The sequence below is a fragment of the Macaca mulatta genome, chromosome 6 (genome assembly GCF_049350105.2).
Source record: "Macaca mulatta isolate MMU2019108-1 chromosome 6, T2T-MMU8v2.0, whole genome shotgun sequence".
NCBI classification, from domain to species: Eukaryota; Metazoa; Chordata; class Mammalia; order Primates; family Cercopithecidae; genus Macaca; species Macaca mulatta.
Window position 1 is genome coordinate 119835465 of NC_133411.1, and position 144179 is coordinate 119979643.

At 37.4% G+C, this 144179-nt stretch overlaps 2 protein-coding genes and 1 pseudogene across 4 annotated transcripts; 2 read left to right on the forward strand and 1 right to left on the reverse strand.

Moving 5' to 3' along the window:
* Positions 1-47465: 47465 nt before the first annotated feature.
* TSLP (thymic stromal lymphopoietin) lies at positions 47466-56451 on the forward strand. 2 transcript variants are annotated; one of them, XM_078004476.1, is made up of 4 exons: positions 47466-47596; positions 48412-48456; positions 49046-49180; positions 56278-56451. In XM_078004476.1, the coding sequence occupies exons 1-4, from the start codon at positions 47588-47590 to the stop codon at positions 56449-56451; spliced, it is 363 nt and encodes a 120-aa protein (XP_077860602.1). In that variant the 5' UTR covers positions 47466-47587. The 2 variants fall into 2 exon arrangements, with proteins under 2 accessions (XP_077860602.1, XP_001100503.2); XM_001100503.5 differs by lacking the exon at positions 56278-56451 and adding an exon at positions 51485-51747.
* A 46-nt stretch (positions 56452-56497) lies between these two features.
* WDR36 (WD repeat domain 36) lies at positions 56498-94434 on the forward strand. Of its 2 annotated transcripts, none has more exons than XR_013418193.1 (23): positions 56498-56800; positions 59091-59118; positions 61405-61505; positions 63049-63166; positions 64966-65098; positions 66710-66764; positions 68054-68186; positions 68437-68612; positions 68955-69075; positions 69553-69618; positions 70305-70391; positions 71548-71693; positions 74429-74543; positions 75025-75190; positions 75407-75515; positions 77294-77373; positions 83251-83358; positions 84757-84854; positions 85254-85548; positions 88224-88343; positions 88527-88608; positions 90010-90197; positions 91139-94434. XR_013418193.1 is itself a non-coding variant. In XM_078004475.1 (23 exons), the coding sequence occupies exons 1-23, from the start codon at positions 56552-56554 to the stop codon at positions 91286-91288; spliced, it is 2775 nt and encodes a 924-aa protein (XP_077860601.1). In that variant the 5' UTR covers positions 56498-56551; the 3' UTR covers positions 91289-94434. The 2 variants fall into 2 exon arrangements, 1 of the variants encoding a protein (XP_077860601.1); XM_078004475.1 differs by having other exon boundaries at positions 85254-85399.
* A 32391-nt stretch (positions 94435-126825) lies between these two features.
* Positions 126826-129259, reverse strand: LOC106998879 (proline-rich nuclear receptor coactivator 2-like; annotated as a pseudogene).
* Positions 129260-144179: the final 14920 nt, after the last annotated feature.

The following is a 144179-nucleotide window of genomic DNA, read 5'->3' on the forward strand; positions in this document are numbered from 1 at the left end:
TCAGGAATCACAGCAGTCAGTATGTTTAGAATCCCTGAAAGGCCCTCTAAAGAAGGACAGGCACAAACAAAGCCAAATTGCGAAGACTGAAGCCAAACTGTGAATCCCTCAATGTGCAGACATGATTGTATGTCTGGAAGTATCAAGAAAATTCAGGGAAATATAACCTCACCAAACAAACAAATTAAGGTGCTAGAGACTTACCCTAAAGTGATGGAGAGGTATAATCACTCAGACAAAGAATTCAAAATAGCTGTTTTAAGGAAGTTCAGTGAACTTCAAGAAAACAGAGAATAAATTTATAAATTTATCAGAGAAATTTAACAGAGATTGAAATAATTTTTTAGAAAAATCAAACACATATAATAAAGCTGAAAAACAAAGTGAGGAACACCTACGGCAGAAATATTTCTCAGGTATGACAATGTTCAAAAGCCTAATTAAGGATCAAGTAAAAATTGGCATTCTTCTTAGTACATGGTTTGTATTTAGCCCATCAACATGGCAAGTTTTGCTACTGGGCTTGTTTCTCTCTTTGTTTTGTTAAAGGGAAGAGCAGAACCACTATTATGTCTCACTTCTTATCAAATATGTAGCATCTTTGTTATATGAACTTTTTATATGAACTGTATCCCTGGTATATCTTAATTTTCTATCTTGATTTTACTTTCACTCATATTTGTTCACCTGTTTATTTTTTATCCTACTGTAGTTTATGTGTATTTATAAGCCAATTTTCTTCTTTTAGGGGAAAAGGATAGTATAAAACAAAACAAAGATCTCCACATAGAAAGAAATGCAAGCAAACAGCTAAACTGCATCACTAGCTCTACTGCCCTCTCTAACCTGGTATCTGAACTAGAGTGACTACTATAAAAACAGAGGTCTCAAAAAGCTTTCATTCTACATTTGTTCTACCACTTATTCAGAAACTTTTATGATATACCTACTGTGTGCCAGGCACCCTGATCACTGTTAAGTTTACAAAAATATGTAAGTTTATGGTCCTGGACCATCCACCCCCAAACCTCAAATTCAAACAAGAAAAGCAGATAAATATACAGATAAGTGCAATAGAGTGTGTGAGTAGAATACTATAGTAATAATATGATGAAAAGCCTCAGGTGTTCAGGGAAGTACAGAGAACTATAGGTACAACCTAGCTGACTACCCCTGCAAGGTGCATTATTCAGTAAATAGTCTACCTCTAGAGTTATAATGTAAGGTAATTGGCATGTACATCATATCATATCTATGTTGAAGTAATTTAAAGTAAATCAGACATTGTAACATATATTGTCTCTTTTGCCCTACCTTGATTTCAGCTACAGATACATATTTCTCCATCAAGAAATTTACTCACACAATGCATTCCTTGGGATTTGGCCAATTTTAGACTCGGCCTTTTTTCCCACTCTTTCTATCAGGAAAGAAACAACTCCTGTCCTTGCTCTCTGCTTCTGTTTTTAAGCATGCTCTTGGGGGGGTCTCATTCTTTACTCTCAAAGTATGTCCCTTCAAAACAAACCTATTGCTCCTCCTAAGGAGAATCCTCATAATTCATATAAGCATTTTAACCCAGGTCTGTATGATGTTAGAGCCTGAGATTTTAATCTTTCCTTTATACTAGATCATCTGTATTACATTAGTTAATATCAAGATAATATATGGCTGATAAGACTTGAGATGTTTAGTAAAAACTTGGTTAACAATTATTAATTCAAGAACAACTATACCACTGAGTTTTTAGAAGGGAGATGAAATATAGATAAAATAATTCTAGAAGAGTCTTCACTGTCTTATTTGAATAGATTTGTCATTTGCCATAAATATGTATATTTGAAATAACTTTAGAATAGTTTCAAGCAGCATGTCAACAAATGGAATTTAAGGAAATTCTAACTACAGTCCTTTCACTTAGCAGATGAATAATTTTGAGTAAGGGTTTTTTTTTTTAATTAAACTTTAAGTCCTGGGATACGTGTGCAGAATGTGCAGTTTTGTTACATAGGTATACACGTGCCATGGTGGTTTGCTACACCCATCAATCCGTCATCTACATTTGGTATTTCTCCTAATGCTATCCCTCCTCTAGCCCCCCATCCCCTGACAGGCCCCAGTGTATGATGCTCCCCTCCCTATGTCCATGTGTTCTCATTGTTCAACTCTCACTTATGAGTGAGAACATGCAGTGTTTGGTTTTCTGTTCTTGTGTTAGTTTGCTGAGAAGGTTTTATGCTTCATTTGCTTCCTCTGATATTGGTAAGTGTTCTCACCTCCTTAACTAGTGTGAATATGGAGATTCTATAACTATATCCAGCAAAGAATAATTAACCATGGGTCACCTTAAAACTATATAAAACATGAATGAGGGTTTCTCTTTGGAAAAGTGGAATTTTTAACTGGTGGTACTTTACATTTCATATCTTTCAATCCCTTCTTTCACCTATAAAAGAATCAGAGAAGGGGAAAGGAATGCCTAACAGTAAAGATCTGGGTTAGAAGAACTCTTTTCAATTTACTATACTGACCTTGAAACCAGTATCTATATCATTCAGCCTCTTCCTACATCTTAGGTACAGGTAGAAGTGTAGTTTAGATGACATATGACCAAATGCTCTGACTTACCTTTTAGCAAACATTTTAGAATCCAAGCATCCAAATGAGGGCCTGCTGTCACTGGAGATTCTAAATTCATCTTTACAATGCCCTTGACTTGCATGGTTCTCTCTCCCTAAATTTTTTCAGTCCCCAGTTATCATATGCATGTTGGCTCAGCTCTATACAGAAAAAATAACACAAGTACATCAGGCTAATCATGCAAAACTAAACCTAAGTGTGGTGATTAATGTCACAAGTTTACTAAGTCATTCAATAAAGGTTTATTCAGCACCTATTGCAAACTTATTTGTTGTTTGTTTCCCAATATCCTTCTTCCTTTCTAACACCTTTTCTAACAGCAAAGGAATTTCTTCTGGAGGAATGGCCTCTTTTCTATCTAACAAAACCTGGTTAGATTCTAATTAGTAAACTTTTCTCCTTAGGTGGCAGGCCATCAGATGCTCTTTCTTATCTCAGGCAGGCCATCAGATGCTCTTTCCTATAATTTGAATCTTTGGCAAAGAGTCTAAGATATTGAAAGTAGTTGGAGTTCCATCTTGACCAGCGGCAGCATTCTTGTCAGTGGCTAACGGATCATTAGTCCTCTATCTCCTATCAACAACATGAGCTCCAAAAATCCCTACTGCAATTTAGCTTTTGCTCATATTACCCATAGTTGTTTTCTCTTGTTTGTAACCAAAGAATTTAGCTGATAAATTACCTTTCGTGTATTCACTACTATGTTAGATGCTAAATACTAATGACAGAAAAAGAATCTAAAATAATTAAAACACAGATCCCTATCCTTGCAAGATTTTTCTGTACAGTTTCAAAGTACAATACACGCATATAAGAAGCAAATACAAAATGCAAGAGGTCATTAATTACCAAATAGATTGTTTCAGACTGTAAGAGTTGTCGGGGTCCAAACAAGACAGGAAAGATCAGTAAAGGGTCTTAAATAGATGTAATAGCAGAAGAAAAGGGAAATGACCTTTTAGATGTGAGCGGGCAAATAAACCAGAACTTTGAATTCAAAATGAACAAAATGTGTTACAAGATAGTAAGAATTGATCTTCAATAAGATGATAATCTTCTCAACAATATAGGATCACTTTATTTAAAGTAAATGAGTAAAGAGAGGAAATGAGGACCAACAGCGGTCTTGAGGAATGAAATGTTCACAGAGAGTGCTGGAAGGAGGAAGCCAGAAGCAAGCCAGCAAAGGAGTCTAACACATGAGAGAGCAAAGAATCAAGGACATTTGAACTGGTCTTTCAACAGGCGTTTAACTTCTCTGGTCCTCCATTTTCTCATGTGTAAAATGGGGACTATCATGGTACCACCTCAAAGGTGTTGTGAGGACAAGGTTAGTTATTAAAGTACTTAAAAATATTTGGACTAGATTAATGAGTAACACAGATCTGCATTTTCAATGGGAGTATGACCTCTGGTGCTCAAGCCTCCAAGAAGTTCAAGTGCAAGTCAAGAAGTGTTCCTTGTTCATTTAGTTACTTGTTCATTATTGACTATCAGGAAAGTAATTTTGAGACAGAAGTGTGACAATTGTTTACAGAGAGAGTAAGTGCTGAAAAAATGGAAGGCGTTGGATTTTTATTCAAAAGTTTGATAGTGAAATGAAAGTGAGAGAAATCATTTTATAAAGAGCAAGCAGGTACGACAACATTCCATAGGCAAGGAGGAAGGGAACAAGGATGAGAACAGAATGAGTTTCAACCTAAGATTTTCATGGAAGTCAAAGAAAAATCCAGGACACAGAGTAGTTTATCTTAGGGAATTGATTACTTCTTCTGCGTATGAAGTAAAAGCATGTTAAGAGGGAAAAGGATGTATTGAAGTGGAGAATAAAAGATATAATGAAATTCAGGACCAATGGACACAATCTTATCTGGAAAATAGAAGAGGCCAAATTTTGTGAAGAGGCCAAATTTTGTTTGTGAAAACAAAGTTACAGAAAGCTGTAAAATACTGGAAAATGGCAAATCTTTGTATATCTTATTGAGACATTCTACTATCTCAAGAAATTTCGAGTTCAAGTGCTCCCTAAACACTATCCTAGGGTTGAGTCAAGAAACCATTTCTATCCAGTTAGGACTTCACAGAACTGGATATCCACCCAAAAACATATATTGTAAAATTGCTTATCTCAGAAAAGATTTTAACTGTTATTCATAAGGTAGAGTTCCAGCATATACAAAATTAAGTTACATAGATTTGGCCATTAAATCCTTCATAAAAATAACAATTATAAATCCTGTCATTCCATTCTATGAGCTTAAGCTAAACAGTGAACAAAAAAAGAGGGCTATGTCCCTGTTTTTCTTACTGTCCCTGTTTTTTTCTGTAAGAGTGTTTCTTACAGAAATGAGCTGTCATTTTGCTAAGTAACATTCTAGTTTACACAACGTGACCTGTACACTAGCCAACTTCTCTTCTGGCACTTACACACACACATACACACACACACACACACACACACACACACACCCCTTTTTTTTTCTGTTTTCCTTCTAGACTGCAATATTTGTTGCTTTTGGCTTCCTGGTATCCAAATGCTCTCCCCCTCCTTGTTAGAATCCTGATCTCCCTTTGGGTGGAATTTCCCCATGATTAAGTTTTTCATGGGAGGGCAATTCCTATCTCTTGTTGCTCATGGTTTATCCCACCAAAAAGAAAAAAAAAAAAAACTTTCTTTGTCTGCTTCCTGGTACAATTAAGCAGTGGACAACATCACCTGAGCTCAATCCACTAGAACTTATAATCAAAAGAAAAGGATGCAGAGACAGAATAGCTATTTGAAGTCCCAGTCTATTACAGCAGAAGCACTGAAGCACAGACCAGACTCTATCCATGCAGCCTGGCCTTTGAATGCCTCTTGGTTTTTGCCCATTTATCAAATCCTATTGCCTGTTGGTTCCCAGTAAAGGATAATCTCTTGATAATCTTCTAATAAACAACTCTTTTGCTTAAAAAATGTCAGTGTCATTTTTTATAACCTGTAAACAAAAAATAATAAAAATAATACTCACTGACACTCTGAAAGAATTGACCATGCTGACTCTATTGAGAGGCAGAACATGAATATCACAGGTGGCAACTGCTTAAGAGAATTTCAGATACAGTTTTGACAATGAGATTTTGCTTTGCATGCTGACATTGGAACCTAACTTCCACTTACTAAGTACCTCTAAAATGCAGTATCACATATCACAGTGAAATGTTGGAAGGAACCTAAATGTTCTACATAGGAAATTCTCTAAAAAATAAAAATCCATAGGCTATATATGGATTATCATGCAACTATTAAAATCATATTATTAAACAACATAAAATAACATTTTAAATGTTACTGTTATATTATTACCAAACCATTTGGCTAGTATGACCCCATATTTACTCATTATTATCTTTAGAAAAATGACTGAGTGTTGTATGTATTGTGGGTTCACGAGTGATTTTGTTCTTTATATTTTTATTTATGTTTAAGTTTCTTACAATTAACATATATTGCTTTTGTAATTAGATCTTCAGCACTCTAGCAATGTTATTGCAAATAAGTAAGAAAAGCACCTTGTGGTATCTTAGTGCCTAACTTTTTTCTCTTTTATATTTTTCCCAAATAAATATTTACTTTTAATACATCTAAAAAGAGTGAAATTTTCTTTTTTCAATTATAACTCAAGCTATGGAAGATTACATTTATGAAATATGTTTTACAACTTAGTTTGGTATAAACATATTTCATCAAGCTATTGGTTAAAAAACTTATTTTTTGCTTTTAGTTTTATTTCAGGAATTAAGACTCAGAAAAAGATAGATTTAGATAGAAATTCCCCCACTTGATCATTCCTTGTTTCCTACATAGCAATCCAAATGACACACATCTTAGTAATCATCTGCCCACATACAGAACTCAGAAAACCAATTTTTTATAACAACAATATTTTACCATAGCTGAAAATAATTTTCAATGGGCCATATCCTTAGTAGGTTTCTTAGAATATTACTAATTTGTTTTCATTGTTGTTATTGATATTTTGGTATGGGCACCCAACCCACAGAAATATTCACCTGTAGTTCCACATGTTCCATTTTATCACTGATTTTCAGTAGAAAAAAATTGCTGCACACAATAATTATTTTCTATTAATTATTATTTTTATTATACTTTAAGTTCTAGGGTACATGTGCACAACGTGCAGGTTTGTTAGATATGTATACATGTGCCATGTTGGTATGCTGCACCCATTAACTTGTCATTTACATTAGGTATATCTCCTAATGCTATCGCTCCCCGCTTCCCCCTCCCCACAATAGGACCCTGTGTGTGATGCTCCCCTTCCTGTGTCCAAGTTATCTCATTGTTCAATTCCCACCTGTGAGTGAGAACATAAGGTATTTGGTTTTCCGTTCTTGCGATAGTTTGCTGAGAATGATGGTTTCCAGCTGCATCCATGTCCCTACAAAGGACACAAACTCATCCTTTTTTATGGCTGCATAGTATTCCATGGTGTATATGTGCCACATTTTCTTAATCCAGTCTGTCACTGATGGACATTTGGGTTGATTCCAAGTCTTTGCTATTGTGAATAGTGCTGCAATAAACATATGTGTGCATGTGTCTTTATAGCAGCATGACTTACAATCCTTTGGGTGTATCCCCAGTAATGGGATGGCTGGGTCAAATGGTATTTCTAGTTCTAGATCCTTGAGGAATCGCCACACTGTTTTCCACAACGGTTGAACTAGTTTACAGTCCCAACAGTGTAAAAGTGTTCTTATTTCTCCACAGCCTCTCCAGTACCTGTTGTTTCCTGATTTTTTAATGACTGCCATTCTAACTGGTGTGAGATGGTATCTCATTGTGGTTTTGATTTGCATTTCTCTGATGGCCAGTGATGATGAGCATTTTTTCATGTGTCTGTTGGCTGTATGAATGTCCTCTTTTGAGAAATGTCTGTTCATATCCTTTGCCCACTTTTTGATGGGGTTGTTTTTTTCTTGTAAATTTGTTTGAGTTCTTTGTTGGTTCTGGATATTAGCCCTTTGTCAGATGAGTAGATTGCAAAAATTTTCTCCCATTCTGTAGGTTGCCTGTTCACTCTGATGGTAGTTTCTTTTGCTCTGCAGAAGTTCTTTAGTTTAATTAGATCCCATTTGTCAATTTTGGCTTTTGCTGCCGTTGCTTTTGGTGTTTTAGACATGAAGTCTTTGCCCATGCCTATGTCCTGAATGGTATTACCTAGGTTTTCTTCTAGGGTTTTTATGGTTTTACGTCTAACATTTAAGTCTCTAATCCATCTTGAATTAATTTTCGTATAAGGAGTAAGGAAAGGATCCAGTTTCAGCTTTCTACTTATGGCTAGCCAATTTTCCCAGCACCATTTATTAAATAGGGAATCCTTTCCCCATTTCTTGTTTTTGTCAGGTTGGTCAAAGATCAGATGGCTGTGATGTGTGGTATTATTTCTGAGGGCTCTATTCTGTTCCATTGGTCTATATCTGTTCTGTTCCATTGGTCTATGCTGTTTTGGTTACTGTAGCCTTGTAGTATAGTTTGAAGTCAGGTAGCGTGATGCCTCCAGCTTTGTTCTTTTGGCTTAGGATTGTCTTAGCAATGCAGGGTCTTTTTGGTTCCATATGAACTTTAAAGCAGTTTTTTCCAATTCTCTGAAGAAATTCATTGGTAGCTTGATGGGGATGGCATTGAATCTATAAATTACCTTGGGCAGTATGGCCATTTTCACAATATTGATTCTTCCTATCCATGAGCACGGTATGTTGTTCTATTTGTTCATGTCCTCTTTTATTTCACTGAGCAGTGGTTTGTAGTTCTCCTTGAAGAGGTCCTTTACATCTCTTGTAAGTTGGATTCCTAGGTATTTTATTCTCTTTGAAGCAATTGTGAATGGGAGTTCATTCATGATTTGGCTCTCTGTTTGTCTGTTACTAGTGTATAAGAATGCTTGTGATTTTTGCAAATTGATTTTGTATCCTGAGACTTTGCTGAAGTTTCTTATCAGCTTGAGGAGATTTTGGGCTGAGACAATGGGGTTTTCTAAATATACAATCATGTCATCTGCAAAGAGGGACAATTTGACTTCTTCTTTTCCTAACTGAATACCCTTGATTTCTTTCTCTTGCCTGATTGCCCTAGCCAGAACTTCCAACACTATGTTGAATAGGAGTGGTGAGAGAGGGCATCCCTGTCTTGTGCCAGTTTTCAAAGGGAATTTTTCCAGTTTTTGCCCATTCAGTATGATATTGGCTGTGGGTTTGTCATAAATAGCGCTTATTATTTTGAGATACGTTCCATCGATACCGAATTTATTGAGAGTTTTTAGCATGAAGGGCTGTTGAATTTTGTCAAAGGCCTTTCCTGCATCTAATGAGATAATCATGTGGTTTCTGTCTTTGGTTCTGTTTATATGCTGGATTACATTTATTGATTTGTGTATGTTGAACCAGCCTTGCATCCCAGGGATGAAGCCCACTTGATCATAGTGGATAAGCTTTTTGATGTGCTGCTGGATTCGGTTTGCCAGTATTTTACTGAGGATTTTTGCATCGATGTTCATCAGGGATATTGGCCTAAAATTCTCTTTTTTTGTTGTGTCCCTGCCAGGCTTTGGTATCAGGATGATGTTGGCCTCATAAAATGAGTTAGGGAGGATTCCCTCTTTTTCTATTGATTGGAATAGTTTCAGAAGGAATGGTACCATCTCCTCCTTGTACCTCTGGTAGAATTCAGCTGTGAATCCATCCTTGCAGTTAGATCTCAGACTGCTGTGCTAGCAATGAGGGAGGCTCCGTGGGCGTGGGACCCCCCTGGCCAGGTGTGGGATATAATCTCCTAGTGTGCCGTTTGCTAAGACCCTTGGTAAAGCGCAGTATTAGGGTGGGAGTTACCCGATTTTCCAGGTGTTGTGTGTCTCAGTTTCCCTTGGCTAGGAAAAGGGATTCCCTTCCCCCTTGCACTTCACAGGTGAGGCGATGCCTCACCCTGCTTCAGCTGTAACTGGTAGGACTGCACCAGCTGAGCAGCACTGATTGCCTGGCACTCCCCAGTGAGATGAACCCGGTACCTCAGTTGAAAATGCAGAAATCACCCGTCTTCTGTGTCACTCACGCTGGGAGCTGGAGGCTGGAGCTGTTCCTATTCGGTCATCTTGGGTGCGCCCCTCTATTAATTATTTACTTCATAGGGTGATAAATGTTCTTGTTGCCTCCATTTATTAAGTAGAATTTTCACAAAATCCTTGTTCAGTGAGTATATAATGCTATTTTACAGATGAGGAAAGACAGGACCAAGAAGGTCACAGAACAAGTAAGTGGTGGAATATGGTCTACCTATCAGTCTTTCTGCTATAACTTACTGATTGATTTGCAAACTATCTATTCTCATAATTCATTCCAGAGCATGATATGGAAATTGTTGAACCATACATGTAGTAGAAGGTGGGCATAGTTGGCTATTCGACTTGGGTTTCAGAGGCAATACTTCAGGAAACTCCACCAGGGTCCACAGTTTGGTCTTTCTTATCCATGTGTCTGCAACTTAGTGAAGCAACACCTCTATATTAAAATTCATTACAAAGTAATGAGTGGTACTGAAATCAAGAGTTAATTAGAATATAATATAAAGAATCATCTAGTAGAGCAGGCTGCAGTGGCATTTGCCTGTAGTTCCAGCTACTCAGAAGACTAAGGCAGGAGGATCACTCGAGCCCAGGAGTTAGAGGATGCACTGCACTCTTATGGCACCTGTGAATTGCAACACCAACCTGGGCAACATAGTGAAATCCTGTCTCTAAGAAAAGAAAAAAGAGTTATCTGGCATAAATTAGAATATTAGAATGTATTATATTACGAGATATTTCAAGTCAGTGAACATATGATGGATTATTTAACATATTTAAAGATATATTAGCATGTATATTTAACAATTTATTAATGATTTAGGAAAAGTAGTATATTACTATTCCAAATCAAAATACATTTTAGAAAAATTGAACATATAGGCATTTTAAAAATATTAAGAATCATAAAAGCACTAGAATAAAATATAGATTGATATTTCTCAAGTGGAATAGTAAACACAGAAATTATAAAGTTTAAAAGACTTGCAATCAAAAATACAATTTAAAAAGGGACAAACTGAGTAAAATATTTGTAGAAAAATGACAATAAAAGAGTTGCTATCCTTATATGCGAAAAAAGTTTATGAAATTAAGAAACAACACTCAGGTAAGATGAAGTTGTGAGATACTTTTCACATACTCACATCCTCTAACACACACACACAAAACTTTCTGCTCCAAACATGTCAATAATTGATCAAATATTTTTAAATACAATAAAAAATACATAGCTTTAATTTTTTTTTAAAAAAAAAAAAGGTTAAACATCATTGTAGTTCAAAGACATAACCAAATACCAAAGGAGCAAGTGGGGCTAAAGTCTTCTGGACTCTGGATCTGGACACAGGAGAGGAGATAGCTGAAATGACATTCCTGTGAGAAAATGAAAACTCCAAGTGACCCACAGAGACCAGGGACCAACATTAAGTTCATTGCTTGGCAACAGGACAGAGATTAGGTTTTCTTTGTGTAAAAAGATAGACTTTTTAAAAAGATGTTGCCTTTATGCAAGGATATTGCTTTCATAGAGGTTTTTAATGAGGAAAATAAGAGAAAGCAGAGATGACCACCTTCCAGCTATAAATTGAACAAACCTAGTCATAATCTAAAATGGGACAGGAGCTTTAAACCTTGGATGTGACCGGTTTAGGAGTGAAAGCTTCATGGAACTGAAAGGAGTCAACTCACAAATAACCTCAATATTATATTGAGAGAGGTAAATATTCAAGTATGAGTGAAAAATGAAACAAAAATGTTCTAATCAAGGTAATTCTGCACATTGCACTTTTGTTACACATGAAGAAAATCCATAAATACAGCCAAGAAAATAAACTAGATTAATTTATCTTGATAAAGAGAAAGTAAAGCAATCCAAAAATGATTTTAAAATAAGTGTTATGTGGCATTTAGGTATAAAATAAAATTAAAGGGAAAAGGAAGAGAATATGAAAAATAAACTAATATGAAATATAAATGGATATAAATATAGTTATTAATTGAAATAGAGTATACTGAAATAAACTCTAAATAGAAGTCAAAGAGAAATTAATCAAAATGGAACACAGTAATAATGAATTTACCAAGAAAAGATCACAGTGAGACAAATAAATCAAAAGTTATGAAAAAGCACTTACAATATTTTAATGAAAAACATTTTAATAAAAATTCCAACAGAAGAGAACAGAGGGAATGACAGGTTTATAACATTTAAAAATATAATGCTAACACTATTTTATAAGAATGTGAATATTCACACTGAAAATGCATACTAAAAAACATAAAGACTACCAAATTACAAAAAGAGCTTTCTTACAAAGGGATGACTTCGACTCAAAGCAGACATGTCACTAGCAACAAAATATAGAAGGAAATTAGTCATAGATTCAAAGTAGTAAGTTAATAACTGTCAACCTAAAGTTCTTTATCTGAATAAGTTATTATTTTCAGTCAATGAAAACTAAATATACTTTTAGGCTTCCCATCTAAGAAACTTTACCACCCACAAAACTTTGCTGAAAGAATGATTAATAAGAGTACCCACTAGAATGTTCATTATAACATTGTGTGTAGACGCAAATATTATAATGAACTGAAGTATCTACGGGCAGAAAAATAGATCTTACGAATACGGTATTGAACATTACATAGCAGTGAAAATGAATGAACTAAAACTTCACATAATCATGGTTTTCTTATTGAGATCTTAGAACAATTTCTTAGAACAATTGCTCTAAACAATTGCTTAGAACAATTGCTCTAAAGTACTGCGCATTAACTGATAGTGCGACTGGAGCTGCAAAAACATCAATAACAATAGTGAAAACAAATTAGTAAGATTCTAAGAGATTTATTGAGGATATGGCACATTGAAAATTATGTTTAGCCATGGTTAAATTTATTTTTATAAAAAATTGGTGTTCTATTTTCGATATGTGGGCATATGAATACTAAGACATGTCATGTGGGTTGCTATCTGGGAAATATGAGTAATCATAATTCTTAAGCTTATAAGTTATTTGATTATAAGTTAAAAGCAAGCTTTTTTATTTCATTTTTGCATTTAATCATGTAAAAATGATACATGAAATGAAAGTTTATTACATATTCAGAACTATGAAAGAAGCATATGAACATTCTGAAAGGCCAGTAAAGCTGCCTTTAGTATTTGGCTTTGAGCTTTTTTTCTTTTTAACCTAGGTTAAAAGAAAAGAAGTCAATCATGTAATTCTCGCTATCAAAAAGGTAGAAGAATACCAGTGCCTCACCAGAGCAAAATTTTTCTGGTACTGAATTCTAAAGAAAGTTTTCTACGTGATGCTCCATATAGATAAAATTAAAAATGAGAATAATGTTAACAATGAAATGTGTGTAGAAAATGTAATAGTTTTTGTTGGAACTGAACTGTCCATTCCCTCCTGGGCAGGGGTCGCCGCGAAGGATCACCGACACGAGATTCACAGCAGAGAGTTATTTATTACTAGCGCGCTAGGGTCCCAAGCTCTAAGTTGGCCCTGGGACCCCGACTGCTTGTTACAGGCTGTTTATATAGGCAAACACAAGTTCAAACACAGCTTATGGCGCGAAATTCAAACAAAGCTTAAGGCGCAAAATGATTGGGTCTAGCTATGGCCTGAGCAAGGTGTCTTATGCTAATTGGTTAGAGCAGGACCTTATGAGGTTTTTTTCCTGGAGTTGTTGATTCCGGGAACTTCGAGGCAGGGTGGGACCCCCGGAATTGGCGGGGTGGGACCCCATGAGGTTGTTTCCCGGAATTGGCAGGGTGGGACCCTATCAGGGTGGGTCCCTATCGAGGCAGGGTGGGACCCTATCCAGAGCCACCTGGTGTTAATTTTTTCTATATGAGGCCTAGTTTCTAAGTTTTATGATGCCTAGTTTCATTTTCAATATTGTATCCTGTATGCATCTTAAAAAATGAAAGAGAGAAAGGAAAAAAAGGAGATAGGAAGGTGAAGAGAGAGGGAGGAAGGGACGGAATGAAAGGAGAGGAACAAAGGAAAAAAAGGAATATAACTGTGCATTTTAAAATAATTACAAGAGGAGAAAGTCATACTCTTAAGGGATAGATCAGTGAAAGCAATTTTACAAAACACTAGACTCCCACTGCCAAATATTTCCTGGTAGTCAGATTTAATTGAAGTATATTATTTAAAAACCATAGAGAAATAGAATGAGTAATCTTAATTCATATACCATAAATATCACTTGTGTTTTATATAAGCTGAAGAGTAGACAGTACAAAGCTATGACTGTTATTCAGGGTCAGGTATGTGAATATTTTTGTTGCTACTTAAAGTCAATTTTGTATGCTGCAGAAAGTACAAGAACGTGTAATAAAATAAAAGGAATTACAAAAACTGAGGAGACTATGGAGACTTTCTGCTGATGCAGATATCAAGCTTCTTCCAATACTGCTTATATATTTGGGAAAATATTCCAATGGAATATAACAATAAGACAAAAAACACATTTTCTTCTTATTCTTTTGACAGAAGCAATAATGAAGCTCAGGGGGTTATGTAAAAATGCACAAAGTGTGTCACATCTTTATCACTGTCTTGATTGCCAGGATACTCGATAATTAAAACTAAACTGATGGTCAGAACTGCCGTAAGAGTATCTCCAATTTCCCCTCATGAGTTTTGTCCGCAGTTGAGTTTTCTGCTTTAACTACAATATTCTGTCAGGGCTGCTTGTTTTGCATGACTGAATCTGACTGTAATAATCAGGTATAGCACCCCAATCCCACTGCTGATACATCATAATATAAGAAGGTGATCTTCAACCTTTTGAATGAAAGCCAAGAACATTTTATTACACATGCTTAAATACAATGAACTATGCAGACTCTGAGATGAGTTCTGATAATCCATTCCCAGTTTACTCTCATGAGAAAATGCCTGGAACACTTTACAGTGTGGTTAAGGAAATACTCTCCATTCTACAGCTCCTATTTCAAATTAAATGACATCTTATCCCATGTCCTTCCCAGCTGACAGTCTTTTTCCAGCTGTGCGAGCCCCTTTTCGCTCAACATTAAGTTCTTACTGAGTCAAGTTTGAGAACTGCTGTCATAGATTGTGTAGGAAATCCTTCCTAGTGTATTCCTAGCGTAGAAAGGATTTCCTACATAATCTATGACAGCAGTTCTCAAACTTGAGCAGACATCAGAATCAAAGATTCATTGAAACACACACTGCAGGGCGTCACTCCTTTAGTTTTTTATTCTGTAGATCTGAGGTGGAGCCTAAGAACTTACATTGTTTACAAATCTTTAGATGATACTGATACCACTGCTCCAGGGACTACACTTCGAGTTCACAGAATGTGGACTGCCTACTCTATCAATTAACACAAATGGTTGCATTTTGATAGAGCTCTTGCCTCCCACTAATCTCAGAACTTTGTGTGCATGTTCTCACTATAGCTACGTATTTCCTGTGAGATCAATGTTTCCTGTCTTTGGGGGACAGAGAATTTAAAATTTTAAATGCCTAATTGCCAAGACAGAAACCTGCTGCTTGAAATTCAAGACGCAAACTCCTCCTCAGCTATTCAGTACCATGGAACTTAAAATATTCAGCAATATCACCAAAAAGCTGTCCAAAAGCTGTCTGTCTCCTTTGAAAGCTCAAGGTTGGGATTAAGCTCTTCATATCCAACACAAAGTGGTTTGCACTGAATTTAAGAACAGAGGAAGAGAAATCTTCATTCACCCACTAATTTATTCATTCAAGAAATGATTTCTATTATGTGAAAGCACCGAGCTTTGGCAAAAATGAAGAGATGAACAGGACATAAATGTCACCTGCCTGTGTGGAGCAGACAGTGTAAGTGTAATAAATGTACTGTCAGAAGAAATAAAAAGAGCCATGGGAACGTACAGCAGTTAATTCTGACTTGCTTAGGAAAGCCCTTCCTCTGGAATGATGTTTCAGTTGAGACCTCAAAGAAGAGTAGAAGAAAGCTGCTCAAAAGTGGGCAGAGGAAACAGCATGCAGGTGGACCCAGAGTCAAAAGTGCTCAGTTGTGCTTTCCAAAAATGAAGGGTGTCACTGTAGTGGAGGATGGCAAGAAAAAAATAAACAGATAGATAAGAAGTAGAAATAAAAGAAGCTCAGAGCAGCTAAAGAGTGAACGAGGAAGAATAGCATAAATTCAAGTTGAAGAAATCATCAAGAAACAAGTGGGGGCCTTGCCGTCCCTGTCACTTTATCCTTGGGAATACCCTTGGGAATCTGGACTTTATCAGGAAGATGAGGAGACACAGAAATATGCAGAGTACACAGAATAGGATATTTGTTTTCATAAAAGCTTTCTGGCAGCTGTGTAGAGAATATGAAAGCACCACAGAGTTAAGGGAAGAGAGGCATCATATGAGTGGCCCTGCCTGCAGCTGAAGCAGCCATGAATACATCATTATCCTGGACAAAGTTGTTTTGAGCCTACTTAGTACGTGTCTGCTATGGACCTGAGGCACGAAGTCCTCATCTTTATTGTAATTAGACTTAAGCCAGTTTACTATTTCAGCCCTGAGTTTCTCATCATTGAAGTGGACATAATGATATCTGCCATATTAGATGACAAACAAAATTCCCTGAGATAGGTAATCTGAAAGAGCTAAATATCTCATCAAAACCTATTCAATTAGTTCAAGTGTTTAGTGTGATTTGGCTATTTTACTACTGATAAAGATCATTTGGAAAATTCTGTCTCAGGAACAGCTGAACTTTGCTCATGATAGCAATCTTATTATCGGTTATAATAACAAATTCAGATTAAAACAACATTTCATAACACACATTAAAGTAATATTTCCAAAATCACACAGCCCATGCCATAGATTTTCAACTCCAGTGAACAAAAATATCCCCTTCCTTACTCTTCTGCCCCATCTCTCTCCTACCTCCTTTTTCCCCAGTTCTAAATTAGTAATTCAAAAATATGATTATCTAAAATATTCTCCACAAAGAGTGGTTTAAAAAAAAAACAGCAGTAACTTCACTATAGTCTCTTTTTCTTTCCTTCACAGTTTTGAACAGTATACAAAAATAAACTCCAAAATATTTAAAGATCAAAAAGCCAGATTCATTAGGGTAGAGTTTTAGCATAACTTTCACACTGAGGAGGTCCTTGTTTCTCTTTAAATTAAATAATTGTTAAATTAAGCAAAGTATCCATCATACTAGGAATACTGGCTAATAGAAGCTCCCTCATCCCGACAACAAAAAAGAATAAAGAAATTTTTGTCATACATAATATTGAAGATTTTTTAAAATTTGCATTCTAGAGAGTTTGTGGTTCATATTGCTCTTTATAACAATTGTATGAGGCAAGTTGCTCTAGAAAAGTATTATTATCTCAGTAAGCCAAGAGGTGGAGAACTATATTACAAGTAATATAATAACAATAAACACAGCCATTATTGAGTATATACCATGTGCCATACACTGTACCTGATATTTTCTCATTTATCTCTTATAGCAATATATGGTGAAGGTATTATTATTTCCATTTGTGTGCAAGGAAACAAACTTTAGAGATAAATCAACATTCTCAACATTGCACAGTTATTGAGCAGTACAGCCAGAAGTTGAACCTAAAGATGACTTCAGAGCCCACATTCTTAACCCAGAGTGATGGCCTATTATACCATGCTGCCTCCTCTGATATCTAAATCATCTCATTAAAGCCAGTAAACCTTAGAGCCAAATTTGAAATCACTGATGACCACTCAACAAATAGTTTTATCTAATAAGCATATAACCTCTATCTAGACTCAAAAGTGCCTGGCATGAGAACAGAGAACATGAAACCTTACAGTCTCAGGACAGATGATCCTCACTTTTGAGGCCACTAAGTAACATTTGAAGCATAGTAAGTGTCCATCTCTGTTGTTATGATCTAAATGTTTGTGTCTTTCCAAAATTTATATGGTGGAATCCTAACACCCAAGCCAGTGGTATTAGAAGGTGGGACCATTTGAGAGGTGATTAGGTCATGATGGCAGATCCCCTATGAATGGGATTAGTGCTGTTATAAAATAAGGCCAAGGGAGCTTGCTCACCCCTTCTACCATGTGAGGACACAGTGAGAAGGTGCCATTTATGAGGAAGTGGATCATCACCAGATATATAATTTGCCTAAGCCTTGATCTTGGACTTGCCAGTCTCCAGAACCATTGAAAATAAATTTTGGTTGTTGGTAAGCTGCCCAGCTAAGGTATCTGTTATAGAAACTTAAATGGACTCAGACAGCTGCCACAGCACCTATTTTTTCCTCTTTTTATTTTCTATTTTCTGGCCATAGTGCCATCTCTTCTTTTCTTCTTCTTGCTTTTCACACCCTCCCAACATACCCTGTAATTCTACCATTGCCAACCACTGTGTTAGATACTCCAGAGAAAAACAAAATCAGAATACAGAGTTTGTTAATCCTATTCCAGAGCTTGCATACTCAAGCAATTTGACACTGATTTAGACTTGTGTAATTTAAATTTGTGCTCATTCAGAAAGGGTTTCACCTGATGACTACTCTGGCTATCATAGGATCTGCTAAACATATGAAGAGTAAAAATATGATAATTGATAGTGTCCAGCCTGCAGAAGAGGATTGTTTTCAAGCTTCAAAACACCCATTATTAGCAAGTTTTTAATTTGCTGAATTATTTATCATCTCGTGTTAACATTATATCAAATGTTTAAAATTAGTCTTCTAAGACTCTAACTTTACAAATTCAGATTGGCATTTATTATCCACAGATCCAACATTTGTCCCCTTTTGGTTATTACAATTTATGCTGCTTCTGTCTTACACTGCCACAGTAGGTCATGACTAATTTTGGAGAGATGCGTGGGTAAAAATGATTCTGGGGTCAAATAAGTTTAGAAACTCTAATTCAAACATGAATTAAAGAGGCCTTTTTATTGTAAAATTTATCAGGTGCTTAAAATATCAGTGTGTACCATCATTCTCCAAATAGGATATATTTTACTAGTTTTGCAAACGTCATTGGCCGCAAGGGGAAAAAATTAAATAGTACTTTGAGAGATTGATATTTCACAGAATACACTTAAGAAATTCTGCCTAGGCCGGGCACAGTGGCTCACGCTTATAATCCCAGCACTTTGGGAGGCATAGGCTGGTGGATCATGAGGTCAGGAGTTCGAGACCAGGCTGGCCAACACATTGAAACCCCATCTCTACTAAAAAACACAAAAATTAGCCAGGCGTGGTGGCAGGCGCCTGTAATCCCAGCTACTTGGGAGATTGAGGCAGGAGAATTGCTGGAACCCAGGAGGCAGAAGTGACAGTGAGCCGAAATCACGCTACTGCACTCCAGCCTGGGTGACAGAGCTAGACTCCATCTCAAAAAAAGAAGAAAAGAAATGCTGCCTAGAGAACTATCATTGGTGATGACAAACACAATAATCATTATGAGTCCCCAAAGTTCTCTCAGGATCTCCCACCAGAGATTCTTGAGAACATGTGTAAACCGCCAATGATATTCATTGTTCTATGTTCTCTGCAGATTCATTTACCTCTGTCTTTGTCCATTTTCTTTTGCTTATAACAGAATACCTGAAACTGAGTAGTTTATAAAGAAAATGATGTATTTCTTACAGTTATGAAGGCCGGTAATACAAGGTAGAGAGTCCACATCTGGTGAAGGCCTTCTTGTTAGTGGGGACTCTGCTAAGTCCCAAGGCAGTGAAGGTCGTGACATGATAAAGGGGCTGAGCCTGCCAGCTCAGATCTCTCTTTATCTTCTTTTAAAACTGCCAGTTCCATTCCCATGATAACCTACTAATCCATTAACCCATTAATGAAGTAATCCATTCATGAGGGCAGAGCTCTCATAATCCAACTACCCCTTAAAGGCCCCACCTTTCAATACTGCCACATTGGGGATCATGTTTTCAACACACGAAATTAGGACCACATTCAAACCATAGCAACCTCTTAGGGCAAGCTCAGGAGTTTTTTTTAACGTCAAGAGGCAGGAGGGTGTTAGAGACCTTAAGTAGTCCTGTAGTTTTTATCTTAGGACTGAATATTGCCTTAGACTCTAAGGATCAGACAAGGCAGAAGATTCTGAGGGAATAATAGAGATTAAAAAGTAAAAGAGGCCGGGCGCAGTGGCTCAAGCCTGTAATCCCAGCACTTTGGGAGGCCGAGACGGGCGGATCACGAGGTCAGGAGACCAAGACCATCCTGGCTAACACGGTGAAACCCCGTCTCTACTAAAAAATACAAAAAACTAGCCGGGCGAGGTGGCGGGCGCCTGTAGTCCCAGCTACTCGGGAGGCTAAGGCAGGAGAATTTTAGATGCTTCACTTAAGTTCAAATCATTACGTTTATCAAATTTTGTTGGTTTTGTAACCCTAATGACAGAAATGTAAAGATGCTTAAATCTTATAAATTTTAAATCCTACTGAACCTTGCTGACTCTTAAGGATCATGACTCTCTTTTGTAAGTTTTACAAACAAACTTTTTACAAAATAAATTCAACAAAATCAAATGAAACCAAAGAGTCAATTAAGATAAGAGCAGAAAAGAGTTCACTGGATTCCATGGTTAGGGATCAATATTTTCCTAGACCAAGAAATTTCACTAGGGGAGTATGGTGGTAGCCCTAAAACTTGCTTACTCAATGCTCAAGAGATACCAAGGAAAGATTCTTCCCTTGCAAAACCGACTTTGAAGGGAAGGAATCATAGTTTGATGGTTAGAGAAAATGTTTGTCTGTTGATTTGATGGGAAATATCAAATAATTATATATTGTAGATTATAGGAGAGAAGCCAATAAGGGAAAAAGAGAACAGCAAGCAGAGAAAACAACTAAAGAAGGGCTTGTCTGGTACTACAAGTCAAGAAAACAGCCTTGAACAGAAGAAACCATTTTATTTCCAGGAGCCAGGATGGAGAATGGGAGTGAGAATGATGAGGTAGATGATTTGTTTCTAGAAATAACTAATTTAATGCAAGTCTAAATTTACTTTGGGCTTTAGGCCTCCTGTTGATAATTCTATAGGTTCCTTTATATATATCCTTATATGGTCTTGTTTCCCTATTCCACATATATTCTTATCAAGAAGAGTAAATTTTTTCTTCAGAATGAAGCACGAAGATAAGAATTTTAACACTGACCACTCCAAAGGCAATGAAGGCAAATGAAGTTAAATATTAGAATATGGAATCATATAGACAAGTGGAATCTAATATAATTGAAGCTTAATCTTAGAAAAACCTATTTCCTTAATATATACCATGTAGATGTTCCTAAACTGGATTATACTGGGAAAGAAATCAGTTATACTCGCTCCATCTCATCCAAAACAATGCAAACAATATAGCAAGATCCACATTCTCAACTCACTGTCGCTTGCTATCAAAATAAGAGGCAGATGAGTCTGCAGAGTCTTGTCTCTCTATATGCAGTACCTGAGCTGACCCATCTCACTGACTGTGGAGGCAACTCAGGAATGCTGCTCACAAGTGTCACTGATCTAGGGATAAAGCAAAGCAACAGATTCCATTGAGTAGAAACTAGCAAAGGAATTAGCTGAGATGCTTCTTGAAAATCTTTACTAATGGAGTAAGATCCTGGTCAGTGGTCTAGGATCTAGTAAGCAGCACCACCACATATGGCTTGCTGAGCACCACCCAGCAGACCCTAAATAGGGGAATCCCTGGAAGTAGGCAAGTTTCTAGCCCCTTTAAGTAGAATATCAGAGATAGGTAGAATATCAGAACTCCTGGGTTGTTGGAAGACATTCAACCAGCTATGAAATTATGTCATGTAATAATCATCAATTTGTTCGAGGATACAAACTTCAGTCCTCAAATGAAAGGGTAAAATAAGTAGATCCAAGATGTTCATAGTGTGAGGCTTAGGGTTAAGAACTATGGGAAGTAGGAGAAGACAAAAATTCAGTCCTAGGACTAGAGAGAAGTAGGTCCATGACCTGAACGAAGATGTGTAGTCCCATAACTTGGATTATTGTTCTCCATGTCTGACATGGTTTGACTTAATTCTAAGACACTCCAAATGACAAGGAGCAGCTAAGGGTGCTGATGAGTGTCAAACTCCAGGCAGGAGAGCTCTGGAACATTTGTTCTTAACCAAATCTCAACAGATCTGCATTAAGGAGACTCTGCTTTTGACAGAACTCCAATTAGTTAACTATGTGTTAACCTAGGCCATAGAATACCTCACTGTGGTCTATATGGGAGGTACACAGGAAAACATACGCACCTCATGAATGAGTCCCTTTTAAGTTCCACAGGACTAAATTCTGGGGCTCTAATTAGCTCTCATTATTAACAACAACTACATGTTACAGAGTGAGCAGAAAGTGATCTTTACATTGGAGATAAGCCAAATTAGGAGAGAGTGGGAAACAGTGTGAATAGTGAATACTTCTTGGCTTCACCAATACTCCTTGTTTTCAACTTTTCACTCCATAAGCTTTCAACTCAGCAGTGAAGGAGGAATGCAACTGTGTATTACATGTTGCCAAAACATCAGTTAACAACAAGCCTGGTTTAACTTTTGGAAATCACACAGAATTACAAAACTGAACACCCAGGGAGCTCATCAGGAACACTAATCCAGACAGTGTAACTGGAATTCCTGTTTTTCTCTTTTAGCCAACACCTAAACCTGATGACTCCTTGCCAAGATTATCAAGCTGAACCCACCCCATCTTTCTGGTGCTCATCCCTGCATCTTCAAAGTTGTTCAGTACTTTCTGTTGTTATGCTGGTGTGCATTACACAGAATGTTTAGTCCACTGAGAAAGAGTTATCTGTGAAGTAGAAATTCACATTTCCATTAAACTGCAGGATGGGCAGGGAATTGGTTATATCAGCACATTACTAGGGTCTCATCTATTGCTTCAACATACTTCTCATTACCCTGATTATTCTTCCAATCTGGTGCTTGCTATCTGAGACTGAATCCTCTCTGGGTCTTCTCAGAACTTTTGGTTCTAGTTTCTAGGATTTCCCTGGTCCTGAATCATGTTCTACCTAATTAAAAAAAATTCTTCCTATGAGTTCTTTATCACCATGGGAGAAGGCTTTTCCCTAGAGTTAACAGAATGTGAATCAGAACTGGGTAAATCCCCCTGGATTAGATTGTATTTTTATCTACACATTTTTTGAGTATGTTATTTTTTAAACCCCACAAACACGGAAAAATGAAACTTTTGCCAACATTGTCAGGAATGGAGCTGAGTTTGGGTGGTGGCAGAGCAAACAGGTCAATGTGAGGGAGAGAATTAAGAAGTTTCATAAGTTTCATAGGATTGCCCAACTAGACAAGACTTCATGACTTCACTTAACTCATTCATCAAAAATCCCAACATCTGAACCTCCTGAACATGTTGCAAAATTCCTTTTGTTGCCCCCACCTTTCTGAATGTATAAGAATCATTTATATTTGATAGAGTGCATTTCTTCCTCATTTCTCCATTTAAGGAACGATATACTGACTTTCCTCAACGAATAAGAGCTTTCAGGGCTTTCTGCTCTTAGACAGACGTTTTGAATGACCTACTAATGCTTATCAAGCTTTTACAGGCTTGTATGGGCATTTTGTTAAAATGTAGGTTCTGATTCAGTGGTCCTGTGTGGGGCCTGAAATTCTTCATTTCTAACAAATAGTTTTATTGCTGCTGATCCACATACCACATTTTGATTATTAGGAAGGCCTTAAACTAGTCTTAATGTTAAAAGAAGCCAAAACAAGCAAAGTCATTAAGACTATGTGGAAACATGTGTGTGAATATAGAGAATAAAGGGTAGGATACATAGCCATATAATGAAAAGCTCTGTGGAATACACAGAAGCAGAATAGCATTTTGGTTCAAAGAATTAAGTCTGGAATCTGACAAACTTTATTTCAAGCTACCAGCTTCATCACTCACAATCTATATAACCTTAGAAAAGTAACTTAATATCGCTAAGCTTCTGTTCTTTCAACAATTAAGGGTAGCAATAATAGGCTGGACCTATGATATTGACATTTTTATAAGTGGGAAATGTTCAACTGCGGGCTGTTTCATGCATTTTCATCTAATAGTACCACTTACTGGAGCAATTGTAAACATTAAAATGGATAGCACATGAGAGGATCATAGCACATTGCCAGGCACAGAATTAAAACACAATACATTCTAGTATGTATACCTTTATTCTGAGTCATGTTTGTATATGTGTACTTCTAAATATGAAAATGGGAAGCAAGTGGATATTTTTGTCCTTTACTATCTGAAGATTTCTTGGATTTTTTTCCTTTTCTTCTCCTCCCCATATTAATATTACCTTGTAGCAAAATCACTAGCCCTGGAGGGAGACTGCTTGAATTCCAATCCACCAGGTATCAGCTGTATAACTTTTAGAAAGTTACTTAATTTTCCTATACCTCAATTTTCTCATCTGTAAAATGGGAGATTTAATAGTATTTACCTCATAGGATTGTTGCGACATTGAGAGGTGACAAAGTGCTAGCAGCCCTCGCTCGTTCTCGGCGCTTCCTTGGCCTCGGCGTGTACTCTGGCCGCGCTTGAGAAGCCCTTCAGCCCTCCGCTGCACTGTGAGAGCCCCTCTCTGGGCTGGCCGAGGCCGGAGTCCACTCCCTCTGCTTGCGGGGAGGTGTGGAGTGAGAGACCCTGGCGGGAATCCTGGCTGCGCCCAGCGCTGGTGGGCCAGCGCGAGTTCCGCGTGGGCGCGGGCTCCTCGGCCCCCGTACTCGGAGCTGCCGGCCGGCGCCGCCGCCAGGGCAATGAGGGGGTTAGCACCCGAGCCAGCAGCCGCGGAGGGTGCGTCGGATCCCCCAGCACTGCGGCCCGCAGGCGGTGCCATCGAATTCTCGCTGGGCCTCCGCCGCCTCCCACGCCGGGCAGGGCTCGGGACGTGCAGCCCGCCATGCCAGAGCCGCCTTTAAAAACTGTAACACTCATCGCGAAGGTCTTCAGCTTCACTCCTGAAGCCAGTGAGACCACGAAACCACCAGAAGGAAGAAACTCCGGACACATCTGAACATCTGAAGGAACGATCTCGGGACACAGCATCTTTAAGAACTGTTAACACTCACTGCGAGGGTCTGTGGCTACATTCTTGAAGTCAGCGAGACCAAGAACTCACCAATTCCGGACACAATATTAAATGAGTCAATATGCATAAACTAATTACAGCAGAGCTTGGCACATAATAAATGTTATGTAAGTGTTTGGTGATGAATGGATGGATAAGATAGATAGATGACCTCTGATTAGCTGACTATTCTTTCTAAAATAACTTGTTGATAATCGATCAATTCTAATGAAATAATAGTTACTAAACAATAAAACAACTGGTTAATAATAAATAAAACCAGTAAGAGTTTAATGTTTTTCCCTTTTCTCTGGCTCCTTTTTTTTTTTTTTTTTTTTTTTTTTTTTTTTTTTTTTTTGAGACGAAGTTTTGCTCTTGTTGCCCAGGCTGGAGTGTAGTGGCGCCATCTCGGCTCACTCCAACCTCTGCCTCCCAGGTTCAAGCGTAGCGGGGTCCTTGAACCATCTTGGAGCTTCTCATCTCTCCTTAGCTATCACTCACCAACTTCCTTTCCCAGCAAATTTCCAACCAGGTGCTATCAAGAGACAGAATTTACTGGTCTCAATTTTACTTTTTTCTCACTTCTAATCACCTTCCATGGGAAGATTAACCAGTTATAGCCTTTCAATATATATCTACTATAATTGTATTTCAGTTGCCCATACAATTTATACTCATTGACCCAAAGATGGTTCAGAGGGTCCTACGGGACCACCTCAGGACCTTAGTACTGATGCAGGCAAATTTGAAGAACTTACTTATTTGCTGTAGCCTGCAGCTGCACCAAAGAGACCATCTGGACAAGAGCCAGTGTTGAAATTGCCAGAGATAGTCTCAGTTGTTCAGTACAAGCACAGTTTAAAACATGGGTCAGAACTATTATCTCTTTTTAAATATTTTGTAAAATACATTGTAGCTCAAAGAAAAATAATAGAAAGCACCGTTGATAGAAAGTAAGAGATAAAGCTCAGGAGGAAAGTTTTACTTGGCTCCCTTTGATATCTGAATTGACTGAGTTCTAAAAAATAGCATCCATGATTCAAGTCCGTAAGACTGGAACAAAATGGGTAACACCGGAATGAACAATTCTCCAAATAAAACACACCTCACAAAATTATATCAAAATATATCACCGTCCTACTTGTTTTAGAGTTAAAGGGTTTATCTTACACTTAAACCCGTTTTAGTAGAATATCATTATGTCCAATAGAGCAGGGACAGAGGCTGGAATGGAAAAAAAAGTAGCTTAAAGAGCAAAGATTTTCTTTCTTTCTCATATAACAGAGCATAGCATACCTGTCTATAAAGAGCGCTAGGAAATGCAGTCTCTAGCTGGAGAATCACTTTCCAGTTACAATTCTATTAGTGTCAAGGAAAAAAAAAACAAAACAAAACGAGGATTTGGCGCACAGCCAGCAGTCTCTACTACATTCACAAATAGAGTTTAATGAAATGATACCTCAGTGATTTATAGTGAGGATTCGAAAATCATTTGAAAGGTAAATACCTTTTAAGATTCACATCTTCTAAGTTAGTAAACTGGTTTATGTCAGAGTTCAGTATATGATCTTGCATCCAGTAAAAATAATTCCTTCAATCCTAACATTCCACCGCTATCAAAAGTTGTTTTTTAAATTTTAATTTAATTTAATTTTTATTTTACTTTAAGTTCCAGGATACATATGCAGAATGTGCAGGTTTGTTACATAGGTATACGTGTGCCATGGTGGTTTGCTGCACCTATTACCCAGTCATCTAGGTGCCCTCCCTTGCCCCCCACCTCCCAACAGGCCTTGTTGTGTGTTGCTTCCCTCCCTATGCTAATGTGTTCTCATTTTTGAACTCTCACTTATGAGTGAGAACATTAGGTGTTTGGTTTTCTGTTCCTGTGTTAGTTTGCTGAGGATGATGGCTTCCAGCTTCATCCATGTCCCTGCAAAGGACATGATCTAATTCCTTTTTATAGCTGCATAGTATTCCTTGGTATGTATGTACCACATTTTCTTTATCCAGTCTATCGTTGATGGGCATTTGGGTTGGTTCCATATCTTTGCTATTGTAAATAGTGCTGCAATAAACATACGTGTGCATGTGTCTTTATAGTAGAATGATTTATATTCCTTTGGGTATGTACCGAGTAATAGGACTCCTGGAGTCAAATAGTATTTCTGGTTCTAGATCCCTGAGGAATAGCCACAGTGTCTTCCACAATGGTTGAACTAATTTACATTCCCACCAACAGTGTAAAAGCATTCCTATTTCTCCACAGCCTCACCAGCATCTATTGTTTCTTGAATTTTTTATAATCGCCATTCTGACTGGCGTGAGATGGTTTCTCACTGTGGTTTTGATTTGCATTTCTCTAATGATCCGTGATGTTGAGGTTTTTTTTCAGATGTTTGTTGGCTGCATAAATATCTTCTTTTGAGAAGTGTCTGTTCATATCCTTTGCCCACTTTTTGATAGGGTTGTTTTTTTTTTTTTTTTTTTTTTTCTTATAAATTTGTTTAAGTTCCTTGTAGATTCTGGATATAAGACCTTTGTCAGATGGGTAGACTGCAAAAATTTTCTCCCATTCTGTAGGTTGCTTGTTCACTCTGATGATAGTTTCTTTTGCTGTGCAGAAGCTTTTTAGTTTGATTAGATCCCATTTGTCAATTTTTGCTTTTGTTCCGATTGCTTTTGACATTTTTGTCATGAAATCTTTGCCCATGCCTATGTCCTGAATGGAACTGCCTAGGTTATTTCCTAGGGTTTTTATGGTTTACATTTAGGTATTTAATCCATCTTGAGATAATTTTTATATAAGGTGTAATAAAGGGGTCTAGTTTCAGTTTTCTGCAGATGGCTAGCCGGTTTTCCCAGCATCATTTATTAAATAGGGAATCCTTTCCCCATTGTTTGTGTTTGTCAGGTTTGTCAAAGATCAGATGGCTGTAGATGTGTGGTCTTACTTCTGAGGTTGCTGTTCTATGTCATTGGTCTATATGTCTGTTTTGGTACCAGTACCATGCTGTTTGGGTTACTGTAGCCTTGGAGTAGTGTTTGAAGTCAGGTAGGGTCATGCCTCCAGCTTTATTCCTTTTGCTTAGGGTTGTCTTGGCCATATGGGTTCTTTTTTTTAACCAAATGAAATTTAAAGTAGTTTTTTCTAATCCTGTGCGGAATGTCAATGGTAGTTTGATGGGAATAGTATTGAATCTCTAGATCAGTTTGTGTAGTATGGCCATTTTCAAAACATTGATTCTTCCTATCCATGAGGATAGAATGCTTTTCCATTTGTTTGTGTCCTCTCTTATTTTCTTGAGCAGTGGTTATTAGTTCTCTTTGAAGAGGTCCTTCACATCCCTCGTTAGCTGTGTTCCTAGGTATTTTGCTCTCTTTGTCACAGTTGTGAATGAGAGTTCATTCATGATTGGGCTCTCTGCTTGTGTGTTGTTGGCGTATAGCAAAGCTTGTGATTTTTGCAAATTGATTGTGTATCCTGAGACTTTGCTGAAATTGCTTATCAGCTTAAGGAGTTTTAGGACTGAGACAATGGGGTTTTCTAAATATATAATCATGTCCATCTGCTAACAGAGACAATTTGACTTCCTCTCTTCCAATTTTAATACCCTTTTTTCTTTCCCTTGCCTGATTGCCCTGGCCAAAACTTCCAGTACTATGTTGAATAGGAGTGGTGAGAGAGGACATCTTTGTCTTATGCTGGCTTTCAAAGGGAATGCTTCCAGCTTTTGCCCCTTTCAGTATGATACTGGCTATGCAATTGTCATGAATAACTCTTATTATGTTCTATGAATACCTAGTTTACTGAGAGTTTTTAACATGGGGATGTTGAATATTATCAAAGGCATTTTCTGCACCTATTGAGATAATCATGTGGTTTTTGTCATTGGTTCTATTTGTGTTATGAATTATGTTTATTGATTTGCATATGTTGAACCAGCCTTTCATCCCAGTGATGAAGCCAACTTGATCATGGTGGATAAGCTTTATGATGTGCTGCTGGATTCAGTTTGCCAGTATTTTATTGAGGATTTTCACATGATGTTCATCAGGGATATTAGCCTGAAGTTTTCTTTTTTTGTTGTGTCTCTGCCAGGTTTTGGTATCAGAATGGTGCTGGTCTCATAAAATGAATCAGGGAGGAGTCCCTCCCTTTCAATTATTTGAAATCGTTTCAGAAGGAATGGTACCAGTTACTCTTTTACCTCTGGTAGAATCTGACTGTGACTCCGCCTGGTCCTGGGCTTTTTTTGGTTGTAAGGCTGTTAATTACTGCTTCAATTTCAGAACTTGTTATTGGTCTATTCAGGGATTCAACTTCTTCCTGGTTTAGTCTTGGGAGGGTGTATGTGTCCAGGAATTTATCCATTTCTTCTAGAATTTCTAGTTTATTTGCATAGAGGTGTTTATAGTATTCTCTGATGGTAGTTTGTATTTTTGTGGGGTCAGTGGTGATATCCCCTTTATCATTTTTTATTGTGTCTATTTGATTCTTCTCTGTTTTCTTCTTTATTAGTCTAGATAGTGGTCTATTTTGTAAATGTTTTCAAAAAACCAGCTTCTGGATTCATTTATTTTTTTGGAAGGGTTTTTCATGTCTCTATCTCTTTCAGTTCTGCTCTGATCTTAGTTATTTCTTGTCTTCTGCTAGCTTTTGGATTTGTTTGCTCTTGCTTTTCTAGTTCTTTTAATTGTTGATGTTAGGGTGTTGATTTGCAACCTTTCTAGCTTTCTGATGTGGGCATTTAGTGCTATAAATTTCCTTCTTAACACTGCCTTAGCTGTGTCCAAGAGATTCTGGTACATTGTCTCTTTGTTCTCATTGGTTTCAAAGAACTTCTTCATGTCTGCCTTAATTTCATTATTTACATGGCAGTCATTCGGGAGCAAGTTGTTCAATTTGCATGTAGTTGTGTGGTTTTGAGTGAGTTTCTTAATCCTGAATTCTAATTTGATTGCACTGTGGTCTGAGAGACTGTTTGTTACGATTTCAGTTATTTTGTATTTGCTGAGGAGTATCTTACTTCCAATTGTATGGTCAATTTTAGAATAAGTGCCCTGTAGCACTGAGAAGAATGTATATTCTGTTGATTTGGGGTGGAGAGTTCTGTAGATGTCTACTAGGTCCACTTGATCCAGAGCTGAGTTCAGGTCCTGAATATCCTTGAAAATTTTCTGTCTTGTTGATCTGTCTAATATTGACAGTGGGAGTGTTAAAGTCTCCCACTATTATTGTGTGGGAGTCTAAGTCTCTTTGTAGGTCTCCAAGAACTTGTTTTGTGAATCTGTGTGCTCCTGTATTGGATGCATATATATTTAGGATAGTTAGCTCTTCTTGTTGAATTGATCCCTTTACCATTATGTAACGCCCTTCTTTGTCTTTTTTGATCTCTGTTGGTTAAAGTTGATTTTGTCAGATACTAGGATTGCAACACTTGCTTTTTTGGCTTTCCATTTGCTTGGTAAATTGTTCTCTATACCTTTATTTTGAGCCTAAATGTGTCTTTGCACGTCAGATGGCTCTCCTGAATACAGCACACCGATGGGTCTTGCCTCTTTATCCAATTTGCCAATCTGTGTCTTTTGAGACATTAGCCCATTTGCACTTAAGTTTAATATTGTTATGTGTGAATTTTATCCTGTCTTCATGATGCTTATGTGGTTATTCTGCACACTAGTTGATGAAATTTCTTTTTTTTTCTTTCTTTCTTTTTTTTTCTTTTTTGAGACAGAGTCTCACTCTGTCACCCAGGCTGGAGTGCAGTGGCATGATCTCAGCTCACTGCAGCCTCTGTCTCCCAGGTTCAAGCAATTATCCTGCCTCAGCCTCCTGAGTAGCTGGGACTACAGGCGCCTGCCACCACGCCTGGCTAATTTTTTTTATTTTTAGTAGAGACAGGGTTTCACCATGTTGGCCAGGATGGTCTCAATCTCCTGACCTCATGATCCACCTTGCCTTGGCCTCCCAAAGTGCTGGGATTACAGGCATGAACCACCGTGCCCAGCCCAATGCAATTTCCTTATATGTCATTGGTCTTTATATTTTGGTGTGTTTTTGCAGTAGCTGGTACCACTTTTTCCTTTCCATATTTAGTGCATCCTTCAGGAGCTCTTACAAGGCAGGACTGATGGTGATGAAATACCTCAGCATTTTCTTGTCTGAAAGGATGCTATTTCTCCATTGCTTAGAAGCTTAGTTTGGCTAGATATGAAATTCTGGGTTTAAAATTATTTTCGTTAAGAGTGTTGAATATTGGCCCCCACTCTCTTCTGGCTTGCACGGTTTCTGCTGAGAGATCTGCTGTTAGTCTGATGGTTTTCCCTTTATAGGTGACCTGGCCTTTCTCTCTGGCTGCCCTTGACATTTTTTCCTTCATTTCAGCCTTGGAGAACCTGATGATTATGTGTCTTGTGGTTGATCTTCACGTGGAGTATCTTAGTGGTGTTTTCTATATTTCCTGAATTTGAATGTTGGCCTGTCTTGCTAGGTTGGGGAAGTTCTCCTGAATAATATCCTGAATGTGTTTTCCAACTTGGTTCTATTCTCCCTGTCTCTTTCAGGTACTTCAATCAATCGTAGGTTTGGTCTTTTTACATAGTCCTAATTTCTTGGAGGTTTTGTTTGTTCCTTTTTATTCTTTTTCTCTAATCTTATCTGCATGCCTTATTTCAGCAAGATGGTCTTCAAACTCTGGTATCCTTTCTTCTGCTTGATCAATTCAGCTATTCATACTTGTGTATGCCTCACAAAGTTCTTGTGCTGTGTTTTTCAGCTCCATCAGGTCATGTATGTTCCTTTCTAAACTGGTTATTCTAGTTAGCAGCTCCTATAACCTTTTATCAGGGTTCTTAGCTTGTTTACATTGGGTTAGAACATGCTTCTTTAGCTCAGCACAGTTTGTTATTACCTACCTTCTGAGGTCTACTTCTCATCCTCCATTCAGTTCTGTACCTTTGCTGGAGAGGTATTACAAACATTTGGAGGAGAAGAGGCACTTTAGTTTTTTGGGTTTTCAGGGATTTATTTTGTTGATTCTTTCTCATCTTCATGAGTTTGTCTAGTCTCGATCTTCAAGGCTGCTGACCCTTGGGTGAGGTTTTTGTGGAGATTCTTTCGGTTGATACTGGGGTTTTTTTGTTGTTTTTCTTTCAATGGTCAGGTCCCTCTTCTGTAGGGCTGCTGCAGTTTGCTGGGAATTCACTTCAGGCCCTATTCATCTGGTTCACTCCCACACCTGGAGATGTCACTCAAGGAGACTGGACAACAGCAAAGATGGGTGCTTGCTTCTTCATCTGCAATCTTTGACCTTGAGGGACACCTACCTGATGCCAATAGGAACACACCCATGTAGGGTGTCTGACAATCCCTGTTGTCAGGTCTCACCCAGGTGGGTGGCATGGGGAGCAGGACTCATTTAATGAAGCACTTTTGCTGTCCCTTGATAAAGAGCATGTGCTTTGCTGGGGGGAACCCAGTCATCAAGGCTGCCCAGATTCCTCAGAACTAGCAGAAGGAAAGACTAAGTCTGCTGGTCTATGGAGACTGCAGCCATCCCTCCCACTGGGGACTCAGGGTCAGGAAGATCAGAGTTCTGCCCCTGAGCCCCTGGCTAGAGTTGTTGGAGCTCCTGCAGGGAGGCCCCACCCAGTGAAGAGGGATGGGTCAGGGTCAGGCCTGAAGAGGCACTCTGGCCACAGTCTTCCACAGGTGGTGTGTTGGGCTATGGGGAATATCTCTTGGGAACAAGCTGTCCAGCCTCCCTGGCTCTAGCAGGGGAAAAACATGGCCTGGAGCTATAGGAATGGCTGCAGCCCTTCCCCTGCCCTGGGAGCTTAATGTATTGGGCAGCTAGCAGTCCCAGTGTTGGTGGCTGCCCCTCCCCCAAGGAGCTCAAGCAGCTTAGACAGCAGGCAGCCAGCTGTGGTGCCTGCTGCTTCTCCCCCTGGGAACTAGGCAGGCTTAAGCAGATTCTAGCTGAGTGGCTGTTGAGAATCTGCACGATTTCATGGTTGGGACCCTAGGCCCTGGTGGCATGGGCTCACAGGTGGGATCTTCCAATCCATAGGTTGCATAGTTCCATGGAGAAAGCACAGCTTCCCAGGCTGGGTAACATGCTCACTCACCACCTCCCTTGGCTGCGGATGGGGGCTCCCCTGCCCTGTGTGTCTCTTAAGTGGGCCACCGTACCACATTGCTCCTCATTCCTCTCTGTGGGTCACGTCAGTCACCTTGTCACTTCTGATGACAGAACCTGGATACCTCAGTTGCTGGTGCAGAATTCGCATGCTGTTATGGTTCTCATGGATAGGAGCTTCCCATTGCCACTGCTTTTAGTTGACCATCTTGGCCCCGCCCCCCCAAAAGTTGTTTTTTTAATTAATAAGTTCAATACATATTGCTCTTTATTTTTCTCATGGCCTGTGATATTTATTCATACCAAAATCTCTAGTATTTCATCACATGTTGATATCTTGGGCACACTTCTAAAAGACTGTAAACTTCTTAAAGACATTTGAGTATCAGTAGTACTCAACACAATGCAAATCTTAGGAGGTAGAGTAATAACCCCTTTTTCTCAGGAGATACATTCCAAGACTCCCAAGTGAATGCCTGAAACCATGGATAGTACTGAACCCCATATATAGTATGTTTTTCCTATGCATACATACATATGATAAAGTGTATTCATAAATTAGGCACAGGCCTCTTGAGCTTTGGAGCAATTACTAAGTAAAATAAGGGATACCTGAACACAAGCACTATGACACTGTGACAGTTGATCTGATAAACAAGACAGCTACTAAGTGACAAATGGGTAGGTAGTATGTATAGTGTGGGTACAGCAGACAAAGGGATAATTCACTTCTCAGGCAGGATGAGACAGGACCGTGGAGATTTTGTCATGTTACTCAAATTGGCATGCAATTTAAAACTTATCAATTGTTTATTTCTGAAATTTTCTATTTAATATGTTTGGACTGTGGGCAACTGAAACCACAGATAGAAAAATGGGGGATAAGAGGGGACTATTATAAATTGATCAAAATCACACAGCTAGTAACTGGCAGAGTTGAAATTAGAATGCAAGTTGTATAACTCTAAAGCCTGCTCTCTCTATGTGATACTATGCTAGTCTCCCTGAAGCCTTCACTTGAGTACTAATCAGTGCATGCATGTATGGATACTACCAGATGCCAGGAAAAGAACCACCCAAAAGGAGCAGTGGGGACAATCAGGGTGTTAACATAGGACCGGGACTAAAATGTGACCAAAGTGGAAGTGATTCATGAATCAGCAGATAAGGTACTCATAAAATTGTTGCCTTTGTCCTGGGAAAAATTTAGTTTTAGACTGCTCAGCTTCTGCCTAATAAAGCTTAAATTCAAGCCTCAAAAGAAGAAATGGTCCTATCAACTTAATTACATACCAAAACAAATATTGATACAAAATAAAATATTTTGGGCCCAAGCTGTCCAGCCTCCCTGGCTCCAGCAGGGGAAAAATAATTTTTTTTTTTACCAATCATAAGACTATCAACACAAAAAATAAAATATTTTGTATTAATCACAAGAATATCAATACAAAACTATCCAACTCCTAACAAGGTAAAATTCACAATATCTTACATCCAATACAAAAGTATCAGGAATGCAAGGAAGAAGAAAAATACCACCCATAATGGGGAGGAAAATCAATAAATAGAACCAAATTCAGAAATGAGAGCAATGATGAAATTAGTAGAAAGGACATTATAATAAATAGTCAATTTAACTGTATTCCATATGCTTACTAAGATAGAGAAAAGATTGAGTTTGTTAAATAGAAACACAGAAGATATAAAAACTATCCCAAATCATACTTCTAGAAATAAAAAATGTAACATCTGAAATTTAAAATATATTTGATGACATTAATAGTGTATAGAATCTGCAGGAGAAAAACTGGTCAACTTGAGGATATAGCATAGAAGAAAACCAAATTGAAATACAGAGAGAAATACTGAAAAAAAATGCATAGGGAATTAGTGAGCTGTGGGACAACTTCAAGTGGTCAAATTCATTTGTAACTGGTGTTCCCAACGAAGGGAGGACAGAAAAAATGTTTGAAGAAATAATGGGCAAAAATTTTCCAAATCTCATGAAAGCTATAAACTCACAGATTCAAGTTCAATAAACCCCAAGCACAGAAAACATGACAAAAACGACACAAAAGCACACAAAATCACATTGTTTAGAAAGTTTAAAATAAATGTAGGAAGTGATGAAGAAAATAATCTTAAAAGCAGCCAGAGAAGGAAATGTACCATATGTTAACCCTGGGTCATAAGATGTCAGTAGATTCCTTTTTGGAAATAATACAAACGATTAAACAGTAGAACAAGATCTTTGAAGTATCGAAAGGAACAACCTTCTATACCCAGCAAAATATATTTGAAAATTGAAGGCAAAGAAAAAGACGTTTTCAGACATACAATGACTAAAAGAATTCATTACCAACATACCTGCACTACAAACAAATGTTAAAGAAAGTCCCTCCAGCAAAAGAAAAATTATTACCAGATAAAAATATAGATTTACACAAAGGAATTCAGGGCATAAAATTAGTAACTACAGGGGTAAATATACAAGGTAAACTTTTCTAATTCAAAAAATCTCTTTAGAAGATAATTGACTGTTCAAACAAAATAATAATGTATGGTGGGGTTTATAAAAGATGTAGAAATAGAATATATGACAGCAATTACACAGAGGCCAAGAAAGAAGAAAGAGATGTACTTGTTTGTAATGTATTTAAGCTACAAATAAAGTGGTATATTACCTGAAGGTGGACTGTGACAATATAAAGATATGTGCTTACTATTAACTCTAAAGCAGCCACACAAAAACAGACCTATAACTAATAAGCAAATAAAGGAATTAAGTGGAATTTTTAAAAATACTGAATTAATTTTTTAAAAGGAAGAGAAAAAAATGAAAGAAAATATGGGGGAAAAGCCTAATAGCAAGATGATAGACTTAAACCCAATTTATCAACAATCATATTAAATATAAATGGTCTGAATACTTCAATTAAAAGTAAAAGGCTTTCAGATTGTATTTTTAAAAAGCTCCACAGAAACGCATGGTAGCTCACACCTGTAATCCCAGCACTTTGGGAGGCCAAGGTGGGCGGATACCCTGAGGTCAGGAGTTCAAGACCAGCCTGGCCAACATGGCGAAATCCTGCCTCTACTAAAAAATACAAAAATTAGCTGGGCATGGTGGCAGGTGCCTGTAATCCCAGCTACTCAGGATGCTGAGGCAGGGAGAATTGCTTGAACCTGGGAAGTGGAGGCTGCAGTGAGCCAAGACTGATTGCACCACTGCACTCCAGCCTGGGCAGCAGAGTAAGACTGTCTCACAAAATGATAATGTTAATAATAAAATAAAATTTTTAGAAAGCCCTACAAAAACACTAACTTTCAATATAAGACATAAATAGGTTAAAGATAATGTGTGGATAAAGATATACCATGCTATCATTAATCAAAAGTAGATATGTGTTTATTAGTATTAGACAAACTAGATTTCAGAATAAATAAAATTATCAGGAAGAAATGTTAATACAGATTATGAAGATTATAAGGCACCTATTGAAATCAATGGGGGAAAATAAATTATTCAAGAAAAATATTCAAATAAAAATTTGTTTTAAAAAAGATAAATGTCTTATATTTTATCCCATTGTTAATGGGAGATCAAAGATTTAAATGTAAAAATTAAAATAATGTTCACTACTATGAACAAAAATTTTTTCCTTGTTGTAAATACAAAATAGGTAAGGCCTTTCCAACTATGACACAAAAGAATCCATGAGAAAAATACTTAAGAATTTAATTAGATTTAAAAAATATCTTCATAGCAGAAACCACTATAAGCAAAGTCAAAAACAAATCACAAACATATAGGTAATATTTGCACTCACAAAGGGATAATTTTCCTAATTTAAAAAGATCTCCTTCAAATTAATAAGGAAATTACCAACAACCCTTTAGAACAGGGGTATCCAATCTTTTGGCTTCCCTGGGCCACACTGGAAGAAGAAAAATTGTCTTGGGCCACATATAAAATACACTAACACTAATGATAACTGATGAGATAAAACAAAAATTGCAAAAAAAACCACAATATTTTGAGAAATTTTATGATTTTGTGTTGGGCCGCATTCGAGCCATCCTGGGCTGCATGCAGCCTGGAGGCTGCAGGTTGAACAAACTTGCTTTAGAACATCCAGCAAAGCATTTAAGTAGACAGTTCACATAAAAAGAAATACAAGTTGTCCTTATGCATATATAAACTAAAGATATTTACTATAAACTCCAAAGTAACTGCCAAAAAAAGTCAACTTGACTCATAATAAAATAAAGGCAAATTACAACAACACTGACACATAAGTTTTACTCATCAGTTTGGCAAAACCAGTAAGTTTGATAACAACTTATGTTGACAGGGAACTGACATTTTCATGATACGAGACCATTTTACTGGTACTTCTATAAATAGATATTATATAGTCAGATGTTAAGTAGATAGATAATATCTATCCAAGTTAAAAATGAACATACCTTTTAACCTAGAAATTTTACTTGTAAGAATTTATCTTACAGATAATTCACACTTGGGTAAAATGTACTAAATGATGACTGAACAAGGTTATTCACTGAAGCATCATTTAGAATAGCAAAGATTGAAAATAATTTTATAAAAACAAGAAAGTTAAATTTTGATATATTTTAAACAAATGAAACTATAAATCAATAAAAATTCTTAAGAAGCTCTTTATAAAATAATATGGAGCAGTAGCTAAGATACTATTTGAAGAAGAAAAGAACTCAGAATAGTGTATAACAATGTTATCATTTTTGTGAAAATAGTATTTAAATAGATATGTGTAAAATTTGCTGGATATGTAAATGTATGTATGTATATGCATGTATACATAAACCTATGTATGTATATGCATGTATACATATGTATACGTATGTATATGTATATATCTCTGGAAGAGTAAAGGATAGCATTTATATAAACTTTTTTAACCATATTGTTTTCAAGCACATATTTGTAAAAATAAAATTACAGAGACATACGTGGTAGTGATAAACACCAAATTCAGAGTAGTAATTAACTTTGGAAAGGAATAGTAATAATAGAATTATGCAATGATACACAGAGCCTTCAACTGTTCTGTAATTCTTTTGTAGGGTTGTCATTTTCATATAATTTCAAACTTGAAAAAATAGTTAAAAGACAAGAACAAAGAACTTTCATACATCCTTTACCTATGTTTTAATATATTTTTCATCTCTCTCTCTTCCTTTTCTTTCTTTCCTCCCTCTCTCCTCTCTCTGTCTCTATCCACACAAACAAAAAAACATACTTTATCTCTAAATCATAACCGTGATTCAATGACCAAAATTAGAAAATTAAGCATTGACTTAATATGATTAGCTAATCCATAGTCCACTGCATCTATAATATTATATTTATTTAAAAAATGCGAAGCAGCCTGGCCATAATTGTTCACACCTGTAATCCCAACACTTTGGAGGGTCAAAGTGGGAGGATCACTTGAAGCCAGGAGCTCTAGAGCAGCCTGGGCAATATAATGAGACTCTGTCTCTACGAAATATTCTTTAAAAAATTAGCTTGCCATGGTAGTGTGCCTGTAATCCTAGCTACTCAGAGGGTTAGGGCAAGAAGATCCCTTGAACCCAGGAGTTTGAGGTTGCAGTGAGCTGTGATTGCACCACTGCACTCCAGCCTGGGTAAGAAAGTGACACTCTGTCTCAAAAAAAAAAAAAAAAAAAGTGAAGCAAATATGGGAGAATGTTAAAACTGTTGGAGTTTATTAAAGGGGATGTGGATGTTTAAAATAGTTTCCATTGCCTAAAAAATAAGGATAATTTAACCATACATAATGATGTTATCTAGCTCATGTTTTAATCAGCCATCAATAAATATGTAGTATTTTCTATCTATGATGGAGACCAATTTCCTGGCCTCCAGGGTCTGGACCCTAGAGTTCAGTTAAGGCAATTATTTCTCTCATCATGTCAGATAGATACGAATGTTATGGACTGAATGTCTGTGTTCCACCAAAATTCAAATGTTGAAGCCCTAATCTCTCATGTGATGGTATTTGGAGGTGGGGCCTTTGGGAAATAATTAGGTCCTAAGAGTGAAGCCTTCATTATGAGATTAAGAAGAGACACGAGAGAGATGATCTCTCTCTCCATTATGTTAGGATAAAGCAAAACTAAGGCCATCTGCAAGCCAGGAAGAGAACCTTTACCAGGACTAAGTGGAGTCTGCCTTGATCTTGGACTTCCAGCATTCAGAACTGTAAGAAATAAATATCTGTTGTTTAAGACACGCCATTTATAGTATTTTGCTATAGCAGCCTGAGCAGCATAAGTCACCTAGCCTCACTCTGCAATGGAAAAATAATGGCTCATGAAGATTGTCACTCCAAACCCTTTGCAAAGGAAGGTACAAATGCCCAAGGCTGCTCATTACATAATTGCTCAGGAACACTGTTTCTCAGGTGTACACGATCCTGCACACTTCCACTGAGACACCTAGTGGTAGGCAGTTCTGTCTATCTGAAGATAAAAAGCAAAACACTATGCTCGGTCTTTTGCATTTTAACTCATAAAATGTCCAATTGGTTCTTTCCCCAAATGCTCAAAGGCTTTTGTTTATTCTAACTCCTCTTTAAATCATTCCAATGAGGAATAAAAAGAAATCAGACTGCGTAAGCACATTGCCCTGGGTCAAAGTCAGGATGAAATGCCCTCATCTCCTGATCTTTGTACTAACTGACTACTCACTGACCTACTATATTTGAATTATTAATTCTCATGGCTCTTTCAAAATCATTTATTTATAAAACAAAATACTATAGGACATTATCTGAATCTTCAGATTTATTTCACTGCAACTAATTTATTTCAATATATATTAAATATAATTGACTTACATTAAGATATAATGAGTGTAGGCAACGTGCTAGGTCCTAAACGCAGATACAAATGCAGATATAAACATCATAATAAGAATTCAAATGCATAGATTGGAAATTATCAAGATCATTACAAAATGACTGTTCTCTATAAGAAATCCTTTCAAGAAGAGTAACCAACAAAAAAGCTCTAACTACAAAAATACAAGTATACATGGAAAAAATAATGCAATTCATTGTATCAGAGAAGTTTGGGGGTTTGGGGGAAAGCAGGCATTCTTCATTGAATTAAACGACAATGGAGCTATAAATTAGCACATCCTTTTAATAGGAATAACACCCACACTACAGTTTTATAAATCTCTTCTTTCCAACCAGTGAGAGTAGCCTATACTCTCTGAGGTAAGAAGTCATTGAGTTTCTTTCCTGGTTTTATAAAATAGCAAAGTATGAAATATTTATTAAATATGTTATTAAATGCTTATCTTCTTTTCAAATGCATTTTTGGAATGACTGTTCTTTAAAAGGGATTTGAACCTTTAGAACTGTTAGGAGCACATGAGGAAAGACTTGGGAACTTAGGAGTATAATTAATATTGTTAGGAGGTACTAGATATGAGTTATGAGTTCATACTACAAATGTTGAGGAATAAGAGCTATAAGTCAGAACGAAAGGGGAGACGGAATTATATTTGACTGAATGACTATACTGGAGAAATTGCAGGTTTGGGGCCATACCATGGGACCCTTACATACTGTTGATAAACTTTCTTGGTAAAAGGATTGTAAACACTACAGAGAGTCAAAACCAAACCTGTCATAAGGCTGAGTGGTATGATTTCCTAGAGCAGAGATCTGTAAACTTTTTCTGTGAAAGATGAAATAATAAATATTTTAGACTTTGCATGCCAGATTGTTTCTGTCACAACTGCTTAACTCTGTCCTTGCAGCACAAAAGCAGCCAAAGACAATACTGTAAAAAAAGGGACGGTGGGTTTGGATGTATTTCAATAAAACATTATTTACAAAATCAGATAGATAAGTAGAATTTAGCCTACATAGGCTGGGCACGGTGGCTAACGCCTGTAATCCCAGCACTTTGGGAGGCTGAGGCGGGCTGATCACTTGAGGCCAGGAGTTCGAGACCAGCTGCCAACATGGTGAAACCCCGTCTCTACTAAAATTACAAAAATTAGCCAGGTGTGGTGGCGTGCGCCTGTAATCCCAGCTTCTCGGGAGGTTAAGGCACAAGAAATGCTTGAACCTGGGAGGCAGAGGCTGCAGTGAGCTGAGATTGTGCCACTGCACTCCAGCCTGGGCAACAGAGTGAGATCTGTCTCAGAAAAACAAACAAACAAACAAAATAAATAGCATTTAGCCTACAGGCTGCAGTTTGTTAACCCCCTGCTGTAATCTCTCAAAATCTTTTCTAGGTGATATACCCACATTAAGACAGTCCTCAGGCCAAACTCATAGATCCCAATTCTTTGCTATCCATTTATCCTCTTCCGAACTTTCTAGAGTCTCCTTTTCTGTTTCTTCCTCCCTCCACCCCCACATGTGTCTGGAATTGTCAGGTAGCCTTTTCTCAGAAGCCCCGAATGGCTGTATGGGAAGAAATTAGACCTCGATGAGACACACAAAATGATTATTAGGGACTTACTCTGTTTAAGAGAGGAAATATAGTTAGGGGTGATTGCTTAATGCAGAGATTATTACTGGGAATAGTGGGACTCAATAGAGGAGACACTTGGAGGGCCTCAAACACACCAGATGAGAAATAAGCTGAGGGCTACCCCCTGACTCACATAATGATCACTTTTTAAAAGACCCTTTTATACATAAACAATGTGGCTAAACTATGAAACAAATTACACAATAGAGCCCAGTAAGTGCATAGATTTCTTGCAAATCCTGGTTGGCAATATTACTAGGAAAAGAGGAAACAGAGGAAAATTGCAGAATTTCTTATAACTCATCTTTCACAGCTAGAAACTTTTTTTCTAACAGAATTTAATGAAACATTAAGAGCCACTGTTTCCTGTGCAAGAGTTATAGAACTGGTATGATGCCACAAGGCGGACATAGAAGATTAGGAAAGGAATGTTACCTGATAGCTGCATGTGATGACATCCTGCTGACTCCTGTGAATGACTGCATCAGTCAGGGTCCCACAGGAAACAAGCAGCATGCTCAAACTGGGTAATTGTGGGAAAGTTTACTAAGGGGACTCTTTACAAAGCACATAAGCTGGAAAATCAAGACTAATCATATAATTTATTGTTGAAACTCTGCCACTCTTTTTCGCAGTACTTTGAGTTGCTGTTTTAGGAATGGTGCCACTTTTGAGGGTGAAAGGAAGCTTTATTAATAAATTATTCCAGGACAATGGGTATAAACTGGGTCTAGCACAGCCAAACCATAACTTTTGCAAAGTGGTGTATCCCAGGCTAGCAAAAACAAGGAGCTGTTATCACCCCTACCCCTACAAGGACAAAGGGAGGAAACAGTTACGAGAACCTGGCAGGCAGCAAGATGAAAAGATTAACAAACAGGAGCTATGGCCCTTTATAAAGGAAAGCATCCAATCTACAGTGAACCAACAGCTAGAGAGTGGGTGAATTAAAATCCAAACTTCACTGTCTTACTACTTTCTGATCTCTTGCCAATATCTCACATTAGGTGAACCCAATCAGAAGCTGGAGGTCAGGGGAGCCTGTGGATGCAGTCTTTATGGGTTTGCTTCCAAGGTACAAAGCCACATAGGGAAGGACAGAGAGTATACCTAAACAGGAAAATAGAAGATATCCAGCATAGTAAATATCCTTGCAAAGTATCCAAAACTGAAACTATCCTTTGGCTCTGACTTCTTCCAAAACTTTTTTTGAAGCATTCTAAGAAAGCTTGACTACTACATTCTTCTTGAACAACTTTCTCCCTATTTATGTCCTATCATGTTGTAGAAAAACAGTAAAGTAAGCAAGAACTTTTATCCCCAACTGGCTGGAGTAAGACTGTTTCTTCACAGAGCAATGAATGTAAACACGAGGTTTACATGAATATATTTAGTGTCCTCACTATCCATTTCAAAAAGATCCGGGAACATTTCACAGCCATGGGCTGATTATGAAGGTATCATCAACCTGGGAATAAAATGAAATAAAAAACTTGTTTTTCACATTTATCATAGGAAACTCCTTCACTCCACTTTCTCGTTCACAAATGTTCCCAAGAGATCTTAGAAGAAGTGTGGAGTCTGGTGAACCAAATCAGTGGTTCAGACCAACAGCCAATCTGCATGAGCATAAATATAAAATGCAAAGGAAATAGGCAAAATAAATATGACTTTCAGGGGTGAACACTAGCCACTTCTCCTTACATAAATACCATCCTTGGCTATAAACAATTAAGGTAGAATATGAAAAAGGAAACAATGTCCACCTCTGAAAGTGTGACACTCTCTTTTATATGAGCATATGAAAACCAAGAGGTAGAATGATTTTATGACTTGTGTCCTGGAGGATCCAGAGCAACACACTTTACTTTCAAGACCAAAGAACACCCTTCTGCTAGGGAAAGTCCATTATTACCCTTTGTAAATTATTATCAAGCTAAAGTTGGTGTCATTGACTTTTCTTACTCCAAAGAGAGAGATCTCCCCTATCTCATCAATAACCTCTCTGATATCCCTTCCATTTTTTTAAATCCCATAATTATATTATTGAATAAGGTAAAAAAAAAATAGCAGTCTTCTTTTGCCAGCTATTTTTCAAACCCAAACTGAGTTTTGCATGAGTTCTAGGCTGCTTTAAATATTCAGGACAGTTCAAGGAAAAGGAGGAAAGACATAAATTTAAAAAGAAAGAGGGAAAGACTAAGGGAATAAAAGAAAGAGTGGGAAGCATTACTAAAACAAGAAATAAAAGTATTAAGAAAATTAATGAATGATTTATCTTTTGAGTGAGGGTAGGAGAAAAAAGAGCTATGTCATGGATCATTTTCTGATCCATCACATGGGTGAGAGTATTGCCTAAGCTTCCTGAGTAATCGCAGAGTGTTACAAATGATCTCACTTCTATTTCCATATGGAAGACACACCATTCTTCACCTAACCTAGGATTTCTCAAACTAGGTATGCAGATACTGTTCACTCCTTCAGCATTTGGACAAATGAAAAGAGAAGGAAAACAGGAAGATTTTCAGCTCACCCTGAATTTTCACAGAGGGCCATGGTCTGAATTGTTGCCCCAGGTGAGACAGAAGTAGATTCCAGGAAGACAGCAGCAAAGAACTAGAAAAAGAAGTCTTTATAGAGAGGTTCTTTCAATGGAAAAGAATTTGCTTCCTGACAATGATTTTCATAGAAGGTTAATATGCTTAAGCATATTGAGAATTCATTGAATGTCTATTACATGTAGTACAGAAGACAGCCCTATTGTGGTTATGATGATGACCATTAGCTTAAGAAAAATTGCCTTTCATGATGAATTTGTATGTGGGAGAGCTTGTCATAGTCTACCCCTTGTAGTGGCTGTTTGGAAGCTCAGAATTCACTTTTGAGATCAATTGTTGTAATTCTCCAGTTTTTAGTAATGTTTTTCTATAGTCTTCCCTGTACCTGATTCTAAGCACCTTATTCCTTTGTTCCATTCTCTTGTCTCGCTTTGACTGTTTTTTTACCTTTTGGCACCAATGTATTTATTGCAAATCACTTCAAATGCTACTGGAAAGGTAGATAGTGAACAAATGAACTGCTATAAAACATTACCTACTTTTAAAGAACTCACAATCTAATAGAGAGATAAGGTTGAAAAGCATTATTGAAATGTTAAGTAATCTATAGAAGTCATAGAAAGAAGTCAAAAATAGATATGGCTTACAGGATAATGAGGTCGCATCTGGGTAGGAGACCACTTTTGGAGACATCCAATAAGATGAACATGGAAAGACACGAAAATCTAACATCTCAGATTGGGAAGAAGAAAGCCCAGAGCATGTTTAGAGCATATTACCTTCAGATACCATTTGCTGGAAGCCTAGGAGAATCAAGGAAATAAGGCTGGAAAGACAGCCTGGAGCCAATGCAGGAAGGATAATTGTAAATCTCAAAACAACCTTAAGTAGGTTGTTTTGCCATAACTTTTTGAGCAGAAAAGTAATATAATCCAGATGATCCAAGAGGTCACATAATTACAGATCAGGAAATTGCAGGCAACAGGAACAAGTGTTTAGCAATGTTTTAACAGATAAAGAGACACCTAGGATGCCTTAGGAGTAGACACTCTGCCTACCTCATCTCAACAAAGACTCTACATAGATCATAGACACAAGGGGTTTTTAAAGGAGAAAACAAAAGAAGGGAGGCAGCCTGGTTATACCTCCAGAAGAATGCAAGTCAAACCTCAGTGCAGGCTGCTTTCTGCTGTTCTTGCCCCCATCAGCAATCAAGAAATGAAGCTGAAGGTTCTAGTGGGCACTCACACTCTCTGGCCCTAGCAAGCCACTAGAGGGGAAGGCATGTGAGGTGAGGGTGACAGAAGCAGCCACCATGCCCTTTCCTTTGTCTCTTGGAGACATCCAGCCCAGTGAAGAAATCTGGCTTTAGCTCCTGTCTGCCTATGCAATGTCCAGCTGCCGACCAGAATCATCTCTGATGTCACAACAGATGAATCAGATTTTGACATCATCCCACAATACCCTGAGGAGTTGATGGGGGAAGAATAGACTTCTTTTTCAATGAATGCTGTGGTGACTTGAGTACAACACATGAAGAATTCCAGAAAAGAGCCACTTTTGAAGTCAGCGGTGAATCAGAGGTTTTCTGACCCTCTCCAGTGCCTTCTATGAAAAAGAGTTCAACTCTGGCTTCAGTTTGTCCCTTACGCTTTTCCGGAATCCCTCGACATTTCCTGCTCTTTTTCCCGGGCACTGTATGGCCTGTGACATTTGCTGGGACTCACACACGGCGTCCAACCTCCTTGCTCCGAGCGATGACTCCTAGGAACTTCCCTAGTACCAGAGCGATGCAGGCTCTGACACGCGAGGGCGGGGGGCGGGGTGGGGGAGGGGGTGGGGGATGAACGGGGAAGCGGAAGGGAAGGAGAGAGAAAGGGGACCTGGGTGTAGAGAGGGCCCAGGGCAGCATGAGCCAAGCTAGGGCGGAGCAGGGGGTTCGTCTCAGCAACGTGATCAGTGTCAGCCTTTCCCTCCCTTCAACGCTCCATTGGTGCTGCTGGAACTCGGAAGACTGCTAGACAGACATCCTCCAGGGCGCTCTCCCTGACTGCCCTTTTAAGCACTCTTTTCTGGATCAACAATAGTTTGCTAGCACAAATCTGAGCCCGCCATCTCGTTGCTTCTCCTGTCTCTAAAACCCGTGCCCGCGCTCAGGCCCCAGGTGACAGACGTTTTCCAGTCTACGCTGCGCGGGGCTAAGCCTCTGGGAGGCAGAGCTCACGAAAGCGTGAGCCGCCTCTGGGAAAGCTGAGCTCAGGACAGCATCCTCTCCTTGCGCTCACCGCTAGGCATCCAGCAGAGCGGTCTCCTCAAGTTTAACACTGGCTTTAAGAGTGGGACTGTGAAGGTGGCTGGGCACTGGAATTTGTGGTTTTAAAAGTTCTTGACACCTACTAGAAAGTGCTAGAGGACCCTTCAGCCCCTAAGGTGCCCCTAGTCACCAAGAGTAGGCGCTTTTCCTGAAACTGATATGATAATTTGAAAAGTAGGATTTTTGAGAACAAGGCACATCAGATCTTTCCCCATTTATTTCAACCTCTTATCGTTCCTGCCCCTAAGGTTCTGGTCACGGTTGCACATTTAATGCTTTCACATGGAAGTGCTGTTGAAGACTGAGACTGCACCCACCCTCCAAAGCATCCCATAAGTAAGCACAGTTTCTTACTAGCCAAGGAGAAGGGAAAGCATTAGTTGAAGGCGGCCACACGAAATTCTCAAAGATGTTCAGGATGCATGGCACAGTATGCAAGGACTCCAAATCCTTACAGTGGCTGCTGGTTTCAGAAGGTGTTTCTCCCAAATAATAGAAAAGATTGGTCACTGAAATGCCCTGTGGGAGAAAGACACTGGTATCCATTTCTTAAAGGACATTAACACATATGAAGAGTTTAGGGCAAAGTAAAAAGGAGGAAGGTGAGGGAAATTCCTGATGACTTTACTAATGTTAAAATTCCATAGATTTAGCTACTCCTTTTTTTTTTTTTTTTCCTTTCACATCATCAATTCAGAATTCTATAAAGGAAGAGAATGACATGGTAGAAAATCATTGGCCTAGGAGGAAAGAGCCCGTAGGCGTTTAGGTGTTATATATCTGCAGCCAGAATGCTCTGGAGCATCAGGGAGACTCCAACTTAAGACAACAGCATGGGTGAATAAGGGCTTCCTGGGGACTGGAAATGAGAGGAAAACCTGGTGCTTGAGCACTGGCCCCTAAGGCAGGCCTTACAGATCTAGAGGCAATTCAGCCTTGGTGGGAAGAGTTTAGTGTGAAACTGGGGTGAAATTGGGTTTCCACGTACATTCCCTTTTGCCTTACTATGTGTTCTGTCAGTTTCTTTCAGGAAATTCTTCATCTTTCAACTTGTAGGGCTGGTGCTAACTTACGACTTCACTAACTGTGACTTTCAGAAGATTGAAGCAGACTATCTCCGTACTATTTCTAAAGACCTGATTACATATATGAGTGGGGTAAGTGAAGAAACTTTTTTAAAACGAATGTATTTTCATCAGAAGAGTAGGCATACACACACTCTACAATTTAACTTTGTAGGAAAGAAAAATAATTTAGAAAAAATCATGGTCCCACATTTTGTCAAGAATTCTTACAAGTGGCATCTAAAATGATTATCTAGAAATTGGCACATTCTAAGTGTGCAGATGCTGATGAGGAGCAGGTATTGATAGGCAGAGCATTATGCATCAAGGATGTCTATCCTCTGCTAAAGTGCTGCTCTGACTATGCTGTAAAAAGACAGCAGGGGAAAAGAGCTTAAGAAAGAAGAGTAAAAGAGAGAGAATTCTCATGAGCTAAACTTTAAGGGTTGATGCTGTGCTCCAGTTCTCTCCAGTGTTTTAGATGTTTCAGGATGCTACTTATTACAGAATATGGTGTACTTGGAATTTTTTAACATACAGTAGTAATCATTTTCCTGGTTAACCTAATTTCTAGATAGAGTTTGCATTCATGAATGGCCACAGTACAGATGTGGACATCCAAAGAATGGCATTATTACTCACCAGCATAGTGCTATGTGCAGTCGTGGCTTGAGGGAAAGGAGCAGGAGGTCTCCCTCTGAGACCTGAACTTTTTGGTGTGGTTTCAAGCACTAGCCAGCACTATCTAAAGACTATTTCACTGCCTTGTCAATGACATAGGAAACAGGTACCTGAGTGGAAACTGTTTTCAGAGCACCTTTAAAGCCTGGGAGCAAAGGGTGGAGGGATGATTTTCCTTGTGGACTTAGAAGTCTTTACCCTCCTTGTCGTATTTTTCTTTCTTCCAGACTAAAAGTACCGACTTCAACAACACCGTCTCCTGTAGCAATCGGGTGAGTAGAGAGGTCAGTGCTGCTGGCTTTCTCCAGGGAGACGCCAGGCATTTTGGAGAGGGAGTATCCTGCGATGTGCAGAACCCCGAGAGGTGCCTGGGCTCCGGGACGCCGCGGCCGGGGATAGGGGACATCTGGGTTGCCAGCTCGGGGCTGCTCCCAGCTTGGGACAACACTTCTGTTCCAATTTAGGGAGAGGAAGCCCCTATCGGGAGGAAAGGCAAATTGGGAACTGGGATGAGGGAACTTTGTCGGGGCACCACCTGCTGGGGTCCGGCGGCGCTCCGCGCTTGGGCTCGGGCTTTTGGCAGCCTCCGCCCCCTGGAGACTTGGGCGGAGCGAGCGTGGGTGAAAGTCTTTTCGTGACCAGTGCCCTCCGCCACCCTCGCCACGCCCCTGCATCCCCGCGGTTGGTTCCTTGCTCTACTCAACCGTGACCTCTTCGCTCTTACTCTCGACTTGTGTACCCGCTCCTCCCCGACCTTCCTCCGCTCGCCTTTCAGTCAATTCTCACCAACTCTCTCTCTCTCTTCTTTTTTTCTTTCTGGTGTTTTCTCCTTTTCTTGTAAACTTTGCTGCCTATGAGCAGCCACACTGCCTTACTGAAATCCAGAGCCTAACCTTCAATCCCACCCCCCGCTGCGCGTCGCTCGCCAAGGAAATGTTCGCCAGGAAAACTAAGGCTACCCTTGCTCTCTGGTGCCCAGGCTATTCGGAAACTCAGGTAAGCCCGAAGCCTCAGACGCTTGCTTTGTACCTTGGCACTAACCTCAAATTAAACTGGGGCTTTGGTGCATAAGTCATTCTCTGATTTTTATTTAGGTTTTATCTTTCGAAGAGCAAACGAGCCGGGTAAAAGTAGTAGGATGTCAATTAGACCCACGTTGATACCCGGACTCAAACTCACCTATTTCTAGGGTTCTGATACTGTTTTGGCTGAATTATGGTTCTAAACCTTACGGCAATGTTTCAAGGTATGTTGAGTGAGCCTCCTATATCAGAATGTTTTGCTTGCTGGAGCCTAAGAGTATGGCTGTTAAAAATGCCAATTCCCGGGGACTCAACCTAGACCTTCAACATCAAAATCTCAGGTTATAGGGCTACTTAAGAGATTCTTGTCCAGTCCAAAGTTTGAGCAACACCGCTTGTTCTAATCACTTAATTATTGTGTGCTTATTTACTAAAACGTTACATTATACAAAAAATCTCTATCCTATGTTTGCTTAATTGCTTGTATGGATGCTGTTGCTGTCTCTTTACATATTTTTGCGCAGGTAGTTATCTGCATTTGAATGCTTGTGTAGCAATAAATATGGACATAGTGTAGTGGAAAGTTAGGCATAGGAACTCTGGAGACAACCTGCCTGACTTTGAATCCTGGCCGTATAACTTCTGTGAAGACTTAGTTAAATTACTTAGCCGCTGTGTACTATAGCTTCATGGGTAAAGTAAGTATCATATCAGTTAGTCTTACATAGATTGTTTATGATGATTAAATTAGTCAATACGTGTAAATGCAGTTGGAACAGTGCCTGGTACACAACAGGCACTCAATATTTATTTCAGTCAGCAAGTAGAGAATTTATCTTCAGGATGACAAATTTAAGAAACAGAGAGAGACAAGTGCAGATATGTATGATTGCTCCTTATTAATCTAGTGGACTTTATATGTCTGCAATCTAGGTAGATGGACAAGACTGCCTTTTTTTTTTTTTTTTTTTTTTTGACAGAGTCTCGCTCTGTCACCCAGGCTGGAATGCAGTGGCACAATCTCAGCTCACTGCAACCTCCGCCTCCTGGGTTCAAGTGATTCTCCTGCCTCAGCCTCCCGAGTAGCTGGAGCTACAGGCGCCCCCCACCACGCCTGGCTAATTTAAGTATTTTTAGTAGAGACAGGGTTTCACCATATTGGCCAGGCTGGTCTTGAATTCCTGACCTTGTGATCTGCCCACTTTTGCGTCCCAAAGTGCTGGCATTACAGGCGTGAGCCACCATGCCCAGCCAAGACTGTCACTTTTTAGAGATTGAGGATTGAAGCCATAGGGCTGATCTGGGTTGAGCTTGAATTAGAAACTCAATACCAGACAGCCATATGACAAATCTATGTGGCTTCATGGCTTCTTATGAAGGAGTGACTGGCAAATCTACAGATGGCCACAATAAAATTCATTCAAATAAGAGCACAAACAAAAAACTAGATCAAGTTCTTGGACAGCATGTGAGAAAGGGAGAGTCTGGAGAAATTTATTTCAGTCACCTCTCAAGCCCAAATGGAGAGTCTAAGACTAATAATAGTTATGATTTTATAGATTTTTGTAAGATTTGTGCTTGATAACCCTGTGACTTTATTAATCTGCATACCATGTGTCTAGGAGGCCCAGTGTACTATTCAAAGGTAATTCAGATAAAGTTATATGCTGGAATCCTCTTTAAAATAAACCTTCAGATGTCTGTGGCATATCTAGTCAGTGGGGCAGGGGAGGGGGAAGGATGGGGAGCAGGAGCATGCATTTTGGGTTCAAAAAAGAGATTAGGTTTACTGAATTACGTCTATAAGGAGGTATAAGATAGCTCTTACCCATGAGGAACTTGTGATCTTGTCAGGGAGATCTTGAAATCAGCAATTTATTCATTTATTTAATCACTCAACAAATATTCAGTGTTTCCTATGATTAAGACTCAGTGCTATGGGGAATACCTATGATGCAATATAAAGAAAAGCATGTTAAGTGAGAGCCAAGTTAAATGACACATACTCTTAAGCACTGGAAGACTTTCCAAAACCAAGGTCTGAGCAATTATTGGAGGCTTTTTGAAGGAGGTGGTGGTTGGCCTTGAAGTGAAAGTAGGTGGGTAGAGAAACAGGAATTCATTCCCCTGGAGAAGGCACATACTAGCACATAGCAAGCAGGTGCTTTGGAAATACACTGAAAGATGGATTTGCATAGAGAAGGCAATGAAACCTGCACTCAACAGTTACTAAAGATAGTGAAAAGTAATTTTGACTATTGATTCTCATATTCTACAGATAAATGCTACTCAGGCAATGAAGAAGAGGAGAAAAAGGAAAGTCACAACCAATAAATGTCTGGAACAAGTGTCACAATTACTAGGATTGTGGCGTCGCTTCATTCGAACTTTACTGAAAAAACAGTAAATCATCTTTATTATGGTCATATTTCACAGCACCAAATAAATCATCTTTATTAAGTAGATGAAACATTAACTCTAACTGTGACACAGAAGATCACAAATAGTTATCTTTTAATTACAGAAGAGTTTCTTAACTTATTTTTCTAAGTTTTTATTGTTTAATATAAATTTATAATGCAGGGGAAGTACTACTCTTCAAATGTTGAGGGAAGCTTCCGTAACATTGATGACTGGCTTAATTGGCAGTAATTCTCAGCCGTAATTGCATAAGCATTACTCAAGAGGAAAATCCAAAAGTGTAGCAGGAGAACTCTTTTCCTTGAAAAAGGAAAAATATTGAACTAAATGATAGCACCTAAACTTACATTTAAAAGGCAGACATTCCTTCTACATGTAATGACACTTCTTGTGTTAAACTAAAAATTTACAAGAGAAGAAAGTGAAAGCAAATGGGGTTTCACAAATAGCTGTAAATATAGTGAAGCAATTTGAAATAATTTTCAAGCAAAATATTGTGAAAGTATTCTAAGCTAAGTTTTAAATATTACCTAACAGACAAGAGTGGTATATAATAAGTAGATCCTGAGAAGTACCTTTGTTACAGCTACCATAAATATATATAGAGAGAATGTACTTTAATTTATTTTGTGAATGCTTTTGAAAATGTATATGTTCCTTTGTAATTGACACTATATATTTCTTAATAAAATAATTCTCAAATTTGTTTCTTACGAATCATCTTTCAAATCTAGTTAGTAGACAATTTGCACACATACTTTTCTAAAGGACATTATTTTTCTTCAGGTTTTTACCTCTACTTATCCTTAGAGTCCATTGACTGCTCCCCTTTATACCTGTTGGCCCTGCCTATAGGAGAGAATATTTGGAGATAGGCAGCTTCAGGATGCATTGCAGTCATCCTTTTCTTAAATTATATCACTAGTCTTTTCTTGTTTCCCTTCTTGAACTTTCCTCACACCTGGAAGAAACAAAGTAGGCAAAAGTGAACAGGGGATGTCAAATCTGTTCTTGAATTCCTGCTGCCAGTTAGAGCCACAGGCACCCTCTCACTCACCTTCCACTCAGAATCCTCCAAACACCAGTGGGAAGGGCAACCCTGGCCATAGAACCTAGACCAAAATAGAGCATGTGGGAATGCACTGATTTTTCCTAGGAGTAGACATGCTCCTCTAATACTCCCCTGAGGGTTAGTTGGGGCTAAACCATGACAGAAGGGGGGAAGTTCAATGTCCTTAAATCCATCTTACCTACCAACAGGTAAGAGGAAGCTTACATTATATGTCCAGTAAGCATTTAAAGGGCACTTACTGTGGAACAAGCCTTCAGTCAAACACTGGGGATAGAAAAGAAAGACTCAGCCTTTTTCCAGAGAAGCTCAGGGTGTAGCTGAATAGGCAGTTTCTTTTGTCCTGAGGAAAATCAAGACATGCCTTTCTAAAAATCTTCCTCTGAAGACCTGACCCAAACCCTTAAATGCTATTACAAGAGAAATTTCTTTAAGTATATTAACTCCATTTTAGTAGGGATTCACTGACTAGATTTTACTGAACTATGAAAATAAATACACACAATTTTTCATAAAATTTTGGGCCCAATTCCCCTAAATGAATTGAGGATTAGGGAGAAAGGAGACAACTCAAAGTCATCCCACTAAGTGCAGTTTCTTTGAATCTTCTGCTTTATCTTTAAAAAATTGTATAATTTATATATTTTATTCTATGTATTCCATAGATGTCTTAATATAAAATTAGTCATTTAAATTAAGTCAATTAAAAGTAATGGGCAAGAGGATGCATTATATTAATTTAGTAAGAACTTTCCCAAATGTTGTAACAATGTGGATCATATATCTCTGTTTTTTTAAATATACTCAGGCTTTCTTGGTGGACTAGTATAGTATACAGTCAGTTGTGTCAATGTTTCATGGTCAATAAAAGGAAGTTGCAAATTGTGATTTAAGCATATAAAGTTGGATATTTTCATATTGAGACTACATGGTTAGTTATGCTATTTATATAATCTATATTCTCACTTTCGTCTCCTTCATTCAGAGGCTAAGACTGCTGTATGAAAGTCTACTGCTGGCCAGGCGTGGTGGCTTACGCCTGTAATCCCAGCACTTTGGGAGGCCAAGGCGGGCAGATTGCAAGGTCAGGAGATTGAGACCATCCTGGCTAACACGGTGAAACCCCGTCTCTACTAAAAATACAAAAACTTAGCTAGGCATGGTGGTGGGCACCTGTAGTCTCAGCTACTTGGGAGGCTAAGGCAGGAGAATGGTGTGAATCCGGGAGCCAGAGCTTGCAGTGAGCTGAGATTGGGCCACTGCATTCCAGCCTGGGCAACAGAGCAAGACTCCGTCTCAAAAAAAAAAAAAAAAAAAAAAAAAAAAAAAAAAAAAACAAAATACAAGAAAGTCTACTGCTGATATAATTCTTTATTTCTTTATATCCATAAAGTTTTGCTTTCTTGTTGCTGATATGGTTTCCCCTCACCTTTATTTTGATAAGGATAGAATGAAAAATTGATATTTGATTCTTAAAAGTTAAAGGAGCTTTTTTTTTTCTTTTTTAACAAAGAACATTGACAAATAACTTTACCAGCATATAGAGTTGCCTCCTTTGATGATAAAAGGAGGGGCTTAGTCCTGTCTTGGTCAACATTTTTTCAAAAACTGAATTAAGCAAATGCAGCTTTAATACTTCTATAAAGAAAAACAAACTATATATTTTTATTTTTAGATGCTAATTTTCCAACATTTCTCCAAAATTCACATAGACTTTTGCTAGGTTGTAATTAGAAGGCAAACAAACACCAAATCTCACTGGCTAGCAACAACAGTTAATTCTCACTCACATTACAAACTGGCAACCTCAAGTCAGCTGCAGGCTTTATCTACAGACCTTCTCATTTCAGGACCCAGGCTGAAAAAGCAGCTCCTATTTGAGACATACCTTTCTCTTTTGGCAACAGAAAAGAGCAAGAGAGTTGGTAGAAACAGATAATGGCTCTTAAGCATCTGCTGGGACTTGCTGAACATCATGTTTGCTTATATGCACTGGCCAAAGTAAGTCAAACGCTTCCTATTCGTGCTCCACTATGAAGGATTTACTGCAAGTCTTGGCCAAAGGACAGAGAGACACATCTTCTTACAGGAGGAAGTTTAAATATTGGAGATGCTAAAGTACACAACTCATTACTTTGGGAGGGAACATGACTAACATAAAAAAAAGAGAACATTCCACATTTTTAGCATTTTATTACTTAAATGTAACTTTTTTTTTAAACAAATGTTTATTAAGCACCCCTTTTGTTCCAGATACTGTTCTGGGTGCTTGTTATGTATTAATGAACAAAACAGAAAAAAAAAATTCTCTGCCTTTATGGAGCTTACCCACTAAACTATTAAAATAAGCCTAATAAATAAGTTAATAGTACAGTGAGATGCTCTTTTCCCCTCTTTTTTAATTTAAATAACGTTTACAAATAATTAGCAACTTGTTCACTTTTAAGTCATACCACAAATATGGCTGAAAATGTGCACTGCTATTGAGAAATCCGGGGTACAAATGAAATCACAAGTAAGTACAACATGTCAAGGACTAAATAACAAGCTCTCATTCTGTTATCATATGCTTCTTAATGATCTTAACATCCAAAGTGTTTGAGGCTCTGTGCCAGAACTATAAAATAAATCAAGATTTTTTTTTTTGTTCAAGAGTGTATGAGTCAGATATTCAAATTAGCTAACAAGTTACTTTTGTTTCATAATAAAATAATTACATTTTAGAACTGGAAGGAACCCAAGAGAGTACACTGATCTGTGTAGAGACAGACCCTCCTTATCCCTTTCAAGCACAAGTATATTTACATTAGTAAATATACTCTCTTTATCCCTCTCAAGTACAAGTATATTTACATTAGTCACTCAACCCAAATCTGAATAGGCTGCCAAAACATTTTCATAAACGAAGTGAAATGGAAATAAAACAGTAAGATAAGAGGTTATTCCATATGTCAAACTTTGGTCCTGGGCTCTAACGTCACCACTGTTTTAGTTAACGTTCACATGATCAGAGATCGTTCCCCAAAGCTACATCTTGGTAAGGCAGTTGGCTCTCGAGGAGTGAGGTGTCTTGACACCCACTTCACTGGAATCAGTCTTCTTCAGCATCCTAAGGCACTTAGCTCTAATGAACTGCCCAGACTCCCCTTTGCATTATGATGAGCTCCTCTTTAGAACCCCTACTGTCTGCTTTTGACAGCCGACCTCAAGGAATACTGACTTAATCCAGAGGTCCCAATAACATTTAATATTTATCTTCCTTTTCTCGGAGGAATCTACAGTTATCCAAGTTGCCCAAGTGAGCAGTTCCCTTTCCCCAAATAATTAGTTCTACAACCCAGAGAGTCTATGAGTGAATCCCTCTGTCATCTTTGAAATGTCCCATTATAGTTTTCATCTGTAAATATGTCAGTATATATCCAAAAGATGAGGATCTTTACGTAATCATAATGCTACTATCACATGCAAAAATTAAACATAATTCCTTAATATAATCAGATATCCAATGTTTAAATTTTTCCAGTCTCATGTTTTTGTACATTTTAAAATAATCACATGTTTAAATCGTTTCCATGTCCAAGGCGTCGATCTCTCCTCCACTCTCCTGGGCGTCGCGCTTCCCTCTTTGCTTCCCGCCCTTGCGGTTCCGTCGGAACCTCAGGAGCTTCCTTCCGCCGCAAAAGAGCTGGAGAACAATGCTAGGCAACATGCTGGAGACCTTGGCCAACGGAACCAAAGTCACGCCTCTCATGTGAGCTCTGGAGGGAGAACTTTATGTGTTGCACTGAGGGCAGTCTCCGGAAACGCGATTCGCAGCGGGCGCCGGAAGCGGTCTTCTGTCTTCAGCTCTAGTAGATGACTGTTCCACTAGACACGCTGAAGGGACTGGATACGTGTTTTCCTTCAGGACCAGAGCTGAGCGGAGCCGGGATCGCGGCGGCAATGGAACGGGCCTCAGAAAGGCGCACGGCCAGCGCGCTGTTTGCGGGGTTCCGGGCCTTGGGACTTTTCAGCAACGACATTCCACACGTGGTGCGGTTCAGCGCGCTCAAGCGCCGGTTCTATGTAACAACCTGCGTGGGCAAGAGTTTCCACACCTATGACGTGAGTGACTTCTTTCGTTGACTTCCCAGGAACCACCCTCCTTGGCCCCTAACTCTGTCCTGGAGCAATCCGGTTCACCCTTACCATCTACCACGGGCTTCCCTTCTTTAACCCCTCCCTGTCCTATTAATATTTCGCCATCGGTCACATCCACGTGCTGATTTAGCACTTGCAGTCCTCCTGGGGCGAGTTTCAGAGGCAGCCTGGCCAAGGGGAAACTGCTAGATAACCCCTCAGTTGTATGGCAATAATACTTGTTCAGTGAATATTGACCTTCCCTTGAAGGTGGAAACATAATTAAGACAAACCTCTACCTCTTGCATTCTTAATGAGAGAGAAAAACATGCACGCTATTACGTTATTGGTGACACGAGCTGGGTTAGAAATTCACTCTAGGTAACATTGGGAGAACCGCAGATGGTGAGATTAATTACCGTTAGGGAAAGTATTTGATGGCAATCAGTTATTTTCAGCTAATGCAAAGTGTCTGGCACTGTCACTCTAAGCCTTGCAGCTGTTTCTTTGCAAGATAGGTATCGTTATACCGTAGCACCTTTATATAAACTACAAAAGTAAATTTCAGATAAATTACTTGTTAGTGTTGATTTTTTTTCTCCTTTAATGGCTCATAAATCATTGTAATAGTGTCTCTTGTTTACTTGTTTCTTTTGTCTTCTCCAAAAGAATGTAAGCTCTCTGAGAGCGGGAACCTTGATGAGGATGATAATAGTGTTAAATAAGTACTTTATTTTCTGGAAAACATGTTGTAGAGTTGTCTCTCTTGGAGGATTGTGAATGGCTTATTAGCAAGAAGAGCTGGGAGTTAGGAACCAGTTGAGTTAGTGGAAGAGGAAAGTGAGGGCAGAGCTGAGGTTAAGAGCAATTGGGTTTCTCAGAGTCTGAGTTGGTAATGGAGACAGGGTGGGTTAGACATATCATTAAGATATCATGTGAGAGTATTTAGTGTTACCATTCTCTACACTTGTTCCTTGCTTGCCAAGTTTACTTTTGCTGGTTAATGTTTTCTTCCTTGAAATGTAATTTTTCTAAGTTTATTACTTAAATAACTCTTGAAATCTTGTCTTTGGTACAGTGTCTTTCCTGACACTGCGTTACACACAGACACAGGTGTTTTTCCTTATATTCAACTTCCAAAGAAACCCTGTGGTGAGGAGAGTAACTTATTTGCACATTTTATAAAGTTAACAATTTACTTACTGTGCATTGACATTTAGTCATAATAAAGATGGCTTTTAACGTCTCGTCTAGTGCTAACACTGATGATACATTCGTAACATCATGGCATGTAAATGTTCTTTACCCAGACTGTACACTGCTCAGATTAACCAATGCATTGGGCTATGACCTCTGAAACAGAAAATACTTGGGAGTAAAAAGAAAAAAAAAAAAAATGGAGCTAATGAACTTAAGTCACTAATTGGGTCTACAAGTGCTCTATCCCATGACTATGGCTGTATATGCTGTCCCCAGTCAGACTTCCTACAGTCCTACAGATCAGTTTCTTCTGCAGGGGAAACTAGACAAGTTGTGAATAGGTGGTGATAGTGATGGTAGCAGCTATCATGTATTGAGCAATTACTATATGACTGACCCCATTCTGTTTTACACAAATTTATTCGTTGAATCCTCATAACAATCCCATAAAGTAAATAAATACCTGTTTTACAGATGAAGAATTTGAGGCACAGGGAACTTATTTTTCCAGGGTCATACAGCTGGATCAGTAGCCATGAGTGGGGTGAGCAAATTACAGTCTGCAAGCCAGTCTAGCCCACTGCTTGGCTTTGTATGACCCAGGAGTTATGAATGATTTTGACATGTTTAAATGTTTGTGGGGGTAGGCTGGGGGTGGGGAGAAGGATATTTCATGACATGAAAACTATGTGAAAATCAAATTTCAGTACCTATAGGTAAAAGTTTGATATACCCATGCACATTATTTATGTATTAAGTATGACTGTTTTCATGCTATGGTGGCAGAAGCTAGTAGTTGCAACAGAGACCACATGCATTGCCTGCAAAGCCTAAAATAGTTAATATTTGGCCCATTATAGAAAACATTTACCTACCCCTTCCATTACTACTCCTGGTGAAATATAGTTGAAAATATAAACTTCCCTAGTAATGAAAATTAGAGTCAGTAAGTGTCTTTCTTACGAAGGACAGCATAGCAAATATACGTGTGAGGTTATAGCTTACTCTTCAGGTGTTAGGTTATTATGATTGTGTTTGTTAATGAAAATTTAACCCTTTTTCTTTTTTTAAACAGGTTCAGAAACTTAGTCTGGTTGCAGTAAGTAAGTATGGACTTTATTCTGAATTTATGCACATCTAAAAAAATTTTTTTTATTTTGACATAAATTTGAGACTTACAGAACATATAAAGAAGCCAGGGTAACATGTATGTCTTATAAACTTACATTATCAGCAACAAAAAAGGGTGCCAGGATAGAATCATGTTTTGCTTTCAGTTGTTACGTATCTTTATTTTCTTTAATCTGGAACGGTTCTTTAGACTTTCTTTGTGCTTGATGACATTGACACATTGACATTTTTGGAGTACAGGCTCATTTAGAATGTCCTTCAGTTTGAGATTTTTTGACATTTCTTCAGGATTAGATTCAGGTTGTACCCGTTGGGAGGAATCACGGTGAATTGTATCAGAAGGCACATGCTGTTGGTTGGTTCTGTTCCTGATAGTGATTGGTTAGCAGGCTCTATTTTAAAGTTAGGCCGGGTGCGGTGGCTCACACCTGTAATCCCAGCACTTTGGGAGGCCGAGGCAGGTGGATCACGAGGTCAGGAGATCAAGACCATCCTGGCTAACACAGTGAAACCCCATCTCTACTAAAAATACAAAAAATTAGCCAGGTGTGGTGGCAGGTGCCTGTAGTCCCAGCTACTCAGGCGGCTGAGGCAGGAGAATTGCTTGGATCCGGGAGGTGAAGGTTTCAGTGAGCCATATCGTGCCACTGCACTCCAGCCTAGGCAGTAGAGTGAGACTCCGTCTTGGGAAAAAAAAGAAAATTTAAAAAAAAATTAAGTTAGTGTTTTGTCCTTTGTAACGGATAAGTATCTTTTGGTAATATGCACTGGGACTATGTAAATATCCTAGTACTCTTCAAAGTTATTACCTGCTGCTTTTAGTATTTTATGATGATACTTGCCTGAATCAGTTATTAATATGATGGTTGCCAAATGCATGTTGATTATCCTTAATCCAAAAATTTGAAACCCAAAATGCTCCAAAGTCTGAAACTCTTTGAGAGCCAACATGATGTTCAGAGGGAAATATGCATTGGAACATTTCTGATTTCAGACTTTCAGATTAGGAATATTCACCTGGTTATGCAGGTAGTCCAAAATCCAAAAAAATCTGAAATCTGAAACACTTCTTGTCTCAGGCATTTCAGATAAAGCATAGCTTTTAGTGATTTTCTTTTTCCATCATTCCTTCTACTGTAAGGAAAAGTTTCCCCTTTTCTCACATTTTGGTATTTCTTTCCAATGGAAGGAATTTTAATAATAGATTAGAAGGCAGAAGAAAGGCATTGGAACTTAAGTTGAATACAAAATTAAATGATAAATCTATAAAACAGGATTATGCAAACAAATCCTAATATGGAATTTGCAGCATGAAAGTACAACAATCCTCTGTCTACTAACTCTCCTGCCCCAAAAGAGGAAATGGAAATGTCAGTGTGACCAGGATACTGAGAAAAGAATCATATGTCACGTGAGAAATGCTAAAGATTGATAGGCATATTTCTCTTGGAGAAGACTGTAGAAACAATATTGTCTTTAAATGTTTTAGGAGTAGGCATATAGAATACCATATGGAATATTTTTGGGTTGGTCCAAAGTTAGAGATTTAGATTTTGAGTTACTTTTAAAATTTTTGTGAAGTTATTAGTGAACTTGATGTTCCAGAAGATATTCATATGGGTCAGGCGTGGTGGCTTATACCTATAATCCCAGCATTTTGGAAGGTTGAGGTGGGCAGATCACCTGAGGTCAGGAGTTCAAGACCAGCCTGTCTAACATGGCGAAACCCCGTCTCTACTAAAAATACAAAAATTAGCTGGGCGTGGTGGTGCACACCTATAATCCTAGCTACTCGGGAGGCTGAGGCAGGAGAATCAGTTGAACCTGGGAGGTGGATGTTGCAGTGTGACAAGATTGCATCACTGTACTCCAATCTGGGCAACACAGTGAGACTCCGTCTCTCAAAAAAAAAAAAAAATGTTCACATGAAGACTGGGTGACTGTCAGAGCTTTGTGTATCAGATGACAGTTTTTTCCAAATAACCTCAAAAAGCTTCTTTTCATTTCTCTAGGATTATGTTTTTATTTCTGCAAATCCTAGACATTCTCTTAGGGAAGGCCAAGGGGATTTCCTATCCTTTGTTTGATAGTTACTATTAGATATTTAAAATATTTTAGTCAAAATTTTATACTCTGATTCTCAACTTTGATCTTTATATATATTTTTAAATTATAACCATGAAAAATGTTGTACGTATACTTGGGGTTTCTGGTTAACATCTTAAAAATCCCTGTTTCTTTCATTTGGTATTTGCTAGGTAATTCTGTTCCACAGGATATCTGCTGTATGGCAGCTGATGGCAGATTAGTCTTTGCTGCTTATGGAAATGTTTTCTCTGCATTTGCCCGTAATAAAGAGGTTGGTATCACTAAACTGCTTGTTTGCAGTCAGTAGTTGTTTGTTGTGATAGTGGAGGGAACTTTAATTCTGTCATTCTTTACCTGGCACACTCTAGAACTCTATAGTATTCTTTTTTTTCTAATGTATATTCAGTTTTCTGGAGGAAGATAAATTTTCAGAAAAGGCTTACTTAAAACTGGTGCTTTCCTTCAGTTTCTTTGCCCAGAGATGAATATTAGAATAACTTGGAGAGTTTCTTCAAAATTTTTTATGCCCAGTCAGTTCCCATCTCAGGAGTTTTCTGTTTCGTATATTTGTAGAGATGGGACGTAATGTGTATTATTAAGTGTATTTTAAAAATACTTTCCTGGAAAAGTTCATATTTGCACTACCACTTTATGTGGGTTGATTATTCATTATGCATAACTTAGCTTATAACTCTTTTTCTGAAAACCAGATGCCTGTTCCCTATTTAGAGAAAGCTAGATTCTGTTTTCTCCACTGCTAAGGAAAGATCTTTTCTGGTCTAAATTTAGCAGTTGGTTTCTGAATTTGTCCTGGAATAACTAGGTTGAGAGGTGACCTGGCCTTAATGGTCTAGAATGAAAGGAAATGTAGGAATGGGAATACAAGGATAGCCAAATGATAGTATCACTGTACTTGTCAGGGACTTGGAGTGAGGTGGTTCCCACAGTCTTTCATCATCACTACCTGTGGCAGAGGAAGGTAACTTATCTGTAGAGTTCTTTAATGGAAGGTGTTCAGATTTTTAGAATTGGAAAAAATGTTCATTTTTGTATTGTTGTTTATAGTTTTTCCAGGGAGATATATATGATTTACATGAGGAGACTTTATCCCATATGTATATCCTATATGTGGTTCAGATGCAGAGACTTTAATAAAGGACCTTTATGCACAAGTGTGGTCAGGGTTAGGGGAACAAAGTAGGGGTGGGGAGGCATCGGACACTGTCAACTGTAGGAAGTTGTTACCACCCCTAAGGCCAAAGGGCCAAGGAGAAGAAACAGTGTTACTGGAATCTGGTGAGAACTGAAACCATGGAGAAGGGGCTATACTTATGGAGGGATCAGCTACTGTAAGGATCTCTGTCAAAGCAGAAAGGTATGGGGAAAAAGACCCTATATCCCCCTTTCCCGTCTCATTTGAAAGCCAGTTGGTGATGGAGTCTGTAGAGATCAGCCTTCTGGAATATACCATCTCGCTAGGATATATGTAGTTGCACTGATTGAATTGGGTGAGGGAACTAGTTGTGTGTGCACGCCTCCTCTCTAACCTAAGTTGGAAGACTGAGCTTCAAAGGTCTCATTTCTTTGTACTAAATGGACAGTTTACTTACTTATTGTTGAACTGGCTGAGGGAGCAGATGAACATGCCTAGTTCCTTCATATCTATGCATTCATCCTAACCTTGAATAATCAAAAGTTGGGGTACATTTCTTAACAGAAGCATCTCCGGATTAGCTTGTTTTTGGGATAATATGAATAATATGACATGATGACTGAGTAATAATATGAAATTCTTTTAAACTTCGATATTGTAGATAGTACATACCTTTAAGGGTCATAAGGCAGAAATCCATCTCTTGCAACCCTTTGGAGACCACATTATCTCTGTTGATACTGACAGCATTCTTATTATTTGGCACATATATTCAGAAGGTAAGAGTTAACTCACTTATTTGCTTTATCTTAGGGTAGTATGTGTTTAATTAAAATTTAAAATCTATGTAAATATCTATGCCAGAGATTTTGCCTGTAAATAGTAAGAAATTTAAAAAATTAAAAATCTTTAACATGTATAAGAAAAAAGTTCTAAGTAAGAAAGAGATAAACAACTGTAGCAAGGTAACTACTTATAAACTGTTTAATGTGCTTACCTCAACTAATGTATTTTCCATTGCAGTTCTCCAACTTTAATGATTTGTTATATTCTCTGTGGAGTGAATATTGATGTATTTTCATGCCTGAGTAATTCTTGTTTTGTATTTTCAACTTTTAGTAAAGGAGACTAATAGTAAACTTGATCTTGTAATCTGAAGGAAAAGTACATCCATTTCCTAGGGATATCAGTCAGTTTCTTTCAACTGTGATAGTCTTAGACAGTGGCTATGTTTATGGGATTATGTATCTTTAAACATGAAGAATTTATCCCTAGGATATCTACACCTTTCCTCAATAAAATACTGGGTTCATTATGAATTGAATCTTTTAAGTTCTTTAATCTGGTTACATTTTTAGCTTATATTGCCTCTTGGTTATTTCATTGTTCAATACACTGTGGTTTTTTTTTCTTTCTTTCTTTTTTTTCTTTTTTTTAGTAAATATCGTGAAGGTTACATTTCTGGGAATTATTCCAAGTTCTTATTTCAGATTAGTAACCCTTTTCTTGTTTTGTGTTTGCTCAAGTAGAGGGAGGGAACAGCATTCCAAAAGTATTCCTTGTGTAGATAGAAGTTAAAAGGGCTTTTATTAGGTTACAGGATCTGGTTCTTACATTCCAGCAGACTCTCTTGATGCTGATGGACCAGCTTTTTTGTTGCTGTTATAGCAGCATATTGAACCAGTATCTTCAGGGAGCCATTTGTAGTGACGAATAAAGTCAAGGATCTCTTAAAATAACATTCAAAGTAAAGTTTATATAATTTTCACCTATACTGTACTTCCTAAACTGGGGTACCCATACCCCTGGGATTGTACAGCAGTGTACCAGAGAGTATGTGAACCTAAAGCTTAAATGAAATGTACCTTCTTTGATACTCAAATTTATTGGAAAATATAGTGAAACATTGTTTTAATCATGGAGGAACTGTAAAGTAAAAACCAGAATTCAAACATAGAAATTTTGAATGTAACCAAAGATTTCAGAGAGTTTTTTGATCTTGGAGCAAGTGACCACTGGTTATGGCACCCCCAACTCCACAGGGTTGTAAGTTTTTTTCTTCTCCTTTATTAGAGGTTCTTTTGTGGAAATGTGTGAGAAGTACTCTTAATAGTTTCACTGAGGTGTGCCTTTTATTTTTGGCATTTTTTGAGTGACCCATCAAACTTTCTAGATAGTTGGCTTTTCATTCCTTGAAAGAGCTAAGTATAAGTACTTCACTTGGAATATTCACTCCTGTCTGTTGATCAAATTACAGAAACATTAATGCTAATCCTTAGGATCTTTTTTTTTAACTTTATTATCCTTTTCTGTAAAGTAATTCAAAAGTGAATGAAACTTTTAATAGTATTTTTATTAGAAGTTGTAGAAAGTTTTTGACAGTCTAAATTACATTTACAAGTTGTCCCTCATTTATTTTATTTCTCAAGGAATGTTTATAGATTAGTATCTAAGTCTGTGGTTTATTTTAGCATATAAATCTTTGATATGATAGACTTACTTTAAGTGATAAATATATGGTTATATAAAACATTTTAAACTGTTTTATAACAAATAATTTTAACTTTCACTTTTGTAGAAGAATACCTGCAGTTGACTTTTGATAAATCAGTATTTAAAATTTCTGCAATTCTGCATCCAAGTACCTACTTGAATAAAATACTGCTGGGCAGTGAACAAGGAAGCCTGCAGTTGTGGAATGTAAAATCTAAGTAAGTGTTTTAGTTAGAAAATAATATAGTTGTCACCTTATCCTCATCAACTACTTCCTAATGCATACTTAAGTCTCATTTATCCCTGTCCTTATATATTTATTTGGAGGGTTGTCTATAAATACAGTTGGTCCCCTATATCAGAGGAGTCAACCTCGGATCAAAAATATTCAAGGAAAAATAGATAAATAATAATACAACAATAAAACATCACATTTTAAAATAGTACAGTGTAACAGCTATTTACATAGTATTTACATTATATTAGCTTTTATAAGTAAGCTAGAGATTATTTAAAGTATATGCATAAATGTGTGAAAGTTGTATGCAAATACCACACCATTTTATGTAAGGGACTTGAGCATCTGTGAATTTTGGTATCAGCAGAGAGGTTGGGGAAGTCCTGGAACCAATCCCCCACAGATACTGAGATACAACTGTATGTTTGCTTTTGGAGTTGTTGTTGCTGGCATCACATATGTGAAAGCCGGCATGTGATCCTGACACTTGTTAGCTTCATAAATGCTCACTGAAAAGTATGTACTAATGACCTAATAACTAAAGAACTGCTATAGAGAAGGCTCTAATAAAGTAATAGGAGATCCATCAGAAAATAATAATTATGAGATTATGACTAGGGAGGCTCTAATTTTCCATACATGAAGATTTTCTATACATGAAGATGGTAAAGGATGGAAAGGCAAATCAATGACAATGTAGTGCTAAGCATTTAGAAATGACTTTTCGGGTTTAAAGTACTTCCATCGCCTCCCATAGATATGGCACATATCTGTAATATTGGTGTAGCTGGAGGGCTGGATACTCAATTTTGAATACTTCTACCCATTATTTAAACATTTATCAGTAGAAAAAGGTGGCAGCTCACACTTCTTTGTGTAGCATTTTGAAAAGCAAACAAAAATATTTGACTGTCCAAATTGTTTTTTCCAAAGTCCTTATCAATTCAAAAGGGAAAATAAGATTATTAAAGATTTAATGATTTGAATCAGTGTTTCATTTCAGTTTAACAAATACCATTGACTGCCTACTTTGTGCTAGGTTCAGGGATAGTGACTGAAATACTGTCTTTGCCCATTTACATAATTTAGTACATGATTTAATACTTTAATGATAATTATAATGATTTCAGATACCTCTGTTTGCTCCATGGATGTGTTATTTGTCATTCATGGCTTGCTTCTGAAATTGAGAGCAGCAGTACTGTTGTCATATGACAGTCATATAACATGCAAATAATATTGTTATTAAAATATAAGTTATTCCCTTTCATGATGATGTTTCTATAAAGATATTGCAGTCCTAAATTTTTTTTACTGCAGTCTGTAATATAACATGGTTTTTACTCATGTATTTTTTTTTTTCCACTTAGGACATTTTATTTCTTAAAGAGGTGGCATAGCATAGTAGTTAGTTTGAGATCTAGAATTTGGACAATATTACTAACCTTGTGACGTTAGTTTAATTATCAGAATAGTGTGTGGAAGAGTAAGAACTTAATAAATATCACCTATTATTATTTCACTTTTTAATGTGTAGCCGATATTGTTTTCCTCATATATATATATCTTTCAACTATTTTTCTTCTTATAGTAAACTTCTATATACATTTCCAGGATGGAAACTTGGAGTGACAGCTCTTCAGCAGGTTAGTATTTTTCTGTTAAGTAAAAGAGGAAACAAAGTTAATAGGAAAATCCTTTAGTTTCAGGAATCAATCATAATTTTAGACGTAAAGATAAAACAACATATAGCTTAGCTTACCTTAAAATTGTTAGCCTGAGGAAATAGTGTTTTGGAAATGTAAGTTAAAACAAGTAATAATGCTTTTGCCAATAACGCTTATGGAGTCCTTTGTGCTTATAGTTTGACTTTAAACCTGTGATTGCTATAGATCCTTGTTACTAATCATTTTGCAAGTATATGTATTCCATTGTCTTGTGTAGCTTGGAAATGAGTGTTCAGCAATGCAAGGGGTATTGTAAGTCATGCAGAGAAATTTGTCAAGATGTTGAGATTTATGGTTTGAAATTATTGGAGCCAAAATCCTAATGTTTGATTCGATGATGGACTATTTAAGAAATAACTGCTTTTTTTAATGTGCAAAATATGTATAAATAAATGAATGCATGTCTACAGCAAATCCTGTGTTTCTATTGGCCACATATGTAGCCAGTATACCCTTATCTTTCTCAGTACCCATTGTCTATACTTGCCCAATTTATATGTATTCCTTATCTTCTCTTACCACCATCAACCTAGCTCCACTTTTGCCTATCCAGAAGACTCCGTAAGTATCAGAGGATTAGGTCCCTTGAGGACAAGGGATTATATATTTTTTAGTATCTCCAGTTTCTACACAGGGTCTCATGCATAGTAGACAGTTGATGACAAATTAATAAAACGTGTAACCTGATTCCATTCTGTAATGATATTGGACATTGATCTTTGCTAAAATAGAGAAATTCATAATAGATCCTGTATGTAAGACTTGTATTATAGACCGTTATAACCATAGAATATTAGAACTGGAACAGACTAACTGTATAACTTTTTTTACCTTTCTCCTTTCTAGGAATTGTCTCCTTTTACTGTTTCCATCCAGTCCAGTGATCTGTAATGATTTTATACATAGGTTTCTTTTTCTGTTGTGGCTGTTTTCTTTCTAAAATCTTACCAGCTAGGTTTTGGGAATGAGGATGGGGTGTTGACTGACAGAATTGAAGCTGGGAAGTAATTTGGAAAAGTTGTTTCTGAATACTTCTATGCTGAATAAAAAAGTGTGCTGGAATGGTAATACTTGTTGAGTTTTTCTGCCATCTTTAAGAAGATACTTCATTATTTCTTTTGACAGCACCTAATAAATGATGCATATCATCAGGATTATTAAAGCTATTTTGCTTTAGAAAATAAAAGTTTGAATAATCTAATTTTTAGGCACCAGCTGTGGATGTTGTTGCTATTGGTCTTATGTCAGGTCAAGTTATCATACACAACATTAAATTTAATGAAACATTAATGAAGTTTCGTCAAGACTGGGGACCCATTACTTCAATATCATTTCGCACAGGTAACTTTTAACATACTTATTGATAGAAGATAAGAACACTTAAAATTCATTATTTAAAAGTCAAATGTTTTTTGTCTTCTGATAGCTTAATCTAATAGAAGTGAATGAATACTGGAGTAAAAGGCAAAGAAATATGAATAGATTATTGGTATATAGTTCTTTCTAACTTTATGGATTAAAAGGGAAGAGAGAATTCTTATTTTGGGGGATCTAAAAGTATTTTTCTTGATGTATTTTATTTTAATAACAGATGGTCATCCAGTAATGGCAGCTGGAAGCCCATGTGGCCATATCGGACTCTGGGATCTGGAAGACAAAAAATTAATCAACCAAATGAGAAATGCACACTCTACAGCAATTGCCGGACTGACATTTCTCCATAGAGAGCCACTTCTTGTCACAAATGGCGCTGACAATGCTCTCAGGGTATTAGGATTGTTGTTATCTTCCTGACTCATCTAACTTACCCTTTGGGTTATTACAAGCTTGCTTTAATGTGTCAGCTTTCAACCTAGAAGATGAAAGGAATATGGAATGAGATACTGGTATAGATGAGACAAAAAGCACAGCAGGTGACATGATTGCAGCGTAGCGGGAAAGAATTACAGTTTATTTCTCTCCCAGTACCCACTCCCTCCCTTGTAGCTCCAGGGTCACTGGCTTAGCAAGCACTACTCAATGCCAGTTGATTTATGTAGGGGGTGATTTGACTACTTGCAGATCAGATGGAACATTGTAGAAGAACTTTACGTTTTTATTTCTTGGCAGATATGGATATTTGATGGTCCTACAGGTGAAGGCCGACTTTTGAGATTCAGAATGGGTCATAGTGCTCCTCTTACCAGTATCAGATATTATGGACAGAATGGACAGCAGATTCTAAGTGCAAGTGAGCTTCTGTTTCATACTATTAGTTTATTTCAGCAAGTATTGAGATGTGGGTGCCCAGTATTAGGTTTGATATTTATACATATTTAGATTCACATATCTCTTTGAGTGACTTAGAAGTCTGGGTAAAACTAAGAGTCCTTTTTGTCTACTTGAGAAGCACTATAGATATTATTATCTGTGCTTAATGTGTCCTTCTGTTTACTAATCCTCAGAGACAGAATGGTCAGATTCTAAAAATTCTGTTAGTCTGCTGAAAATTATTAGTACCTCATTTTCATTTTATCCTTTGTTCTTACTAAATGCCATTCTATAAAATGTTCAATATTTTAATGAAGTAGTTGCAATCTGGTTTTCCCTTTAAACTGTCCCAAACTGTAACTTCAAGATTTTCAAATTGAATTTTATAAAATTTGTGATTCACATAGTCCCTTGTTTTGATGAAGCTTGATTAGAGATTTTCTGTGTATATCAACAGGTCAAGATGGAACTCTTCAGTCATTTTCCACAGTACACGAAAAATTCAATAAGAGCTTGGGACATGGTAGGTCCTTTGCAAGACAGAAAATAAGCTGGTCACGAAAGAAACATTTTGACATTCTGTGAAAAAACTGGAAGAGGTTTCATTAATGCATTTTATTTTTTCTCGGATGAACTAGACAAACATGTATGGAAGAGGTAGTAAGATTCCTAGGATCAAAGTTGCTATAGAAGTGGTTGAGGTTCTGCTATGAGGTTATTGAAAAAGGTTAGACATCTTGGGTGGTAAAAACATACGGCTGCCACCCAAAAGATGTTGATGGCCTTACTTGAGGTACTGTACAGTGCACAGTTTTTAAAATGGAAGGTAGCTTAGAGAAAGCATCAAAGTAAGCAGCATCCAATTATTTTGCCTTAAAGCAATCATTTTGTTCTCTTTCCCTTTTCATAGTTTCCAGCCTTTGAAAGATTGTATTAAACAACAAAATCTTACTCAGTTTTATTATTACTAATTTTAAGTGACTGTCTTATACAATTCATGCATGTATATAAATTTAAACATTTTTTAACAATATCTAAAATAACTTTTCTTAGAATTAAAAAATAACAGTGGTAATAACATCTTTTGTTTTTGACTTAAATGGGAATGTCTTGAACTTTATAGTTATAAGACAATGATAACTTTTCTTTTATATACACTTTTTATTAAGGATTCATAGCTATCTATGTTCCCCTCTCCCCCAACCTCAGGGTTAATAAATAAAAAGAGAGTCAAACGTAAAGGACTTCAGAATACCATGTCAGTGAGACTTCCACCCATCACAAAGTTTGCAGCAGGTAAGTAACTTCATACTGTGTTTTGAGAAGTTCTCCTTTGTCATTTATTTCCTACTGTATGCTATTTTATTTTCTCTGTTTTAATAAATGCTTTTACAAATATTAATAAGCATTCAGAAGGTAACCCCAGGTGCATGCTGGTCTTGTGTGAAGACTAAAAATGAGTTATTTTAAATGTAACTTCTCATCTATTAACCTTAGGCTTTGCTCTTCTCTATAACAGGTATTTATAATATTTGATTTTATAGCCTTTCTTTTTGTTTTGTCATATGCCTAGTATAATGAAAGTTACTAATGTAAAAAGAACTGGAACAGCAAAGTATGAGAACACAGAGGTCTGACTAATTAAGATCTAAGACTACTGAGGTCTTAGTATACTATGTCATTTGATCAATGCTTCTTTCAAAGAAGTGATTTTAAGAAAAATATAGATAATGGGTTTGTTGCGTGAAATCTATCATGGGAAATTACTGTGTAGGCACCATTTCTATTTGAAAGTTATTATTGACACCTTTCTGTTTTCTTAGAGCTTGAATGATGTTTCTAAATACATTTGAATCACATCACTCATCTGCTTAAAATTTTTTAGTGGCTTCTTACACCTTTAGAGTGGAATCTCATCTCCTTAACATGACTTCCAAGACCTTTTGTAGTGTGGTCCTGATTGCCTTGCCCTACTCCTGTCCCTCCCAAGAAGATACTACACTTACTTGCTGTCCTGCGTTTTGTTCGTTTTTTCTTGTGCATGTTATCCCCCCTGCTAATTTCTACTTGTTCTACCACTCTATCCAGAGAGCCATTTACTTTCCCCAAATCTCCTGAGTGGTCTTATAAGAAAACACTGTCATACTTTATGATATGATAATTTCTTCTAATTAGAATCTCTTGTTAGGTATGTTAATTAGCTTGATTTAGCCATTCCACAATGTATACATATCACAACATTATGTTCTATGCCATAAACATAACTACACACACTTTTTATTCGTCAATTAAAATATAGTAACCTCTTGTTAGATTGGAAACATTGCTATCAGGTATTACCTGTTTGTTTTACTGTTGTATCCGTAGTGTCTGAAATATTAGCTGCCTAATAAGTAATAGATGAATAACAGAATGAAAAGTAATTTGATTTATGATTTTCATTACGTTTTAGAGGAAGCTCGTGAAAGTGACTGGGATGGTATCATTGCTTGCCATCAAGGTAAGCTATCTTGCTCAACCTGGAATTATCAAAAATCTACAATAGGTGCTTACTTTCTCAAGCCAAAAGAGATGAAGAAAGATGACATAACTGCAACAGTAAGTGAGCTTGTTTATAAGAGTATCTTCTCTTTAAAACTTTCCTATGGAAATCTTGTTATACTCAAGGTTTCTGATCATAATATTGATTGAAAGAACGTAGTTTAACATTTTAAAGCATTGCGTAACCCAAGGCCACAAAGATTTGCTCCTGTGGCTTCTAAGAGTTTTCTAGTTTTAGCTCTTATATTTAGGTTTATTCTCTCTGAATTGATTTTTGTGTATGGTATGATAAAGGGGTCCAAATTCGTTTTTTCGCATGTGGATATCCAGTTGTCCCAGCACTATTTGTTCAAAAGACTATTCTTTCTCCGTTAATGATCTTGTTACCTCTACTGAAAGTCATTTGACCTTGTATGTAAGAATTCATTTCTGGACTCGGAATTCTCTTCCATTGGTCTGTATGTCTGTTCTTATACCAGTACCACACTGTCTTGATTTTGGTAGCTTGTGGTAAGTTGTGAAATCAGGAAGTGTGACTTCTCCAGGTTTTTTGTTCTTTTTTCAAGATTGTTTTGGCTTTTCTGGTCCCTTGTATTTCCATATGGATTTTAGAATGAGCTTATCAATTTCTGCAAAAAAAAGCAGCTACAATTTTGACAGGGATCTCATTTTGATTTTGCAGATCAGTTTGAGTGTTGTCTCTGATCTATGAACATGGGGTGTTTTTCCATTTATTGAGATTTTTCTTAATTTTTCAACAATATTCTGTAGTTGTTTGTATATAAGTCTTACACTTCTTTGGGTACATTTTTCCTAGTATTCTTTTTAATGTTATTGAAGTAGAGTTTTTTTTTTTTTTTTTTTTTGGATTGTTCATTGAGAGTGTGTCAAAATGCAATTGATTTTTACATTATTGATCTCATATCTTGTAACCTTGCTGAACTTGTTTATTAGTTCTAATAGTTTTTAATAGATGCCTCTGCTTTTGAAAATGCTTATTAAAAGTGTAACTCAACATTCGACCCTGTTTTATACAAATGGCATCGTAAGTATGTATATTCTATTCTCTGTAGTATGAAAATCCAGTCTTAAGTTTTTATATAATTTTCTAAACCATAAAGATTCTATCTTATGCTCCCTTAGGGACGTTTACCTACATAGTTTTGAGTAATGGTTATAATAGTAGTGGTAATCACAGGTAACATTTTCTGTGTGATTACTTTGTTCCAGGCTCTCTCTCTAGCATGGATTATTTCATATTTTCCTCACAACAGTCCTACAGCACGGTGCATTGGTTAGATGCTTTTTATGGACAGTAAAACAGGTTTTATGAGTAATATGCCTAAGATCAATGTAGCGAGTAAGAGGCAGAGCTGGGATTTTAACCTGAGACAATTCGTTCTAGAATCTATTCTTATAGCCCATAGGGATCACTCATAGAACATTTAGCATGTGTGTATACTATGATATGTGGCTGGAGTTGAGTCATTTGTCTGACAGTCTCAGCTATCTGGAACAAAGCCAGTAACTGATAAGTAATAAGCAAAAGTAAGTATAGAGAGCCTGTGCACTAAAGTACAATTTGTTTCTCAAAAATAACACTCACGGGTTTATTTTTGCTTTGTTTGACTTAGATAATACATTAGAATGAATAAATTAGAAGAGATTGCCAGGAGCAGGCCAACTAAAAACAGTAACTTCCTTAAAAGAATATAATGCAGGACGGTGTAGGGCCTGTATTACTTGTAGGTTACAGCGTACGAGCTCCTTTAGTTTCCTAATTGTATAACTATACAACATAGCGTGAACATTTATGAATTTTTCAAAATAGGTCAGCTTAATGTTTGTGTTTCATTTAGGAAGATAAAATGTTTTTTAACCATAGTAATTTCCTATCTGAAATACGTATTTTTTTTAAAGAAATCTTTATTTAGAAAAATGTATGTATGTAAAACGTATTTATGTGATGCAATGTAAATATGTCTTGACTCAGTGGTATGTCAGACTTTATGTTGCTTTCCTTAGTTAAATAAACCTTCATTAAATCCTTTCTATTTAGTTTGTATAAGTCATCTGTTTAGATGTAAATTCAATATAGATGTAAATTGAATTATCTCTTGGGTGGATGACATCTGACTGACACACATTGGCAATCAGTTACTTCTCCAGCAGTGACCAAATATGTAGCCAGTCTCATGTTTTCAATATAGAGAAAATATATTGACATAATATTGATATTTTAAGTATTAAAATGAGTTTATGTTATGGAGGCTGCTTATAAACCAAATATTTTCTCTGTAGTGTCTTATATATTTCCTTCCTAATATGTCATAATTAAAACATTTTGGGCTTTTGCTTGGCCATTCTAACTAATGATATGTTTTTTGTTTGATGTCAGCCGTGGAAGCGGTTACAAAAGGCAAGACAAAAAGAAATTAGGCTAAAGGAATGTTTTGACTTTAGCCTTGTTAATAAATTAAAAATTGAAGGCTAGTCCTATATATAGTTCTCTTGACTTTGTACATTTAAATTGAGTTAACCTTAGTTATGTTTTGTTTTCTTAGATAATGATTCTTCATACTTTTTAAAGAATGGAGATAGAATCTAGCTTGCATGCTTGTACACCCAAATAAAATTACTTTATGTTTAAAAAAACTAACGAAGCAATTCATTTATCATACTTTTTTTAAATAAAAAGGAACAAGTAGATAAAAAATACTTTGGAAAGCATAAAGTGCAATAAAAATGTTAGTTATTTTCTTTGTCATTTGTGGGTTGTTTTTTTCTTAAAGGCAGTGGATATAACTTCTTGTGGAAACTTTGCTGTAATTGGCCTCTCATCAGGAACTGTAGATGTATATAACATGCAGTCTGGTATACATCGAGGAAGTTTTGGCAAGGATCAAGGTATAGATTTTTTTTCTTTGTTTTTAATTAATATAGGTAGATATAAGACTAGTAGTGAAAGCTGGCATGTATAATCTTTAAGTGCTGGGCATTTTGCTAAAGTTGAAGATGGGTTATAATCAACTCTATATGGCAGAGACTGCCATTGTATCATAAGGACCATGTTGAAAGAGAAAAGTCACGGATACCTAAGAGTTTTGTGGATATTATTCAGATTAATTTTTTTTCTTCTCTCCTTTAAGCAGAAAATCTTAACAAACTTTTCAAACCTATGTTGTATCAATCTGATTTCTGTTTTTTTACTCGAACAATATTAATAATTAAGAATCTTCTTACACCCCTAAAATCCAGATTTATTTCAAGATTTTAAAGGATATTTAAATGGCAGCTTATATATTTGAATGAAGGAATCACTGTGTGTATTGTTCAGAAAGAAACATTGTCAATTCTGATTTTTTTTCTTTTGACATCTACCTTACAGCTCACAAGGGATCTGTTAGAGGCGTCGCAGTGGATGGATTAAACCAGTTGACAGTTACAACTGGTAGTGAAGGATTACTCAAATTCTGGAACTTTAAAAACAAAATTTTAATTCATTCTGTGAGCCTCAGTTCATCTCCAAATATCATGTTGCTACATAGAGACAGGTAAACTTTGAATGATAATGGATTTTCTCTTTGATTCTTTTGGTAAAAGTTATAAAGTCACAAGTTACCAAGTGGGAAAAATCAGACGATTTAGTAAAGAACAACATTTGGCTTAATTTCTCCCAAAGTGTATTTGATTTAACCAAATTCAAGTGGATGTGAGACTTTAGTTCAAGGGTTTTTTGTTTATTAAAACTGGTGCATTTATCTTGCTAGTGGCATTCTGGGACTCGCCTTGGATGACTTCTCCATTAGTGTTCTGGACATAGAAACTAGGAAGATTGTCAGAGAGTTTTCTGGACACCAAGGCCAAATAAATGACATGGTAAAACAAACTCTAACTGATAAAACTTTACTCATTTCTACTTTTATTTGGGTGTGTTATCCTTTAATAGCCTTAAAATCATTATATGAGGTGGTCATCTATTTTAATTTGCAGGCTGTTTTTCAAAGATTTTAAAGGAAAATTTTGAATTGAAAGTTAATATTTTTCAGGGAGTTGATGCCATCAAATTGAAATGTAAGTTTTAGAGCTCATCTTTTTTTTCATTAACTCTAAACAAGGCCAAATTATACTTTAGAGAATGAATGATCCATTGGCCTATATGTCATTCTTAATATTAAAATAGGCTGGGAGAACTCATTTCTGTTTTACTGTGTATGGAATGAATTAATAGTAGGAAGCCATTTGCCTGGAATACCTGGTATCTGGTTTATTTTACTTTAGTGCTATTTTTAGAGTTTATATATCTTAACTCTGAAAGGGTTTAATTAATAAAAATATGCTTAAGTTTACTATTATATTCTTATAATGGGATGTATGATGGAAAGAAGTCAACTAGTTTAAAAAGCGTGTTTAATTAAAAAGTACTTTTAAAATAAATTTGTCACTTGAGGACCATATTAAGTATATGGTATCATTTTTCATCTATTGCAGATACCTTGATTTGCTTGAAAACAGAAAATATAAAATAAAAATAAAATCTTAATACTTAGTGACAAACCCAACAGCTACATTTACTAGTTCTCACACCAAAAATCAGAATTTACTCCTTTCCTTAAAAATTGAAGGAAAAAAACCTGGTCAGGACATTGTGTTCTGCAGATAGGAGGTTGGCAGAATTACACATCAACGGAATTTGTTTTGACAGCATCTGTAGAAACGAGGATGGGATTGGGTTAATTGTGCTGAAATGGCACTTTTGCAAACATCTGTCAGTGTCAACTTGCTCTTCCTATTTCTTTTTCAAACCTTGCTTTCAACTTGTATATCTCGAGTTTCCTTGCTCAGTAATAAGGTACTCCCGTTAGTTAAATCCGTGAGCATTTATAACATGACTTTACCTGTCAGAATCACTCTTTCCCATCCTTTACTATCTGTACCACCCTTCTGTAAATTGATCTATCTGTAACTTGAGATTTGAGTTCCCATTATATTACGGCAGCCTGATGAACAAATTAACATTTATGTATCCCGGTATCATCTACTAATTTAAACTGCTGGATGAACAATCTACTACAACTGTAGACTGTAAAGTTTTTCCTTTTGGGTCACCTTTCACTTGTGATCTGATTTGTGCCTCACAACCCTTAGGTACTACAGGCAAGGAGATCTATTATTTATCCATTTTCATAGCTAGAAAAAATAATAGGTGGCATAAGTAGTTTATTTAAATTTATTTTGAAAATCTGATTATAATTTGTTTAGAAATAAAGCATTATTAAAAGAGAAAAGATTTTTAACTTAAGCTTCAAGAAAAGCAAGCCCTTATCACACACATAAACATAGTCTATAAATAAAGATTATGATTTGAAAATTAATGCAGTACACTTAACTTTTTTAACTTTTAATAATTCATTTAAAAGTCTCATCTTTATCCAGATTCCAAATCAGTGGTATTTAGGAAGTGGTATTTTCTTTTATATAAAATAAGACAGTTTGAATGTTAGTCAAATTAATTTTTTTATGAAGCCTGCATTATCTTTTCATTTATTACATTCTTTAAGGTGTTAACTATATATACATACACATACATACAAATATATTCATATATATTTACATATTTTTTTTGTGTATATATATATATTTTTTTTGATTTAAAGGCTTTTAGTCCTGATGGTCGTTGGTTAATAAGTGCTGCAATGGATTGCTCTATTAGGACTTGGGACCTTCCTTCTGGGTGGTAAGTTTATATTTCTAAATCCCTAACCTCTATAAGATTTCTAAGTTATTTTCTTCACATGTGACTTTTACCTATAGTTAATGGGTTATATGCTTTGTCAATGTGACTATATTTGGAGATTTTTCTGACATGACTATATTGTATCCTTGGAGTGTTTTTGATAACTAAACAGCAGGTAGTAGTGTCATGAAATGTAGTAGAAAAATGAAATCTTACTTAGATTTTCTCATCCTGCAAAATTGAGATACAGAAGCAAGTTGCCTAAACCTTAAGAAAGCTCATTTGGCCTTTTTGATTCTCCAAAATAAAGCTCAGACTTTAAGATGGCAAACTTTTATTTTGAGTTTGTTTAGTTCATGCTGAATTTAGTTAAAAGGTCAAACCCCTTAACTTTTCCTTTTTGTGTGTCTCTTCTGTTTCTCTGATGTAATTCTTAAAAGAAGGCATTTTAGATAGTCTTAGTCCTTTTTGTGTTGCTTATAACAGAATATTGAAACTCGGTTATTTCTAAAGAAAAGAAGTTTATTTCTTACACTTTGGGGGATTGAGAAGACCCGGGTCAAGGGGCCGTATCTGGTGAGAGCCTTCTTGCTAGTGGAGACTCTCCGAAGAGTCGCAAGGTGGTATGGGGTATCACAGAGTAAGGGGGCTGAGCGTGATAATGTAACAGCTTGAGTCTGTCTTCCTCTTCTTATAAAGCCACCAGTTTCCCTTTCATGATAATCCCTTAATCCATGAATGGGTTTATCCGTTAATGAGGACAGAGTCCTCATGATCCAATCACCTCTTAAAGGCACTCCCTCTCAATACCGTGACATTGGGGATTAAGTGTAAACATGAGTTTTGGAGGGGACATTCAAACAATATCTTAAAGTGGTAAAAATGTGAGTCTTCGGATTTGGTTAAAACCTGACAAATGTTCAGAAATCTATTTCATGGGTTGAAATTTGCTACTAATCCCGGACTTTAAAGAGAAAACAACCAATTCTGTAAATCATATGAACAGAGGAGACATACAGAATGTGTGTGGGCTTTATTGTTAAAAATTAAGTAGGTATAGATACCATTTAAAATCATATCATTTAACATAGGATTGCTTAGATGACTATGAAGAAAGGAAGAATTATGGGAATAGCAAAACATCTAATTTAACAGTAACATGCCATTAGAGAAAGATAGGTGAGAAAAATGAGAAGGAAGGTGGTACTTTTTAATCTAAAATATTCCTAAATTAAGCTCTGTTCACTTCCTCTTCCTACTCAGGAATTGAATAAGCTCATATATGAAAACAGTTTGACCTTTAGGAGGGAAAAACTCTGACGTCCTCAGTTCCCTTCAACTTTGAAACAGGCCTGAGGCATACCTACCCATCTTGTGTATACACTGGATTTATAAGCACAGCTAACGATTGTCACTAGTGGATCCAGCTTTAATAACCAGGAACCTTTGTCCACAGGTGTGTCTCTTTCACTTAAAATAGAGTGAAGCAAAATCTAATTTATTGACCATATCCTCCTTTGGCTTCAGAAAGTTCACTAAAAGTTGGCATTTCTTTAATTAAAAAAAATTTTGTTGAAGACACTATTAGAAATATTAGTGGTCTGTCACTTCTTAGGCTGTTGCTATTTTCTAAAAGTTAATGTTATATAATTTGAATTGCTTTAAAATAAGAAAGTTGTATAAATAGTAGAGTTGGCATAATGCCTTTTTCATTTTCCTTTTTAATAGTTTATATTAGTGGGAGAGATTATTCAGTAGTAGTAAAGTGGCAATGTATTTTAAGTGGTAAATTTGTCTTTGGAATGGAAAAATTAGGATCCGAAAGTAGCATTCAAAGCCACTAACCTTTGACTCAGCATTAGCCTTTTGCTGAATTTATTATATCAGTAAAAAGTTGAACAGATTCAAATCTGATAGCTTTTCAGTTCTAGTATCTTTATTTTTAGGTGAACATAGGCAATTTTAAGTGAATAGAGAGGCATGAAGCTGGGTGTAGCACAAGAGCAAGAAGTGACCACATCGAATTGTTAAAAGGAAATGTAATAAAATCTAAATTGATTGGAGAAAAGTATATTTTTATTAAAGAAAAAAGTTTTTGGTTAACATTTGAAGTGGACCAAATGAGAGAGCTGGAATAACTATCCAACAACTGCTGCTGCTTAGTAGCAACTAAGCTAAGATTTACAATGTGCTGCTAGGCACTGTATATGCTTTTATTTTTCATATCCTAACAAGTTGTAGGTACTATTACTGTTATTAGTCCCATTTCAAAAATGAGGAAGTGGAGGCTATTTGAGAAATTAAGTGATTTGCCCAAGGCGACATAGTTTATAAATGACAGAGCACAAAATAAGCACAGGAGAAACAAATAGGTTTCTTAACAGTTATGTTATCATCTTTGCTCAGACTGTATTTGTCTCGTTTTAAGTATGAACTGATTTTGTTGGAAAAAAACATAATTAGTGTGACAGCCTTTGGAAATTACTAGTTCTTCTTTTAATTAAATAATTTGAATAATGAAAACACATTACATAACCTGGAAAGTGAAGCTATCTATGAGTAAACCTTTGAGTGTATTAACATACAGGTATATCCATCTGGAATTGTGCCTATCTGAAACAAATTGCATGGGTGTTAAACTTTCTTGTAAAGTTTTTTTAAAGTGCTGAAATATTTGTTATGTTTGTAAAATTTTCAGAGGAACTGAGTTGAAATTTTTTGTCTCTGAAGTTATCATTCCTCTACCACTACCACCACCTTTTATGTCTGGTTGTTTTTGATCTAATAGAAATTCGGATTGAATTCTTTTTTTTTTTTTTCCCGAGACGAAGTCTTGCTCTGTTGCCCAGGCTAGACAGTGCAACCTCCATCTCCCAGGTTCAAGCAATTCTCCTGCCTCAGCTTCCTGAGCAGCTGGGACCACAGGCATGTGCCACCATGCCCGGCTAAATGTTTTGTTTTTTTTTTTTTTAATGGAGTTGGGGTTTCACCATGTGGCCAGGCTGATCTCAAACTCCTGACCTCAAGTGATCCACCCACCTCGGCCTCCCAAAGTGCTGGGATTACAGCCGTGAGCCACCGTGCCTGGCCCAGATTGCATTCTTTGAGGGGTGAGAAATACATAAAATTAAATAATCTGAATAGAACTTTTCATTTGTTCTGTCTCACCCAACCCCTACTACTTCCTGAGGAGCATTACGTGAGAAGAATTGGAATAGACATTGTTTTGAATTTCTCACTGAGGCAGAAACATCCCCTTCTACTCCTTAAAGATTTCTGTGGAAGGTGATTTTAGCACTTTGGAAATAGAACATATGGAAGCAGTCTCCATTTGCTCAGAATAATAATCAGAAACAACCTTCTGAATGGTTATGCAGGGCTCAAATCTTGTAAATCTGATCCCTTAGAATAGGAATTGTATTAATATTCTTTGAGAAAAAATTATAAGTTACCTGCGACTTATTTTTTAACATTAGCATGAAACTATATGGTAGTTTTAGGTCTGGGATGAGCCTGTGCATTTATGTTTTATGAACTAATGTGGCAGTGTAGAATAGCTGTGTATGTGGAAACCACCTTCCTCAATTTGGTGGTTTTATATAATGGAAGTCCCATCTACCTACACACCACAGCTGTGGAAATGAAGTTACACAATGAAGTTGACAAGATAATTATAGTATGAAGTAAAATAAGTTTGCTCAAGCAGTAAGCTTTCTTTTTAACAGATAGTTCCTAAACATGTTAGGAGGTTTTACCCTTCACATATGTAAACTTTTGATGAGTAATATTCAGACAAAGGAAATACTTTAAGATTTGAAATTGCCATGTTTTAGGTTTAATCTTTGTATGTGTTAGGATAATATCTTCATCTGTGGATTGTTTGGATTAAGTGACTTAACATAAATAATTTAATAGTCCATGGCATAGAATAAGTGCTTAGCAACATGTTTTCTTCTCCCCAATTCCCTTGATTCCCAATAAAAGCCATTCTTGTGAGCTTTCAAAACAGACTTGAAGAGAAATCAGACAAGTTATTGCTTCCTTCCCCATAATGGACAGTTAAACAGCAGTCGTTTTCCTGAACACACTTTGATGTGTGTGTGTTTGTTTCCGGTGCTTCTAATTGTTGTCTTTTCTTTCCATCTTGCATTCATTGTTTAAGGTTTATATTTTTATTGACTCTTTCAGCAAATTGAGAGAGGCGTTTTACCTTGGGCAAGCAACTTAATGTCTCACACTGGACAGTCTTCATTTACATTTGAGCTGCTCACAGTGTGTGTCCCATGAATCACCAATGTAGGCATACTCTGGGTGTTTGTAAGCTATTGCCCTCTTTTTGTGTTTTAGTTTCAGTAGTAGCTTTACTATAATTTATGTTGGCTAACAATATAAATTGGGTAGAACTGCTTGGGTGAAAATCCTGACCCAATTGCTTTCTACCTTGAGCGAGTTTTCAAATCCTACTGGACCTCAGTTTTCTGGACTGTATGGTAAGGACGGATCTGCCTTATAGGGTTTGTGAAGATTCGATTAGTTAGCACACTCAAGTGCTGAGGATACTTCCTCACACAGAGCACTAAAAAAGTGTTAATCTTGTTCTTGAAATAATTTGTATTAATGTACATCTGGAACTTGAGTCATTTGTGTGTACTTTCCTATGGATAATATATTGGCTTCAGAAAAGCTGTAATTAAAAACCACTGTACTCTCCTTAAAGCTTTTCTCACTTTTAGCAAGCCTAAGGAGTGTTTCAGCAGGATTCAGATGAGTGTAGGCCTTTCTCTTTGCTTCTTAAATCTACCTCTTTTCACTTCCTGCTACCACCATCCTAGTTATTTTTTTGATTGTTAAATGATTACTACCATACTGTCACCATTCTCTCTGTTCAAATATATTCTGCATTCTTATGGCAAGTTTTCTATGTAAGTGAAGATTATGCCACTATCTCCTCTTAAGTGATTAATGACTTTCCATCAATTATAAGATTGAAACAAACTCAGGTGTTTGGTATATAAGACATTGTATGCAGCCTTATGCTTATGCTTAATAGTCCTACAAAACTGCACTCCTCACTTTACACAATTGTATTTTCCCTTGCCTTATCCACCACCTTTCTCTTAGCCAGGAAGTGCTTTCTCTACTAGACACCAATATCCATTGAAATCCTGTCCATTTGTAAAGCTCCTCTCAAACATAAGTGTTCTCTGTGAAGCCTGTTCTGAGTCTTCTACCTGGTTTGTAGTTACTCTCCCTTTCACCCCAACTTGTAAATCCCTTCAGCAGTTTAAAGCTGTGGGGCTAGTTTCCATAAATTGCTTTATGGTTCTTCTCTAGGGACTGAATTGTCATGTGTTTCATGTATAGCATAATTACTTATTTCAAAAACAGGTAGAGTTGCTGAAAAGCTTTTTTTAAAATTAGCATTCTTATTTACATCCATTTTGTTATATTACTTTCTCCTTTTGCCTAAGCTTTTCATCAGTTTCACTGAAGTAACAAAAATATAGAATACTGATAATTAGATTTATTTTAAATGTTATGTCTTTAGAATTGTCTCCAGGTCAGTCTACCAAAATTTAGTATTCGAGAAAAAAAGATTTCCTCCTGCTTCCTCCCTGTTGTTGAAACTGCTTCTCCAGTTAGTTAGTCTAGTGAATGTTGTCTTTCTCATTAAGTGAGATTATTTTCACATAGTAACTTAATTAACAGAGCTATTTATTAGTGGTGACTTTCTGATCGATGCTGGTGATTTAAGAAAAAAAAAAAAAAACATTTTCTGCATCTCTTATCCCTTGTCTTTTTGGCAAAAATATTTTTGTGAATTTTATCCTTTTTGGTAGAGTTCAAATACTTTTAACATGTCAATTATTTCTGTAGCCTTATAGACTGCTTTTTGTTGGACTCGGCTCCTCTCAATGTTTCTATGTCTCCTACTGGAGACTTTCTGGCAACTTCCCATGTGGACCACCTTGGAATTTTTCTATGGTAAGTTCTTTCATATGGTTCTGTTTGGGGGTGAAGATTGTATTGTCAGAGAGTTAGAGTCACTAAAATTGTCATTTAGGCTGTTTTTAAATTTATTAAATGGAAATGTCACAAGTTAACATAGATTTAATTCACTGTAAGTCTGTGAGTGATTCAACGTCTGCTCGATAATGTAGACAGCTTTGCTTCAGTATGTATTCCAAACCACGTGATTGATTTTTATCTGTTATCATATTTGGCTTTTATTTGCGGAAAGAATAAGTGAGTTCTAAAAGTTTAGGAAAAGGAGTCCCCAGTCACGCCATGGTTTTCCTGCCAGTATCCCACAACTACTTTTTGACCTTGGCCAATCACTTCTGAACCTCAGCCTAGTTTGTCTATAAAATAAGGCATAAGTATAAGCAGAATACTTTCTGAGAGATTTATTCTGTTTGCATGACTTTTCATAACTGTGTAAAGATACTTATGTGATCTTCAAATTTTGATGAACCTGTAAGGGACTATGATTGCTCATAATAACTAGAACATCACCTGGGTTTAGAAAAATTTTGTTTCTTTCCTAACTTTATACATCTATTGGGTAAAAGAAATTGATTTTTTTAAAAAATTAATGATAAAATGTTGTAATTACATTTGAAGATACAAAAGGAATTTTAATATATAATAGAAATAGACCCTGTTCACCTTAATTTGTAAAATGGAGTATCTTAGAATCCATGAGGCTTCAACAATTCAGAAAAGAACAGCTGTGAGCACTCACAGCAGGAGTATGGCCCCTCTCTATAAAGTACTGCTATTAATAACTTGAAACCTGAGATTCTCAATTTTTATTTTCTATTACAGATTCATAAACTGTGGGAAAAAGAACCTGTCCCCTTCTTTGGGACTGGTATCTACATCCTGATTAGTCATCCATGGCCAGGGTGCGGGCTGAGAGGCAGAAATATGGCTACTTAGAGGGCCATTCTAGAGAAGGAGAATCTATGACCTTTCAGCAACCGCAAGAATATGCAGAGCAAGAATATGCTCAGCATATTCGCACTCTGACTTACTCTCTGAGTTCATCTTTCCTTCTGTTATAATTTACTTAAATAAAGGTTGATATATGTCAAAACAATATATGAAAGTTATTTTACCTTATAAAAGTATTATCTGCTACTGGTCTATCTTTAATATGTTTTTGTACTACGTCAGGAAAGAGACTCAATAATATATTTACACAACTTTGTTATGATGGCATCTATGATGTAAGTCAAGGGGTTTTTAAATTGATACAATCTATCTTTGAGGTCTTTTTATAACTAATAAAAGTCTGGAGTTAAATTCAATATTGTAGGGTGTTTCTCTGAAGAAACTTTTTATAGTTTTAAAAATATTGCTTATGTTTTGATTTTTCAGGTCCAATATTTCCCTGTATTCAGTTGTTTCATTACGGCCACTTCCTGCAGATTATGTCCCTTCAGTAGTAATGCTTCCTGGTACTTGTCAAACCCAAGGTAATTACAAAATTGCAAAGCAGTTTTTGAGGTGTAATATTATAAACCTAATATAGGAGATATTGCTACCAAAGGCAAAGTTTAGTGCATTCAATCCAAGTGTTTTTTAACTGATATAAAAGACTTTGAATGACTTCATGAATTTAGGCAAAAATATAATTGATGTGGTATTGATAAGCTATCAAATAGTATACCAGTGAAACAGGTGTTTTGGGTCTAGTGATGGGAGTTTTAGTTATGATAAAATAAGAAAAAGACAGGGATAAGGAAATGAAATAAATGAACAGTTTACAAGGCTGCATTAAGTGAACATGTTATGAAATACAGATGGATTTGAAATGAATTAAGTTGCTTTTGTATGATAAAAATCTTTTGTTTTACCTGAAAAAATTTTTTAAGATGTAGAAGTATCAGAAGAAACAGTAGAACCAAGTGATGAAATGATAGAGTATGATTCGCCAGAACAGTTGAATGAGCAATTGGTGACTCTTTCACTTCTTCCTGAATCACGATGGAAAAACCTTCTTAATCTTGATGTTATTAAGGTAATAATTAATACACTTAAAAAACAGTAGAACCAAGTGATGAAATGATAGAGTATGATTCGCCAGAACAGTTGAATGAGCAATTGGTGACTCTTTCACTTCTTCCTGAATCACGATGGAAAAACCTTCTTAATCTTGATGTTATTAAGGTAATAATTAATACACTTAATAGACCCTAAGCATGCATCCAGAAGCATTTTTATTTTTTTAAGCAGAGAGAACTGCTCCTACTTGAGGGCATTAGAAGGGCAATTAATGTGTAAGATAACACTGACAATGCCATTTAATCAAATATTGTTTAATATGGTGTGATTATCACAAGATACTCATATATATGTCAACTTTGAGAACACTCAGCAGACATTTAGATGTGGCAAAAGTTCATCCTGTAACTACAGAGCTATTGGAAACTGATCTTTTAAAATCCAGCCTCATCACTTTTATATAAGTTTCTAAAACGAGCGGGAACAACTATAGCAGTTATAATGTATTTCTACTGCTAGGCATTTGAGGACTGGAGAAATTCCACTAGGCTTTCATTTTATTAAGTTAACCCCTTATCTCACACCATACCCTGTCAACTACTGAAAGATTTTTAGAACTTGCTGTGTCAGGGCCAGGTACGTAAGTTAACATGAACTAGGTACTAAATAATGTACCTGGAGAGTATGGTGGTGAAGAAAAAACAGCCCCTTTGTCCTTGAGGAATTTATGATTCTGCATGAAAAATGGACAACTATGGTATCGATTAGTATTTTTTTAGAGTATGTTTTATGACTCCCCACTAGTCAGTAGCAAAAACTACTGAAAAGAATACAATAGAGTGAAAAATTTCAGGCTACCTTTTGATCATGAATGCAAGTATTGTTTGGTGAAACTTGAGTTGGTTAGACATACACGTACACTAGATCTGTTAGGTGTACTTAAGTCACAGTATGGGCTGTGGTAAAAAGTTTAAGGAACACCGACATAAGTAACTAATAAGATGTAATTATCCTTGTAACTAATAACACAAGAAAAGAAACGTGTGTCTTGGGTAAGGAAAGAGAAGTTTTCACATTACATTTCCTCACAGAAGTTAAAATTGCTTCTTTTTACTTGCTAACTTTTTGAGAGATTAGTCATCAACATAAAGGTGTGCTGTCTAGGAGCATGGGCATGTTATGGAATCTCTTCATCATGCTGTCCACACTGTCAGCTTTAAAGGGAGTACTTTATGAAATAGTTCAAATGCAAGGCATTAATAAGTACAAATAGATTAGTGTGAGGGGAGCAATCAGAATAATGCTGAACTAATTGAACAGAGTTTTGGGGCTACTGTGGTCCTCACTAAGATATAGTTTGTACTGCATAAAATCATATATCAAAACATGAGTGGATTATCTTTATGATGGGAATATGTTAAAACCTCTAATATTTTTATTTTCTGCTGAATAAAAGAAGAGAATGTACCAAGACTATGGTTTACATTTGTCCTGTGGATAACTTCTATTTTTGCTTTTCTTTATAAGACTAGATAATTTGCAGGGCACTATGGAGTTCCTTCAAAGCCTTATGGTTTTAACAAATCAGTGACTGTCCCCTTTCTAACTCAAGAATGGTGAGTTAGAATGGTAACTGTGACTCATAACAGTCTCCACCATCCTAAAGGGCTCTGCTTACGCTACAGTTGGCAGTGCTTTGTCCTGTGTTCATGTGATCATTTTCTTTTATACCATGGCTTCACTTTGGAATAGAAAGTCTCCCTAGGGCTGCATAGCTCCTAAAGAATGGAAGAATAATGTGAGGTGAAATTGTGAGACTTCTTTATTAGGCACTTTCATCAAATGTTCCTGAGAGGTGGGGCATGGTGGTGCATGCCTGTAATCGCACTATTTTAGGAGGCTGAGGCGGGTGATCATTTAAGGTCAGGAGTTCGAGACCAGCCTGGCCAACATGTTGAAACCCCATCTCTACTATAAATACAAAAATTAGCCAGGCATGTTGGTATGCGCCTGTAATCCCAGCTGTTCTGGAGGCTGAGGCAGGAGAACTGCTTGAACCCAGGAGACAGAGGTTGTAGTGAGCTGAGATCATGCCACTGCACTCCAGCCTGGGCAATGGAGTGAAACTCCATCTCAAAAAAAAAAAAAAAAAAAATGTTCCTGAGATACTGATATGTAGCAATGTACTTACCAAAACAAAATTCTTTCAGTGGAAATTCCAGTAGAGTTTTTCCTAATATAATTTTACTAGCATTTGAAATACTTATAAACCAGCAATAGTGTTTTCTTGCATTTTAAAAGCACAGAGTACTAAGGAAAAATTAAAATTCCAACAAAATAGAAGAATTAGAGCTGTACTTTGAAAGATTATCAAATTACTTATAATGTCAGTCTGCTTCTGTCTCCAAAGTTTCTCTGGAGAAAAGTAATTTAAGAAACCCTTTTGTATTAAGCATTTATGTAAATTTTGCTTTTCATCCTGTTTTGTGAAAGAGTTTGTACTCAATACAAAAAGAAATTTAAAATTACTTAACTGTTATATCTTCATGTAAATATTCATATTTCAGGAAAATGAGCTATGTTTGTCTTAGAACTTCTCCTGTGCCCTGTCACTTTTTTTCTGCCTTACCAGCAAGGGTGCTAGAGATCTGCATTGGGAAACCCAGGTTAAGGATAGCTGTGGTATTGGTCAAAAGAGATCGTATTTTAACATTCTTATGTGAAAGAGTTTCATTCCTCTTTTACTTTTTGGTATTTGTTTTAAAATTGATTTGAAATTAAATATTAGAAACTGTTGGCAGGATAATTCCTATTTTTCTTTCTCATTTTCTCTTAATCAGAAAAAGAATAAACCAAAGGAACCACCCAAAGTACCCAAATCAGCACCATTTTTCATTCCAACAATTCCTGGCCTTGTACCCAGATATGCTGCACCTGAACAAAATAATGATCCCCAGCAGGTAAAACACAAATTAGAACATTCTAAGTATATCGGTTTATGTTTGTATGTGTTTTGTGTACTTCTTTACCAAGACCTAGTTTTACAGATACAGGGTAAATTAATGATACCTTTTAATTACAAACTATGCATTTTTGGGTGATACTTGTATTATTTGAATAATATGTATTTGTTTTTGTTTAAGTCTAAAGTGGTAAATCTTGGAGTTTTGGCTCAAAAATCAGATTTCTGCTTGAAACTTGAAGAAGGACTGGTAAATAATAAGTGTAAGTTGAATTATAAAATATTTTAACAAATATCTTTAGCTTATTTTACTTTATATGAGGAGAAATTGAAGGAAATATCAGAGTTCTCAGTAGTTAAGATAGTAAAAATCAAAAGGATTGAAATTTTGGTTTTAATTTTAAATAATTTTAGCATTTATATTAAATAAGCCCACTAAGATCAAATGGTATTGATATTATAAAAATCTGTTGAAGATTTTTCATATATCTAATTTATTTTTTGCTGTTTGGAGATGGACATATTTATTGACTACATTTATAATAAGGAGATCCTTCTTGATGTGAATTAAATGTAAAAGTTTTGTCATTTTTATAGCAAGTAATTTGCAAGTCTTTTGTTTTTATTTATAATTTGTAATTCAGCAGACTGCTTAGGTAATTTCATATATTCCCAAATTATTTTATTAAAAAGGAAATGTTTTAATCTATCTGTTGTGTTAATATATTTAAATTTTGAAGGCTACAGTCTGTAGCTAATAGTGATTAGCCATAAGAACTGTAATCATTTAAAAAATCCTAGTTACTCTCCTAATAATTTTAACTTATCCTCTTGTTTTGATTCGAATGCTTTTGTTTTCATACCAAGATTACTTGAGACCACATTAGCAAAAGTCAAAGAATGATACTGATGAGCCCTTGTAAATGACTTGTTATGTTTATGGGGAGACAAAGAAATAAAAACACTGTTGTTTACTATATACTGAAGGATCCAAAAGTGATTAGACTTTTGTCATTGGTGATACTCTTTTTCAGAAAGCTAAAGCATAGTCATTGCAATTCTCAAGTGACTCATAAAAATAGCTGTAAGTGTATTGAGTATGTTTTCCTAGGGCGCATATGAAACGATACTTCTAGAGAAAAGAAGTAGGTTTGGGCTAGGTAAGAATAAGGGGTGGGGTCTTCCCCCTCCAATTTTATATATTCTTTATTGTTAGTAATGTATTTCCTAATGATTATGTACTTTTATAACTTTATAACAATAAAAAAAATTATTTTACCTCGTCGGATTCCCAATGCTAACCGCTATTAATACTTTTGTATGTATCTTTATAGCCTTCTTGATTAGGATTTACTCTGAGAGAAGATATACGAGCTTTTAAAATTCTAAAGTGTTGCGAGGCGTTAGATTTTCTTTATTAACAGGAAAAAGGTTTAAATTACAGAAACAATGTGTTTTGAGTACTTTCTCTTATATTGCTGTCATTATTTGTATTGATTTTCAATTATTTTGGGTTTTATTCTACATAATATGAAAAAGTTAACCCACAGGAAGAATTTCCTGTACCATTTAAATATATCCTATTTGGGGTATAAAAGGAAAACTGTAGTTTTCTAAGTTAAATGATTATAATCAAGTCATAACTGGAATAAAATTTAATGCAGATGACACTGCTCTCAACCTTCTGAAAGAATCAGGCCCATCAGGAATTGAAACAGAGCTGCGAAGCTTGTCTCCTGATTGTGGTGGGTCTGTAGAAGTTATGCAGAGCTTCTTGAAAATGATTGGGATGATGTTGGACAGAAAGCGTGATTTCGAGTTAGCCCAGGCATACCTTGCATTGTTTCTAAAGGTAAGTCTAATGTAAGACAGTACTGCCCAACTTGTCTTCTTCTGTGGCAGTGCTATCTAATAGAACTTTCTGCAAAGATGGGCATGTTCTATATCCATCCTTTCCAATATCATAGCCACTTGCCACATGTAGCTACTGAATCCTTGAAATGTAGACAGTGTGATCAAGAGACGGAATTTTTAATTTTATAGAATTTTAATTAATTTAAATTTAACCACATGTGGCTAGTGACTACCACATTAGACAACTGGACAGTGCAGCTTAGGAGTCTTGTTTTCTTTTTTTACTCAACTGCACAGCAATTTTGACTTTACCCCCTGACATTTTTATGCTATCTGCTTGATCCAATGTGCTGAACCATTAACTTTTCTTTTTTTAGTGGTTAGTTACATTTTGGAAGTTTTTTGTGATTATGAATAGAAAGTAGGGTTTTGTTTTGTTTTTTTTTCTACTACTAAAATCAAAATGTTCACTTCTATCATTGGTAAAGGAGTTTTGATCATTTTACAGTAAGACAGTTACTTTTATGATTAATATAGTGGAGAACTCATGTTTTGAGGGTCTACTTTAGTGGTATAATGTGTTGAAGGAGGTAGATGATGCTGATTTTCGGTGATAATAGATTTGATTCTTTATCCCATTTATACCTAAAATGAGTTCAGTTGATCTAATTATTTAAACGTATCAGGACTGTCCTTAGGTGGAGAAGAGTGATGACCACTTTAATTCTACCAAGGAAGTCATAGTATCATAAAGGAGCTCATAATAAAAAAAACAAAGTTTGATAGAGGAGGGGAAAATGGGAGATAGTAATAAACCAGCACTTAAGAAAACAAATATTCACCTAGTGTCTTCTGTGGTTCCTTGGTAGAAAAATTGAATCCAGATTAGGTAAAATTTTAATTTTCTTAAATGTTTAACCATCATGTTTTTCTTTGCAGTTACACCTCAAAATGCTTCCTTCAGAGCCAGTACTCCTAGAAGAAATAACAAATTTGTCATCCCAGGTGGAAGAAAACTGGACCCATTTGCAATCACTCTTCAATCAAAGCATGTGTATTTTAAATTATCTCAAAAGTGCTTTGTTATAAAAATAAATTTGTGACTAAACATATCAAAGACTTACATATTAAATGGGTTCAATTGAACTCATTTCTTATTTTCCAGGTGTCAATGTGAAAAGAAAATAAATGTTAGCATTACTGACTAGTCAGTAAATCTCCACTTTAAATGCTAAATACTTTCTTGAAGTAAAATCACACCTCCCAGCCAGGCATGATGGATAATGCCTGTAATTCCAGCACTTTCGGAGGCCAAAGCAGGAGGATTGCTTGAGGCCAGGAATTTGAGACCAGCCTAGGCAACATAGCAAGCAAGATCCCATCTCTACAAAAAGTTAAAAAAATAAATTACACCTGCCTTTCGTTTTGAAGATTTAAAGAATCTGCTCAAATGATTTATTTTCTGAGTCTCTTCACACATTAACTTTTATATGATTTTTTAAAAATTATTACCTGCTTATATTTTTTTAGTATCTGTTTCATATAAAGAGATACTGCATGTTCACTGTGAAGTATTGCTGAATTAAATTGAAAATGTCAGATAAAACTGATACATGGTGTAGTTATAAAAATGCTGTTTTGATATGAAGAAAAAAGGAATTTTTTTTCCTTGGCGGCCTTTGATAAAAATATGAATCATTGACTCAGAGTTGGAGGATAAACTAATCATCTTCCAGCACAGCCCTGTTGTGTTGCGGGAGAGGAATCAGGCTAAAGGTCTGTTGGTATTTCAGTGACAGATTGAAACTTTCTAACAGTGGCCTACTGCTTTCTCCATTGTAATGTACTGAAAGGAAGTTGTTCATTGATCAGAAATGTGGGAGGCCCTTCCTTGCCCATGGCAAATGGCTAAAGACAGTTAAACTGATATCAAGGATAGGTAAGGGAAATTACAAATTCCATTGGAAGGTGGCCCTTTATTGCCACTGCAGACATGTAGATAACAATAGTTTAATGTCCTCTGAAAAGATAAAAATTCCATAAATCATTGCAAACAATTTTTAGCAATATTGTTTATTGCTACCACAGCCAAGAATGGGTGTTTCAAAGCCACGGGTTGTTTTGTTTTGTTCTGTTTTGGTTTTGGCTACACTTTTTTGGGGAGGACCTTTTTATTTGGGAAGAAACTGCTGAGTATACTTTTCTTTCACAACCATTGCAAAACCAGGTAGCCCTGGAGTTTTTTTCTCGTCATCATTGTTTTTATGGTTCAAGACTTTTGCAATACATGAATTAAAAATAAGCAGTTCTTTAAAGCATAGTGCTCTAAAAACTATTCTTAGTTTATACACTTAAAAGTTGGGTCTTTCATGAAATGCAGTGGGTTGAATATGAACACCAATAGCATTCTTGTGCATTGTTAGGGTAAGAGAGTTTTATAGAATAATCTCCAGAAGAAGCAGTCCTCAAAAGGCGTTTCCCAATGATACTTTTAATATTCATGTTTTTATTTAATGATGTCAGATAGAATTAATAAGCCACTAAGGAAATAAGCCAATCTGGTTATTGTACTCAATTTCATTTTTCTTTTAGAAATGTGTATTGACTTACTAAAGCCACTGACAGAAATGTTACTCATGACTTAAGTTCTAATTTAAAAAATTATTTTCCTCTTTCCTAAATACTATATTCTAAATTGGAATATGGCAAAATTCCAATATATAATTCTATACCTAGTAAAGACTGTAAATAAAATTTTAAGAGCTATGAACTGAAATTGTATTGCTTACATAAAATCATGAACTGAATTTTCTTCTCTTTTTCAAGTGGGCATATAGACTTGAGTGTATTGTTATCAGAGATATATTTAGATAGTATTACATCATTTTGGCAGGTAATCTAGAACCTTTCATGTACTGTTTCCATCAAGGGAGGGAAAGAAATACAAAATATAATTTTATTTGTCTATATTTTCCTTAAAATATATCAGTCTGTGCACACTAGTTTATCTTTAAATTTTGTAATTACACATGTAATATATGACTACATTTTGCATGTGTACTTTTTGAAAACCATCTTCAGTCCCAATACCCTCTGTAGAAGTAACAGTTATTAACTCTCCTAGATTTTTTTTAGATTGTTTTTATGAGTGTTTAATGTAGGAATGTGTATACATTATCTACAGCCACAAGAAATGTATATTTGTGATTTTTACATACATGTACGTATATTATTCTACAATTTGCTATTTCTACTTGGGAGTTTTTTATTTTGGTACATTCACATTTACCTTATCTCTTTTGCAGTGTCCAACAGTCTACTTTGCCTATAATAGACACTTAAGGAAGTTTTACTTCTTTTTATTCCTTTACGATTACAAACAATGCTGAAAGGAACATCATCCTACATGAGCCCTTTTTGTACATACAAGACTTTCTCTGTAGTATATGCTTAGGATTTGAATTTCAGGCCAGAGTATAAGCATTTTTAATTTGAAGAGATACCTCCATTTGGGTTCCAGAATGGTTGTATCAAGTTACAGTTTCCCTCAGCAACAAATGAGCATCTGCTTCCCCATGTAATTAATGACACTTGCTATTGGATTTTTGTAATTTTTATTACTCTGATGAAAAAATTATTTTGGTTTTAAATCAAATTTCTCACTAGTAACGATGGACATATTTTTGTATGTTTATTTTAGAACATATAAACAGTTGTTAATTGTCTTTTTCCTCCACCGTTCATTTTTCTGTTGAATGATTTGTCCTTTTATCTCATGGATTTGTTAGCAGTTCTCTTGTATTTTCTGTCTGTTGCCAATGTTTTCTCCTACTTAGCCATTTGGCTTTAATTTTACATGGTGTCTTTTTAAATAAATGTTTTATATTTGTATACAATCGATTAATAATTTTTCATGACTTATTTCAGGATATAAAGCAAATTATTTTCTAAGACATTCATAGTGTATGTTTTCCTATGTTTACATGTGCTCATTTCACATCATGTATTTTCCTCTACGACATGTTTCTGTGTGAGTAGTTAATGTGTAGCTCTTTAGAATTGATTTTTGTGAAGAGCAAAACATACAGCACTGCCTCCTATGTCTATGAAAAATTCATTTATTGAAAAGTCCACTCATATGTCTGATTTGAAATGCAGTTTCATTATGTGTTCAATTCTTTCATCGAGCTCTTCTATATTCCTAATAAATAATGCATTACTTCGGTATGTTTTCAGATTTGGAGTAAAGTCTTCCTAATGTTTTATAAAGATTTATTGACTGCTGGTGAGTATACCTCTTGAAGTTTTATATGGGTTGCACAACATTTATAGGACTGATTTGGAGAGACGTACAATACCGGGTGCAGTCCTCCATTGGTATCCAGTTCCAGGGCCCCTGTGGATACCAAAATCCAAGCATCTTCAAGTCCCACAATCCGCCCTGCAGACATATTTTTCCAATGCATGTTATAATTGGTTGTTTCTGTTTGTGGTAAAATGATTTAATTTTTATATTCCAATCTGTCATGACACTGCAGAACTCTTTGTCAATACAGTCTTGGTAGAAAATCCAAGATAATTCTAACTTCTGCAATTGATGAGACTTTATTTCCTATCCAGTATTTGTGTACTTGAAATTTTTTTGCATTAGAAAGTTTTATACTTTAAATATATGCCCTTTTTAAAGATAAAAGCACTGAGGATAGAAAATATGTAGACTGAAATATGTATTTTGTATTGCATGAAAATAAATATAGTTTAAAAGCTGTCATAACCCCCAAAACATTTTAAGCCTTGAGAGTGATGTGACTGTGATGTGAGTCACATATGGCTACTTCTTTTTCTTAGATTATAGATCAACTCACTTTCTTATTTTGCTTGTTCTTTCCCCTTCATTATCCTGCTTTGCTTGGACCAGATGACAGAAAACCCACGAGTATTTCACCCTCTATAAAAAATGTTAAATGTACCCTTGCCAAAAAGAAATACCTATAACCAATTCCTGTAACTATTTCCCAACCTTGTATGAATAGCGTTGTAATCCTGCTAAAAGAAACTCCTCTGTCTCTGCCTACGTAAATGAAACCTTAACTTCTCTACTTCGGAGTACTGACTATTCCTTTGGAGTTGGTGTTTCTGGGTGGGCTATCCTCAAACTTTGCACTTGTATAAACTATTTAAATTAGATTCATACCCTTTTGATTATTTAGGTTGAGATAAAGAGCTTGTTAAAAAATTTGGGAAGGCCATGGTTTTGCACTGAACTTCTGCACTGGGTCCCAGCAGACCAGAACAAACTATAATGGAGTCACATACTGAATGCATAATCAAACTGAAACTTCAAGGAAGCAGATAGATTCCAGAACAGACCATTGTTTCCTTTGAAAACAGATTTCAGTCTACCTGAGTCAGCACAATAAGGAAGTCTCCTCTACTTTAATCCTTACCAAAAAGTAATCTGATGTTAACCTTTTTTTCTCTATTTTTCTGTTTCCCACCTTGTAAAACCCCTGTTCTGCTATTGTCCAGTGGGAGTTCTCATTCTACTTTATAGAATGAAGCGTTTCCCTGATGAATGGTGGATAAAAGGCAATTACATTTATAACTAAATATGTTGTAATTTTGTTTTCTGACAAGCTAAGTTAGTGTTAGTCAAATCAAAGTGCCCAGGGAGAGCCAGGTCATTGAGACAAGATTTTACTAATGTGTCTGCCTGCAAGGCCAATGTTAATATTTTTAAAATTATATTTTCTATCATGTTATTTAGGACACTTGACTGCAAATTACAGAAGTGTTATGTTTAAACAGGAATGGAAGTTTAAGAATTCAGGAATACTGGATTATCTAATAATATCTTTGTTTTCAGGAATTTTTTGTAACCTGTGACACTGAGAAATGCAAGAAATACTCTTTGAATTCTGCTTTTCTTTGCAGAGTGCTTCATTCCTTTGACTGTGTATTTCCTCTGCAGCCAGTGCCTGCCAAAGGCAGTCAACAATCCATTTGATGTGCAGCCTCTTCCTAAAGTCCAAGATTGCGCACTGTAGACTAAAAACCCTCCCTTCTGGGTCCTAAGTCTTCCCCTCACTTATCACACTTCCCTTTCGTCCTCTGGAGGAAGAGGAATCCTTCTGTTTTCTTTTTGTAATCTTTTCACCATCCTCCAGGGACAAAAAAGCTTCGCCCCACCCCCACATACCCCCACCTTCCTGTTTTCATGTTTTTTATAACTCTGTTATGCTAAAGGAAAGATTACATTTTTAGAGGATGGAAAGCTATCATCTCACCGAAAAATCTCATTTTTCAATGGTGGATTATGAGTATTCGCATAGTATTTCACCTTACAGCCCTGCAAAAAAAAAAAAATGGTAGTCTCCTTCTAATAAGACAGTTGCCTCAAATAATCTCAGAAAGGTGATATGTTTGGAAAGGCAAAGGAAAAAGGCCACATCACCCTTTAAAGAATTATTCTTATACATTTTCAGTCATTATTAGCCTTATTTATGCTCTGCAGACTCTTGTTTTCTGCTGTAACAGTTTGAGATCCTGAAAGTCTCAAGCCAAAATTGTTTCCAAGGGTAATCTCACTAATTGAGATATAAATTTAATACAATATAAGGCATATACCTTGCAGTCCTTCTCCCATTAAGGCTAAGCCATGAGACTTATTGCAAGGGAAAGGGAGCAGTGATATTAGCGAATGTCACAGTATAGGTCAGTAGTTCTCAAAGCGTGGTTCCCCAATTAGCAATATCAACATCACCTGCGAACTTAGACATGCAGACCCTACTGCAGAACTACTGAAATAAAAACTGTGGGCCAGCAATATGTATTCTAACAAATCTCCTTTTTGGTGACTTAATATAACTGAACTTAGAACTGGAGAAAGGAAAAAAGAGGGCTATGAGGCATAAGGTTCTCACCTATATTCCCTCTTCGTTCTAGGAAGAAACCTGAAGGAGGGAAAGTGAGGAAAAAGGTTAAAGATAGGATTTGTAGGCCCTGGCCCTAGATCTAGAAGTAAAAGGGGAAGTGGGGATGGAGGGTTAGTTGGAGAAATCACTGGGTACACTAAGTGGAACTCCAGAGTTGTGGGGCTAGGTCCTGACTCCCCTGGAGGAGAGTGCCTCACAGGCCCGCTATCCTGACACATGGTGGCCATAATCAAGGGGTGTGACTTAGGCAGAGAGAAATGACTGTGACAGCTTATAGAGTTTCCATGACTGTAGATGACACTAGGAGGTCTCTGGAGGTTTCCACCTGCTCCCTAAGGGGAATAAGGAGGCAGCTGGGAGTAGAATGCCAACAGGCCTGCCATAGAGCCCCAGTGGCAGAGTGTGGCCACACCATCCTGGCCCAGGGCCCAGCTGGAAGATGGGGCAGAGACTCGGCACAGGCTAAGTGGGACCGTGGTCCTCGTGGAGGGAGGTGAGAAGAAGGCCTGCCAACACAGAAGGCACTCACACATCGTAAACCTTTCTTTGTGAGGAAAGAAACAGACATGGTAGGGAATTTGAACATAAAATCTCACAAAATATTTATCCAAAAGAGCCTAGGCTAATGTGAAAGAGACTGAGATTCTTTTTAATTGGTAATTTTGTTCCCCACCCTAAATCTAGTAATATGAGGGCTCAAGATGAAAGTTAATCAGTTTGATACATAAAATAAAGAATTCTGTAGGGATCTTTCAGTAACTGTGTACTATATGCTGAATTTCCCAATTCCAATTATGCTAATTTCCAATTCCAGCTGAATCTACTAAATGTCTCTGAAAAAGTACATAAAATATTCAATACTTAGTTTTATCTCTATTTTGTTAAAGTGATTTATCGACACTGCAGACATGTAGATAACAATAGTTTAATGTCCTCTGAAAACATAAAAATTTCATAAATCCTTGCAAACAATTTTTAGCAATACTGTTTATTACTACCACAGTCAAGAATGGATATTTCAAAACCAGGGTTTTTTGTTTGGTTTGGTTTGGTTTGGCAACCCCCTTTTTTTTCCCTACCATCTCTCGCTAAATTCCAGTCTTTACTATTAATTTATTTTTTCTCATTTGAACTTTCCAAGTGTGATGTCAGCCTCATAACTTTGGCCCTGTTTCCTCACTCCTGGCCACACCTTATTCTCTAGAGTAAATATGATGCAAGCCCAGTGGGTGACTAAGTGGTGGGTGAGAGTGAGTTATCGAAGCCTGGACTCACTTTACCATGTGGATTTAGTTTCTAAGAAGCATCATATACCAAAAAAAGGAGTCACATACCCAACAGCCTCCCCATCCAGCTCACAGTGCTGTGATTCCTCCTCTTTCCTTCCTTCAGTCATTGATTTGTTCATTCTATCTTCAACAAATACTTAGCTCTGACTGTGTCTCAGATGCTTTTCTATGGCCTTGAGATACTTTAGAAAACAAAACATATAAAAATTCCAGTCCTTGTGAAGCTTGTATTTTAGCTCATTATTCTTTTTTTTTTTTTTTTTTTTTTTTTTTTTTTTTTTTTTTTTTGAGACGGAATCTCGCTCCGTCGCCCAGGCTGGAGTGCAGTGGCGCGATCTCAGCTCACTGCAAGCTCCGCCTCCCGGGTTTACGCCATTCTCCTGCCTCAGCCTCCCGAGTAGCTGGGACTACAGGCGCCCGCCAACTCGCCCGGCTAGTTTTTTGTATTTTTTAGTAGAGACGGGGTTTCACTGTGTTAGCCAGGATGGTCTCGATTTCCTGACCTCGTGATCCGCCCGTCTCGGCCTCCCGAAGTGCTGGGATTACAGGCTTGAGCCACCGCGCCCGGCCAACTCATTATTCTTTTATATTATTTTGCTTAGCCTTTTGCCTTGCTCTCTTTTAGTACCAAGATAAAGGAGAAGATGTTTCGAGGCCTTCACACTCTACAAAGACTGACTGCCAGGAGTTTCTCCCTTGGTTTCAAACTGTGGCATACATGGGTGTGTGTGCGCACACACGTGTGCGCACATGTTTGTGAGCATGTACAGGAATTCCCAAGTAGCCTCAAAATACACCTATATACCTAAAGCGAAGAAAGTACAATATGAAAAAATGCCTGCATGCTGCTTCACTGCCATTCTTGTTTTCACAAAGGATTTGTTAAAGCAGTGCATGTGAAGAAATAAAACAATTAAGGAGGAAAAAAAAATTTTTTTCCTTGGAAGACACCACCTCTCCATTCTCTGGCTGATAATAGATGGCCAGGCGTAGGGAAGCAGAGACTAGGAATCAGCCTTGCAGTTTGTCAGACGTGGCTCCTGGAGCTGATGGCCACCCCGCAGGGGCCTGGATGCAGTTTTAGCCCTCGGCACACTGTGTGGAAAGGTGGAGGCAGGGGACAGAGGTGAGATGTTCATCTCTGTTGCTGTGGTGACAAGGAGGTGAGGTGAAGGTACTTCCAAAATGTGAGCTACAACACATGAGGAAAAAGGTGAATGTGGAACTGTGTGCTTCTCTCAACCTGTCCCATTCCCTCCTAAATAATCATGTATGGGGCATGGCAAAATGGAGATTCCAATGCACGTGAGAAAAGGTCCCTGACCCCCAAGTCCAGGAGGTGAGTCTTGCAGGAGAAGAGGCAGCACACATCTGCCTTCTCGGAGCCAGGGGAGGCTGCGCAAAGAGGACAACTGCCATTGACCTTGAACAAAGGGGGTGGGAGGGGTATGGTATTACAGAGACAGGACAGCATTCAGAGATGAGGCCATGAGAAAGGCAATAGAAAGTCAGAGGTGGCCAAAATCACGCCAGCTGCTACCTCTGGTCCGTGGTCCTGGAACTGGGCACACAGGAGAGACTTCATCTGCAATGTTTTGTGTAATTTTAAATTAAACAAAATAAGATAAAATATCAACAACTCTAGGTGTTGCCGTCTATATATTTTCATACTCTACAGTTAGTTTAGTTTTTTTTTAACTGTATTCCAATTTATTTTTTTGTTTAGCTTTTCATATAGAATGTATGTGCACATCTCTAACCATTCATCCATCCGTCCATTCATGCTGCTTCATAGATATATCTTGTGTGGCTGGCCAGATCTCATTTCCTCTGGAAGGTAACCCTTGGAAACTACAATTATGTTTGCCACCCAAGTCACTGGACCTTTCCCAAAACTCCAGGCCAACACTTGACCTAACCACACTCATTTGGATGCAAGTCCCTGGCATTGGGTCTTTATGAGGCATGGATGCTCTCCAGGTCAGCACTGAGCCCTGTCTCTGTCTCTCTGTGCCCAGCTGGCGTGAACTGGGAGGCAGAGGAACCGAGGGAGTTCTGAGTCACCTCACTTGACTGAGCCAGAAACTTCTCCAGGGAGTGGTGGAAAGGATGGCTCTTGGCAGAAGAGATCCTCACCTCAGTGGTGTAGTACTTGCCTGAGATTTCCCAGAAAGCAGGAAGAACATGAGGGCCGAGAGTTTCCCTCTCTTTCAACAACAAATAGAAATAATCCACTCAATTCCACATGAACTAAGTGTTGGAGAAAAACATAATCTCACATTACCATATCTCTTTACCCTTTACCAGAGCTCAAAGATGGAAATTACCTTTCTCTTCCTGCTGGGAAAGGGCAATCATGCAGCAAATACACCATACCTTGTGTCACTTGAAACCAGTTTTATCTATAAAAAAATACTAATCCTTAAAAATATTATTACTTTATGAAACATAAGGCCTTTTTTTCTCATAGCCTCTGTTGTAGCAAAACTCCTAAATAAACAGCACTGCCCAGAGGCAGTTAGGGTAAATTTAGATCATGCAGGAAAGTGTCTCTCACTGTTTGGCTGCATCTCCAATGCCCTTGACGGGTTGGTTTCCTCCTCTTGTGCCAGTGTGGAAGTCTCATTCCCATTGTGTGCCAACAGCTAAACATCCAAATTTGCTATAGAGCCCATTTCAATTTTGTGACCACAAGTGATCCATAAATACCTAATTTAGTGGTTTTCTAAGAGTTGTCTGTCCAGTGTTCCCTGGGGGTCCTTCAAGTATTTCCAGATGGTAAGCAAAATATGATTAAAAACTATTTTCATAAAACTGTATTTACTCACAATATTTCAAGTACAGGAAGTATCAACAGATATAATTCATGTAAAACTGAGATCCTCAATAATTTTTTAGAAAGTGAAGGGCTCCTGAGACCAAAAACGCTGAGAATCATTGAACTAATTGATTGGTTAGAGAAATACATGGCCTTACCAAGAGGTGCTAGCATATACTAACACCCAATGCTTATCTCTGAAAATACCTTAAATCTGATGTTCGAGGACATGGAATATGAATCAGTACTGCTCTTGATCCTCTGAGAGAGCCAGTGGGGTCAAGGCTGGTCTCAGGTTTTAAAACTCCATTCAACCTCAGATTTAGTTGGATCAGTCACCTATTGAATTCAATTCTGACTAGATGGCAAACTTTAGAATAAAACAATTAAGTCATAAATAAAAAATATTTTAATTAACATAATGAAATGTATTACTCAGAACCAGTTTCAGTTATTTTCAGCAGAAAGTAGTATTTAAGTATATTAGGGTTTTTCCAAGTCCCTTGAAGACTTCGTGGCTGAGAACCATGTCTAGACCATCCTAAGTTACACATGGCTGATACTGGCCCTAGATACTGGAACCTCTGTCCCCGATGCCTCACTGAACACAGTCCACACAGCATCTGCTTCTCCGTGGTACTTACAACTCCTATTGTAATGTTAGTGCATCCATATTGTAATGCATATGTAGTGCATAACATATTATAATGTTAGTACATTAGAACAGTCTAGGGCTCAGGCCTATACCCAATGCTGAGAGATGAAGGTTCTGGGTTCTATGTTCAGGAAGCAGAGACTCTAAGTGGGGAATTCCCCAAACATAGAAGGGTGTTCACAAAGTATTGGGAGTCAAAAGTAGGATGATCCTCCCCTTGGCTGCCCAACTTCGCAACACACTGGGAAGTTTTCCCACTTAAACTTCCTAGTAGCAATAACAGCAGCAGCTATAATAAAACACCATCCTTCACAAAAGGAGAAACATCTTGCTGTGTGTTTTCCTAAAAGGAGAAACAATTTTTTATTAGTTAAGAATATTTTCCCGTCAGTGCAACATGGTGAAACCCCATCTCTACTAAAAATACAAAAAATTAGCTGGGCGTGGTGGTGTGCACCTATAGTCCCAGTTACTAGGGAGACTGAAACAGAAGAATCACTTGAACCTGGGAGGCGGAGGTTGCGGTGAACTGAGATCAAGCCACTGCACTCCAGCCTGGGCAACAGAGTGAGACTCCATCTCAGGAAAAAAAAAAAAAAAAAAAAATGTTCAAGACCAAGTAACAACTTAGTAACCTTGGTTTTCACAAGTAGGAATTAATTTTTCTCGTACATCAAGAAATCTAAAAGTAGTTTTTCACAATGATGCAATTACTCAATGGTCCTGAGAAAGACAGGCTTTTTCCCCCTACTTCTTCTGCTTCATTTTTACAACAAGGCTTTTTTTTCCTTATGTGTGTCATTTTACAGTCTCAAGCTGACTACCGCAGCTCTAGACATCAGACCTCAGAAAACCTTCTTAAGCAGGAAATAAAAGAGGCATGGGAAAGATACCTCTGGTCACTATCTAAACACAAAATCAGGATCTGTTAGAAAGAAAGGGAAAGCAGAGCTTGTTGTTACATTGGCAGTAGACCCTGTCTTCTAGTTTATAAGGCCCAATACTCCTCCTACACCATTCACTATCTATAGAGATAGTTTTAATGCACATTATAGATGGAATGGTTTAAACTAAAGACATTTTGATGTATACTTTATCAATGGTAAAACATTTTTGTGTGAGATAAAACAAGTTGGTACAAATACTCCAACTTGTTCTGGCTTGGGAACCTGGTTCAGCATCTCTAAGTAGCTGTAAGAGTTGAATGATGCTTCTAGAATTGGAAGTAATATGGCTTATAGAAAAAAGGTGACATATTAAAACCAATACCACAGAAATACAAAAGATGGCTCAAGGCTACTATGAACACCTTTATGTGCACAAACTAGAACATCTAGAAGAAACAGATAAGTTCCTGGTAATATACAACCCTTCTATATTAAATCAGGAAGAAATAGAAACCCTGAACAGACCAATAACAAGCAGCAAAACTTTAAATTACTGATTTAATTAAAAGAAGAATTGATACCAATTGTACTGAAACTACTCCAAAAGAGAGAAACAGGGACTCCTCCCTAAATCATTCTATGAAGCCAGTATCACTTAATACCAAAGCCAGGAAAGGCCATAACAAAAAAAGAAAACTACAGACCAATATCCTTGATGAGCATAAAATCCTCAACAATATACTAGCTAACTGGATCCAACAGCACACCAAAAAAATAATGCATCATGACTAAATAGGTTTCATCCCAGGGATGCAGGGATGGTTTAACATATACAAGTCAATAATATGATACATCACATAAACAGCATTAAAAACAAAAACCATACGATTATTTCAATAAACAGAGAAAAAGCATTTGACAAAATCCAGCATCCTTTACAACAAAAGCCCTCAACAAAATAGGCATAGAAGGGACATACCTCAACATAATAACAGTCATATATGACAAACCCACAGCCAATATCACACTGAATGGGGAAAACTTGAAAGCATTCCCCTGAGAACTGGAACAAGACAAGGATGCCCACTTTCATCACTTCTTTCCAACCTAGTACTGGAAGTCCTAGCCAGAGCAATCAGGCAAGAGAAAGAAAGTACATCAAAATTAGAAAAGAGGAAGTCAGGCCAGCGCAGTGGCCCATGCCTGTAATCCCAGCAATTTGGGAGGCTGAGGCAGGAGAATTGCTTGAACCCAGGAGGCGGAAGTTGCAGTGAGCCAAGATTGTGCCACTGCACTCCAGCCTGGTGATAGAGCGAGACTTCATCTCAAAAATAAAAGAAAGAAAAAGAAAAAAAGAAAGAAAAGAGGAAGTCAGACTGTCACTGTTTGCTGCTGATGTGATTGTATACCTAGAAAACTATAAAGGCTCACCCAGAAAGCTCTTAGATCTGATAAATGAATTCAGTAAAGTCTCAGGATAAAAAAATCAATGTACACAAATTAGCATCACTGCTGTACACCACCAACAACAAAACAGAGAATCAAATCAAGAACTCAATCCCTTTTACAACAGCTGCAAAACAAATAAACAAACAAACAAACCTTAGAAATACACTTAACCATGGAGGTGAAAAATTTCTACAAGGAAAACTACAAAACACTGCTGAAATAAATCATACATGACAAACAAATGGAAACTCATCCAATGCTCATGGATGGGAAGAATCAATATTGTGAAAATGATCCTACAGCCAAAGCAAGCTACAGATTCAAAGCAATTCTTATCAAAATACCAGCATAAGTCTTCAGAGAACTAGAAAAAAATCCTAAAATTCATATGGAACCAAAAAGGAGTCCACATAGCCAAAGCCAATCCAATTCTTATCAAAATACCAGCATAAGCCTTCACAGAACTAGAAGAAAAATCCTAAAATTCATATGGAACCAAAAAGGAGCCCACATAGCCAAAGCAATACTAAGCAAAAAGAACAAATCTGGAGGCATCACATTACCTGACTTCAAATCCTACTATGGTTACCCATAGTAACCCGTGGCATAAAAATAGGCATGTAGACTAATAGAACAGAACAAAGAACCCAGAAATAAAGCCAAATACTTACAGCCAACTGATCTTCAACATAGAATACAGAAACATAAATTGGAGAAAGGACACCCTATTCAATAAAGAGTGATGAGAAAACTGGCAAGCCACATGTAGAATAATAAAACTTGATCCCCATCTCTCACCTTATACAAAAATCAACTCAAGATGGACCTGAAACCATAAAAATTTTAGAAGGTAACATCAGAAAAACTCTTCTGGACTTTGGCTTAGGCATGGCTAAGACCCCAAAAGCAAAAGCAACAAAAACAAAAATAAATAAATGGAATCTAATTAAACAAAAGCTTCTGCACAGCAAAAGAAATAATCAGCAGAGTAAGCAGACAATCCACAGAGTAGGAAAAAATATTTGCAAACTATGTATCTAACAAAGAACCAGTATGCAGAATCTACAAAGAATTCAAACAAATCGACAAGAAAAAACAACCCCATCAAAAAGTGGGCAAAGGACATGAATAGACATTTCTCAAAAGAAGATACGTAAACAACTAACAAACATATGAAAAAATGCTTAACACCATTAATCATCAGGGAAATGCAAATCAAAACCACAATGAGATACCTACCACCTTAGTCCTGCAAGAATGGCCATAGTTAAAAAATCAAAAACAATAGATATTGGTGTGGATGTTGTGAAAAGGGAACAAGTTTACACTGCTGGTGGGAATGTAAATTAGTACAACCACTATGGAAAACAGTACGGAGATTCCTTAAAGAACTAAAAATGGAACTACCATTTGATCCAGCAATTCCACTGCTGGGTATCTACCCAAAGGAAAGTAAGTCATTATACAAAAAAGACACATACACCTGCATGTTTATAGCAACACAATTCACACAGCAAAGATATGGAACCAACTTAAGTGCCCATCAAGTAACGAGTGGGTAAAAAAAGTGGCATATATATATAAAAAATGTGGCATATATATACATATATATAAAATGTAGCGTGTGTGTGTGTGTGTATATATATATATATTTAAAATGAAATACTACTCAGCCATAAAAAATGCTTTTGCAGCAACTTGAATAGAGCTGGAGGCCATTATTCTAAGTGAACCAGTAACTCAGGAATGCAAAATTAAATATTGTATGTTCTCACTTGTAAGTGAGAGCTAAGCTGTGAGGATGCAAAGTCCTAAGAATGATATAATAAACTTTGGGGACTTCGGGAAGATTGCGAAGGGAGAGAGGGACAAAATACTGCATTTTGGATACAGTATACACAGCTCGGGTGATAAATGCACTAAAATCTCACTAAAGGTGCACTAAATCACCACTAAAGAACTTATCCATGTAACCAAAAATGACCTGTACTCAAATAACAACTGAAATTTAAAAAATGAAATTAAAAAAAGAAAAGAGTCCGGGTGCAGTGGCTCACGCCTGTAATCTCAGCACTTTGGGAGGCTGAGGTGGGCAGATTACGAGGTCAGGAGATCGAGATCATCCTGGCCAACATGGTGAAACCCCGTCTCTACTAAAAATACAAAAATTAGCTAGGTGTGGTAGCACATGCCTGTAATCTCAGTTACTCGGAAGGCTGAGGCACGAGAATCGCTTGAACCCAGGAGGCAGAGGTTGCAGTGAGCGGAGATCGCGCCACTGCACTCCAGCCTGGCAACAGAGCGAGACTCTGTCCAAAAAAAAAGAAAAGAAAAGAAGGTGACAGTTGTGACAGTGACCCTACTCTTTTCTATAAGCTTGCTAAACAGCAACCCAAATTCCAGGCCTCTTCCGACTTAAGGGCTGGCACCGTGTGGTCTCAACTGCTCTTGACCCCTGGTCCCAACTCTACTGACTAAGTCACTTGCAAGCAAAGTCCCTAATAAAATAATTGTTAAAAGAATGGAAAGATAAGTTGATTCTGGGACGCTTTGATGCTATGGGGATCTTGGGGTTGGAGGGCCCTCTATTGAACCCGTACTCATTCAGCAAGAATTAAGGTCAATCTCAGGCCTAGTCTAGGATGTCTGAGGAAAGTACTGATAAGTCAGTCTTTTCATTGCCTCATCTGTTGGGATGAACAGCCTGTAAAAATTGTTATTTAAGGACAAATTGTATATATGTATATATTTTTAATGGACTTTATTTTTAGAGCAGTTTTGGATTCACAGCAAAATTGAGAGGAAAGTACAGAGATTTCTCATATATCCCCTCCCCTCAAATCGGCACAACCTCCCCCATTATCAATACCCCCACCAGGGTGGTAAATTTGTTATAGCTGATGAACCTACATTGACACATCATTATCATCCAAAGATCATGCTTTAAGGATTGTGATCTTTATCCTCCGAGTAAAGATATTGAACAGTGTTCATCAAGAGGGTGCTATCATTAGGTTCCCATTTTAAAGCGTTCAATGACTGCAGAATGGAGAACAGATTAAAGACTAGTTAAATGAGAATAAAAGCAGGGAGACCAATGAGGAATTTGGGGAAGATGATGATGTATTGGATCAGGTGGTAGAATAGAGACAGACAAAACTGGATGTATTCAAGGGCTATTTATGGATTCGACTATAGCATTTCGCAACATACTACTGATCATACAACAAGAGGCTTCCAGTTTGAGTTGTAACAAGTAAAAAATAAAGTATAATATAATAACATATATGTTTTTTAAGCCATCAGAATGTTATGGATAGGAAGAAGTCTAAAGGAACCATATTCCAGAGAGACAAGTGCTTCCTAGAGAATGAAAATCAGTAGGCATTACCTTCCCTAGGGGCAACTGCTGAGTCAGGCGTGGGCTGGTGAGAATTGGGCCTGATTCAAGCAGGGAGACTCTTCCTGCGTAAGGTGCAGTCAGCGGAGTTTTAAATGTCTGCGTGTGGGTTGGTGAGACCAACTAGAATCTGGAGGAGTTTCAAGGCCACGTTCTCCCACCCACCGATTCTCCCTCAGGAGACTTGTGTGGGAGGACGTGGTAGCCCAGTAATCTGAAGGCTGGGTAGTAAGTCATAGAGGGAGTTCTTGGCAACTCATTGTGCTGAGATTTCAAAGGCTTGCCAAAGGGAGGGGCCTGTAATATACACAGGACTGATCTTGCACTGAAGACATTTGAAACCAGAGATAAACTGAAACTATTAGGAAGAAGTTGAAGAAAATATGAACAAACGGGATGAAAAGATGGAGAATTTTAACAGAACTATTATAATTTCCTGACAATATTCTAGAACTGAAAAATAAAATATCTAAAGTTAGTAAATTCGTTGACCAACCTCTTCCAGTCCTCCCTTTCCTCTTTCCTCGCAGCCTCTGGTGGCCACTATTCTACTTTCTACATCTGTGAAATCAACTTTAGATTCCACATATGAGTGAGTTCATGCGGTTTCTCTTTCTCTACCTGGATTATTTCAATTTATGTCCTCTTGGTTTATCTACGTTGCTACAAATGACAGGATTTCATTCTGTTTTATAACTGAATAGTATTCCATTGCATGTACATATGCCACATTTTCTTTATCCATTAATCTGCAGATGAGCATTTCAGTTGATTTCCTAATCTTGGCTATTGTGAGTAATGATGCAATAAACAGGGGGTGCAAATGTCTTTTCAACATACTGATTTCATTTCCTTTGGATATGTATCCAGACTTCTATTTTTAATTTTTTGAGAAATCTTTATACTGTTTTCCATAACTGTACCAATTTATATTCTCACCAATAGTATATAAAAATTCCCTTTTTTCTGCATCTTCACCAGCATTAGTGACTATAGCAAATAACAATATAGTGCATATTACAAGATAGCTAGAAGATTTTTTAATATTGCCACCACAAAGAAATGACAAATATTTGAAGTGGTGAATATGATTACCCCGATTTAATCTTTATATTATGCATACATGCATTAAAATATCAGGTTGTAGTACATACATGTACAATTATTATGTGTCAATTATAAATTTAAAAATTAAAACATTCATTGGATTTAACAATAGACACAATATAGAAAATATTTTGAACTAAATAGTAATAGAAATATGGTATATCATTATGTGTGGGATGCAGCTAAGAAGATATTTAGGAGGTAGAAATAGACTCAGTGACAGTTGAGAAGTGGTTATTAAAGTCAACTCCTGGGTTTCTATTTGTAGTACCGGATGGATGATTGTGTGATTGTCATTCACCATGACAAGAAATTGTGTGTGTGTGTAAAAGAGAAAGAGAGAGAGAGAGAGAGAGAGATGTGCACTTGCAAATGCAAGGAGGTAATTGAGTATGAAGTGAGGGTAGTTGAGTTTGAAGTGACTTGGTGGTTTCTAAACAGATGTTCCCACTCCCCAGATTGCACTTGTCCTACGTCTGCACTAGACATCAAGACTTGAATTCTTTTTCTTATGGGGAACTTCTCCTGACCACTACCCTTACCCCAGGATGGGTTAGGGGTTCCTATTTGGTGTACTTAAAACATCCTACACATAAGTCTCAGAGTAATTTTATATTCTTTATTAAGTCATGTTGTTATAAAACTATTTGTTTATTTATCTCTTACCTTAGAGGTCCTTGGAAAGCAGAAATGCTGTTCCTAGCACAGAGTAAGTGCTCAGTTATAGCTTGTTGAGTAGCACTGGACTGTGAAAATCAAATTGAGGTATTTCCAGACATACTTAGGGCAGTAAAAATTTTTACATCTCCTGCATCTAACTAAATACTAAACCTGAGAGGTATAGAGTAGAGTTGCTTAGGTGAAAAAAAATACTGAGACAGTATCACAAGATCACACATTTTTTGCTCCCAAAGAAGCTTACAGTTAGAGTTTCCCAGTTATAGTAAAAAGAGAGACTGAGAGAGATATTAATAAGGTATTTATATTGTAGCCTAAATTCTAAACTGCCTATACTTTGAACTTACATCTGGAAAGGTATGACATCAGACGACCTTGGAGTCAGACACTTGGCTTCTAAGCAAAGCTCTGTCACCTGCCAGCTCAGCAGTATTCGCTTATCTGAGTCTCAGTTTTCTCCTCAGTAAAGAGGAGATGAAAATAATCCTGCCGAACAGGGTTTTTATGAGAGGTGACCCTCTTCTTTTCTCAACTCTGAGAGGTCCAACCCTCCTGGACAGTGCAGCAATCTGAAAAATAGGTTAGTATATGAAACCGATCCCTGGCCAAGTCACAGAGGTCCCTCTGAGTGAGCCTTTGTCTTTTTCCAGAAAGAGTCAATAGAAAATTAGGTTTGCAATGCACATAGAGTCCTCAGACATGCAAGATTGATTGTACACATTTTCTCACAATTATAATTCCCTTTCTTTTTGTTCCTTCTGATTTCACCCCGGATCCTATCCACTGCCTTCTTGGTAGTGATCGTTACCATGTGATGTCCCGGTTAGCTCTGTACATCCACTTCTTCATATGCCATTCATTGTACTGCCTAGGATGGTCTGGTATCTCAAGTCTTTCTTGATACCTGTACTCTCCTTCCTTGGTGATGTCCTTACCTATTCTTCATATTCTTCCCACTGCAGACCAACTATATTTCACATCTGTGACACACAAAGAACCAGAGATTGTCTTTCCATTATGCTTTTGTAGACATCAGTTGTTGTCAACATCAGTTGATCTATTTTCAGTCCTTGACTTTTGGGGTTTTTTCTGTTTATTTGTTTTATGTAAGACTTTATCCTCAGATTAACTGCTTATTTCTAAAAATCTGTACTTGCACAGATAAACAAAATGTCCTATTAATTTTCTCATTAACTGGAGAACCCTTTTGCTGACACGTTACCTTCATAGAAACGACTGCGAAAAGTTCACATCCAGTTGCCTTCTAGCCCTGTTTGCTTTGGAAGTGCATCAAAGAGCCTGGCTAATGGAGAGGAAGACTCATTAATTACTGGCTTTGATCTCCTTTAGTGCTCAACACTCCTTACTATATTCAAGAGTATTGAATTCTTTGGAAAATGACTTCCTGAGACCTATTCTTCACATTACTTCCAATGGAAAAAAATTGCAGCCAGCCAGAAATGGATTGTTTGTCTATAGTCTGCTCAGTTTTCAAGAAGGTAATTGAAACTTCAGGATCCTTAACTTAGGGAAAGTGTTAGCAAGTCTGTCAGCCACATCTGTGATAGCCCTTTATTTTCCTTTCTAACTTTTCTTCTTGAAGTTTAATCTACATATATTAAAATGTATATTAAGTATTCAGATCAATAAATTTTGACAATGGTAAATATTCATGAAACTATCAAGGCATTTCCATTCACCCCAGTACATTCTCTTTTGCCCCTTTCTGGTCAGTTCCCCTACCCTCCACATATTCACCTCAGAAACAACCACTGCTTGGAATTTTTTACTGCAGATTAGTGTTGGCTGTTCTTGGACTTCATGTACATAACATTATATGGTGTGTAGTTTTTTTGTGTCCAGCTTTTTTCATTCAACATAATGTTTCGAGGTTCATCTAAGTTGTTGTGTATATTAGTAGTTGTATTAGTTTGTTCTCATATTGCTATAAAGAAATAACTTAGACTGGGTAATTTATAAAGAAAAGAGGATTAATTGGCTCATGGTTCTGCAGTCTGTACAGGAAGCATGATGCTAGGGTCTGCTCAGCTTCCGGGAAGGTCTCAGGAAACTTATAATCATGGGAGAAGGTGAAGGAGAACCTTGCATTTCACATGGCTGGAGCAGGAGCAAGAGAGAGAGAGGGCAAGGATGTGCTACATACTTTTAAACAACAGATCTCAGAAGAACTCACTCACTGTCGTGAGGACAGTACCAAGAGGGATGGTGCTACACCATTCATGAGAAACCATTCCCATGATCAAATTTCCTCCCACCAGACCCCACCTCCAACCCTGGGAATTACAAATCGACATGAGATTTGGTAGAAACACAGATCCAAACCATATCAGTTGTTTTTTTCTGTTATATTTCTAAGTTGTATCCATTTGTATAAACATATTACAATTTATACCTTTATTTACTTTTACATTTATAGACATTTTAGTTTTTCTAGTTTGGGGTTGTTATTTTCTTTTTTAAAAAAACTCAGATTATTTAACTGGAGTAAACTTCATGTGAAATTGTGGAAGGAGAATATACGTTTAAACTAAGATAAAGTTTTTCTAACAAGGGTTGGTTCTTTTCTGATGAGAAAATAGGACTGGGTTTGTTTTGAGTAGTGGGGGTTTCAAAGGGGCCTTCACAAATTCTCAACTATAAGGTTTGGGGTCACAGATTTCTTTTCCTAGGGAACATATGGCATCTCCTTTATTGAAGGACTTCGATGATATTCATTCTCATTGATTTTTGAATGAGTAGACACCATTTTGTCAAGAAACCACTTCATCAGCTGCTATGGTACAGAGATGTACTATGCTACCTGACTAGACGCTGCTCCTGGGAAAAATCTCAACTTCCTCTACTGTGCTGAAATCTCATCCTGTCTCATCCATGTGTTCATTCATCCATTCATTCATTCATTTAACGTATGTTTGAGTACCTACTCTGAGCTTTGTTAGAGGTTAAAGTTGAATAAAACACACTTCTTTTGACATTATATGAATGGATTGAGACCTCTCATCAGAGCCCAATATAAAAGTACACTGTGTTTTTGCTTGGTATATGCTTGGGATGCTAAGAATATGCGTAACAACAATAACATTTACTATGGTAAAATCCTGGCCTATGGGTTTCTTCAGACGGGCAGGTCATTACACTTCCTCATGGGGGTAGAATAATTGGATCTGCTAAACTGTGGCAGCAATGTGCTGACATGTATTCTTCATTCCTGGCCTCTCTTATCCTATGCCTTAATTCTTCCCCAGGGAAGGAAGGATGCTTTAACTGACTGCTGAATTTAGGAGAAGGAATTCTGCAAGCTTAGCTCCTTCTCTGCTTACTGTTTTCGAGTCTTCCTGCCTTTAGAGAGTGTTACTCTCTATAGCCTGCCATGTGGAAGAAAGGTGTCCTCCCCTGAAGACTGAAGACAGTAAGAGATCTGAGCCATCCAATTATGCCAGAAACTAAGTGAGCAAGTGAGTTTAACTTCAAAGTGAAATAATGGCAAGACTACTTGGCTTCAGCTCTAAGGCCATATTCTCCAGTCAAATTTTTCAGTAAAGAAAGTGGGCCAGTTGTGGTGGCTCAAGCCTGTAATCCCAGCACTTTGGGAGGGTGAGGTGGACAGATCACAAGGTCAGGAGTTCGAGACCAGCCTGGCTAACATGGTAAAACCCCGTCTCCACTAAAAATACAAAAATAAGCTGCGCCCAGTGGCACCTGCCTGTAATCCCAGCTACTCAGGAGGCTGAGGCAGGAGAACAGCTTGAATGTAGGAGGTGGAGGTTGCAGTGAGCCGAGATTATGCCACTGCACTCCAGCCTGGTGAAGAGCAAGATTTCATGTCCAAAAAAAAAAAAAAAAAAAAAAAAAAGGTGGCTACAGTTATGCCTCTCATAATGATGTTTTAGTCAACAACAGGCCGCATATATGATGGTAGTTCCATAAGATTATAATAGAGCTGAAAAATTCCTATTGCCTAGTGATGTTGTAGTCATCCTAATGTCATAGCACAAAATATTACTCACGTGTTTCTGGAGATGCTGGTGTAAAACATATTGTGCTGCCAGTCGTAGAAAAGTATAGCATGTACAATTATGTACAGTACCTAATACTTAACAAAAATAAATGATTGTGTTACTGGTTTATGTACTTACTATACTTTTTATCATTATTTTAGAATATACTCTTCTACCTATTAAGAAACAGGTAACTGTAAAGGAGCCTCAGCATGTCCTTCAGAAAGCATTCCAGAGGAAGGCATTGTTACCATCGGAAATGAGAGCATCATGCATATTATTGTCCCTGAAGACCTTTCAAGGAGACAAGATGTGGAGATGGAAGACAGAGATACTGATGATCCTGATCCTGCGTAAGCCTAGGCTAATATGTGTATTTGTGTCTTCATTTAATTTTTGTTTTTGCTTTTGTTTTGTTTTTGCTTTTGTTTTGTTTTGTTTTGTTTTTTTCTGAGATGGAGTCTTACTCTGTCATCAAGGCTAGAGTGCAGTGGCCATGATCTTGGCTCACTGTAACCTCCACCTCCCAGTTCAAGCTATTCTTGTGCCTCAGCCTCCCAAATAGCTAGGACTACAAGTGCACACCATCAGCTAATTTTCATATTATTAGTAGAGACTGGGTTTCACCATGTTGGTCAGGTTAGTCGCGAACTCCTGACCTCAAATGATCCACCCGTTTCGGCCTCCCAAAGTGCTGGGATTATTGGTGTGAACTACCACACCTGGTCTGTGTCTTGGTTTTTAACAAAAATGTTTAAAAGATAAAAAAGTTAAAAAAAAATCAAAAAGCATATAGAATAAGGATATAAAGAAAACATTTTTTGTACTTTTACAATGTGTTTGTATTTTAAGCTAAGTACTATTATAAGAGTCAAAAGATAAATAAATTAAAAAGTTTATGAAGTAAAAAAGTTACAGTAAGATAAGGTTAATGTATAATTAAAGAAAGAAAGATGCTTTTTAAATAAATGTAGCATAGCATGAGTATACAGTGTTTATAAAGTCTACAGTAGTGTACAATAATGTTCTTAGGCCTTCACATTCACTTACCACTCACTAGCCCAGAGCAAATTCCTGTCTGGCAAGCTCCATTCATGGTAAGTAAGTGCCCTATACAGGTGTACCATCTTTTTACCTTTCATACTGTGTTTTTACTGTACTCTATGTTTAGATACACATATATTTCCCATTGTGTTAAAATTGCCTACAGTATTCAGTATATAACATGCTGTACAGGTTTGCAGCCTAGGAGCAATAGGCTATACCACATAGCCTAGGTGTGTACGAAGAGCCTTCAAAAAGTGGAAATGGAAAATGCTTATTATGAAAAACCATGCATGGATTTCAAAATTTTTTGCACCAACATAACCTCATACCAACTAGATATAACATGTCTAAACAGAATCTAGTTTGAGACACTAAGAAGGACAAGACATCGTTTGAAAATAGCCTCTATTAGAGCAACATGAATTCTGCTATAATTGAAGCAAGAACAATCATCGGCTGGGCGCGGTGGCTCATGCCTATAATCCCAGCTCTTCGAGAGGCCAAGGGGAGCAGATTACCTGGTCAGGAGTTTGAGACCAACCTGGTCAACACAGTGAAACCCCATCTCTGTTAAAAATACAAAAATTATTTGGGCACATGCCCGTAATGCCAGCTACTCTGGAGGCTGAGACAGGAGAATTGCTTGAACCTGGGAGGTGGAGATGACAGCCAAGAATGCACCTCTGCACCCAGCCTGGGTAACAGAGCGAGACTCTGTCTCAAAAAAACACACAAACAAACAAACCCATCAAATTAATGGTGAAGTTTTTGTGAGAGAATGATGAAATCATTTATGCTTTATGAAAAGTTTATGAAGACAATGTCCCAAAGAAACCAGCAGTTTACATATGAATAACTCATTTTAAAAGGGGAGGAGATGATGTTGAAGATGAAGTGCATAGCCTAGACCAGCCACATGGATTTTTGAGGAAAAAATTAATTTTGTTAATTCTCTAATTGAAGAGGACTGACAATTAACAACAGAAACAATAGCCAATACCGTAGACATCTTAATTGGTTCAGGTGACAGAATGCTGACTGAAAAATGAAAATTGAGCAAACTTTCCACCTGATGATACCAGAATCATTGTGTCCAGATCAGCTGCAGACAAGTGCAGAGCGTTCAATGGAAATTTAAACAAGTGGAATGATCCCACTTTGAAGATACTTTGAAGAAGCATTTCTTCGAGGAATTGAAACAGTAAATGAAACATGGCTTTACCAGTATGATCCTGAAGATAAAGAACAATCAAAGCAATGGCTACCAAGAGGTGGAAAATGGTCTGGTCAAAACAAAAGCAGACCATTCAAGAGCAAAGGTCATGGAAACAATTGTTTGGAATACTCAAGACATTTTGTTTGTTGACTTTCTGAAGGGTCAAACAATGATGGCATTTATTTATTATGAGAATGTTTTGAGAAAATTAGCCAAAACTATAGGATAAAAAACACACAAGACAGCTTCCCCAGAGCTGTCCTTCTCCACCATGACAATGCCCCTGCTCATTTTTCTTATCAAACAAGGAAAATTTTTCGAGAGTTTCCTTGGGAAACCATTAGACATCTACCTTACAGTCCTGATGTAGCTCCTTCTGACTTATTTCATAATTTTAAAACATCTTTAAATGACACCCATTTTTCTTCAGTTAATACTGTAGAAAAGACTGTATTGACATGGTTAAATTCCCAGGACCCTCAGTTCTTTAGGAATAGACTAAATGCCTGGTATCATCACTTACAAAAATATCTTGAAGTTGATGGAGCTTATGTTGAGAAATAAAGTTTATATTATTTATTTTTGTCTTTTAATACTATTTTTTCCACAAACATTTTAAGTCTTATTGTAGTAGGCTATACCATCTAGGTTTGTGTAAGTACACTCTATGATGTTCATGCAATGACAAAATTGCCTAAGAATGCATTTCTTAGAATATATCCCTGTCAATAAGTGACACATGGCTATATTTCAAGTTTGTCATCTTTTTTTTTTTTTTTTTTTTAATTTATTTATTATTATTATACTTTAAGTTGTAAGGTACATGTGCATAACGTGCAGGTTTGTTACATATGTATACTTGTGCCATGTTGCTGTGCTGCACTCATCAACTCGTCATTTACATCAGGTATAACTCCCAATGCAATCCCTCCCCCCTCCCCCCTCCCCATGATAGGCCCCGGTGTGTGATGTTCCCCTTCCTGAGTCCGAGTGATCTCATTGTTCAGTTCCCACCTATGAGTGAGAACATGCGGTGTTTGGTTTTCTGTTCTTGTGATAGTTTGCTAAGAATGATGGATTCCAGCTGCATCCAAGTCCCTACAAAGGACTCAAACTCATCCTTTTTTATGGCTGCATAGTATTCCATGGTGTATATATGCCACATTTTCTTAATCCAATCTGTCACTGATGGACATTTGGGTTGATTCCAAGTCTTTGCTATTGTGAATAGTGCCGCAATAAACATACGTGTGCATGTGTCTTTATAGCAGCATAATTTATAATCCTTTGGGTATATACCCAGTAATGGGATGGCTGGGTCATATGGTACATCTAGTTCTAGATCCTTGAGGAATCGCCATACTGTTTTCCATAATGGTTGAACTAGTTTACAATCCCACCAACAGTGTAAAAGTGTTCCTATTTCTCCACATCCTCTCCAGCACCTGTTGTTTCCTGACTTTTGAATGATTGCCATTCTAACTGGTGTGAGATGGTATCTCATTGTGGTTTTGATTTGCATTTCTCTGATGGCCAGTGATGATGAGCATTTTTTCATGTGTCTGTTGGCTGTATGAATGTCTTCTTTTGAGAAATGTCTGTTCATGTCCTTTGCCCACTTTTTGATGGGGTTGTTTGTTTTTTTCTTGTAAATTTGTTTGAGTTCTTTGTAGGTTCTGGATATTAGCCCTTTGTCAGATGAGTAGATTGCAAAAATTTTTTCCCATTCTGTAGGTTGCCTGTTCACTCTGATGGTAGTGTCTTTTGCTGTGCAGAAGCTCTTTAGTTTAATGAGATCCCATTTGTCAATTTTGGCTTTTGCTGCCGTTGCTTTTGGTGTTTTAGACATGAAATCTTTGCCCATGCCTATGTCCTGAATGGTACTACCTAGGTTTTCCTCTAGGATTTTTATGGTATTAGGTCTAACATTTAAGTCTCTAATCCATCTTGAATTAATTTTCGTATAAGGAGTAAGGAAAGGATCCAGTTTCAGCTTTCTACTTATGGCTAGCCAATTTTCCCAGCACCATTTATTAAATAGGGAATCCTTTCCCCATTTCTTGTTTCTCTCAGGTTTGTCAAAGATCAAATGGCTGTAGATGTGTGGTATTATTTCTGAGGACTCTGTTCTGTTCCATTGGTCTATATCTCTGTTTTGGTACCAGTACCATGCTGTTTTGGTTACTGTAGCCTTGTAGTATAGTTTGAAGTCAGGTAGCGTGATGCCTCCAGCTTTGTTCTTTTGACTTAGGATTGTCTTGGAGATGCGGGCTCTTTTTTGGTTCCATATGAACTTTAAAGCAGTTTTTTCCAATTCTGTGAAGAAACTCATTGGTAGCTTGATGGGGATGGCATTGAATCTATAAATTACCTTGGGCAGTATGGCCATTTTCACGATATTGATTCTTCCTATCCATGAGCATGGTATGTTCTTCCATTTGTTTGTGTCCTCTTTTATTTCACTGAGCAGTGGTTTGTAGTTCTCCTTGAAGAGGTCCTTTACATCCCTTGTAAGTTGGATTCCTAGGTATTTGATTCTCTTTGAAGCAATTGTGAATGGAAGTTCATTCCTGATTTGGCTCTCTGTTTGTCTGTTACTGGTGTATAAGAATGCTTGTGATTTTTGCACATTAATTTTGTATCCTGAGACTTTGCTGAAGTTGCTTATCAGCTTAAGGAGATTTTGGGCTGAGACGATGGGGTTTTCTAAATATACAATCATGTCATCTGCAAACAGGGACAATTTGACTTCTTCTTTTCCTAACTGAATACCCTTGATTTCTTTCTCTTGCCTAATTGCCCTAGCCAGAACTTCCAACACTATGTTGAATAGGAGTGGTGAGAGAGGGCATCCCTGTCTTGTGCCAGTTTTCAAAGGGAATTTTTCCAGTTTTTGCCCATTCAGTATGATATTGGCTGTGGGTTTGTCATAAATAGCTCTTATTATTTTGAGGTACGTTCCATCAATACCGAATTTATTGAGCGTTTTTAGCATGAAGGGCTGTTGAATCTTGTCAAAAGCCTTTTCTGCATCAATTGAGATAATCATGTGGTTCTTGTCTTTGGTTCTGTTTATATGCTGGATTATGTTTATTGATTTGCGAATGTTGAACCAGCCTTGCATCCCAGGGATGAAGCCCACTTGATCATGGTGGATAAGCTTTTTGATGTGTTGCTGAATCCGGTTTGCCAGTATTTTATTGAGGATTTTTGCATCGATGTTCATCAGGGATATTGGTCTAAAATTCTCTTTTTTTGTTGTGTCTCTGCCAGGCTTTGGTATCAGGATGATGTTGGCCTCATAAAATGAGTTAGGGAGGATTCCCTCTTTTTCTATTGATTGGAATAGTTTCAGAAGGAATGGTACCAACTCCTCCTTGTACCTCTGGTAGAATTCAGCTGTGAATCCATCTGGTCCTGGACTTTTTTTGGTTGGTAGGCTATTAATTGTTGCCTCAATTTCAGAGCCTGCTATTGGTCTATTCAGGGATTCAACTTCTTCCTGGTTTAGTCTTGGAAGAGTGTAAGTGTCCAGGAAATTATCCATTTCTTCTAGATTTTCCAGTTTATTTGCGTAGAGGTGTTTATAGTATTCTCTGATGGTAGTTTGTATTTCTGTGGGGTCGGTGGTGATATCCCCTTGATCATTTTTAATTGCGTCGATTTGATTCTTCTCTCTTTTCTTCTTTATTAGTCTGGCTAGTGGTCTGTCAATTTTGTTGATCTTTTCAAAAAACCAACTCCTGGATTCATTGATTTTTTGGAGGGTTTTTTGTATCTCTATCTCCTTCAGTTCTGCTCTGATCTTAGTTATTTCTTGCCTTCTGCTAGCTTTCGAATGTGTTTGCTCTTGCTTCTCTAGTTCTTTTAATTGCGATGTTAGAGTGTCAATTTTACATCTTTCCTGCTTTCTCTTGTGGGCATTTAGTGCTATAAATTTCCCTCTACACACTGCTTTAAATGTGTCCCAGAGATTCTGGTATGTTGTATCTTTGTTCTCATTGGTTTCAAAGAACATCTTTATTTCTGCCTTCATTTCGTTATGTACCCAGTAGTCATTCAGGAGCAGGTTGTTCAGTTTCCATGTAGTTGAGCGGTTTTGAGTGAGTTTCTTAGTCCTGAGTTCTAGTTTGATTGCACTGTGGTCTGAGAGACAGTTTGTTATAATTTCTGTTCTTGTACATTTGCTGAGGAGTGCTTTACTTCCAATTACGTGATCAATTTTGGAGTAAGTATGATGTGGTGCTGAGAAGAATGTATATTCTGTTGATTTGGGGTGGAGAGTTCTATAGATGTGTATTAGGTCTGCTTGCTGCAGAGATGAGTTCAATTCCTGGATATCCTTGTTAACTTTCTGTCTCGTTGATCTGTCTAATGTTGACAGTGGAGTGTTGAAGTCTCCCATTATTATTGTATGGGAGTCTAAGTCTCTTTGTAAGTCTCTAAGGACTTGCTTTATGAATCTGGGTGCTCCTGTATTGGGTGCATATATATTTAGGATAGTTAGCTCTTCCTGTTGAATTGATCCCTTTACCATTATGTAATGGCCTTCTTTGTCTCTTTTGATCTTTGATGGTTTAAAGTCTGTTTTATCAGAGACTAGTATTGCAACCCCTGCTTTTTTTTGTTCTCCATTTGCTTGGTAAATCTTCCTCCATCCCTTTATTTTGAGCCTATGTATGTCTCTGCGTGTGAGATGGGTCTCCTGAATACAGCAGACTGATGGGTCTTGACTCTTTATCCAGTTTGCCAGTCTGTGTCTTTTAATTGGAGCATTTAGTCCATTTACGTTTAAGGTTAATATTGTTATGTGTGAACTTGATCCTGCCATTATGATATTAACTGGTAAGTTTGTCATCTTTAAGTATATCATCTTGATTACACTTTTGTCTATTTCCTAATTTAATTTGAATGAGGGTAGGAAAAGGGAATATGACAAAATATAATTTTAAGAAAACTAGAAGTGTATTTAACTCAATGATGAAAGAGATATTTAACTCAGTGATGGAACTATTAGGAAAGTAAAGCTGGTTCTAAGAGGATACAAGAGACTGAAAGAAAGACTGCTGAAATCAATTGCTCAGTTATATATAAAACTGTTAATGCTTTCCCACTAAGAATATCATAATTTATATTTGGATGAAACCAAAATGTTTGCATTTTTAATAAATAAGTTATTTTAAAATACAAAAATTAGTTAATGTTCTGCAGAGCAATAAATATCAAAATTTGGGATATCTTTTCTTCTGAAAAGAAATCACTCATCTCTCTACTGGCACACAGTTTTTAACAACCTATCAACCTTTTACAAGTTAACAAATAACATTACAGAATCAGGGCCTTAGTCAAATGTAAATAATCAGCCAAAATCACGTTCCCTTACATCATCAGATGACCCTCGTCAGACAATGTGGCTTCCTAACTAATGCTCCAGCATAACTTTTGAAGGGCATGCAGTAGTATTTTTTCCTTATTTCAAAATTTGGATAATTTTTCTTAACAAATATTCTTTATCAGGACACCAAAATCCTAAATGGCAAGTACTAATTCCGCAAAGAATAGAAAAATAACACTAGCCCAGAATATGGCCAGTTAAAGTCAGTTGTCACTAACTGGACACCTTAATCATGACAAACTGCATTCCTACAATGAAGCCATAGTCTACAGTATATTTATGTGATAGCTTTTGAGCAAAACTCTTTGTTTTTTTTTGAGACAGAGTCTTGCTCTGTTGTCCAGGCTGGAGTGCAATGGTGCAATCTCAGCTCACTGCAACCTCCACCTCCCGGGTTCAAGCGATTCTCCTGTCTCAGCCTCCCGAATAGCTGGGATTACAGGCGTGCACCACCATGCTGAGCTAATTTTTGTATATTTAGTAGAGATGGGATTTCACCATGTTAGTCAGGTCAGGTCTCAAACTCCTGACCTCTGGTGATCGCCCACCACAGCCTCCCAAAGTGCGGGAATTACAGGCATGAGCCACCGCGCCCCACCTTGAGCAGAAATCTTTTCAGATGAATAAGTTGCAAAATGCACCTTCCGATATGTAAGTCAATTGACTTATTTAATGAAATTATTTGCTGCCTGGACCATAGCTCATGTTTAGGTAGGTGTTAATCTCTACTTTTATTGAACCATATTGAAATATGTCTGAAAAGCCCAATTAAGATATGGATAGATATTAATGCCAATATATACTCTATGTGATAGGCATTTGTTTAAAATTTTACTTATACTTATTTTAGTGAGATGCATTAAGACAAATTTAAAATTAGACATTTTCTCTTCTTATGAATGGATGTAGAAAGGAGCACTGTTAAAGTAAAAGATAACAGGTGAGCTGGGCTCAGTGGCTCATGCCTGCAATTGTAGCACTTTGGGAGGCCGAGGTGGGCAGATTGCCTGAGCTCAGGAGTTCAAGATCAACCTGGGCAACATGGTGAAACCACATCTCTACTAAAATACAAAAAATTAGCTGAGTGTGGTGGTGCATGCCGTAATCCCAGCTACTGGGGAGGCTGAGGCAGGAGAATGGTTTGAACCCGGTAGGCAGAAGTTGCAGTGACCTGAGATCACACCACTGCACTCCATCCTGGGTGACAGAGTGAGACTCCATCTCAAAAAAAAAAAACCTAAATAAATATAAAATAAAAAATAAAAATAAACATGCCAGGTGTCACTGAGGATATTGAATATCCTCTTTATTTGAGGACATTCTATTTTGCCATAAAGGGCAAGATCCAAAACAAATGGATGAGCAAAGCGTATCTTTGTTAAGCAGAGATAAACAAGTTGGTAACCCATGAGATGTATTAGAGAAATAAAAGAAGTAAGGCCGGGCGCGGTGGCTCAAGCCTGTAATCCCAGCACTTTGGGAGGCCGAGACGGGCGGATCACGAGGTCAGGAGATCGAGACCAACCCGGTTTAACCCCGTCTCTACTAAAAAAATACAAAAAACTAGCCGGGCGAGATGGCGGGCGCCTGTAGTCCCAGCTACTCGGGAGGCTGAGGCAGGAGAATGGCGTAAACCCAGGAGGCGGAGCTTGCAGTGAGCTGAGATCCGGCCACTGCACTCCAGCCTGGGCCACAGAGCCAGACTCCATCTCAAAAAAAAAAAAAAAAAAAAAAAAAGAAATAAAAGAAGTAGAGAACATGGACATGAATACAGAAAGTGATAGAAGGACCAAGTGACACTAAATATTTATAGTACACAAAATATACATGAGGCACTCATATCTGTGAGATCTTAAATCGGTCACTCAGCTTGACTCCCATTCTGGCCCCACCTTTTCTCTGCCAAATTAAAAACAACAGTTGCTCATCAGGTTACCTGGCCAGTGACATTGTGGTTGGGGGGAGTTGTCCCTGGAATAGCTTGCATGATGCTGTGCTTACAGGCTATCATGTATCAAAGTATTTCCTACATGCCACCAGAAACTGAGAGAAAGAATATTTCAAAAGCTTGGAACTATAAGCATATACTTCAGGTGATTAATTTTATCTTTGTATTCCTTTGTAATGCCTCACATCTTTTGTTAGCCTTTCTCTACAAATCATGTTGCAAAATTCTTCTTTTTTTTTTTTTTTTTTGAGACGGAGTCTCGCTCTGTCGCCCAGGCTGGAGTGCAGTGGCCGGATCTTGGCTCACTGCAAGCTCTGCCTCCCGGGTTTACGCCATTCTCCTGCCTCAGCCTCCCGAGTAGCTGGGACTACAGGCGCCCGCCACCTCGCCCGGCTAGTTTTTTGTATTTTTTAGTAGAGACGGGGTTTCACCGTGTTAGCCAGGATGGTCTCGATCTCCTGACCTCGTGATCCTCCCGTCTCGGCCTCCCAAAGTGCTGGGATTACAGGCTTGAGCCACTGCGCCCGGCCGCAAAATTCTTAAGTCATCAGTAGTAATGACATTTATCTTCCTTTCATAGGTTTAGATCTGCAAGGTTCAAATTGTAGGTTTTATGTCCTTTGCTTTCTCTTCCTTTCCTCCTTTCCTTCTTCCCTTCTTCCCTTTTTACATCTCCCTTTTTCTTTCTCTCTCCTTCCTTTCCTACCTTCCTCCTTTCTTTTCTTTCTATCTTTCTTTCTTTCTATTTCTTTCCTTTCTTTCTCTTTTATTTCTTCTCTTTCTTTTCTTCCTCTTTTCTCTTTATTTTCTTTCTCTCTCTTTCTTTCTGTCTCTATTTTCTTTCTTTTTCCTTCCTTTCTTTTTCCTCTTTCTCTCTTCCTTCCTTCCTTCTCCTTCTCTTTTTCTCGCTTCCTCTTTATTTCTGTTGGCTTTCCTTGCTGTTCTTTCTACATGGTTTATTTTTAAATGTTTTAAAGTGGTTTGATGGGATAAGTAAGTATAGCAAAACAGTATGTATGAAGATAGGTGAAAAAGAAAAATGGAAATCATGGATGGAAAGATAAGCTGTAACCAGGAATGGGGCCATTACAATACTGCACATCACAGAGACCTCCTTGTTAAAGACGAGCTGCAAATTTAGTTCTAAGCCTTCTTGCAGTTAACATCAAAAGGGAACACTGATCAGTCACCATATCCTCAGCTCTTCAGCACATTGCTGATTTGAACAAAAGTGGGATTCTGTTAATAAGAAATAAAAGGAGAAAGTTTACTGGGTGGAAAACTAGTGGCTTCTACCACATTCTACCCCTTTGGCTTTGTAATATTCATACACACTTTTCCTCTCATAAATAGAATACCTTCTCCAGCCTCTCCCTGAGAAATACCACACCATTGTCTCATCCAGTTAATTTATTCACTTCAAATATAGGATCTTTGGTAATGTGCTTTCTGCTTTTCATCAGGTCTCGAAGTGGTTCCTCATTATCTGGTGAGCCATAAGGTTAAACGGAAGTTATAAGTCTTTGTTTGGAAAAAGGAAGAACAAGAAACACAGCAGTCCCTGGCCACATAGCACACATCAATCAATTATTGCTAGGCAGGAACAATAAGGACTCCCTGCTCTCACAGTGAAATACATTTCTTGGCATAGCCAAATTTGCTAGGGTCCTGTTGTTTATTACTCTCTATGGCCACTCCAAAAGAGATGCGGAGAGGACAACCTTTCAGGGCTGCACAGCTTCCACAACTCATTCCTGTGGGTGAAATGTGGGGGCTCCGTCATTTCTTATTAATTAATTGATCATATGATGTTGGATATTTTTTTGTGGGGGGGGGGTGAAACAATTTTAATTTTATGCTTCAAGTTCATGTTATGTACATTAAGTACCATATCAACTTGTCTTTAGGTTATTAATATTTTACTTGGGCAATATTATTTTATCTGAATTTATTTGGAGAAATACAACTTAGCCATCTGCTTATAAACATCACAAAGATGACAAATTGGAAAACAGAACATTAATAATTAGAAATATTAAATTGACCCTCATATGTTATTTCTTTTAACTTGCTATTTGGGTAACTTGTATTTAGCATTTACCCTTGAGATTGGTAAAATATGTTACCAATGTATTATGCAAGAGTTTACATCTTTTGCATAAGTGGTCCCCTGGGTTGCACTTACTCTTGACCAAACAAAAAACAACCACCACTGGCACCATACATAAACTATCTTTGTATCATAGGTTACAAGTCTTGGTAAAAGCCGAGACAAATATTTGAGGTTGGAGGTACCACTTAGTAGTTCTTCTCTGGGCTTAGAGAAGGGAAAAAAAAAATAGTCCCTTGCTGCACTTTATATCTCTTAAAAACAATGGTTCAGCAGCCTAAACCTTTTTGGTTATAAAACTTATTACACTAGGATTTACTTTGAAATACAGTTTACAACCAAATCAAGCATAACATACATACACTGGTACTTCAGCACAAGGGCAAACTTAAAAATATATTATTTTGGGCCTTTAAAATTAGGCCATAGTATAAAAAACAGTCCATAATCTTACATTCAGAAAATTCATATTAAATATTTCATTTCTGTAGGATAAAGGCCAAGAGAATTTTACGCATGCATCAGTTTATTACATGTATTTACATGGCTCTTTCTTCCCTAGGAACTTAAAACTTTCATATTATACAACTGCCCCAAGCAAGCTTCCTCTCTCCAAAGCATATTTTGCAGGAATGATGATGCCAGATCACTTTCAGAACAGGTTGTGCCGTGCTGTTAATACGTATTTTGAAAGCTATTGAGTGACCATTAAATAGTGTTTCTCTAAAAGATGGTTTTGGTATATTGTTGGCAGACACTTATTCACTATATCTGAGAAACAGGGCCATTGGAGTATACTCTGCCTCATTCTAATGAGTCCCAAGTGCCCTTTCCACCTTCACCACTGTACAATTTACTAAAATGCAGCTATTAAAAACATTTACATTTTCCTTTAGCAGTGCATCTGGTTGTTGGCTCATTACTAGTTTGGGTGTTTCTAGAGACTAAACTTTCAGATGTTTACCTAGCCCTCAGTCCTTGTATGTCTTAGATAAATGTTTATAATCTGATTCACAAACTTTCAACAATCTACTGATCCATGAATGATAATCTTAAATCACCATTTTCCCTGAACAAACAAAAGAAAAAGTTGATTCCCTTACCACTCCCCAAATCTAAACTTGAATGGTTTCACTTAAAAGTTACTCAGGTGAGAACACTTAACAACAAGTACAATTATTATTTTAGTTACTTTAAGTTGCACTGATGCTATATTACATCACAATGCACATAAAACAAATGAAGTCTAATTATATATTTTACAATAATTAGCAATTCTACACTAATAGATTAATTCCCTGGTGAATTTGTTTCAGACCAACTGACAGCTATCTGTAAACACAACTAAATTTTTTTTTTTTTTTTTGACGGAGTTTCGCTCCTCTTGCCCAGGTTGGAATGCAGTGGCGCAATGTTGGCTCACCACAACCTCCACCTCCCAGGTTCAAGCAATTCTCCTGCCTCAGCCTCCTGAATAGCTGAGATTACAAGTATGTGCCACCACACCTGGCTAATTTTGTATTTTTAGTAAAGATGGGATTTCTCCATGTTAGTTAGGCTGGTCTCGAACTCCCGACCTCAGGTGATCTGCCCGCCTCGGCCTCCCAAAGTGCTGGGATTACAGGCGTGAGCCACCACGCCCGGCAATGCAACTAAATTTAAACATCAGTACTTTATCTTATTTTATACCTGACTTTAAGTAAGGTTTTAATTTGAAATATCATTCTTTTCTTATCTGAAGGAATAAAGGAAACAGGAACCCAGTGGAATGATGGTTTGGGAAGAATGCTTGGTGATGGCAGCTCAATAAATTTGACTCCAGCATAGTTCTGATTCGCTTGAGATTTAAAAAGTAAGCTGGGGCCTGGGCGCAGTGGCTCATGCCTGTAATCTCAGCACTTTGGGAGGCCAAGGTGGGCGGATTGCTTGAGGTCAGGAGTTCAAGACCAGCCTGGCCAACATGGTGAAACCATGTCTCTATTAAAAATATCAAACGTGGCCAGGCATGGTGGTGGGCACATGTAGTCCCAGCTATTCAGGAGGCTGAGGCAGGAGAATCTCTTCAACCTGGGAGGTGGAGGTTGAAGTGAGCTGAGATGGCACCAGTGCACTCCAGCCTGGGCAATAGAGTGAGACCCTGTCTCCAAAATAAACAAACAAACAAATAAATAAATAAATAAAATAAAGAAAAAAAAAGTAAGCTGGGACCTGATAAGCTAGAGTTCCAATTTTGATTATTTGGGAAATTTTTATTCTTCCCCCCATTTTGCATGACCTGTTATGCAGTTGCTGATGAGTTCTAACCATGTCCTCTTTCTTTTTTCTTATGAACCGTCTTCTGGGAATTCTGATCCTTGGTCCTCTATTAAGTTGCTGTTGGTTCTTACCAATATTTCTAGATTGAGGGGATAGAATGTTATACCTCTCTCCACCACCCACCTTCAGCTTCTTTGTCACCTTTTGGTCAACTTTTTAGAGAGCAGGGTTTCCAATACCTGTCCTCTTCCTTGCTGCCAAGCTCAAGATAATAGATGTTGCTCTCTGATGGATCGTTTCCTTTGTCTCAGTATAGAAGTTCTCATAGGTCTATCTGCTGAGTTCATCCTAGGAGCTGAGGCCAACATCTGAGTCTCCTCAGTATACAAGTTTGAGATAAGACCTAGCAACCTCAAGCTCAGAACTATGGCGGCAGCAGCTCCCTCTCCATGTCAAAGCTTTCCTGCCTTTTCAGGTTGAGGCACGGACCAAAGCCCATGGGCACTGATGAGTGAACTGCTGCCCACCGTGGTGTCTGCAACCCTACCTCCTCCTTGTGCCTCTACTGACCTGATATTTCTTTAGAAATACAGTTCCTTCTAAAATTTAGTAGACTTTCAGTCTATACAATGTGAGCAACCACAGCCAAAGATCGTATGGAGTCATAATATGAAGGTCTGAGAAATATTGTTCCCTGGTCACAGGTCTTCATTTTTCATACGTAGTCTTTCCTTTTACCTTCTGTCATCAGCAATGTGAAATCATACATTTGGAGGAAAAGCAACACCCTTTAATCTCTATTTGCCAGCAGGTATGGCTCCTTTGTCCAGCAGAGACCTGGAAGAGACAGCTGTGGACCCAATACCAGCCCCTGCTAGGGCTGCTGCTTCAGCTCTGACACGAAAGGCTTCAGTTTGAGGTAGGAAAGCAATGTGTTTTCTTCCCAAAGCTGGTAGACTCTTATCATATAGGCTTCTCAGACATCTTAGATTACAGGCCACAGGCCCACACACCTCTCTTAGCTGTCAGAATGACTAGCTTTAGTATGAATTCACTTCTCTCAAGGAGGACTTTGGAAAACTCAGCAATAAGAAACACACACATTTTAAATTTTCCTATTACTTCCCTTGATGCTGCAGCTACAATAAGCACAAAAATTAAATATTTAATAACCACATGAAAAAGGTCATCAACTTCACAGCTTGTAATGGATGAGACCTGCCTACCTCTCTACCTTATATTCCTGGAAATTTCATATTTTTGTTTCTTTTAATTGCAACATCCCACTTTCAGGTACCCCATTTTGCATCAGAGGACAATGCACAGGCAAGCAATAGAAAATCCATTACAGTGGCTTAACCAGATGAGTTTGTTTTTAGTCTGTGTAGGCTGCTGTAACTAAATACTCTAGACTGGGTGACTTATACAACAGAAATTTATTTCTCACAGTTCTGGAGGCAAGGGAGTCTAAGATATGGCTGCTGCTCTTTTCAGTTCCTCAGATCTCTTTTTCTTCTTCTAAGACCACCAGTCCGATCAGATTGGGGTCTCACCCCATGACTCACTTAACCTTAGTTACTTCCAAAATGACCTATCTTCAAATACAGTCACATGAAGGGTTAAGACTTCACATAAATTTTGCAGGGACAAAATTCAGTCTATAATGTCTTTCTTTAGGGAGACAGGGAGTCCAGAGTTAGGGTAGCAGGTCCATGAAGTCACTGCTGTTCCAGGCTCCATCTGCCTCCCTACCTTCCTGTCTTTAGCATGTGGCTTCTGTTCTAATGACCCGACGACACCTATTTTACATTTGCCCACCTTACTGGCAGACAGGATGAAGAAGAATTGCATGTTTATCAGGAAGCAAAATTTTTCCCCAGAAATTCCCAGCAGACTGTTGTTATCAATATTCCATTGATGAGAACTCTTTCATGTAGAGGTCCCTAACTGAAGGGCGTGGGGTGCTAGTTGAGTTTTTGTAGCTTGGGACAATTATTTTTGGAACAAAATTTGCATGCTGTTAGTAAAGGGGAAGAGGCTAATGGATATTGGGAAGATGAATCTCAGTGTTTGTTATAGGGTCCTCCAGACAGGCTGGATTAGAACACCAAGCATTATTCAGTACAATTTAAAATAAATCAGGAGCAGGGAGGGCTCCTAATATTCTGGATTTATAACTCTTTGAAATTTTAGTTTAATCCACAGAATGCTTTTAAAGTTTCCTCCGAAACATTTTTTTTCCTGTGTGTCTATTCTCCACAAATATTTTTTCTACATCAGAATACAATTTGATTGAACACTAACTCCGATATTCACAGACTTGATTATGCCTTTTTGGGTGGTTACAGTTATGGAAGCAGTAATGTGTGTTTGTGAGATTATTTTGGGTATGGATTTTTCTAATCATGTTGAGTCTAATAGGAGAAGGGCTAAGTTTTGACTTATAAGTAGGTTTTGATAGGGGATTATACGGTGAATTGTGGTGGGGAAATACCCTAGTATGTTGGAAAATTTAAATATTTGTGATGGGTTTTTTATTTTCAGTTTGTTTGTTATAAGGGCGAGGTCCAGGGCTGCTAGGAAACCTAAGGCAGTTGCGTATAGGGCTGAAAGTTTTAAATAGAGGGGTATTGTTGGCTGAGGGAGCGAAGTAGGAGGGATGTTATTGGTGATAAGAAATCCTGTGATTATGCTGCCTATTGTGAGGCGTTTAATTGGGTTTAGTAGAGCAGGGTTATTTTCGTTAATGTTTGTTAGAGCTGGGAAGCGGGGTTGTCCTGTTAGGGTGAGGAGAATAGTTCGAGTACTGTAGGCACTTGTTAGGGAGGTAGCGATGAGAGTAATAAGTAGGGCTCAGGCGTTGGTATACGACGTATTTGTGGCTTCGATAATGAGGTCTTTGGAATAGAAGCCTGTGAGGAAGGGTATTCCTGTGAGTGCTAGGCTGCCAATGGTTAGGGAAGTTGAGGTGAGGGGTATTGTTTTAAATAGGCCTCCTATTTTTCGAATGTCTTGTTCGTTGTTTAGGTTGTGGAATTTTGGTCACTAGTACTAGTCTTATGTAAGAACCAAGATTCCTTGGAGGATAGCGGAATCCACGTATTGCACCCAGAAAAAGTATGTTTCGCTGGAGTGAATGATAAACCGCTTCTGGGCAGAGGCACTCTTTACTACTCTCTTGGAGTCCTCAGGATCTAAGGAATGAGCTGCAATACCACATTGTGCCAGTAGATGACGACACCATCCAACATGTGAGGACTCCTCACCGGAAATCCCTTAAATTTCAAGCATCGAATAAGAGATTATTATTTTCTGTTATCAGGTATGTTAGTTTGACTTCCTACCAGTTGATTTTAGAAATGAGAAACATATATTCAAATAGTAACATTAAATATCAGAATTTGGTTATGTATTTGACTTTTAATTGGTGATAATTTCGGCAAAATGAAAATCATCTTCAAGGCAATGCAAATGACTTCTTATAGGCGAGCGCAAGTTTCCAGGTGAACAAACTGTTTTGTGAAGGAGCCAGAGGAAAACTGATTAGATTAGTTTAACTGTTGTGGCCACAAAGTCTTATGGCAGCCAGCGTTTTTCAATCTTGGCTGAATATTGAAATATATTTGTATTAACTTCCCAGATTAAATTGAAATAATGTAAGCAGTTAAAAAAATACCTGTCTGGTTCTTAACTCAAAAAACGCTCATTTAATTGGTCTACAGTATGGCCTGAGAGTCAAGCCTTTTAAAAGCTTCCCACGTGATTCTATTTTCCAGTCCATATTGAGAACACCTGCCCTTGGCTTAAGGCTCCCATCACTCCATGTTGCAATTAGTTGCTTAAACGGGCCGATCTCACCCAAATACAGAGTTAGTAATTACCTACCAGGTGTAATCTGTGAAACTGGGAAGGCCCCTGCTCCTCCTTAGGAAAAAAGCCATGGTGTCTGCACATCTCCCATCATGAATGCATTTCTTCGTTGCAGAGAGAGATGGTAAAACCAACCAATCGCAAACTAACAGAAAAATTCAGGAGAATCACACTCTGAGCTTTATTCAACATTGCTATTAATTTGCTTTAATTGTTTTTCAATGAATGTTCTTTGTGTGAAAGGGACACAAGGGAAGAGAGTTTTGGAGTTTGACCATGTCGAGGAAGAAGTGAGCAAATGCTAAAGATTTGGGCATGACTCAAAGAGGATAGGTTCAGTGGGGCCCAAAGATACAGTTGTGGGCCCACTGGGGAACTCAGCAGACAGAAGACTAGGTAACAGAAGACAGGGAGACAATATAATCACTTCTTTAGTTAATCCTCAAAACAGCCCTACACGAGAATACTGGCATTCTTCCTTCCTTCCTTTCTTTTTTTAAAATTTTACTTTAAGTTCTGGGATACATGTGAAGAACATGCAGGTTTGTTATAGAGGTATACATATGCCACGTGATTTGCTGCACCTATCAAACCATCATCTAGGTTTTAAGCCCCGCATGCATTAGATATTTGTCCTAATGCTCTCTCTCCCCTTGCCCCCCACCCCCTGACAGGCCCTGGTGTGCGATGTTCCCCTCCCTGTGTCCATGTGTTTTCAGTGTTCAACTCCCACTTATGAGTGAGAACATGCGGTGTTTGGTTTTCTGTTCCTGTGTTAGTTTGCTGAGAATGATGACTCCCAGCTTCATCCATGTCCCTGCAAAGGACATGAACTCCTTCTTTTTTATGGCTGCATAGTATTCCATCGTGTATATGTGAAATACTGGCATTATTTCTACATCACATATAAGGCAACCCAAAAAATAAGAGTGTGTTTCAATAACTTGGTCAAGGTCACTATATTAGTCAATTCTTATGCTGCTATAAAAAACTGTCTGAGACTGGGTAAATTATAAAGGAAAGAGGTTTAATTGACTCACAGGTCTGAAGAGCTGTAGAGGCCTCAGAAAATTTACAATCAGGGCAGAAGGAGAAAGCAAACACATCCTTATTCATGTGGTGGCAGTAAAGAGAAGAATGAGAACTAAGTTATAAGCCCCTTATAAATCCATCAGCTCTTATGAGAACTTACTATGACAAGAATGGCATGGGGGAAACCGTCTCCATGATTCAATTACCTTCCACTGGTCCCTCGCACGTGGGGATTACAGGAACTATAAGATGAGATTTGGCTGGGGACACAGACAAACCATATCAGTCACTTAACTGGTAAGTGGCAGAGCTACACCATTTGGGGTTCCAACCATTGCATTTCACCCTTCTCATTCATGTTTGCTGCCCTTATGAGCTGAATGCCTTCAAGTCAGTTAGCTATATTTCCTTATTTATTATTTGGAAATGTTAATGCCCCTATATCTTAGAGTTGTACTGAGAAACACAAGGTACAACATATTTAAAAGTGCTCAGAGCACAGCACGAAGGCTCGCACTGTTTAGATCCCAGTGCAGTGCTTCCTGTTATTATCTTTGTGACACTTAGACACTGCTACCTCTCTAGACACATTGCTATGATCTGAATGTTTTGTCTTCCCAAAATACGTATGTGAAATCTTTATTTTATTTTACCTTTTCTATTTTTAGGTATTTTAAAACAATTTCCATAAGATATTGCGGTACAGATGGTATTTGTTTATAGGAGTAAGTTCTTTAGTGGTGATTTGTGAAATTTTGGTGCACCTATCACCCAAGCAGTATATACTCTACTGTATTTGTTGTCTTTTGTCCCTCGTCCCTCTCCCACTCTTCCTCTCAAGTTTCCAATGTCCATTGTATCATTATTGTGCCTTTGCATCCTCATAGCTTGGCTCCCACATATCAGTGAAAACATACAATGTTTGGTTTTCCATTCCTGTGTTGCTTCACTTAGAATACATATGTTGAAATCTTAATCCTCAAAGTTATGGTATTAGGAGCTGGAGCCTTGGGGAGATGATTAGGTCCTTAGTGCAAAGCACCCTTATCAATGAAATTAGTGCCCTTATAATAGAGGCCCCAGAGAAGCAAAATGGGTAACTGAGATGATGGATATGTTGATATGTTCATCTGTTCCCTGTAGTAAACATCTTACTATATATATATATCTTACAACATCATGTTGTATGACTTAAATGTACACAATAAAATTGTTTTTTTAAAAAGAAATAGTTCCATTCAAATAAATAATTTATATTAAATACATATAAAAGGCCCCAGAGAGCTGCTTTGCCCTTTCACCATTTGAGGATGTAGCTAGAAGGTGCTGTCTATGAATCAGAAAGCCCTCACCAGACATTGAATCATTGGCACCTTGATCTTAGACTTCCCAGCCTCTAAAACCATGAAAAACTAATTTCCATTGTTTATAAGCCATTCAGTTTATTTTGTTATAGCAGCCTGCACATACTAAGACACCCAGAAAACCTCCAAAAATTTTAAAACACTTAAATAATATGATTATTTAAACAAAGAAAAGCATGAGCAAAAAGTCTGAAAATTTTATTCATTCAGTTATTAGGCAAACATTGAATAAAAACCTGATATACACTAGCTATTCCAATAAGGATACATAGTTAAAAGAGTCATAGACTCCACCTGATATGGTTTGGCTGTGTCCCCACCCAAATCTCATCTTGAATTGTAGTTCCCATAATCCCCATGTGTCAGGGGAGAAACCCGGTGGAAGGTAATTGAAGCATGGAAGTGGCTACCCCCATACTTTTGTTTTCATGATAGTGAATGAGTTCTTGCAAGATCTGATGGTTTTATAGGGACTTTACCCCGCTTTACTTGGCTCTTCCTCCTGCCACCATGTGAATAAGGACATGTTTACTTCACCTTCTGCCATGATTGTAAGTTTCCTGAGGCCTCCCCAGCCATGTGGAACTGTGAGTCAATTAAACCTCTCTCCTTTATAAATTACCCAGTATCGGATAGTTCTTTATAGCAGTGTGAGAAGAGATTAATACACTATCTACAAGGAGCTTATAGTAATAGCTCAGGCAAACGAATACATTGTAATTTCAGAATGGTGGTATAAAATAATATATTTTCTAATACATCTGATATACTACTGAGTTAGGGTTCTCTAGAGGTACAGAATTAATAGGGGGTGTGTGTGTGTGTGTGTGTATATATATATATATATATAATTTTATTACGGAGTATTAACTCACATGATCACAAGTGAGGTCCCACAATAGGCCATCTACAAGCTGAGGAGCAAGGAAGCCAGTCTGAGTCCCAAAGCTGAAGAACTTGGAGTCTGATATTTTAGGGCAGAAAGCATTCAGCATGAGGGAAAGATGTAGGCTTAGAGACTAAGCCAGTCTAATCTCTCCATTTTCTTTTGCCTGCTTTTATTCTGGCCACACTGGCAGCTGGTTACATAGTGTCCACCCAGATTGAAGGTGGGTCTGCATCTGCCTCTGCCTGTCCACGAACTCAAATGTTAATCTCCTTTGGCAGCACCCTCACAGACACACCAGGAACAATACTTTGCATCCGTAAATCCAATCAGGTTGACATTCAATATTAACCATCACAACTATTCAGAGTAACTCATAATAACTAAGGTTTATTGAGTACTTACTACGTGCCAGACATTGTGCTCCGTGTTTTATGGTTTTCAATTAATCCTCAGAAATTCCTTATGAGTAGGTGTCAGCAATATTTCCACATAGAAATGAGAAAACTAAAGCACAGAAAAGTAAAATAATTTGTTGAAGTTCTCACAACTAGGAAAGGGTAAAACCAACACCTGGATCTAGACAATCTGACTCCAGAACCTGGAAAGAAGCATCTAAGTAATACTGAGAGGATCCATGTGAGATTCTAGGTAGCCATGAACTTTGAATATATGCATATTTTTATTTTTAGAGCCCTCAAACAAGTTTGTATATTGAAATCATGTGATATAAGTGTTTGTTATCTTCATTTTAGTATTTGTTGAAGCATTTGTTGTCTTCATTTTGCATTGATTCTTCCACATCCACATTTGAGAAAGAATAAAAAGGAGCTGTGGTGTGGGAAACCCCTAGAGCTACTATATTAGCACTAAAAGAATCACAAAGGTCAAGGTCATAAATGGAATGTTTATGACTATCATAGATGTTAGGTGCCTCAATGAATAGTTTAAAATTGATGCCAAATTCAGTTTCAGGCCCTAATATGAGCTCTGATAAGGTGGGACAATGGTGGGATGGGTGATTCTCTGTGTCTATTGCGCAGTCTGTGCCTAATGGACTGGTCCATGTGCTAACCTTTAGGACCTTTGGTTTTGTCAATGATATGAAGACATGCTTTTTGACATCAAAAGTAACCTTTCATTGGAGTCCAAATATAGGCCTACATATTTCATACTTGGTGATGGATTTGAGTGGTGTTCAAATTCTCCCACCTCAAATACCTTGATAGCCCTGCTCAGTAATTCAAGCCTGAAAACTTACCATTAATGCTCTTGTTGGTTTAATGGATTGCACCTTTTAAAATGTGAACATCCCAAAATGTGAACATCCCTCCTAGAGGGGAAAGATCACTTTTTAGAATGTTGTCAGTTATTGAATTGGTTTAACAATCTCTTCCTAGTCAGGTGACTAAATGCTCTCCCAAAAGAAAAAAGGAAAGTGGAGGCTTCTTGTTTACAGATGTAAGTGTGAACTGAAGAGTTAAGAAGAGTATTAACACAAGGAGGGAAAGGATTTATCTTAGTTCATTTTGTGTTGCTATAAAGAAGTGCCTGAGGCTGTGATTATTTGATACACAATTCTGATGCCTGGAAAGTTCAAGATTGGGCATGTAGTCAGGGCCTCAAACTGCTTCTGCTCATGGTGGAAGGTGCAACGGAACCAGTGTGTGCAGAGATAACAAGGCAAGAGAGGGAGCAGGTGAGGGGGTTGAAGGTACCAGCCTATTTTTAACAACAAGCTCTTGTGGAAACGAACTGAATGAGGCTGGGAGCAATGGCTCACACCTGTAATCCCAGCAATTTGGGAAGCTGAGGTGAGTGGATCACTTGAGGTCAGGAGTTCGAGCTGGCCTGACCAACATGACGAAACCCTGTCTCTACCAAAAACACAAAAATTAGCTGGGTGTGGTGGTGCATGCCTGTAATCTCAGCTACCTGGGAGTCTGAGGCATGAGAATTACTTGAACCTGGGAGGCAGAGGTTGCAGTGAGCCAAGATTACACCACTACACTCCAGCCTGGGCAAGAAGTGAGACTCTGTCTCAAAACAAACAAAAAACTAACAGAATGAGAACTCACCCGTCCCTAAGAAAAGGCATTAATCCATTTACAAAGGATCTGCCCCTATGAGCCAAATGCCTCCTAGGAGGCCCAACCTTGAATATCAAATTTCAACATAAGGTTTGGAGGGGGCAAACATCCCAACTATAGCAGGCACTAGGGCCAGAAAGCTCATTCCACAATTCTACCCTGAACACCTGCAAAGGCTAATGTCACAGGGACTAAATTCAATTAAGGAAAGCTTTCTCTTTCACTCAGGAAGTGACTACATAGAAATAAGTGGATATTTTGCTGCCATTCTCTTCCATTCAGTCTATTTGCTACCCAGTAGCCAGAGTAATTTTGATGAAGTATACATGGGATTATGTCACTCCCCTCTTTGAAATCTTTCAATAGCTCCAAGTTGTCCTTAAAATTAATTACAGCAGGTCTCCTTCCCATGGCCTACCAGGCCTACTTGATTATCTGCCTGTTTCACAAATCTCAGTTTACACCAGTCTCTTTCTTTGTCACTGTAGTCTCTATAGCAAGTGTTCAATAAACATTTTTAGTGCTAAATTATTGGAAAAAGAAGTGTCTGTCCATCTATAAAAATTACTGACACTCAGACACTGGGCCAGCTCAGACACTCAGCTTCCTTCCTGCTTCATACCCCTTTTCCACTTTTATTTCTGCTCCCTGCCCCTTCTCCTGTCCTGAGAACCTGGAGGTCAGTGTACTTGTGTTTGTTTTTATTATTTGCTTATTTTAAAAAAATAAAACAAGACTAATCACTAGCATATGGGGAGATTTTTACATATGATTTTTTTATGTACATATGAGATTTTTACAGCTTTCACCCCTCCTCTTTTATTCCCCAGTTCTCTCTTGGTTCCTGTTTGCTGATCTTTTCATTGTTATCTCTCTTTTATTCCCCTTTTGCAGGACCCATAACTCTGCCAGTCCTCTTGCTATGACATCTAAGCTAGCCTGCTCCTCCTAGAGGCTAGTAGCACTACTGACTTTGCCTTATCTCTCATTCCAAAAGAGCACAAATGCAGAGCCTGCAGACACAAATGCAAATCCCAGCACAAATGCTTATTGGCCATATAAACTTGAGCAATTTCCTTAACCTGGCTTGAGTTTTCTCATTTGGAAAAGGAGAAAATAATTGATTTTCAGGATTGCTGTGAAAATTAAATGATAGAAAGTATAAAATATCATAGTACCTAGCACAAAGAAAGTCTTCAATAAATTTGCTTATTTTCCTTCTTACTCAAACCAACTGGTCTTGTGTTCCACTGCAGGGTGAACACTTACTGGTTCATATGTCTGTTCAACATCTATTCTTCTTCCTGAAAACAACCTGATTTCCATTTGGTAGATTTATCTATCCTGTACAGTTCTGGTGGTACTGTACATTGGTAGTCGTATTCTCTGTGGACTTGATCCAAACTTGTCCCATTAATTCCTTTACCCTTAGGCCTAAGAAAAGACACATGGGTAGAAAAAAAAAATGCTGTCTGTGTAGCCAGAGCTGCTCTTGCATCTGGTCCTGATTCCTCCCTGGCATCCAAACTAGGGTTTCCAGCCTCTGGTCCATTCCATAAGGTGTTTGTTATCCCTTTAATACATTCCGTATATTGCTTAAGTAACCAGAGTTGTTTTTGTTACTTCAAATGAAGAATCTTATCTGAGAAGTATTTCCCTGTGAATCTTTGAAGTCTCATTACATTTTACTTTGTTTTGTTGTAATTTGTATATTTGCAAGGTCAGATGCTATCTTTTAAAAGTTTGTTCACATATTTTTTTTCTTCCACGAGACCTTCCTTAATATGTCTACTTGTTAATTTTTCTATTATTCAAATTATAACTGATGGCATTAATAACCAAGAGTCATTATTTAAATATAGATCTCTCATTTTCCTTCAAGACTCCAATAGAATTAAATCAACTTTCTTAGTGGAATGATAGCTGACTGATGTAACTAGTTTCATTAACTACATTCACCAAAAGGACACATGCAAACCGCCTACCAGGTAAAGATATTTAAACAAGTAAGAGGTCTTCTCAATATATAACGCTTTACATTCCCAAAAGTAACCAAAAGAGGGAGATGAGGATGTCAGATTGAAGGGTGCTTAATGGAGTCTTTCAGGGATTTCCTCCTGGAAGGTCAAAGAACACTCTACATATGTGGCAGCCCAACCTACCTACACACAGGCTCTGCATGAATAATAGATGCTTTATATGCAGCCTCCTTGACCTTGAATTTATTATTTTCATTCTATAGGCAAAGAATAAATGGCTCATGGAACTTCAATGACTTGGAGCACTGTATTCTGAATTTATCAAGGTCTCCAAATCCTGAGCTTTTTCCACCTAACCTCATTAAAATGTTGATTAATGATAAGAGGTAGCAGAGGCTAAAAGGAATCATCATGGGGAGTATCAAGTGGAGACTGAATTCTAATACCAGCCCTTCCACTGTCCAGCTAGTTGGGTCACCTTTGGGCAGTTACTCAATTTGTAATAGGCTTTAGTTTTATCATTTATATTAGGTTGAAGCCTATGAAGTTGCTGTTTTTGTAGGTTACAAAAGGTCAGAGTTCAACAATTTGAGTAAAATGAGACTGTAGGATGAGTATAACAACATGATTTGTTTTTGTCTATTATTTTCCATAATTGCAATTTGTGCTATGATCTAAATGTGTCCTTCAAAATTCATATGTTGAAACATAATTCCCAATGTGATAATATGAATTATAATATAAAGAGATAGAGCCTTTAGGAGGAGATTAACTTATGATTATAAATGGAATTAGTGACCTTATAAAGAGCTGGAGGGAACTAACTAGGCCCTTTATTGCCCTTCTGCCTTCTGCAATGTGAAGTCACAGCATTCATCTCTTTTGTCTGTTTGCCCTTCTGCCATGTGAAGATGCAACATGAATGCCTAACTCACCATACCCTGAATCTGCAGGCTCCTTGATCTTGGACTTCCCTATGTTCAGAACCGTAAGAAATAAGTTATTATAATAAATTACCTGGTCTCATATATTTTACTATAGCAGCACAAACAGAATGAGACAATTTGATAGCCACCATGGTCTCTATGAAAAAAATTTTGCCATGATTAATGGTGATGACTTTGCAAAGTCAGACAAGTCAGTTGACTCCTTGGGAGCTGCATTACTGAGTATTGACATAGGATGATTCCACCTGACCAGAAGCACAGTATGATAATTTTCTATTGTTTCTATGCACTACATCAAGGCTTTAAAACTTGCATCCTGAAGGCAAGGAAGCAGTGAATGCTAGAATAGCACACTGAAATCTTACTTCATCTTGTTATATGAAAATTTAGAATAAGGATAAACAGGAAGAACCCAGGGAATTGATCTGAATTTCATTTTCCTTTTGCCTTTTATCCCAATTACAGGACCATTTCCAGGAGTGGCTGTGGCATGGAAAGCCCATGAGTCTTTTGTCGTAATCAGGACAGGAAACCTAATGCTTTAGGATGCTGTAATTATGTTTTCCATGAGTGTTTTCTCAGGGGACTGGCTTCAGAACTCAGAAAATTCTCCTCAAGGAAATGAAATTGTTCTGATTTAAAAGTCATGGTTTCCACTGAAACATGAGTGGTCTTTAGCGTCAGAAGTTTAGGACAGGAGGTGATGGGTAGAATCAAGTAAAGCTAAGGGCGAATGAAGTGGGAGATGCCATCTTTTAACTGTTACAAAGAGCTTCCAACTTGACCGCTTCCTATGTGTAGAAAGTTAGAAGTATTGGAAAGTCTTCAGCATGGATGGCTGGTTAAGACAATATAATCTAGATGTCAGCTGGGACATGCTCTAAAGATCTAAAAAAATTATGATGCTGAGTTCTTCATCCATTTCTATTTCAGTGTAACAAACTATACCAAACTGTAGTGACTTGACACAACCACCATTTTATTTGCTCGTGATTCTATGGGTCAAGAATTCAAGCAGGCCTTAGTGGTGACATTGGCCAGGTCACTCAGTCAACTGAACTAAGTTAGTTCCTTAGAGGTCCAAGAAGGCTTTATCTATGTATTTATACATTGAATTTTTCTGCTTCTCTTGTGTCCTGTTTCTCTTTATATATGTAGCTTGGACTTCTTCACAAAATTGTGGTCTCATGGTAGCATCATTTCTTGTATGGTAGCTGGCTTCCAAGGAGAATTATTCTCAGTAGCGAAGTCAGAAGGCAGGGATCTCTTAAGACCCAGCCTTAGATGTTATATGGCATCACTTCTGCTTCAGGCCATCCAGCCAGATTCAAGGGTATGGAAACAGATCTCATTTCCTAATGGTAGAGTGGGAGAAGTAACTGCAAAAGAGCATGTAGAATGGCAAATATTGTTGGGGCTGTCTTGGAAAAGATAATCTACCACACTTGGCTTATGAGAACCCAAAGCCATTCTCATCATGTCTCTGATTCCTTGCTCCAGAGCACTTCATGGGAATGACTGAAGGCTTAATTGCAACTGCACAGCAATTCCATGTCTCCCTCTGCTTCCTCAGCTTCCTCTATGAGGTTGTGGCTGAGACCACTCCCTAGTAAACTTCCTGCACACAATTCTCCTCAGATGCTGTCTCTTGGGAATTGACCTAAGAAAAATGTTTTTGTGTACTTTCCTCTAGTGAAAGAACTGCTCTTCTGTCAGAGACATCTCTTTATTCTCTAGGAGGATAAGCACTAGGGTAGGTATGCAAGGAGTCATCTTTGAACATCCAAATTAGAGTTTTTGAATCTATATCAAGATAATAATATTGAAATCCAGTATTTGTTGTGTGAGAAGAATTGTAAATTTCAAATTTTCTTTGCACATTTTATTTTTATATATGAAGAGACTAGCTGGGTGTGATTCTGGATCTTAGAATGAATTTAAAACGATAACGTAGACAGAATGCAAGGAGGGTTCCATTCACACAGAAAAGAAACTCAGAAAAGAGTGTGACTCTCTCCTGGACCAAAACCCTAAAAATAAGTTAGAATCCCCAGAAAAAAATGAGTCAATCCCAGAGAGAAGTGGCTTACTCCTTGCTTTTTTGGAAGACTGGAAAACTTCAAACTGTTTTGTAGATAATTGATTCATAGAGGCTAAGGGAGAGATTTAGGTAAAGAAACAGGCAAAAGTGCTGCTCTCTGAGTCTGTATTTGCTCTCATGCACAATAAAAGGTATCTGCATTTTCTGCAGTCTCCCATAGGGAGCTCAGTGTTAGGCAAGCGGCAAGGCTGATATTGCAAGGGAGTAAAAGTTGTCATTATTTCTTTATACATCTGAATAGTGGAGTATAGTCATTCTATCAACAGATGCAATCTCTGCCTCAAGATTTTTACAGCCTACTTATTCATATTTATAGTTAATTTTATGTTTTAGGGCAACTGCTAAGCTAGAGATAGCCACTGTGTGCTAGTGGATCACAGAGGAAGAACATTTGTACATCATTGGGGAACCTTGTTGAAGATGGTAACTAAGTTGAGTTCTGAAAGATGAGTAAAAATAGCTAGAGATGGGTTGATAGGTGCAACAAATCACCATGGCACACATTTACCTATGTATCAAACCTGCATATCCTGCACATGTATCCTGGGACTTAAAATTAAATTAAATTAACATTTTAAAAAATGACTAGAGAAAGAGAGCAAACCAGGAGCAGTGGCTCATGCCTGTAATCCCAGCACTTTGGGAGGTCATGGTGGGAGAATTGCTTGAGCCCAGGAGTCCGAGTCCAGCCTGGGCAATACAGTGAGATTCCATCTCGAAAAACAGAAAGAGAGAGATAGAGAAGACGTTCAATGCAGATGGGTCAACTAAACAAAGGCACATTGGGAACAATAAACTAAGAGCCCAAACTGAAGTGGTAGCTTTGGATTTAGAGAAAGAAATGTTCAAAGGAGTACAAATAACATAATTTAGTGATTTGTTGAATTTGGAGAGCAAGAGAGAAGGAGGGGTCTAGGACAACTGAAGGTTTGTATCCAGTATGTGCCCAGTTGGGTACACACTGATTTTATTAAAAGAGATGGTAAATTTGTGAGTGTGTACATGTGTGTGTGTTAGCATAAGACTAAAGAGCTTTAAAAAGATAACTGACAATAAGCCAGTAGCTTACCTGAGATAGGCCTTTAAATGCAGCTTCTTACACCTTAGTTCAAGGTCAGCATTCCAGGTTGGTGGGTAGTTCTGCTTCTTATTCGGTGACCCATGTTCCTAGGTTGCTCTTCCATTCCATCTGCATTGACGTTGGGTTCCATAGATTCCAGACGTTGCAAAGGGGAAAGAAAATGAAACATGGAAGAAACAGGTTTAGACATCTTAAGTCTCAGAGCTGGAAATGGCACACACATTTGTTCACATTCTTTTGATGAGAAATGAATGTGGTCACACCTAATGTCAAAAAAGACTGGGAAATTTTGTATGTCTGGGAACTTCTATGTCAACTTGCAATTCTATTTCTATGAAGGAAGAAGATAATGGATTTTGGTGGACAGTGAGCAGTCTCTGCTACAGTTAAGTATATGATGGTGGCTAAAAAGGTATATTTAAAAGCCATTGAACTATGAGAGTAGACGAGATCACAAGAGTGTGTGTGCAGATCAGAGAAGAGAGCAAAGAAGGAAGCAGCAATGTGTAGAAGAGGAGCTCATGAAGGTGATCACGAAGGACTGTACACAGATATAGTAGTACATCATTATCTTTTTTGCTTAGACATTTATCATTCTTTTTGCCTGCCCAGCATCTAAGCCTTCTTTCTGTGTCTGAAGAATTCCTTATCTCATACATTTTGATAGGAGGAGAAGCCATCTCCTAATATACAGGTTGAAGATGCTAAGTATTTCTCTCCTAGCCTTCCTTGTATTGAGAGTGTGAGCATGTGACGTAGCTCTCTAATCAAATGCATCTGTGAGTTGCAAGCTGGTAACACAGAGCCTGGGAAACTGGAGAAGCCTCTAGTAGCAGCAGTGGTTGCAGTGAGATGAAGTTTTCAGGACAGCCATGGGAGTCATGCTATGGCTGTGTCCAGAATCCAGTGCTGGCGATATTGGCAGTACAAACTGAAGTACTTAGTGCATATGTCAGTAATGATGACATTGGTGTTCCAAGCAGGCCACTTCTGCTGGATTATTTTAAGTATTGTTTCTGCCTGCATAGCTTGTGAGCACCTTCTCTATCTTCCTCTGAGATTCTTAGATCAATGCAAGATTATTACAAGAAACTCCTTTTTGCTTAAATAACCAGAATCTGTTTCTCCCATTATTAAGAACTATTGCAATACATCTCTTAAAATGCACACTTTTGTTTTTCCCTTCTATTTTAAGGGTATGGTGAATACATTTCAAAATATTATCTAGGAAGGAAAGCATCTGCTTTCGAGAAAACGTAGAGGATCTAAATTTCCCTAGAAAAGTATGGATGTGCATCATGTAGGCCCTGGGACGTAGGTTGTGGTAATAATCTATGGTTGGTTACAAAAACCCCTACCATGATCAGGTGGGCAAACCTAGAAATCATTACGATGTAGAAAATGTTCTAGGTTTTGTTTTC

What these genes read in the sequence shown, in the direction of transcription:
- TSLP (XM_078004476.1), top strand. An exon ending in CCGTCTCCTGTAGCAATCGG is followed by an intron (nt 48,457 to 49,045) that starts GTGAGTAGAGAG and finishes GCCTATGAGCAG; the next exon opens with CCACACTGCCTTACTGAAAT. An exon ending in CAGGCTATTCGGAAACTCAG is followed by an intron (nt 49,181 to 56,277) that starts GTAAGCCCGAAG and finishes TCCATGTCCAAG; the next exon opens with GCGTCGATCTCTCCTCCACT.
- WDR36 (XM_078004475.1), top strand. Translation starts at nt 56,552, where the DNA reads ATGACTGTTCCACTAGACACGCTGAAGGGACTGGATACGTGTTTTCCT. An exon ending in TTCAATATCATTTCGCACAG is followed by an intron (nt 68,187 to 68,436) that starts GTAACTTTTAAC and finishes TTTTAATAACAG; the next exon opens with ATGGTCATCCAGTAATGGCA. An exon ending in ACAGCAGATTCTAAGTGCAA is followed by an intron (nt 69,076 to 69,552) that starts GTGAGCTTCTGT and finishes GTATATCAACAG; the next exon opens with GTCAAGATGGAACTCTTCAG.